Raw genomic sequence first — 127,585 nt, forward strand, 5'->3', positions numbered from 1 at the left:
AATTGCTTGGATGCATAATTACCTACAACCGGTTTGAAAGGTAATTACGCGTGTAAAAGCGCGTTGACTTTTGAACCAGCGCGAGACGACAGAGTCGTCACCACGCGCTGAACTTCGTGGCCTGGCGCTGACCTTCGTCGTCTGGCGCTGGCTCCTGTCGTCTGCGACTGGAGATATTTTATTCGAATATGATTTTCTTCGATCCCGTGCTATTTTTCCTATAAATAAGGGTCGTATCTCCCTGTTTTCAAAATCATCAATACCCAGAATTCTCTAATTCCCTATCTCTAAAAGCTAGAAGCGTTCTCTTTCTCTTCTTTTTCTAAACCTTTCCTCTCTCAAAATTCCTCACTCATTAATCTAGAAACACCTAGTCAAGTTCGAAGTTGCCTTCGCCCTAGACGTGAAAGGTTTGATATTACTGAGGGTTTGGTCCCAAATCTCTATTTTAATTATTTAATTTAATTGTTTGTTTATTCTTTTCCTTGAAGTTACTAACGCGTGTATTTTGTTATTAGAAAGAGGTACGAGGCATCGAAGTAAGTGCTTTAATTTTTTTATTGACCTTTTGATATAGAAATCTTGCTTAGATTATTATTTTGATTCCTAGTATCATGTTAGGATATTTTTATTGCTTCATAGTATCATGTTTAGGGTTAACTAAGATTTCTAATATCAAGTATGACTATTATGATGCTTCCTATTTCTTTCTTGATATCATGTTAGTATCATGTTAGGACTAATTGATCTTTTATGTTTGGTGACATGCTAGGGTTTGTTATTAATCTTGTTAGTATCATGCCTAGGATCTTGCTATTAATATTATGTTTTAACATGATTATTATGATTGTCATGTTGCTTGATATTATTATTGTTATTGCTTGATCACGCCTTTTATGCATGTTTAAAGGGAATTTGTACTTGTAATCACGCTTAATAAGATAATTAATAATTTTGTTTAGGGTTAGTTAATATGATTATAATTCAAGTGATCGCCAATAATAGTTTTGTTTGTGCATTAATATTCAACCAACATAGATTAAACAGGTTTAGGGTTAACCTATTGATTGTATGTTAGTTAGAAAGCGCACATGAATACCAAAAGAATAAAGTAGAGGCCTATTATTAGGGCAGATTTAATCTCTTTTAGGTTTGATTTGTACCTTCATCCCCGAACTTCCAATCATAGTTATAGACCTATTGGAGTTAACGATCTCCTTGATTGTTAAGGGGTGTAACCTTTACCCTACGGTTTACAAGTTCCTAAACTTGTTGGTGACTCTTTTACTCTAGCCTTCCCTTTGGACGCCACCATGCTTAAGTGTATGATCACAGTGGGGCTCAAGTGTGGGGTGACTTGAAATATTCCCTACACTTTTATATTATCAATTAGACTTTATAAATGTTTCTTTAAAAATAATAACCAAGTAGCAGCTTGATATCTAATTTAACCATGCATTTTATTTGCCCTTCAATTCTATGCAATTATTGATGGTCTTACTAATAATTGAATAGAATTGAAGGGCAAATAAAATGCATGGTTTAGAGTCTACCTATTTACACATTAACAAATTATATTGATGTGGATGTTAGCTAGTTTACTTATTTATACCAAACTTGCATGTTAGACCTGAGGAAATTGATATCATGACCTTTAAGTTATGAAATCAAACTCACAGTATTAGCGGCAATAATAGCTTCAACCTTGAAAGGGCTTGGTAGTATTCTATAAAATGAAATTCCATTAGTGTAAAGTTGAACTCTTTTTTTTTTCCTCATATCATGACCTCACCATTACCTTGTCCACTACTCTCATAATCTCACAATATGCATCAATAATCCAATAATAAACTGTTATGGGTAAAATTTAGTAAGTCAAAGTCAATGATGGTTAACCTGAGTCAACGATGAAACCAAACTCTGACGAAGACTAGGACTTGACGAAGACAAGCTAGCCTCGACGGACGAAAGAAGCACCAACTACCCTCCAATTTTCTAGGGAAGGATAGACGTGAGAGACCAAGTCCACGCTTGAGCTGTGCCATATCGTTAGAAGGCTAGGCAGGAGGAAGATAATAATGAAGTGGTTTCCAGGAATCAAGGAACAAAGTTTATCCCCTTGCAACGACTAGTTAGAAACCCTAATTAGCATCTATAAAAGGATGAAGCACCACCAAAGAAGATCATCACTACCTAGCTACTAAAAAAATACTGTAAGCATACATTGTAATCCGATCTCTTTGATATTTTGCATAGTGAAAGTTTGGTAGATCCTCATTCTACTCGCGGTTTTTACATTCATTGGGTTTTCCGCTTAAACAACCGCTTGTGTTATTTCTTTATTTTTGCATTAGCTTTATTCATGGTTTTATTTAGTTGATACGTAGCCTAGATTTTGATATTCAATCCCACCTAACGAACATTAGCATAAAAAATTTGGCGCCCACCGTGGGGCTACAACTAGATAAAATCCAAAATACCTTGATTTAACCCTCAAAATGTCTCCCAGTGAAATGACCCCAGAACAGCTGAAAGAAGCCTATGAGAAAGCTCAAGCCGATCTTGTAGCAGCCTAAGAATCCAATGAGCGTCTGAGCAAGGAAAAGGAAGCGTCGGAGTCTGATGCAGCCAATCTTTGCCAGCAATTAGAATCGGCTCAGAGCAATCGTCGTCGCCGCCCAAGGCAGCTGGGTCTGATCGTGAGGATGCCTACGTTGGATATAGTGGAGTCTCCGCATGATACCGATACCGAGTCCAGTGATGGAGAAATGCAAACGGACCCTCCGATCCGAAACAATGGGCAGCAAGGAAATTTCCTGACTCCAGGAGAGCAACAGACTAATAATCATGAGCCAAATCAGACTGAAATCCTGCTCCATAGGTTGGTCTCTTTAGAGAAGAAAAACTCCAAGGTGCTGCCAATGATATAAAGGATGCCAGGTGTTCCGGTCCCTATCCAAAGAGAGGCTCCTGATGGATTTGCAGTGACTCCGTTCAGCGACGAGTTGTCTTGAGCTCGTATTCCTAGAAGATTGTCGCTCCTGACGTTCACCTCGCTTTATGATGGGACGACCTGTCCAGAGCAGCATGTTGAGTACTACAAGAAGTGAATATGGCAAGCTTTGATCCCGTTCGAGTGCTAGGAAGCATGCATGTGCAAGTCCTTTAGCGCGACGCTGATTGGTCCCACTCTTAAATGGCTTGGCAACCTTGAACCAGGTAGTATCACTAGCTTTGCTACGTTAATCAACAAGTTTTATTCCCATTTTGAAAGCAGGAGGCGTTTGACAAGCAGACAAGCGACCTGTACCGGATCGTCCAAGGGCCCAAGGAAAGCATCAGGACTTATTGGTTCCGTTTGAACAAGGAAAAAATCTCGATAAAAAATGTCGACAATCGGACTGCCATCGAAGCCTTCCTCCGAGGGTTGCATACAGATCAAATATGTACAAAGATATGGTTAAGTATCCTTGCTCAACGTTTGAAGAGGTTCGGACAAGAGCTCTGGCCCAGATGCGTTTCGACAAGGACATCGCCAATCGCAGTTCCAGCCAGAATGTCAAAAGCCAGACTGATCGCAAGGCTACAAGCAATCCGCGAGGATCATGGCGACATTAGCCATATGAAAAGACATGTAGATCACGTTCTGTTAATAGTGTGCAGGTGGAACAGATCGTCGACGCGCCGCAATATTTAGAAATATCCGAGTATGGAATCGAGGTAAACATTGTAGCGGTTGTGAAGAGCTGGAGCCTTTAAGCAGCAAAGTTCGATGGACAATGAAGAGCAATAGGTCGGATTCAGAAAAGGATATGATCAAGTGGTGCGCGTTCCATAGCGACCATGGTCACAAGACGGAAGATTGCTATGCCTTGCGCAGAGAACTCGCCTTCCAGCTAAAGAGGGGCAACCTCAACCATCTGTTAGGAAAGAAGAAAAGTGATGCACCCAATGACGCCAAAACCGCAACGACAAGAAGGCCCCCAAAACCGCCTGTACTCGAGGCAGTAGTTAATGTTATATATTTCTGGTGGTTCAGATATCTGTGGACTAACCTATTCTGCAGCCAAAAGAATCGCAAAGTTGTCAACAGAAAATGTAGATGTCCTAGAAGAGTTGTGAGATCCCTTGGAAAAGAAGATAGAAGCCATGGCTATTACTTTCGACGATGAAGACATCAACAACATCAACAAAGAGCATGAAGATTCCTTGGTGATTTCTCATATGGTCGGGAATTGTCTGCTTCGAAGGGTGCTGGTCGATGGAGGAAGCTCCGCAAATGTTCTGTTCCGGAGGACTATGGAAGATATGGGGCTAAAAGATAGTGACGTCGTCAGAAGGTCAACGACCTTGGTCGGTTTCAGTGGTGAGACTATGTCAACTCTCGGAGATATAACCTTGCCAACCTTTGCGAACGGCCTAAATCCTCAAACAAAATTCAATGTCGTCGACTGCCCTTCATCCTATAATGCCATTATGGGCAGGCCATGGATTCACAAATTAAAAGCCATTCCTTCCACCTACCACCAGTCAATAAAATTTCCAACCCCATGGGGAATCCAAGAGATTAAAGGGGAACCCCGTGAAGCTAAACACTGCTACAAAACAACCCTAAAACCAACCATGAGAACCGCATATCAATTACAGCAAGGCCCGACACCAGACAATCCCAACGATCTCAAAATCGACGAAATACCCCTAGACCCCAAAAAACCAAATCAAACCTTTCGTGTCGGAGCCAATTTGGCACCTGAGCTCAAAAAGACTATCTTAGCCTTTCTCTGAGTGAATAAAGATTGTTTCGTCTGGTCTTATGAACATATGACCGGCATGGATCCAAACATCATTTCGCACAAGCTGAACGTCAATCTAAATCATAAGCATGTAAAGAAAAAGCGTCGGAAGTTCGCTCCGGAATGAAACAAGATCATCAATGGCGAAATGCAGCAGCTGATTGATACAGGAAAAATAAGAGAAGTCAAATACCCAGATTGGCTCGCTAATGTTGTTGTCGTTAGCAAGAAAAATGGCAAGTGGAGAGTTTGTATCGACTTCACCGATCTCAAAAAAGCGTGCCCAAAAGATTTGTTTCCATTTCCGCATAGGCGTACATCGACGTCATGGTAGACGCAACAGCAGGTCCTGAGCTCTAAACATTCATGGAAGCCTACTCCGGATTCAATCAAATCCTAATGCATCCCGACGACCAGGAGAAGACAACCTTCATGACCGACAAAGGTATATATTGTTATAAAGTTATGCCTTTTGGACTAAAAAATGCAGGTTCGACATACCAGAGGCTAGTCAACAGGATGTTCAAGGACCAACTAGGTGACACTATGGAAGTATACATCGACGACATGCTAGTGAAGACCAAGAAATCCGAGGATCACGTCGATCATCTTCGACAGACATTTGAGGTATTGCGGAAATATGGTATGAAACTTAACCCTACTAAATGTTCTTTTGGAGTATCTGCTGGTAAATTTTTGGGCTATGTAGTGACGCAAAGGGGAATTGAAGCCAGTCCCGACCAAGTCAGGGCCTTAATAAACATTTAATCCTCCTTAAACGTCAAAGAAACCCAGAAATTGACCGGACGAGTGGCAGCGTTAAATTGCTTTATTTCTCGGTCGTCGGACAAATGCCATATTTTTTATAATGTTTTAATAAAAAATAAAGGCTATGAATGGATCGACGATCATGAAAACGCATTGCAGGATTTAAAGAAATACTTAATGACGCTACCCCTCCTATCGAAACCCAAAACTAACGAACCTTTGCAGCTTTATATTGACGTTAGCGCTGTTGCCGTTAGTGCAGTTTTGACCAGAGAAGATGATGACACTGGGCAACTATTGGTTTACTATGTGAGAAAAACCTTGCTCCCGACCGAGGTAAGATACACCTTCCTGGAATAATTAGCTTTTGCTTTAATTACTGCTGTTAAGAAATTAAGACATTATTTTGAAACCCACCACGTAGTGGTGATGACTAATTATCCACTCAAGTCTATTTTGAGAAAACCAGATCTGAGAGGACGATTAGGCAAGTGGAGTATTTCCTCGAGCACAATGGACATCGAATATCAACCTAGGAAAGCAATCAAGTTGCAAACTCTTGCAGATTTTGTGGCTGACTATAGCCCCGATTTACAGGCCATAACTGACAAAGAAGTAGAAGAAATCAATAGCGTCGCCAAAAAGAGCAAATGGATCCTGTTCATCCAATCAGCGAGGAACTGGCCAGGGAATGGTGCTAAAGTCGCCACAAGGGGACATGGTAGTACGTTCCAAATCTTGTGATTTTAAAGCAATAACAATGAAGCAGAATATGAAGCTTTGATTACAGGAATGATCATTGCCAAAGATTTGGGAGCAACGACCTTAGACGCATACAGTGACTCCCTCCTCCCAGCCAAATAACAGGAGATTTTCCTATAAAAGATTCCAAAATGACAGCCTACCTTGAAATAGCCAAAGAAAAAGCCAAACATTTCGACCCATTCACAATCCAACAAATTCCACGAGACCAAAATGCCCAAGCCGACGCACTTGCTAACCTAGCCTCTGCTCTAAAAAAGACCACCTTCGCAAATATTCCTTAAGTCCACTTACAAAAGCCGTCCGTACCCACAAAAGAAATCCTTCCCGTCGACGACGTTAACAATGACGACTGGACCAAACCCATCATAGATTACCTCACCAATGATATCCTCCCCAGTGATAAAGCAGAATCCCGAAAACTAAGATACAAAGCCTCTAAGTATCATATCGTCAACGGAGTCCTATTTCACAAATCAGCGTAGGGGTTATCATAAAGATGCATCCAAAGCCATGAACAACATTCCATCCTTAGCCATCTCCATGACGGTATATGCAGTAGTCATGTCGGAGGCAGAGGGCTAGCCAAAATCGCAAAAAGACAAGGATACTTCTAGCCAACGCTCCATGAAGACGCCATGCAATATGTTGTAAAATGTGACAGCTGCCAATGATTCACCAACATCGTCCACAATCCCTCATAATCCCTGCACCAAACCTTGTCTCCATGGCCTTTCATGAGATGGGGAATGGATATCGTTAGGAAGTTACCTCCAGCACCAGGGCAAAGAGTTTATATGTTAGCGCTAACCGATTATTTTTCTAAATGGATCGAAGCAATTGCCTTGAAACAGGTGACAGACAAGGAAGTTATATCATTCATATGGACTAACATTATCTGCAGGTTTGACATCTCGTCAGTAATCGTCTGTGACAACGAGTCACAATTTATTAGCGACAAAACTCGTTCATTTTGCAGGAAATTCCGTATAGAATTAAGGACGTCGACGCTAAGGTATCCTAAAGCCAATGGACAAGTTGAGTCCAGCAACAAGGTAGTCATGAACGCCTTCAAGAAAAGGCTAAAGGAAGCAAAAGGCAGGTGGGCCGACGAGCTCCCAACAGTCTTGTGGGCCAATCGAACAACACCAAGGTCTATAACGGGGCAAACGCCCTTCTCCCTCGTCTATGGCTGCGAAGCTGTCCTCCTAGTCGAAGTTGACTTCCCAATGTCCCGTTTCGGTCTCATGACGGAAGACAAAAACCAGGATGAAATAGAAGATAGCCTGGACGCCGTCGAAGAACTAAGGGAAACAACATTGATAAGGATGGCAGCACGGCAACAGATTGCGCAAGGAGCTTCAACAAAAATGTCAAAGCAAAGACGTTCCAGCTAGGTGACTGGGTACTGAGGAAAGCGTTCCAGAATAAAAAAATGGCGCCGACGGAAAGTTTGCTCCCCCCATAGGATGGCCCGTACGAGATCACCCAAGTCATCGGAAATGGCGCCTATCGACTGACTAACCAGCAAGGTAAACATGTTCTAAGAAGTTGGAACGCAACCCATCTCAGAAAGTATTATTTCTACTAAGGTGTCAAAAGTGTTCATCAACAGAAAGGTAACACCCCAACCACTACGAATTGATTTCTTTCATTTAATTATTTATTCTTGATTAAGTGTTCTGACTTAAGCATCGGAGGGCCGTTGGCCGTGCCAACGGCCAACAGTACTCTAACCATAATGGTCTTGTAGAGCACCAATAGAAAAAATATACATCGACGAACAAACAAAGAGTTTTGGTCATGACCCACAATCTAAGTGTACAAAAGAAACAACTGACGAAAGAAAACCATCGACGTCGGCTACACTGACATCCTTGGAAAAGGGTGAGGAAAGCTTCCATTCAAACGACAACAATCGAAGCAAAATGAAGCCTAGGGAAAATCTGACCTTAGCGTCTGACGCTAAACACCCGATACTTGAACCATAAACTAGTCTTCAGTGTTCAGCGTCGACGCTGGGACGCAAGGGGCATTGGCAAACAACGCAACGAAAGGCCTTAAAATACAAAGTCTTCAACGAATGTGTTTTTTATAGTCAAAGTGAACAGTTGAAAATGTCTTTTTAGCTTAAGTCTTTATGTCTAAGTGTATTCCGAAATCAATAAAGTTTATTATTTTATCACCTACCTTAGTTATAATTTTCTAAACGCTTTACTATAAAATTTTGACAAGTCACTTTGTTTTTTTCGTTTCCCCATGTTTTCAACTTAACCAGATTTTAAACTATGTTTTGAGTCATAAGTTTTTTGCTGCAAATACACACAGTGAAACAAACAAAGATAAAGTACCTTGGCAAAAGAAAACAACGTTAAATTTACAAAAGGTATCCAAGAGAATCACTTGCTTGCAAGTGAAGCAAGATACATAAAGTAAAGTCTAAAATTAAGTAGAGTCTTCCAACAAAAGCAAAAGCTGTTCGAAATACACAGAAAAAAAAAGTAAACCATCACAAAGAATGGCCTTCAAGCATCAGCACCAGCCTCGTCGACGTTCAAACCCTCGACGACATCGTTGATAACCTCGTCAGCATGAGCGTTATCGTCAATACCCTTATTCATCAAAGGCAACGTCAAATCCCCCTCAGCAAATTGACCCTCCAAAGGCAGTCAAAGGACTCTTAGTAGCAACGACAGACGAAGGAGCGGCGACCGACGGGACTAGTTCTGAATCAGTAGTCGAAACTATTGCAACATCTTCTCCAAGTTCGTAAAGGGTCCTGCTATTAGCCAAGAAGCGATTTATCTCCTATTGAGGACGCCATTATGAAGCCTTTCCATCCAAGTATTGCTTCATCAACTTTGCCTTAACCTTAATCTCCAACTCTATATAGTCATCCAGAGCGTCTTCCAATTCCTTCTGGACTGTCGCCAGGTCTTCCTGCGCCTTCGTCAAAGCCTCTTCTTTAGCAGCTATATATGATTGCAACCTTGTCCTCCAATTGTTGAGCTTGTTCTTTTAGTTGACCCTGCAACTTTTGAGTTTGTTCCTCCATCTCCTTCGACTGAACCTCCAGTCGACCCTCTAGATCTTCCACCTTCTTCTTTGTGTCGTCAAGCTCTGTCTTGGTCATTTGGAATATCCTCATAGCAGTCCTGCGTTGAGCCTCATTGTTTTTAGCAACATTATCCAACCTTTTCATTTCCTTAGCCATCCCAATAACCCTCTCTCTGAGCACCATGGAATTCTACAAACACTTACCAACACACCCCAAATCACAAACTCAGAAATGAGCAAACAACTAAAAAAGTAGTAAACCGAATAAACACTTACATAAAGATGAACTGAAGCACCTCAGAAGCAATATCCAGCGCAGAAGTCCCAGCTAAATTCTCCCTGGAACCTGGAAACAACAGTTGGTTCAGACCAGGAAAGAGGGAGTGATGCTTTTCCTTCTGTAGACTAAGGAAGTCTGCGAGAAGCGCGCTTTGACGTCAGGAAGTGAGAAGCATCATCGATCTTCTGCTGTTTGCGTGGAGGAGACGGTGACAACGTAACAGGCATGGATGCGTCGCCAACCTTCTTGGGCGACGAAGCATGAAGGTGCTCAGTCCTATCGACTGTAGTCGACTGTGTCGTCTCTTGAGGCACCAAACCTCGCTTTCTCCTCATCCTAAGATCCTGCTGTGCTTGAGACAAGCTCCGTCCGCGTCGGCCTCCTTGCGCTGCAGACTCTGACATAGTGCGAACGCAATGAACAAAGATATAAGCAAAGATACAACGTAAAACGACAAAAAAGAATAAACATACGATGACATAAGACTTAAGGGTTGACATTGTCTCTTCAAAATCTTCGAACTACTAAGATATATTCGTTGGCGTCCCTTGTCTTTGACCCGACGACTCACCAATCGTTTGCCTTTTCCTTACAAAGAAACGCAAGGATTTGTCTATAAAGATTCTTTTGCCTATGAAACGAGCGCTCGATCTCAGGATCGAATGGAATGTAACCTGATCTGGAACACCTGGGCATAAACAAAGAACTAAAAGACAAATATGAGAATTGCCTCAAAGAACTAACGTTCTCTGAGACAAGAGGGGATAATCTAGACTACAAAAAAATAATATGAAAATAAAATAAAACCGTTTCCCCGGCAACGGCGCCAAATTTTGACAGGCTAAAGTCGTATCATCTAATCAAAAGTAATTCCTAAAACCACTAGCTAAAATAGATAGGGAAGTAGGGTCGAATCCACAGGGAAACGAGTCTTTTTATTCTTAATTAATTAATATAATCCAGATTATAGAGTAACAAATTATTTTTATCAAAGGGAAATTAAACTACTAAGAGTAAAAGTGGGAAAGAATAAAAGTAGGAGGAGAAACAATGAATAAAAGACCTAGGGCATAGGGTCACCAATAAATAACATTCCAGGGTAAAACATAATAATCAAACATCAATGCATCAATTAATCAGATCATAAAGGGCTTTCGCTACGTATTACAATCACAGAATTAATCTACCGGTATTAAATCTCATCTCTCGAATCTCGACTTAACCATTTATAAATTAACCTGCCTATTGAAACTAGACGTAAACATCAATTCTCATCTCTTGAATCTCGAATCAATATTGTCAAACTCATGCATAAAAGATCAGGCCTAATCTAGTCACAGAGCATTAAATCAATCAATAGGAAATTAATCTAGCATTGAAAATTAACAACAATAAATTACCCTTTCATATTATTTATGGATCCCCACAAACCCTAGAAAGAAAACTACTCACACATAATTAAAACTAAACTAAACAAAGCGATTAAATTAAGCACAATAAAAACAATAATATGAAATACAAAATTAAGAAAATAACGATAAGCAAATTAATGTTAATAATAACTGTAAACACCCATTTGTGTCTCCCCAAAACCAAACCCAGTGATGAGTACCTTTCACGTCGAATCATAATCGAATGAAGTGAAAGTGTGGAAAGTTTAGTGTTGCGGATAGTTTTAATTTCTTTTCTCTTCTCTCTGTTTTTGAAAACCTATTTTAAGAAAATAGATAATCCAGTTTGGTTGGTCCATGATATGGGTCCAATAATAGTGTAGTTGGATAGGTCTTGAAAAGAGCTTTCCGACGATATATTATAAGCCCAATTCCGATGAATATTGAGGAAGTTATGGCCAATTTACTAAACTAGGCCTGGTTTGAGCCTTATATGCGGCCCAATGATCTAGAGGAGGGCCTAATATAGATTTATCATTCCTAATGAAATTAGAAATGGTTTTAGTCTTATAGATTCTTCTAGAAGGTTCTTTTCATTCCTAATTTAATTAGCATTGATAAATTGACTTTTGTTGACTTTTTAGAGTTTTAATCAGAATAAAATAATGTTTTTGAGGAAAATACGATTTTATCCTCCTGCACGACAATTTCTATCTGATTTTAGAAAACGCGTCAATAATTAAGTTAGCGCCAAACGCCAGCATTAGCGCCTGACGCTAAGCTTGGCGCCTGACGCTAATGTCAGCGTCTGGCGCTAATTTCGTTTTACGCGTCAGAACTCTGTTTTGATTTTTTATCTTTTTGGTTGATTTTCTTTATAAATAGCTTCCTAAAAACTCCGTTTTCATTCATCAATTCTCATCAGTTTTCATCAATATTCACCAACTCTCATCAAGATTTTCTTTATTACTCTCTCTCTTCTAAACTAGCTTTTTCTCAAATACAAAATCCCGCATTCGCAAGACTTAGATACACCTAGCCATATTCGAAGTTGCCTTCGTCCTAGACGTGAAAGGTTTAATTTCTGAGGGTTTGGTCCCAAATCTCTCTTTCAATTATTTAATTTAATTGTTTTATTTATTATTTTCCTTGATTTACTAACGTGTGTATTTTGTTATTAGAAAGAGGTACGAGGCATCCAAGTAAGTACTTTGATGGTTTTTTTATTGTTATTATTATGTAGAAATCATGCTTAGATTGTTTTTATGATTGTTAGTATCATGTTAGGATGTTTTCCTTAGTTTGATGTTTAGGGTGTTATTATAATTCCTAGTATCATGTCTAGGGTAACTTTAAAATCAAGTATGATTAAAAGTATGATGCCTTTCATGTCCTTCCTAATATTTATGATTGTTAGTATCATGTTAGGATTAAAGCTTTGATTTTTATTTCTTAGTGACATGCTAGGGTTTGTTATTAATCTTGTTAGTATCATGCCTAGGATCTTGCTATTGCTATATGCTTTAACATGAACATTATGATTATTATGATTATAATTATAATTTATTGTTATTATGTTGTTGATATTTATTGTTATTGCTTGATCACGCCTTTTATGCATGTTTAAAGGGAATTTGTACTTGTAATCACGCTTAATAAGATAATTAATAATCTTGTTTAGGGTTAATTTGATTATAATTCAAGTGATCGCCAATAATAGATTTATTTGTGCATTAATATTCAACCAACATAGATAAACAGGTTTAGGGTTAACCTATTGATTGCATGTTAGTCAGAAAGCGCACATGAATATGATCAGAATAAAGTAGAGGCCTATTATTAGGGTAGGTTCAATATCTTTTTAGGTTGGATTTGTACCTTCATCCCCGAACTACTAGTCATGGTTCAAGACCTATTGGAGTTGATGATCTCATGGATCGTTAAGGGGTGTAACCTTCACATTGTGAACGGTTTACATGTTCCTAAAAAACTTGTTGGCGACTCTTTTGCTCTATCTTCTTTCTCTTTGGACACCACCGTACTAATTAAGTGTATGATCACAGTGGGGTTCAAGCTAGGGATTATTGCTTGAAATATTTCCTACAATAACAAAACAAGAAAGCAAGTAAATTGAAATCTCAAGCTAAACTAAAACGAAGTCTAAGAAAGAAACAAAATTGACGAAGCGAATAAAATTACTAAACTAAAATCCTCAGCATGCAAATTAAAAGTCTAACTAAAGCAAGTTACGGAAAAAAAAACTATAATTAAAACTAAGACTAAAATTAAAGTAACTAAAAAGCTAAAACTCAAAACTGCTCATCCGTAACTAACTCCATCCTTTTAAAGGAAAAGGAGTTTGTTTCCAAGTCAAACTCTAATTCCTCCAAGGCTAATCATTAACGTTGCGTGAAATTGGAGCAAGGCCCCTCGAAGTCAGAAACCCACATCAGCGAATTTACTAGAGTAAAGCCTAAGGAATTTGCAGGCCCAGTAGTCTTCACGCCCAGCAGCCTCTTTCTTCCTTGCTTGGATTTGCCAGCTCAGGCCCCTTCGCTTTTGGCCCAATTTCCTTCCTTAATTGGCATGGTCTGTGATATTAACTTGTGAAATCTCGGACCTTCTCATGTATCGAGCCCTTAATCACCGAACCAAATTTAATTAGCTCGACCTTGGGCTTAAAATATGCGGTCATAAAATATGATCAAACTCCAATGTCTTTGTAATGGCTCAATAAGCTCGGGAATTGATATAATTATGCAAATTCCTACAAAATAATACCAACTCTACAAAACACTAGAAAACATATATTAATAATAAAAATAGCTCCGCAGAGCTCAAATAAGCACAAATATGACCGTGGGACGGGGAATAATATATATATAAAATAGACTCATCAATGTCATCTCTGAAAGCTTAACCGCAAGAAATTGCCTCACCTTCAATGATGATGTCTCCGACGCCTCAAAAAATTCCAAGTTCAACTCTGCACAAATGAAGCCAAGATCAAACAATTTAGCCATCTTTAGCCCTAGAAAACTAACACTGAAGAAAAACACTTACCCTTCGTCGGCCACCCCTCTGTCAACCATTCTCCTTTGACACCCACGGACACTCGCTTGATAAAAACAAACCAGTTCTTCCAACCCCTATCATTCACATCGGTGTTCAGAACTAACCGATCCCCCTTCTTGTAAAAACTCACTAACCCATTTTCCGACATCTTGATCTCATACTCCGTAACCAAATCCTCCAAAGTAAAAGGATCGTCCCAATTTTTGGTGACTTCCTATATAACAAACAAGATTCTCCACCCAGATGGCATCAGTTGCCCAGGACTTACCCCCAATACTTCAAAGAAAGAACGAATTAAAGGTGTAAAAGGAAACTTAACCCCAGTTTCCAGAAAAGGGTACCTAAATAACACAATAAAGCCTTTTGGACAATCCTCCACCGTCTTCCCCGGACCCGGAATATGGGCAAAGGTAGTCTCAGGAAACCCCGCCATCTTGACAAAGCCAGCCATCATATATGGCGCCATCAACGAATTCTACCTGGTCATAGCTCTCCTCTGTGAAACAACCATTCCTCTTTTTTCAACAATGCGAAGAGAAAACCGAGACCTAATTTTGGGTGTTTTGCTCGACATTTTGCCCAAATTAAAAACACCCAAATTAACGAGATCTCCGTCGTTCATTGACTTAGAGTCGCCAAAGCTATTCTGCACAAGAGAAAGAAGGAAGAGAGAGAAAAAGAGTGAGAAAGTAGAAATTGTGTGGTAACTTTGGGAAGCGGGAAATGTGTAGCAGTAATAAAAGGGGAGAAGTGACGGTTAGAAAGAGAGTGGGAAGTTGAAATAACTCCTCCAAGAGTAGTGCATATCGGCGCAAGGACGGATCTGCCCCCAAGTAAATTAATTTTTGAAATTTTACTGATTTTCTTTATTTTTGTTTTTGTTTTTTACTTTTTGTAATTAACAAAAATACACATGGCTGTCTATATTTAGCAATTAGGGGCAAATTGTTATGGGTAAAATTTAGTAAGTCAAAGTCAATGATGGTTAACCTGAGTCAACGATGAAACCAAGCTCTGATGAAGACCAGGACTTGACAAAGACAAGCTAGCCTCGACGGACGAAAGAAGCACCAACTACCTTCCGATTTTCTAGGGAAGGATAGACGTGAGAGACCAAGTCCACGCTTGAGCCGTGCCATACAGTTAGAAGGCTAGGTAGGAGGAAGATAATGATGAAGTGGTTTCCGGAAATCAAGGAACAAAGTTTATCACCTTGCAACGGCTAGTTAGAAACCCTAATTAACATCTATAAAAGGAGGAAGTACCACCGACGAAGATCATCACAGCCTAGATACTAAAAAATACTTTAAGCATACATTGTAATCCGATCTCTTTGATAATTTTCATAGTGAAAGTTTGGTAGATCCTCATTCTACCAGCGGTTTTTACCCTCATTAGGTTTTCCGCGTCAACAATCTCTTGTGTTATTTCTATATTTTCGCATTAGCTTTATTCACGGTTTTATTTAGTTGATCCGTAGCCTATATTTTTATATTCAATCCCACCTAACGAAAATTAGCATAAACAAACATTAATAAGAGACCAACTACAGAAAATAATAAGATTTTACCAAGTTCACCCATGAATTCCAATGAAATCACTACTTAGGCACACTAAACAACTTTATTAAAGATACATATCTGAGCAACCAAGAATGGAAAAGAAGTAAATGAATGGATACTTACCATAAAAGGTTATAGAGGATTCATAGCAAGGAACCACAATACTTGTAGGGAATAATTCAAGCCTTTAAAATCCCACTAGCTTGAACCCCACTGTGATCATACACTAAAGTACGGTGGCGTCCAAAAGGGAAGAAGATAGAGCAAAAGAGTCGCCAACAAGTTTTTAAGGAACTTGTAAACCATCACGAGGTGAAGGTTACACCCCTTAACGATCCAAGAGATCGTCAACTCCATAAGGTCATGAACCAAATAAGGGTTCGGGGATGATGGTACAAATCCAACCTAAAAGAGATTGAACCTGCCCTAATAATAGGCCTCTACTTTATTCTGCTCGTATTCATGTGCGCTTCCTGACTAACATACAATCAATAGGTTAACCCTAAACATGTTTAATCTATGTTGATTGAATATTAATGCACAAATAAACTATTATTGGCGATCACTTGAATTATAATCACAATTAACCCTAACAAGATTATTAATTATCTTATTAAGCGTGATTGCAAATACCAATTCCCTTTAAGCACGCAATAAAGGTGATCAAGCAATAACAATATAAAATAATATGTGTCAAGCAACATAATAAATAATCAACATCATTAATAATAATAATATCAATCATAATTATAATCATGTTAAAGCATAGCAAGATCCTAGGCATGATACTAACAAGATTAATAACAAACCCTAGCATGTCACTAACATGAATAAATATTAGGAAGAGAATAAAAGGCATCATAGCAATCATATTTAATATTAAAAATACCCTAGACATGATACTAGGAATATCATAATAACAATATAGACATGATATCTACATCATAATATCAATAAAATCAATTAAAGTACTTACTTGGATGCCTCGTACCTTTTTCTAATAACAAAATACACACGTTAGTAACTTCAAGGAAAATAATAATCAAAACAATTAAATTAAATAATTGAAATAGAGATTTGGGACCAAACCCTCAGAAATTAAAACCTTTCACGTCTAGGGCGAAGGCAACTTCGAATATGGCTAGGCGTTTCTAGATCTTGCGAATGCGGAATTTTGTATTCGAGAAAACAAAGTTTTAGAAAAGAAAGAATAATTTTTTTAAGAAGAGAATTGAAGATTCTTGGTGAATGAATATTGATAATCCGTCCATCAAAACGGAGTTTTTGATACGATATTTATAGAGAAAATCATCCAAAAAAGATAATTTATCAAAACAGAGTCTGAAGACCACAAAACCACTTTGGCGCCAGACCTGGCTCATTGGCGCCAGGACCAGTGGCTAGCGCCAGGCGTCAATGCTGGCGTCTGGCGCCAATCCTGGTTCCAGGCGCCAAGGCCTGGGGTTGGACGCCAAATCGGCTTTCAACGCGTTTTCGAAAATCTGATAAACTTACCGTACTGGAAGATAAAATAATATAATTTCAGTCGAAAATGCTATTTGATCTAATTAAAACTCTGAAGAGTCCTAATTGAATTAAGAATGAAACGAACCTTCTAGAATGTTCTAGAAGACTAAAAACCATTCCTAATTGCATTAGGAATGATAAATTATATTAGGCCCTCCCCTAGATCATTAGGCCGTACTTAAAACTCAAACCGGGCCCAGTTTAGTAAATTGGCCATAAATTCCTCAATATTCATCGAAATTGGGCTTATAATATATCGTTGGAAAGGTCTTTGCAAGCCCCATCAAACTAAACCACTATTGGACCCATATCATGGACCAACCAAACTGGATTGGCTGTTTTCTTAAAATAAAGTTTTCAAAAACAGAGAGAAGAGAAAAAGAAATAAAACTTTCCGCAACACTAGACCTTTCCACACTTTCGTTTCATTAGATTATGATTCGACGTGAAAGGCACTCATCACTGGGTTTGGTTTTGGGGAGACACAAATGGGTGTCTACAGAAGCCCCCACTTTGACTGAGTTTGGAGAAACGCGAGTTTCAAAAACGAAAGCCAAAGTATCGATAGGGACGGAGAATGATTCAGAACGTTCTGCGATCCTAAATCAATCTTGTAACGCCGATACCTGCAAAACTAGCATTAGTTAAACAGATAAAAGAGTTAAGAAACGCGTATCTTGCACCGTCGAGCACACGTCTCTGGAAGTAACCGATTGTCGCTGTTGCTGTTGTTTTGATGACCTCCTGCAAGCTAGAGAATGCCATCCCGCTTGAAAACTGCTACGCCTTGTAACTGCTTCCAAATTAGAAGATTGCTTCGCCTGAAACTATCCTCTCCGCTGTGATAATATTCCAGGTCCAAGGGAATACCATCGAAGATTGCTTCACTTGAAACAATCCTCAGTTGTTTGTGACAACTCTCCACAATCTAGGGAACGCCACCTTGCTGTTTGTTTTGACGATCTTCCGCAATCTAGGGAACGCCGTCGATCAATGTTGCTACATCTTGAGCCTTTTCTTGAATCATAGTGACAACTTTTTCAATTATAGCAAAAGTCGTCGAAGACTGCCCATCTCGTGCTATCTTCTCAAATCTTGGGTGACAACCTCCACAATCTTAGCGAATGCCGTCGAAGACCGCCCATCTCGTGCTATCTTCTCAAATCTTTGGGTGACAACCTCCACAATCTTAGCGAATGCCGTCGAAGACCGCCCATCTCGTGCTATCTTCTCAAATCTTTGGTGACAACCTCCACAATCTTAGCGAACGGTGTCGAAGACCGCCCATCTCGTGCTATCTTCTCAAATCTTTGGGTGACAACCTCCACAATCTTAGCGAATGCCGTCGAAGACCGCCCATCTCATGCTATCTTCTCAAATCTTTGGTGACAACCTCCACAATCTTAGCGAATGCCGTCGAAGACCGCCCATCTCGTGCTATCTTCTCAAATCTTTGGTGACAACCTCCACAATTTTAGCGAACGCTGTCGAAAATAACTTTACTTGAAGCCATAAAATAGATACATCTATATACTAAACACTATGCTAGGAAACAAAATATTTAGAAAGTCAAAGATATATTATGCTAATACATCTTAACAATATGATTTGCAAACATCTTATGCGTAATAATAAAATCTCTCACACGATACCATATTCATATACAAGTACTCATTACCAATCGCAAATAGGAAAAGAGAGATAAGGCACATTGCCTCAAAAATAAATAAAAATATATATATATATATATATATATATATATATATATATATATATATATATATATATATATATATATATATATATATATATATATATATATATATATATATATATATGTATTGATATAAAACATACATAATTTAACATAATTTGTTAATCAATTAATAATTTTCATGTAATTTTATGTTTTTTTAAGAAAAGGGGAAAATATATTAAAAATTAATCAAAAACCAAAATTTTAGAGCATGTTGCATAGCAGCTACAAGAAACATAAAACGACCCAGAGTTCAGCAAAATACAAATCATAGTTTTGTAATTATTATCAAGCCTATTTCCAACCAAAATTCTTAGTTAAAGAACCTTTGAATTAACACAGTCACGGAAGAGATAGATATGTGTTTCACAATCCATATCACATCTAATACAAATAGGATTAAAGTTAGAAATACTCCTTTGAGGGTCGAGGCTGTAGGAAGAATTTTATGGCAAGCATTCCAAAGAAGCATCTTGTACTTGTGAGGAACACCTATATGCCATAATTTATTTCAGTTGAAGGGAGGGAAAGAAGGATGAAGGAAGAACTTAGAGCATAGTCTATAAGCACTTCTAATGGTGAAATGTCCATTTGTTTCGAAATCCCAACAAATGGTATCCTCGACAGTAGCTATAGAAGGGAGGGGGATAGCCTTAATTAAATCACAAATTTGCTCAGGAATAATGTGTTTGACTCTCCCTAACTCCCATTGTCCATTTCTAATGATATCACTCACTCTCCAATGAGCAATTCTATATGGAATGGGTCTGTCAATGACCTTATAAAGGGGTTCCCTGCCCACCAAGGATGGAACCAAAGGCAAATATCCTTACCATTACCCACTCTATAAGAGATCCCCTCCAATAAAAGGTCCTTACCCTTAAGAATATCCTTCCAAAGAGGGGAGTCGGTTGGATTAGGGAAGCAATTAAGAAAGGTTGAGTTCTTAAAATATCAAGTCTTAAGGATCCTCACCCACAATTTATTAGGATCATTGATGATCCTCCACCCCAACTTTTCCATGAGAGCCATGTTCCAATTTCTCAACTTTCGAACCCCTAATATAATCCCCCCATACTAATAGGAAGAAAAATCTTTTCCCAACTAGTTCTAGCTAGGTAATGAGATCTATCCACCTTATTCCAAAGAAACCGTCTACAACTTTTTTCAAGGTCATCAAGAATATCACACGGAATGAGAGTGTTTTGCATAGCATACAACGGATAAGAGTTAAGCACGGATTTGATTAATGTAGCCCTACCCGCCATGTTAAGAAGTTTTGCTTGCCATCCTTTTATTCTATCCTTAGTTTTATCCAAGAGATCTACATAATCCGCTTTTTTCAGTTTATTAGGGATAATGTTCACCCCTAAATATTTACCAAAGGATGGAGCTCCTTTTCTATTTGAGGTGTCAAGGATGGCCATCTTTAGAGTAAGAGTCATTTTGGGAGGGAAAATGACTTTGGACTTAGTAGGACTAATTAAAAGACCCGACCAGTTACCAAAATCCAAGAGAGTGTTTTTTTTTATAACATTCACATTATCAATCGAAGCCTTTCCAAAGAGGAAAACATCATCCGCATAAAATAAGTGAGATATGTTAACATCATCCCCTATTTTAATCGGACTCCAATCTCCACTCCCTACCTTTTGTTCAATCATGAGAGAAAGTCTTTCAAGACAAAGAACAAATATATATATGAAGAAAGGGGATCCCCTTGCCTAATTGCCCTTGAGGGGGAGCAAAACTATCTGTGATTTCCCCATTCCATAAAATGGAGATACATGGAGTAGTAATGCAACTCAAGATAAGTTTAACCATTTTTTCCGGAAAATTTAAACCGAAAAGAGTCTCCCTAATAAATCTCCACTCAAGACTATCATAAGCCTTAGAAATGTCAATTTTAAAATCCATGATTTTCTTTTTGCTAGACTTTTTAAACATATGAGCAACCTCCTTGATAACTAAAATGTTTTCATCAATGGTTCTCCCCTCAATAAAGCTAGATTGCACCGGGTTAACAAGATCTCCCAACAAAGGCTTGACATGATTAGAGATAATTTTAGTAATTAGTTTTTATATAGAATTACACAAACCAATTGGTCTAAAATTGATCATAGTGGTTGGATTAGGGACTTTGGGAATTAAAGCAATGTAAGACTCATTAATTTTGAATGGAACACTCCCCGACTCGAAACAGGCAGTAACAAGGTTGATGATTGAAGGGCCTACGGTATCCCAATATTTTTTTAAAAAATATGGGTTGAATACCATCAGGACCCGGGCTTTTCATCAATGCCATAGCACCTAGAGCAGCCTTAACTTCAAGAACATCAATCATACTACAAAGGATGGCATAATCCATATCATTAACCACAACATTAGGGGTGAAACCGACAATTCTAGGTTGGACAGATTGTTTAGAAGCAAAAATTCTTCTAAAATAGTCGACACACATGTTTTTGAGCATTACATTATCATGCACCCAATCCCCTTAATCGTTTTTTAAACAAAAAATTTTCCCCCTTGAGTTTTTAACTTTGGCTAAAATATGGAAGTATTTGGTGTTCCAATCTCCATATTTATTTTCTCCAGTCAATACCCGCTTTTTGAGCCCATTTGATTATGTCAATCTTGAGAAGACGGTTAAGCTGGGAAAGTAACTCCTTTTCAAGATTGATAAGAAATCTAGAATACCTAAGACAAAGAGATTTTTGAATTCCCTCTATCCTAGCTGTAAGTCTTTTTTTGTTGTTTAAATTCTCATTAAACACTGTATTATTCCAAATTTTAACATCCTTAATAAAAAAAAATTCCCTAATAAAATCGTTATTTCCCTTAACCCACGTCTGATTAATTTTTTTTTTAAATCCTGATTGTGAATCCAAGCTTCTTTACATCGGAAGGGAAAATTTCCATGATGAACAACTACCTTAGAATTTCTAAAATTGGACAATGATCCGAATAGGTCCTAGGAATATGAAATACTTGGGTGTTAGGAAAATTCTCCATCCATTTTGCATTTGCTAAGGCTCTATCGAGACGTTCTATAATTAAGTCAAGGCCATTACGACCATTGTTCCATGTAAAATCGGGGCCATTAAAGCTAAGATCGATAAGCCTTGCAGTGTCCATGTACTGTGAAAAAGCTTGACCCTGCTTATTTGCAAACGGACGACCTCCAGCCTTTTCTGATTGATGCACGATTTCATTCATGTCTCCAACTATTAACCAAGGAATACTTTAAGGAGGGATGTCTTTTGGTTATTCCAAATAGCCGACTTATCACTAGTAGCCGAAGGAGCGTGAATACTAGTTAAGAGCACCTCATCTTCAACTGGAGAAAATTTAATTAAGGCATGAAAGTGATAGGTTGTCGTACACCTGTCAAAAATAAATTCCTAACAAAACCAACTAACAATGTAGTAGGGTAAATAGGGTCGAATCCACAGAGAGATGGCTATTCAATCTAACTTCTAAGGTATGGAGAAACTAAACAAGTCATGAAATTGGGATAAGAAAGTAGTCTAAATTAAAAGAGGGATAAAATAATTGATAAAAAGACCTAGGGTTATGGTTCACTATGCTTATAATTCTAAATCTATCAAACATCAATAACAATTCAATCAATCAATTATCTAGAGCAATTGCTAAGCCTACGGTCGGGTCTTAACGCTATCAATTCAACATATATAGTTCGGTCGCTAACATAATCAGAATTGCTAATTGTAGGTAAGCCTCTAAAAGTAAGATCTTTCAATTCAAACTCTTATTAACAATAATTAATCAAACAATTGATCAGGTTGGAAGATTAACAATAAAACACTATCAATTAGAGAAATCAATAATCAAAATATTAAAAATACCAATCACGATTCATTATATAATCATGGATTCCCAAACCCTAGAAATAAACTACTCAAACATGGACGAAATCATTAAAACTAGATCAAAGGAATAAAACATAATTAAAAATAAGAGATAGAAATAAAATACCTCAATGAATTGAAATAATAAACCCAAGAATCATCCATGGAAGAATCCATGGAGATGCCATGAGAAACTAGGGTTCAAGAGAAAACTCAAAAGAACGTAAAATAATAAAAAGCATAAAAAGGCATAAGGGAAAAATAATAATCCCTTGATTATTTATAAACTTTCTAAATTCTAATCTAAAAATAATTATAGAAAAGAAATAAGAAAATAAGAAATACATAAGTTGCATTACTATTGGACCATAAACGATGACGTGGCACGAAGATGATCGATGCAAGAGGGACGAGTGAAGACGTGACAGTGACAAAGCCTCGTGGCTGTTGTTCACTCGCCAAAACCTGCGACCGCAGGTCAGCCCCGCGCCCTGGCAGTAGCTACGGAGCCTCGATTGGGGGCGGGGTATGGTCGCAGGCTACCTAGCGCGGATTAAAACGGCCATAGCTTATGTTCTAGGAGGCTTCTCGGGGCATGTGACCTATCAATTGAAAGCTCTTCAACTCAAGTTATGATCAAAAGAGTGGACAAAGGTCAGTTTTGCCACTTTGTAAAATATCGTTTAACTTCGTTTCTAACTCAAATTCATTTCTGAAAGATTCATAGCGACTCTTGTAAATGCTATATTCATTCCTCATGCATATAAATCTCAAAATCAACATTCACGAACACGGTATCTGTTTCGGGTGTTTTTTGGATTTCCTTGGATACTGGTCACGCTCTCCTGGCAACGAGACAGTTCAACCTGCAAAACAACGAATATTTCGGTTGTCGGAATATTCGCCTCCGACGATCAAGTTAGTGATCGGAACGGAAAAGGATAGAGAGAGAAAGTAGAGAGAAGTTGGAGCTATTTAATGCTCTTTTTGTTGTAATATCTTAATCCACCCCTCTCATCATAAATGATTGGGGTATTTATAGGGGTGGGATTCGTGCCCCATTCTAGGGTTTGTACCCTAGAATTGCGTGACGTGATTGGCTGCGCAATCAGTGAATGCCACGTGTTACTTTGGGGACGCCGTTTTGCAGCTTTCATTGATGTCTCTCGGGATTTGGGCCCTGACGTTATTAGGCCTCTTTTGCGTGCTTGATATTAGGGGAACACATGCCCTAAACACGTGGCATCTTCCTGTAATGACACGTGTCACCCACTAACTGGGCCACGTGTCGCTACGAGATCGGCTTGAACCGTTGAGTGCCCTTAAGCTGAACGCGTGGCATCTTCCCATAGTGACACGTGTCACCCTATAACTGGGCCACGTGTCACTACGGGACTGGTCCACGTATACAAGGTATTTTTACCCTCAACATTTTCCCCTCAGAGGGGGTGGCTCGTACGCTTACAGGCTGACTCCTCTGACCTCAAATAGCCTTGGGGCGTACAAGCGCATTAGGGTTTCGACAGGTTTCTGTCCGCCTGATAATTTAGAGTGAACGCCTATCTATACGAATGGCGCGGACAACGGTAGGCCGTCTCGCTTTTGGAATTGCGGTCGTCTTGCCATTGCGGAGGGAGCTTTAGCTCCGTCAGCTTATTTTTTTGGACGTGCCGTTTATTAGGTCGTCTTCTTTTCCGCCTATTCTAACGGCGTTGTCCCTTAACCCTTCAAATTCTAGGTTAAAATTTTGAATTATAACCGTTCAACTTCTTTTTGAGGGGGGGGGGGGGGGAAAGATGAAGTTACCATCCTACCCCCATAAATTTTGTCTATATATACAAAGGTTTTGGCCTCATTTTCACACTTTGGAACTTTCATTTTCTAGAGAGAAGTCAGAGCTTTTAGAGAGAGAAAGTGCCTTTTCCTTTGAATCTTCGAGAGCTCCGCTGTGCCTTTGAGTTTTCCGGGCACATTCCTTGAGTTTTCCGGTCAACCTTCAAGACTTTCAAGTTTTCTACACGTACAGAGGTAGGCCGCCTGTTTTCTTTTTCTTGCATTTTCATTTCTTTATTCTTCATTTAAAATCTGGCTCAACATTCGGCTTCGTCCGTTTCTCCTCATGAGGCCGACCATTCGCCTGGGACTGAGGAGTCTAGAGTGGACGGAGACGAGTTGTCTCCTTCATGGAGTGGGTCCATTTCTAGTGCGTACCAACTCACTTCCACCCATTCTTCTCTGTCCCTGCAGTCGAACATGGCAAGAAAAATGCAGACGTACGATCGTCATGCTGCCAGAAATCCAGACGGTAGTCTGGTGAACCCTAGGCCTCCTTATGATCCTAACAACCCTAACTTAGAAACGCCTTCTACTACTCCTACAACTGCTTCCACGGGCACTCAGTGCTCGGCCGTGGAAGTAACTTCTTCTTTTGAGGAGTGCCAAAGAACTCAGGGTGCTTCTGCTGCGGGGGGAACGTTCGGGCAAACTCCGGGATTAATGTTCCCCCAATATGCCAACTCGGTCATGGATGGGGCCGAGTTGCTACTCTGTGAAGGACCTCCTTCCTCTTCTCGGGCGGACGCTGATCCGTCCGTCCCTACTCCCTCAGAACTCTATCTCCGATATGGCAGGTCGGACAGACCAAGAACTGGGGTCTCAATTAATGAACCGTCTGACCTGCCCCCTCGCAGAGCGCCTCCTACTGGGAGTCAGGCGGCCGATGCCAAAGACAAAGGCAAAAGGCCCCTAATTAATGAAGACATTACCTCTCCCAGGGGCGGCCGTATCTCTAGGAGTCGCAGCTCAGCGGAGGCATCCGATCTGGACAGAGTGCTGTTTTCTGAGTTTGGGAGCGCTTCTCAACAAGAGGAGGGAGAGGTCGAGAAAGCGGCCCAGGGCGAGGCGGCGGCCGAGGAAGACGTCGCCAACGCCGATACATTTAAGGACCCGTACGCCTGTACGGTGGGTAGCACGGCCTTGGGCTTCCTAAATGACAACTTTGAGGAGTACAAGGCATTCCTCCACCTTGGGGAGGGATTTGAAATTAAGCCCCCAAGGAAGTCACAAGTTGTGGCTGCCTGGGATGAAGAAAGGCCGCGCCAAAGGTCTTTTAGCGTTTACAGGGCGGCTCTAGACGTCGGACTGCGCTTTTCTCTCCAACTCTTCGTCCGCACCATCCTGGACGAATACGACATTGCCCTTTTCCAGCTGATGCCGAACAGCTGGTTAAACATTTTTGGGTATTTGGTGACGTGCATCTGCAAAGGCTTCAAGCCGGACTTTGCAATTTTCTGTGAGATGCACTCACTGACCAAGTTGGACGCCGAAACGGACGGCTGGCTTATTTTGAGTACCAGTAGGGACTACATGATGGTGGTCCACCACGTCTCCAAATGGCGTGACTGGAAGCACCGATTCTACCGCATCAAGACCAAAGATGTTGAATTCAACCTGCGGATGAATCGGTTCAATGCTGAACCAATTCAGCTTGGACGCGGGGACCTTAAGCCTGATAAGCCACCCGTCCACCCCAGCCAAGAGCACCAGCTTGAATACTTGAAAGTCAAGAGGGTGAAGAGGAACGACAAAACTGAACGCGTTCCAAGCAACTGGGTCCCCTTATCTAGTTGGCTACGGGATCCCACGTTCATGTCCGCCTATGGCCTGTACAAGAACTTGCCCCAAGGTGGACGCATATTTTTACACATACGTAGGTTATTTGGCGTTGAAGGGTTTTCTAACACTTTTTCCTTTTCTTTTTCAGCTGAGGCGTACAAGATGCTTGACTCAGAGCAGAAAGGGGATGTAAATATGTCGGAGATTGACTTGGCCCGCTACAAGGCTCGTCGGAAGCTGTACGAGCAATCTAAAGAAGTAAGTATATCCATCTCCATTTCTTCTTTTCGTCTGTGTAGGCATTACGGAAGAGATCTTCTTCCTAACTAGACACGACCAATCAATTGTATTATCTTGCTCTCTTTTCGCTAACTTTTGCCTCTTCAGCTGTCAACTCCGACCCCTAGGTCCAAACGGAAGCAGTCGTCCCCTGCCTCCAAGACGGAAAAGGACGGTAGGGCGCCCAAGCAAAGGAAGACGGTCGCATCCAAGACCACTTCCACCACTGCGGCCAATACCACGTCGCGGACTGCCTCTAAGCAGTCCAAAGGAGAACAACCCCGGCTGAGTGATAGCGGTGCCTCTAAGTCCATGGATCCAGCAGCCATGCCGGTTCATGATAAGTCCGAGAAGTCGGACGATAGGGGTAAGTCGACCCCGGCAAAACCGACCGGGCAAGAAGTGACTCCGCACGTACAAAGAGTCAACGAATCTGATTGGCTTGAAGCCTCTCAGTCGGCCGGCGATCAGCCTGGCCGGACGGGGGAGGAGGGTGACGAGCCTGCGCCGCCCCCGTCATTCACCTTCAATCTTCCTACCCCTCCAAGCTTCTCTGACGGTCAGTCGGAGTAACTTTGAATTCTCTACTTCCCTCTTTACAAGTCCGATTGATCCTGAGCTAAACTTTTATTTTTGCGCCCTTGCATAGACATTGCAGAGGAGCTGCACATGAAGCTGCCCGGCCAATCCCTTACGGGCGCGGACAGGAAGGCCATGAGGGAGGCCATGGTCAGGGCGGTCCCTGGTGAGCAGCGAGACAAGCTGCGGGGGATCCATAAGGGCTTCCTTGGCCCAATGATCAACTGCAGTGCCGAGGTAATTTCTTTCTCAACTGTCATACTTAGTCAATTTTTCATTCTTTATTTTGCTAACACGTTTTCCCTATACGCAGCTCTTCCTGCGGTTGAATGTCTTCCTTGAATGGAAGGACAAGGAGAATGAAAGGCTGAAGCATGCCTGGGCCCAGATTCAGAAGACCCAGGATGCCATTACCGAGGAAACGGCCGTCCAACGCCGATATTTCAAAACCCAAATCAACGTGCTGTCCGACAAGGCGGCGCGGCAGGCTGAAGATTTGGTGAACCTGGGCCATGCCCTGGAGCAAGAGTCCGTGGCCAGAGATGCCATGAGACAGGAGAGGGATCAGGCCCTCCTGGACGGCCAGCGCTGGAGGGAAGGATTCGAGGCCTCCGAGAAGCTCAGAAGTGATGTGGCCTTGGCCCAAAAACACTTGAAGGAGGCCTTGGACGAGGCGGACGTTCTCAAGGCCGAGGTGGAAAGTTTAAAGAAGTCCGTTGAGGACTTAAATCTCCAGCTGCAAACACCTCGGGCCCCTAGTGCGGATAAGGTTGTCCGCATTGAACAGAATGCTGAGGACAGGCTGAAGAGCCACTTCTTTGAGGCTTTTGAGCTTATGGTGGACGAGGGCGAGGCGGCCTTTTATCAAGAACGCTTCACCAAACGTCTCAACTTTGTTTGCCTCAGAGAAGAGGCTAAGAAGGTCGGGCAGCCTTCTCCTGATCTGGACGTCACGCCAACTACCTCAGAAGAGAAGGAAAACGAAGAAGTGGCGGCCAGCAAAGATGGTGAAGCAGAGAGCAAGGAGACGCCTGCTGAGGACGCGTCCCTTGCCGCCATTAAAGAGCCCGGCCTAGGCCAGAGTCCAGCTTCTACCCCAGCTGCCCCTTGATTTCAGCTCTTTCTGCCTTGTTTAGTTAATTTTTATTTTCTTTATCTGCCGCCTTTTCGTGCGGTTTTATGTAAGATACTTTGCCGCCCTTTGGGCGGTCTTTTTATCAATCCAAGTTTTCTATTATGCTTCATACTTTGAAAATTTTACACTTAACATGTTTTTGCTTTTTCGTACGCGCATTTTTTTTTTACGTTTTTGTATCCTCGTACAATTGGGGGGGGGTATGCTCCTTTATTCGGCGTTCGCCTAGTCCATATTTTAAGTGGTTTGATTGACTTGGTAGAATTTATACCTTGGGGGGTATGACTACTAGTAAGTTAATCAAATCATAGTAATGATTGCCCTTGGACTAGGTGATATGCCGAATCAACACATTATTTGGCCATTCAATTAGCTTTATGTGAGTTTGTCCGTTGAAACTATCGCTCGGACGCGCTCAAAAAATTTCAAGTATGATCTCAACTTAAAATTTCTAAGCTTTGGGCTGGGCTGGAATGCCTAGGTATGCCCTTGCCCCATTACAGAGGTTTCATAGGGTACCTTACCTTTTCCGTCCGCCTCAGTGAGGGACGGACGTATACATGCGACTTAAGGTCAAGTTGCTCGTTTTTATTTTATTTAATTTATTTTATTCTGCGACCGGGTTGCTGTGTTGCAAGCAACCTAATCACAAATTTCACGCGGCATTTCTGTGTAGACTATGACCGTGCAAATAAGCATAAATAGAATGGAAAATAATATAACAATGTTTGACTTTTCATTAATTTTTCAAAATTACATTGTTGTGGCCGTACGGCTTACATTGCTCGGTCAACCGACCTAGCTGTACATACAGCTTTTGGCTAAGTACTTAAACTTATATATAATATTTCTTCAAATTGTCAGTGTTCCATGTACGCGGAATAGGTCGGCCGTTCATGGCTTCAAGACGGTAAGTCCCATCTTGAACTTCTTCCCTGACTCGATACGGCCCTTCCCAGTTTGGGGTAAGCTTTCCATCTTCATTTGCTCGTCCCACAGCCTCCATCTTCCTTAGGACTAGATCTCCCAATTTTAGCGGCCGCTTTGACACTCGGCGATTGTATGCCCTTGTCATCCTTAGGCGATAGATTTCGTGTCTAAGCGCCGCGTTGCCCCTAGCTTCAGGGAGGAAGTCTAAGGCGGTCTTCATGGCTTCCCAATTGGCCGCTTCATCATATAGCATCACCCTAAGGGTGGGCTCATACATCTCAATTGGGAGGACAGCCTCGGCGCCATAGACCAAGAAGAATGGAGTTTCTCCTGTGGAGCTCTTGGTCGTGGTTCGTATGGACCATAACACATTAACCAACTCATCATCCCATAAGCCGCCTGCCCTTTCAAGCTTGCGCTTAATTCCATTGGAGATCAATTTATTGTATGCCTCTATCTGGCCATTGGCTTGTGGTCGGCCGACTGAGGCAAAGCAATGAGCTATGCCCTGGTCCTCCAACCATTCTTTGAGTTGAGGCGTTTCAAACTGGGGTCAATTGTCGAACACCATAGACTGAGGAACGCCAAAGCGTGTTATGATACTCTTCCATATGAAGGCTGAAACATCCGTCCACTTGATTCCCCGTACAGCCTCGGCCTCCACCCACTTTGTGAAGTAGTCTACTGCTACAAACACATAGCGCCTTTGACCAGATGCTGGCGTGTACGGTCCTAAAATATCCATCCCCCATTTGGCAAAGGGGAGCGGACTACTGATAGCCGACAGACTGTTGGCGGGGCGATGGATCAAGGTTGAAAATCTCTGGCACTTGTCACATTTCTTTACCATTTTCATGGCGTCCGACTTTAAGCTAGGCCAGTAGTAGCCCAGATAGGCAGCCTTTTCAGCCAAGGCTCGTCCTCCAATATGAGAGCCGCACTGCCCCTGGTGAAGATCGTCCAGGACATCATGCCCTTTCTCCGGAGTGATACACTTCAGGTACGGATCACAAATGCCTTTTTAAACAACTCCCCCTGCTTCATTTTGAACCAGGCCACTCTCTTTTTCATCAGCCAGCTCTCTTTAGGATCGGCCGGGAGTAATCCATCCTTTAGATAAGATATAATCCTGTCCATCCAAGTGGAGCTTCTATCAATGATATGTACCGGCTCGGCATCAATACTCCTTCTTTCCTTTACCTCCCAAAATACCGACCTGGGGGTATCACATGATGCTGAGGATGCTAATTTAGAGAGGGCGTCCGCCTGATGATTGGACGAACGAGGAACTTGTTGTAGAGTAAAATGATCTAGGCCCTTAGCCTTCTCCTTTACAATTTTCAGGTATTTCATCATAGCCGGCTCCCTTGCCTCGAAGTCTCCATTCACCTGGCCGACTACAAGTAGGGAGTCCGAGCTTACATCAATTTTTGTTGCTACTGCCGCCTTACACATTCTAAGGCCGGCCAAGAGAGGGCTTCGTACTCGGCCTCATTATTAGAGGCTTGAAACTGAAATCTCAGGGCGTACTCAAACTTATCTCCCTCAGGAGACTGACATATAACACCTGCACCACACCCAGTAGCTGTTGCCCTACCGTCCACGAACACCTTCCAGATCTGGTCTCCGGCCGACTGAAGATCCGGCCGAGTCATCTCAGCTAAAAAATCAACAAAGGCTTGTCCCTTAATTGCTTTTCTTGTCTCATTTCCAAGGCCCACTTGAGCATACGGCCACTTGCCTCTAGAGTTGTAAATGGCTTCTTCAGAGGTTGGTCTGTGTAGACCACAATTGAATGTGCCAAGAAGTATGGCCGCAGCTTTTTCGATGCCATGTATAAGCCAAGCCAAATTTGTCAATAGGGGGATACCTCAGATCAGCGTTGTGAAGTACATGGCTGATAAAGTAGACTGGGATCTGGTGGCCGTCCCGTTCAGCAAGAAGGACGACACTTAGAGAGTGTTTAGAGATGGCGAGATAGATAAATAGCTTCTCACTCTTGAATGGACTGACAAGCTGAGGCAATGTCTGAAGGTGGCTTTTTAGTTGTACGAATGCTTCCTCGGCCTCCTCTGTCCATTAAAACATGGCTTTCTTTTTTATGGTTTGAAAGAAATAACGACACTTATCCCCTGATCTTGACAAAAATCTACCAAGTGCTGTTAAACACTCGGTCAATCTTTATACTTCTTTAATCGTCCTTGGTGACTTCATGTCCATGACGGCTTGGACCTTTTCAGGGTTGGCCTAATTCCACGCTGATCAATTAAAAATCCGAGAAATTTACCGGACTCAACACCAAAGACACATTTCTTTGGATTTAACATCATCTTATGCCGCCTGAGTTCGGTAAAAGTTTCTCGCAGATCCTTCAGATGGTCGGCCGGCTCTTTCGACTTGACAATCATGTCATCAATGTACGCCTCCATATTCCGCCTGAGCTGATCTCTGAAGACTGTATTAACAAGTCGTTGAAAGGTAGCTGGGGCATTCTTAAGGCCGAATGGCATAACTTTGTAACAGTACAACCCCTGCTCAGTTACGAACGTTGTTTTCTCTTGATCTTCTTCCCATAATGGAATTTGATGGAATCCAGAGTATGCGTCCATAAAACTCATCAGGGCATGCCCGACCGTTGAATCAACCAGGCGGTCGATTTTGGGCAAGGGAAAGCTATCCTTAGGGCATGCCTTGTTCAGGTCGGTGTAATCCACACACATTCTCCAAGTTCCATTCGGCTTCTTCACAAGAACCACATTGGCTACCCAGTCTGGGTAATAACACTGCCGAATGAAACTGGCGTCCAGCAGCTTTTTTACTTCAGCTGCGGCCGCCTGATTCCTCTCTTCTCCATGATTCCTTTTCTTCTGGCAGACAGGCTTAATGGCTGGATATACAGCCAGCTTATGCACGGCCAGGTCAGGGCTTATTCCTGGCATCTCACCAACATCGAATGCAAATACATCTTTGAACTCTCTCAACAATTGAATTAACTCATCCCCAAGCACACCCAAAGCTATAGTGCCCACACTAACCGTCCTTCCTGGTTGATTGGGGTCAAGCACTATATCTTGGTGACTGCCGGCCGGCTGGGGTCGTAACTCTTCTGGCCGACCGACAGTCATTAGCTGCTATGCTTGTTCTATCTTGGCCGCCTTACGCTTCTGGCCAACCTGGTGTGCTGGGAGTGAGGTTCCTTCTTCTTTTGGCTCGGACGCCTTTGGTCCGCGCACTGTAGGCTTAACCGCCAACTGATTACATTCCTTTGCCATCTTCTGGCTCCCTTGGATTGTCCCTATTTTTCCGTCGGTCCTCTCAAACTTTAGCAGCATTAGGTGAGGTACAATGACTGCTTTGGCTGCATTCAGTGTAGGACGACCGAGTATGACATTATATCCAATCAGCTCTTTCACAACCAAGAAGCGGACAACCATATCTCTTCCTTCCCCTTTTTGCCCAAAGCGGACAGGTAAATCTATCCGCCCCACCGGGTGGATAACATTCCCCACAAATCCGACCAACGGGTGAGTGATGTCCTGGAGAGCATCCTCTGGGAAGCTTAGATTCTTCAAGGCGGCCAGGCTGATGATGTCAGCCGCGCTACCCGTGTCAATCAATATTCGTCCGACCTTCAAATTAGCTATCTTCATAATGAATACCATGGGATCATTGTGCAGGGCTTTGATCTCCCCCCGATCGGTGACAGGGTAAAGTCGTATCCCCTAATCAAAAGTAAATACCTAAATCCTCTAACTAAAGTAGATAGGGAAGTAGGGTCGATCTCCACAGGGAAACAAGTCTTTTTACTCCTAATTAATTATTATAATCTAAATTATCTAAGTAACCAATATTTATATTTGAGTATGAAACTAAACTACAAAGAATAGGAATAGGGAGAAAGCAATATATAAAAGGATCTAGGGCATAGGTTCACCAATAAATAATACTCCAGGGTAAAACATAGTAATCAATCATTGACATTGCATAAATAACATGATTAACAGGCTCTCGCAATTTATTAATCAACATAGATCTAACAGGCTCTCGCAATTTACTAGATCTAAGTTCTTATTGAAAATAGCCTTTAATATCAAATTAACATCTGCTCGATTCATCAATTTAATATTGCTATACTTTTACAAGCCGCAATTGTAAAACATTAAAACAATTCAATGAGAAATTATCATGCAATACCAATAATCAATAATAGTCAATCATCAATGCATCAATTAACCAGATTGTAAAGGGCTTTCGCTACGTGTTACAATCACATAATTAATTTACCGGTATTAAATCTCATCTCTCGAATCTCAACTTAACCATTTATAAATTAACCTGCCTATTGAAACTAGACCTAAACATCAATTCTCATCTCTCGAATCTTGAATCAATATTGTCAAACTCATGCATAAAAGATAGGCCTAATCTAGTCACAGAGCATTAAATCAATCAATAGGAAATTAATCTAGCATTGATAATCAACAACAATAATTTACCCCTTCATATTATTTATTAGATCCCCATAAACCCTAGAAATTAAACTACTCACAAATCATCATGACTAAACTAATCAAATAAATAAATAAAAGCATAATCAAGGGAGTAAATAAAATAACTAAAATTAAAGGGGAAGAAATTGTTACCAAAAAGTAATCTGGAATTAATGGAAGAATTAAGAACAAAAGTTTAGAGAGAGAATTCTAAGAGAATAATTAAGAGAGTAAAGAAAGAGTAAAAAGGAGAAGAAGAAGTACTAAAATTGTATTACGGAGGAGTATTTATACTCCGTACAAAAATCCTAAACTAAAACAAATTAAAACGACGCTAATCGTCTACTAAGAAATACACGCGTCCGATCGGGCGAGGCACCGCTCGATCGGGCGCGCCTTTTTTATCATAGTACAAATCTCGCGCCCGGCACCGGGCGCCAGACTAAGCTTCTCCCGCTTGGCCGGGCGCGCCTCCGGGCGCCAGCCTCTTTGGCCGGGCGGCTCATTTGGGCCACTATTTGGACTTCGATTGGGCTCCAATTCTTCGGGCCAATCTGGGTTTCCTCTTTGGGTCTTGAATACTCGGTCCAAATGCCTCGGTATCACCTATACCGAGCCCTTAATCACCGGTTCGATGGCTCTAACCGGCCCTGGGCTATTGAATCTGGTCGTGCTTCTCCAATGCTCGTGATTGCTCCAAAATATCTCGGGAAAATACTCCAAAAGCATAAATCTCTGCAAAAGTCAACCAAATCTACGAAGACACTAGAAAACACCAATTAGTAATAAAAGTGGCTCTAAAGAGCCAAAAACACTACCAATTATGACCAAGGGACGGGGGTAAAATACTATATAAAATAGACACATCAAACTCCCCCAAGTCAAACCTTTGCTTGTCCCTAAGCAAAGATCTCATCAATGAATCAATAAATATGCTTCACCCCTAAAGTAAAAATCAAGCACAAACGATTCAGGGTAAATCAAATAAACATGCTTCAAAGTCAACCAATCAAATCCATCTAATTACCAATCTTCCCTAACAATTGCCAAACAGGGCAAACCACAAGAGCATATAGAATTCAAGACTAGTGCTCACGCACTCAACTCTAATTTTTGTGGCGAGTAAAAGATGTACTCGATCGCTCTCCATCCAACCCCTTTATGTGAACAATGCCCTCCCAACTCACACTCTCGTGTGTATAAAACAATGAACGCTCAATCCTACTAGTCGACTCGAAATATGCCAAATCATAACTTGCATTGATAAACAACACTTTCACATTCATACAATTCTATGCACAAAGGTCAGAAGGTCTTTAAAGCTTGTAATGTAAGGATAGGGTAAAGGGTAGGATAAATTTGGGAATAAGTGAGAGAAAAGCTATGCTTAAAGGAGCCATATCCTAATAAAACCCATGATCAAAATAACTAATGATCGTACATCTCCTACATAACCAACTCTAACATCAACCAAATATACTCCAAACAATATAAACAATCCCAACACTTACATATCACTCATAAAATATAATAATGAAGAAGCAGAGTGAATAAACAAACTTTATTTTCAAACTTGAATTTTTCATTGAGGCTCTTTATTTTTTTTTTTTTTTTTGATCACCCTCCGACTAGAACATTTGAACATTTTTTTTCTTTTAAAGTTCACTTATTTTTTTCAAATTTTTTTCTTGAACTTCTCTTTTTTTTCATAATATCATGCTTTATTTTTTTCAAGAAAATATAACTCTCAAACTCATCAAAAATAAACATGAATAACAACAAAACAACTTCTCAAATCCCACCCAAATTGTGCAAATAATAAGCACACTACAAACTCCCTCACCTCACTCACTAATAGCTCCCCCAAGCCAAGCTTGGGACTAGTAACCAATGGGGCAAAATAGGCTTGTAATGTGGCTAATAAACAACAAAAAGTCAAGACATGGGTAGTAAGAAGGGAACAAATGTATCTACAATATCTGGAGGCTACCTAAAAGAACAAATGCCTTCGTCCTCCTCAATGTGCATAATAATGAATCATATAAACATTACTTATAGCTGCAAACCAATACTCAAATTCATTGACATACCAAGAACTATGGAACTATCACACATTCCTTACCAAATCAACTAGTCAAGCACTATATTCACAAGTAGTTGAACAAAATTGACGCAAGTTAAGGTTTCAAGGCAATCAAACATCAAATCATGATCAACTAATCCACAATGCCTATCATCAAATACCAAGAATCAAAATAATTTTCTCAAGTAAGGGGCACAGGGAAGCATAATTTATAATTCATTGGAACATATTTTTGGATTTTTTTTATTTTTCAATTTTTTTGTATTTTTATATATAAAGAAAGCAATAAAATTAACCTAGAAAGCAAGAAAACTAACCTAAGAAAACACACCAAAAATAAATGAAAAAAGAAAAAGAAAAATACCAAACCAAAATCTCCCCCAAGCCAGAATCAGACAATGTCCTCATTGGCTCGGAAACTAGCCCAGCATAGCTAGTCCTCATCATCCTCATCCATCGAGCCGAAACCCGCACCTCCACTGCCATCTGCACCACCTGCACCAGAAGAGCTACCACCAAAATAATCAGCGTGAAAACTCCCCCTCGCCGGTCCCCCGAAAGGAATGTCCTGCCCGTACTCGAAGAAAGAAGAATAGTTAGTGTAAATACCACGGGCAGTGGGATCCCTATCGTATCCCTGGGGTGGTGGCTGAAACCAGTCAGGGTGAATAGCGTCGTCGGGAATGTTGCCCCGACGAGCATAATCATCGTACATAGGGTAGAGAGATCTACCCTGGTTCCTCTCTAGATACCCTAACCTCTGGTCTAAGGAGCCTACCATCCTCCTAAGGTCAGTATGTGAATGCTCGATACGTCCTAGGGCCTGACCTATACTCTGAAGATCCCAAACTGGGTCAGAGTTCACATGAGGGACGGAGTGGGACATACGAGGTGGAGAGAAAGCCACCTCGGGCTGAGGCTGGGGTGGTGGAACTGGTGGTGGTGGTGCCTGCCCCCTAACGTTGGCAACTAAAACATCATAAGTGTAGGAAGGTTGCCCTGGGGGAAAGACGGTCAAGTCAGGACTGGGTAAGGGAAAAATGGGCAAAGGTTGCTCGTTCCCAGTCCGAATACACCAAAAGGGTGTCCGCTCGCTATCCGGTCTAACCCACCCCACATCCTCAAAATACCTAGCAGTCAAGTAAGTATCTGGTCCACAGTTAGTCAGCTGGTGGGGTCCGTCTACTACAAAACCGGCCTTTTTCACCGCTATCCGAGTGATAAGGCCTCCTAAACGGATAGGGGACTTGGAAGTGGTGCTGGTTGTGGCATGCCTACTCAAATGGTGAACTATAAACCTACCTATGTTCAATTTCCCGTACCCGTACACATAATGTCCTATGACAGCTAGTTCGTTAGTTTGAGCGTTATGAGGCTCGGCCCTACCTAAAAAACACAAACCCGCAAATCTTTGCCAGATTTTTGGGACAGGGTGGTGAATAGGTTTGGTACTAGCATGTTGGGGGTCGGGGGTAGGTAAACCAGTCAAAGCATAATATAAGTCACCCATTTTATAGTCCGCATGCCACTGGTGAGATAATTTAGAATTTAATTCAAAAATTTTACAAAATTCTACAAAAGTTAAACTAATATTTCTATTATTTAACCTGAAAAATAAATTTGGCCCATTTCTACTACTAACAACATGAAAAGTGGACAGGAATTCACAAGTAAGTTCTCGGTATGTAGGATAGTGCATGTCAACAAATTTTCTCATGCCAATGTCATTCAAAAATCGCTTAACAAAATCATACAAACCAAATGATTCTAGGGTAGGGCGGTGTAACCACCGAGAAGGAATTACCTCACGACCGACCAAATGCTCTAGCCGTTCCTTTTGTTCCCGGCTCACAATCCGAATCGTCGGCCAATACAGGAGTTGCAAGTCCGGGTCGTATTCCTCCCTCGAACTGGAGCTCCTACCAAAAATGGACCTAGCCCTCTTTGATGCCATGTTCAAGAAATGGGTTTGAAAATTTATTGAATTAAATCTGAAAAATTTTTGTATGAAAGTGAAGAGGATGAAGAGAGGATCACAAATATGTAAAGAGTTTTGAATTTGGGTTGGTAAGGGAGGAGAAATCTTAGAGAGAAGTTAGAGAAAATTTGAGTTTTAGAAAGAGAAAGTTATGGAGAAAGAAGAAATGGAGGAAGAAAGAAGAAAAGAAAGAAAGAAAAACAAGTGGACGTCATTCGCACCCGGTCGGGCGGTGGGTCGCCCGGTCGGGCGATCTAGGTTATTTTGCAAGCTGGTTCTCGCGCCCGGTCGGGCGATCTAAATCGCTCGAATTTCGTAACCTTTCGCGCCCGGTCGGGCGCCACTCGCCCGGTCGGGCGATCTGACTATCTGATTTTGTCTTGCTCTCGCGCCCGGTCGGGCGCCAGTCGCCCGATCGGGCGATTTTTAAGTCTAAAATTTTGCCCTTCTCGCGCCCGGTCGGGCGAGGCTTGCCTGATCGGGCGGACAAATTAGTCCGTATACGACGAATTTTGCACCCAGTCGGGCGAAATTACTTGTTTTCAGATCCTTGCTCTCGCGCCCGATCGGGCGAGAGTCGCCCGGTCGGGCCCGAGACTAAATCGGCGAAAAATTAATTTTCATCTTTTCTCCAAAATTTGGCTAACTCTTTTCCTTCAAACCTGTACAAACACTCATAGAACTCGTTAAATTCCCTCATCTCTCCTCTCATAAGAAAAAGAAAAGAAAAACTAGTCTAAGAAGCATTAAAAATACGGGTTGCCTCCCGCAAAGCGCTGGTTTATCTAGGTCCCGCACGACCTTCTTACCAAGTACAATTTCTAGGACCCTTGGCCTAACGCTTGATCGGGCGGTTTCTCACCCGGTCTAGCGGTGTTCAGGCTGCGATTCGGCTTTATGACATACCCTGTGGGACGCCAAACCACCTTATCTAGTGGATCCTCTTTGACTTGGGTTGGGGGATCTTCAATGCTACGCACTAAAAATCCTTCTTCGATCGAGTGTTGCTTCAAATTGTCATTGCGTTCAACACCTGCAACTCGATCTGGCGGAACACTTACCGTAGGCTCGATTCGCACAACTTGCTTTAACGGTTTCACCTTTTCATCCTCAAAACCAAGACCAACATTGTAGAGTGCTCTTTCTATTGCATCGATTTCCTTCTGCCATTTGTCTATCTCATCTGAAAAGGATGCAACACAAGATACCGCCTCCAAGGGATCTTTTTCAAGAGCTTGGGGCTTGTTAGAATAATTTACAACCACATTAACACTGAAACATTTCTCCTCAGTCATGGAGCTTTTAGGGGCATTATTCAGATTAAAAACAACTTTATCATCCCCTACTGATAGTGTTAACTTACCACTTCTTACATCTATGACTGCTCCTGCAGTGTTAAGGAATGGTCTACCCAAAATAATTGGGGTTTGCGTATCCTCAGCCATATCAAGAACAACAAAATCTACAGGTATATAAAATTTACCTACTCTAACGGGGACATCCTCTAAAACACCTAAGGGGTATTTGAAAGAACGGTCGGCCATTTGTAGAGTTATATTGGTGGCTTTTAATTTACCCATATTCAACTTAGAACACACAGATAATGGCATGACGCTAACACTAGCACCCAAATCACATAGTGCATTATCAATCAAGAGATTGCCAATATGACAAGGGATAGAAAAACTACCCGGATCTTTTAATTTAGGTGGAGACTTATTTTGAAGTACGGCACTACACTCTGCGGTGAAAGCTATTGTCTCTACCTCACTAATAGACCTTTTTCTCGTCAATATTTCTTTCATAAATTTTGCATACGAGGGGATTTGTGTGATTAATTCAGTAAAGGGAACTGTTACCTTCAAATCTTTAACCACCTCCAGGAACTTACCAAACTGCTTATCCAAGTTTGTCTTCAATTGACGATTAGGGAATGGAAGTTTGATAATTGGCTTTGGAGCATTATTATTCTTGTCTAGAGTAGCCACCCTCTCTGGAGTTGTACCCTGCAATGTAGAATTAGATATGTTAGTATTATCCTTTAGCCCTGCAGGGCTATCAACTACATTGTTTGGTTTAATGGAATTAAGATTAGCATTATTTGATAAAACAGGTTCATCAACTTTGGGCATAGAGGGCCCTTCATAGTTTGAACCACTCCTTAGAGTAATTGCAAATGCTTGATCCGTAGGCCTAGTCGGCTGTGCCGGCAGAGCTCCCTGTTGGCGGGCTTGTAGAGTAGCGGAGAGTTGCGCAATTTGATTATCCATAATTTTATTATACGCTATAATTTGATCAATTGTCGCATCTCTTCTCTCCATGTGCTTTTGCATATTAACCAACATTGCTCTAATTTCCACCAGAGAAGGGTCGGAAGATGGGGAGGGTTGTTGTGGCTAGTTCTTATGGCTAGCATTGGGATGATAATATTTCTGCTGCTGTGGCGCCTGTGGTTCTTGTCGTGGTGGATTTTGAACATTAGTGCTCCGGTAGGAAAGGTACGGATGATTCCGATATCCAGGATTGTAGGTGTTGGAGTATGGGTTATTCTGCCTAAAAGCTTGGAAGACATTAACTTGCTCCACGGAACTCCTGCAATCTTGCTCCCAATGACCTACAATACCACAATTTTCACAGAAAGCCTCATTAGAATTATTATTAATCGCAGAAACATTGGCTACATTAGCAGTGCTCAGATTATCTAATTTTTGGCAAATAGAGGTTAGTTGAGCTTGCAAAAAGGATACAGAGTCGACACTATGCTTTCCCTTATTAGCAAATCCTCTGGGATTCCCATATTGGGAATTGTGTATCGCCATATCTTCAATAACCTGACCTGCATCATCAACATTAAGATTCATAAATCTCCCACTAGCTGCAGAGTCTAAAATTATTCTAGAAGAATTTCCAATGCCGTTATAAAAGGCTTGGATCAACTGCCATTGCGCTAAATTATGGTGAGGGCATTCTCTTTGTAAGTCCTTGAACCTCTCCCAAGCCTCATATAAAGATTCATCGGCTTCTTGGGCAAAGTTCTGAATCGCACTCCGTAGTACTGCTGTTCTCTCTGCAGGATAATACTTGTTATAGAAATTCAAAACAAGAGTTTCCCAGTCAGTTATACCAAGTGTAGTTCTATTTAAGCCATTAAACCACAATTTAGCTTTTCCAGTTAAAGAGAAGGGAAAGAGAATCTCCCTGATTTGGTCTTGAGTAACCCCGGCTTGCCTGATGGTGTTGCAATATTGACAATAGTTGGCAATGTGAAGATTCGGGTCTTCACCCTTGGCTCCACTGAATTGCTTCCTCTCTATCATCGTTATAAATTGAGGTTTGATTTCGAATTGAACCCCATCAAGAGCCGGAGTAGAGGTGAGATGTGGAAAATCTGTAAGCTTGGATTGTGAATAATCACTAAGCTTCTTTGGAGCCGTCATCTCTGATTTTGCGTCTGATGATGCCTCTAAATCGCTAGAATCAGTTGGAGGATCGCGGTGATTATTGTTATTATCACCAGAATCCGCCAGGATTTGCTTGTAGAGATTTTTCTGTCTATGGAAGGAACGTTCGATCTCAGGATTGAATGGGATATAACCTGATCTGGAACACCTGGGCATAAACAAAAACTAGAAGCAAATGTGAGATTTGTCTCAGAGAACTAACGCTCTCTGAGACAAAAAAAAAAAGGAAATAATCTAGATTACAAAAACAATCAGAAATAAAAATAAAACTGTTTCCCCGGCAACGGCGCCAAATTTTGACAGGGTAAAGTCGTATCCCCTAATCAAAAGTAGATACCTAAATCCTCTAACTAAAGTAGATAGGGAAATAGGGTCGATCTCCACAGGGAAACAAGTCTTTTTACTCCTAATTAATTATTATAATCTAAATTATCTAAGTAACCAATATTTATATTTGAGTATGAAACTAAACTACAAAGAATAGGAATAGGGAGAAAACAATATATAAAAGGATCTAGGGCATAGGTTCACCAATAAATAATACTCCAGGGTAAAACATAGTAATCAATCATTGAAATTGCATAAATAACATGATTAACAGGCTCTCGCAATTTATTAATCAACATAGATCTAACAGGCTCTCGCAATTTACTAGATCTAAGTTCTTATTGAAAATAGCCTTTAATATCAAATTAACATCTGCTCGATTCATCAATTTAATATTGCTATACTTTTACAAGCCGCAATTGTAAAACATTAAAACAATTCAATAAGAAATTATCATGCAATACCAATAATCAATAATAGTCAATCATCAATGCATCAATTAACCAGATTGTAAAGGGCTTTCGCTACGTATTACAATCACATAATTAATTTACCGGTATTAAATCTCATCTCTCGAATCTTGACTTAACCATTTATAAATTAACCTGCCTATTGAAACTAGACCTAAACATCAATTCTCATCTCTCGAATCTTGAATCAATATTGTCAAACTCATGTATAAAAGATAGGTCTAATCTAGTCACAGAGCATTAAATCAATCAATAGGAAATTAATCTAGCATTGATAATCAACAACAATAATTTACCCCTTCATATTATTTATTAGATCCCCATAAACCCTAGAAATTAAACTACTCACAAATCATCATGACTAAACTAATCAAATAAATAAATAAAAGCATAATCAAGGGAGTAAATAAAATAACTGAAATTAAAGGGGAAGAAATTGTTACCAAAAAGTAATCTGGAATTAATGGAAGAATTAAGAACAAAAGTTTAGAGAGAGAATTCTAAGAGAATAATTAAGAGAGTAAAGAAAGAGTAAAAAGGAGAAGAAGAAGTACTAAAATCGTATTACGGAGGAGTATTTATACTCCATACAAAAATCCTAAACTAAAACAAATTAAAACGACGCTAATCGTCTACTAAGAAATACACGCGCCCGATCGGGCGCGCCTTTTTTATCATAGTACAAATCTCGCGCCCGGCCGGGCGCGTCACCGGGCGCCAGACTAAGCTTCTCCCGCCCGGCCAGGCGCGCCTCCGGGCGCCAACCTCTTTGGCCGGGCGGCTCATTTGGGCCACTATTTGGACTTCGATTGGGCTCCAATTCTTCGGGCCAATCTGGGTTTCCTCTTTGGGTCTTGAATACTCGGTCCAAATGCCCCGGTATCACCTATACCGAGCCCTTAATCACCGGTTCGATGGCTCTAACCGGCCCTGGGCTATTGAATTTGGCCGTGCTTCTCCAATGCTCGTGATTGCTCCAAAATATCTCGGGAAAATACTCCAAAAGCATAAATCCCTGCAAAAGTCAACCAAATCTATGAAGACACTAGAAAACACCAATTAGTAATAAAAGTGGCTCTAAAGAGCCAAAAACACTACCAATTATGACCAAGGGACGGGGGTAAAATACTATATAAAATAGACACATCAATCGGCCTCACTGATGATTACTTCAGGGAAGGGTTCGGCCTTTACTGAGACCATTTGCATCACCTTTCCCAAGTTCCGGGCGTCCTTCTTGATACCCTTCATAGTTGGGCCGCCTGAGGCGAATCCCCCTGATATCACGGCCACAAAGCCTGAATCAGTGTTATTCCCATCATCTTCCTTATCTTTATTCTTATCATTCTTCTGTCTTTGTTCAGACGTGTTGTTTGTCCGTGTGTAAGTGAATTTGGACTTCATCACATAAGAATTCAGCATGCCCTTCTCGGCTAGCTTGTCCAGCAATCTCTTCAAGTTGATACAATCGTTTGTGTCATGTCCCACGTCCTTGTGGTAATGACAGTACTTGTTCTTGTTCCTGTACTAAGTCGGGCCTCTCAACGGCTGTGGCTTTTCAAATTCAAACTTATCCTTGATTTCCATCAAGATAGAATAACAATCCTTGTTGAATTCAAACTGAGGCTCGTACGTCTTGACCTTCTTGGACTTCTGTGGCTGGGCATCAGCCACCCAGACTTCCTTTCTCTTTTTTCCTTCTTTCTTTTGGCCGGCCGAGTCTTGCTGAGAAAGTTTTTTCTCAGCCCCCTTGGCCGGCGCTTCTGATTTCGTGAGCGAACAACGCTTCAATATAAGCTTCGGCTTCCCGCAAGACACATACGTATGTCCGAATCTTTTTCTTACCAGGTCAAATTTAAAACCATTGTGCCTTAATCCCCTGAGAAATTCAGAGTAAGCCATTTCATCCGAAAGATTATGAATTTGGGCTTTTTCTTGGTTAAATCGTTGGACGTACGAGTGTAGGCCCTCATTTTTCCCTTGGACGATTGTCGCCAAGTTAAGGCTAGTCTTTCGAGGCGGTATGTTGTATGAAAAATTTCCCACAAACAGCAAACTAAGGGTAGTAAAACAATTGATACATCCGGCTGGCAAAATGTTGAACCAATCCTGTGCCACACCTTTCAAAGTGGCCGGAAAGCATTTGCACCAAGTAGCATCATCTACACTTTGCAAGTACATCAGGTTCCTGTACGAGGTGATGTGTTCTTCTGGGTTGCCCATGCCATCATAGGCTCCCACAAGTACACTCTTCACCTTTGGCGGCTGAGGGGCAGTTAAAATATCTTGCGAAAACGGAGGCGGCTTATCTCCCAGAGTGAGTAGGCGCATTTGCCAATCGATGGGTTGTGGCTGCATGGACGGTCCAGCCAGGTAGGGAGCCTTTCCGTACACCTGTCCATATGGCCCTTATTGTCCGAAGGCTTGGGGGTTCAGCTGCATCAAGCCATTGAACCCCTGAGGAGGTTGATATTAAAGTGATTGCGCTGGAATAGGAGTTGGAGTATGGACAACTAGAATAGGAGTTGGGGTGCGGACCGCCTGACTTCTGCTGGAGATGGTCGTGTTGGTATGTTGGGAGAGAGAATGATGTGAAAAATCATCCGGCATAGTTGGGGTTGAGGCCGTGTCCGAGTAGGCGGCACGTTCCCGCTGCTTATGCCGAAGGTAATCCGTTGCGTCCTTCCATCGTCTGGACGGCTCAGGCTCCTCTCTTCGAGGCTGCCTACCCCTTACCCCAGCCGACTGTGTTTTTGCCAACAAATCAGAGAAATTTGTCCGTGGTACCCTTGGGGACCTTCCAGTCGGCCTTTGAAAGGGAGTGTTTCCAGCGTCTGTTGCATGGACTGCTTTGTTGTGTGTCTTCTTTGGAGCCCTCTGTTCCTCTCTCCTGGGCGGCTGCCTAGAGGTAGAGGCTCCATTGCTCTCAATCTCCTTTCTGAGTTTGTTAAGCGCGGCCTTAAGAGAGGATGCAGTAACAGGAGGGTCATCAGCTTCTTGAAATGTAGCTATCAGCGGATCGCTGGTATGGATTGTAGGGATTATATCCTCTACATGTCCATCCTCGCCTGGATTAGGTGTCTGACCGTCTATCGGCATAACGTACGAGTATCCCCACAGACGGCGCCAAATGTTTCGGGTGTTTTTTAGATTTCCTTGGATACTGGTCACGCTCTCCTGGCAACGAGACGGTTCAACCTGCAAAACAATGAATATTCCGGTTGTCGGAATATTCGCCTCCGACGATCAAGTCAGTGATCGGAACGGAAAAGGCTAGAGAGAGAAAGTAGAGAGAAGTTGGAGCTATTTAATGCTCTTTTTGTTGTAATGTCTTAATCCACCCCTCCCATCATAAATGATTGGGGTATTTATAGGGGTGGGATTCGTGCCCCATTCTAGGGTTGGTACCCTAGAATTGCGTGACGTGATTGGCTGCGCAATCAGTGAATGCCACGTGTTACTTTGGGGGCGCCGTTTTGCGGCTTTCATTGATGTCTCTCGGGATTTGGGCCCTGACGTTATTAGGCCTCTTTTGCGTGCTTGATATTAGGGGAACACATGCCCTAAACACGTGGCATCTTCCTGTAACGACACGTGTCACCCACTAACTGGGCCACGTGTCGCTACGAGATCGGCCTGAACCGTTGAGTGCCCTTAAGCTGAACGTGTGGCATCTTCCCATAGTGACACGTGTCACCCTATAACTGGGCCACGTGTCACTATGGGACTGGTCCACGTATACAGGGTATTTTTACCTTCAACAGTATCTACGATTAATAAGCTCGATTCGTCGGCTTCCATCCAAATATCATCCGAATCAACTCCAAACACTTCGAAAGCGTCCAAACGACTATAAAATCACCTGAAACATCAAGACAAACACAAACGGAGCGTAATAGAGCACAAAACAAACAACTTATGCATTTGCGTCCTAAAAAGCAACAAAAGACCTAAAAAGCTACTATAAACTTAGCATAAACGTGCCTATAAATCCTATATAAATGTGATTTATCAGAAAGACGTGAGGAGGTTTAATAACAAAGTCCACCATACAGGCAGGCTTTTTCCACATTATCCAAATACCTCCCTTTAGATCATTAGCTTCGATAGACTTAAAATCCTCGAAGCCCAATCTCTTATGAACAACATTAGCACACTCATTAGTGGCCTTTGTTTCGAGCAAAATTAACACCTCAGGGAGATGCATATTAACCACTTCCCTTGCGTGCGGAATAAAATCCCTACTCGCTGCTCCCCTCGCATTCCAAAGGATGACCTTCAAATCTACAAACGGAGTTGTATTTGCAGGGAAAATCCCTAGTTTTGTCTCCCGTTCATTAATTGGTGGGAGTGCATCCACCCAATCCTTCCATAGGTGGAACTTCTCTAAGGCCCAAATGTCATCCATCGATAACGGAGCTGCTCTCATGTTGATTTTCGGAACCAAATTTCCTGTTGGAACGCAATTGAGATCCAAAGCCAATCCCACTATTTCCTTCTATGGAACCAAAACGATCATAAGGTTTGCTGGTTCCATGAGATTTGAATGAATGTTTACGAATTGCAAGTTGTGAGTCTGGGGGTTTTTTGGTGTTGGTTCGAGAGGTAGGAACAATGTTCCGTAATCTGATGGAGTCTGGGGGATGTGATGGGCTAAGATCAATTTCAGACCCTCCTCCATTATGTTGATTTTCTCCATTTGGAATGGGCGAGCTGACAGGATCAGCCAAAGGGGAGGAGTTGACAGAGTTGGAAAGAGGTGAAGAGTTTGGATTGGTGGTGGTGTTGGTGATTGCGGTAAGCCCTGGTAATGAGATGAAGCCTGGTAATAAGAAAGGTAATGGTTCTGCTGTGGTGAAAGGGGTATCAAGTGTGGAGTTATCGGGTTGAGTGGTTGGTGTAGGGGTTGAGTTCGAAATAAGAGAGGGTATGGGGATGCTCGGGAAAACTGAAGGTTGTTTGATGATCTCTGAACTATTCGGTTGAGATTGATTTCTTGGTTGAATCAAAACCCCTGCAACGGATCCATTTTCTTTCAGAGTAGGGTTAGGAGATAGGATGCTAGTAGTGTTGTTTCTTATCTTCTGAGAATGTTTTTTCATGGAGAAAGGCATGCGAATGGTTTGTCTCGACACTGGTAGGTGAGCTAGGTCTCGAAAACCCATCGAATTTATTTTTGCAATTTCCTAATGCAATTTCCTTCTCTGTTGACTTGCAATGTAGAGTATCAATGTTCTTAGAATGTTGTTTCCCAATAGTCTTTGTTTTTTCCATAGCAACATCCTCTTTTTCTTCTATTGGCAAAACACTCCATTGAGTTTTTCTAGTATTTTGTTGGCGGCTTGGTTGTTCCCCATGCTTCCTTCCTTTATTTTTTTTTATTAATTTTCTGGTTTTCTTCTCCTCTTACGCTTTTACCCTTTTCCTCCTTTCTATTAAACTTTCTTCTGGGAGCTGCCAAAATCCAAGGCCCATACTCTTCCTTGTCATTTTCTTCTCTGTTTTGTTGTTTATTGTTGCTGAGATTTTTATATTGCAGCTCTGCTTCATTTGCTTTGAGATTTACATCCTCTACTGTGTCTATCCCCATAGCTACTTCCCCTGCTTCAAGCGTGGCACTAGCATTGCCCTTTGTGTTGTCCCCCCTGCTTTTGATTCCCCGACCTCCCTGTTTTCATTGCAACAGTCTTTAGTGTGTCCTACACGGCCACATGAGAAGCAGAGAAGATGAATTTTTTCATACTCCACCTTCTGCCATGCTTTACTCACCCAATTTTTATGTAACATATAATATTTCATTCTTTTTATGTAACATATAATATTTCATTCTTCTTCAAATATAATACTCGTATAATACAATATAATTATTTTTTGTTTTGTAAGTCATTATGAAAGTGTATTTATATGTTTTTCTTAATGATAATCATATTATGAAAGCGTTTTGCGATATTTATCAGTGTCCGAGCAAATGAGTTCTCCTGAATAGGATTATGCTCAGTCATTTTAACATTCATTTGTAACAGTAACTCTTCCATAGATCTGGTCTACAATAAATTATTATTACCTAATATTTGACACCCTCAAATATTGTGGCAGATATTTGTTGGGCTTGGCCCCTAAACAATTGGAAATTTTGTTAATTAAAAAATATAATGCATGGCAATTGACAGAAAAAAAAGGTTAAAATATTAAATATTTATTTATTTAAATTTTTTTGACACAAAATTGAAAATTCAGATAATTAGTTTGAGTACTCAATCTTAAGTTGACAAAAGTATTTACTAACCATTAATAAATTATCAATGTACTTAATTTTATATTAGTAAGAAAAAAAATTCAAATTGGTAATTTAAAGATATACTTATATTGAGACGTCACTACTAATGGTTTGAAAATAGATTAATCTAATAAATTCTTACATGACTATGTATTTCTCATGTATAATTCACAATTAATGGTCAATTGTTAAAAGTACGGGAAAAATGCATTTTTTTTAAAACTTAACTAATTTTATTTACATTAAGTCTTGTATATATATTACGTACATTTTATCTTAGAATATATCAGCCCCTAAAAGAAAAGGTATGAAGATCCGCCACTGCTCAAATAATATAGTCATAATATAGTTGTATTTCAAACAATTTAGTTAGATGATATAATTATCTTTTAGATGGTATAATTATATTTCAAATGATATAATGACTATTTGATACTTTTTTAAATGATTAATTCACTTCTTGAATGATACATTTACATAATCAGTTTCTAGATGATATAATTATTTTATAAATAGTATAATCACATTTTGTATGATATAATCATATTTCAAATGTTGGGTGCACAATAAATTATTGTGCAACAAGTCTATTATAGAACTAGTTTTGTGCCCCGTGCAATATGATGCTCAGGTTGATTATTAAATTTTGAGATAAATTTTAAATCTATATTCAAATTTCAAAATATATCTCTAATACAAAATTACTTAGGAATTGATGTAATTTTGTAACGATTTGAACTATATATGTAGTAGGCATGTAAATGACTAATAACAATAATAATATTGGTATTTTTTTTAGAGTTATAATTTTTTTTTTTTTTTGAATAAAATTATAATTTAATTTATACATATGAAATAGAGTTATAATCTAATATTTTTTGAATAAACTTATAATTCAATTTATGCCTATGAAATATTGGTATTATTTTATCGAAAATGAAACTGTCAACTAACAATTTTATTCTAAAATTCTATCCAAATTTGATTGAAAATAGAAATCTAAACTAATTAATTTATCTTATGAAGTCTATCTAAGTATTTCCAACGTGACGCGACACTTGGCGAAAACTTGGAATGCCAAGTGTCGCTGTCTCGTGGTCTGACTAAAAGTTTAGCTTTATATATTAGTTATATTATTTCTACATTTATAAAAGATATTGCACAAAAGCTCGATTAAGCTTAGGGCTTGTTCTCTTCAGCTTAACTTCAGTTCAGTTGAGCTCCAATCAGTTCAATTCAGTTCAGTTCTTAATTTCCTTCTCTTATAAACAATTCATTTCAACTCTATTCAGTTTAGTTCAATTCTGCTCAGTAAATCAGAACATACCCTTACTATAAATAATCTTGTTAGCATTGCCTTGTGTTACTATATAAAACTTTTATAAAGTGAGAATTTAAGATGTAAATGAATAAATTAAGAATTAGCAAGTGTTAAAAGAAACAAAAGAAGTATGTATGATGAATCTTCTGTCTTACCATTTGTGTATTATCTAAAAGACACTCTTTATATTTGTGTTAAATTTTGTCTTTCCTTTTTACCTAAAGTTGACAATTATGAACATTTATTCAGTGCAAAAACTCTTGTTAGGAGACTCACCCACCATAAGCTAGGTGTTGTACCCGAGTCAGATCCGGATGTAGTCGGAGCTCCGGTGAACTGGGTGGGCAACCTTAAAAAAAATCAAGATATAAACCCAAATAACCCCTTGATTTTTCCTAGATAGTTAAGTTACTACATTAGTTACAAATCTCTTCATGTTCAAGCATCGCTGCCATATAATTTTAATAGTAACAAGCCGCATTTGTATGGGGCATCATTATGAAATTTAAAAAAAAAAAAAAAAAAAAACAAAACAAAACACTTGCGCATACACGCGTGCTGAAAAATGCTAGTTATAAATGAATATAATTACAAAATTGTACAAGCTATTGCCTAGTATCATAAGTTTTTAGACATTCAATCCTCCAACCTTTCCTTACTGCATAGCCTAGGCACAAAGATCGACAATCTCCAAAAGCCCGCCTCAAATAGCAGTATTAGTTAAGAAAACACCATTATCACCGGGCTATCAGAAAATATACAAGCAAAAATGAAAAAGAAAGAACAATGAATGGAGACACTATGATACATGATGGGAGCTATACTGTGGTAAACCATATGGACCTTGTGTAAGACTGTCAAGAAAAACGGTGAAGCATATAAGTATGACCTGATAATTCTGTATGAGCTTCAGGGAAGGATACAAAATGCTGCATCTCTTAACCCCTCAAGAGAAAGCTATGTAATCCACGGTAGTATACCTCTGTGAGTCTATGCTTGTGATTTCTTCTTGTCACTATCTGTTATTATCTGTTAAGAGTGCCATAAGATCAGCATCGTTTATTTTTAGATCCAAAGCCAGCTGCATTGCAGATTTGCCTATGTTGTCAACAGTTCTACCGCTAGCTCCCCTACAACAACAAAAATTTACTGCAAGTTGTAAGCACAATTCAAGGCAATTAAGAAAGGAGAACCAAAATAAAATAAAATCATCATTAACCCCCCTGCTACAGAATGGAATTTGTAAACTACTAAATGTGAGTCTCATGTTTTGATTTCACACAGCTCATTTAAACTCATAGCTCCACCTACTCATTGAACTGTCAACGGTTAACCTAATATGTCAACTTGCTTAATCTACCTCCTCAAACCCTGAGTTTTCTAATTTCTCTTTTCACCTTTAACGCCAAAACTCAAACCCAACAACTTTCATATCCAGACATGTATTTAATACTTAAGTGGCTCGAACATTCAATTGCAATCCTCAAGCAATGATAGGAAAACATCTTTAAAATCTTGACATATCTATTCTGGAAAAAATTAGCAAGTTTTTCACATCCGAAGAGTTTAAGTAAGAGTCATCAATTACGCAAATTTCACTATTTGCTGTTCTAAAATAGCCTTAACACCTTTCTATTGCATCAAATTGCCTATACAACCCTTGATCTTTGTAAGAATTTTTCACAACAGCAGTTGCCTTAATCTAATTGACTTTTGCTCTTTATTTTTCTCGCCTTGACACACACTCAAGCTACATAAGACTCTGTATACACCTTATATTTTTCTTGAGATTGCTCAACCATAACCACCATTCTCTCCAGGAGACCTTTTATAGACTCTAAAAAAGTTTGCCTGTTTCGCATAGTCTCACTCGCTCTTTGCAGAGTCAAAGAATCTTCTTAAACTATATTTCCCCTTGAACATAATGCCCTAAATCAGGTACCTGGAAACTCACCTGAAAGAATTTTACAAATCTCACAAACATCATATAGTTCGTATGATTTGCACTTCACTACTCTTTGTGATGAAATGTTCTGTTTTCTAAAAACCTGTTAAATATTATCAAGTCATATGACACCACAAAGGCTATAGTAGTCTTTCCTTCTTATTCTTTTAATCTACCCTGCTCCCACTGTGAATGACTTCATATCCTGGCCTCCAAATATACTTTGTATCAGTCCTTTTTTTTCTTTTTCTTTTGTATCAGTCTTTTTTTCCCATTTCATCAAATGAAAGGAAAGCAAGCCATACACAATTCAACCTACCAACTATGACGAGGTTCTTCCAGCTGTTCTCTTTCAGTTCACTGTCTACTACTATCCCAAATTTATGCTTTATGGCTTCTGTCAGCCTATCTTGCTAGGTCCAACAAATAAGGTTTACAGTTTCCTCACAGCAAATTTATATCCTTTCTGATAACCCTGTTAAATGTGATTACAGGCTTTCCACAAGTCTCAATGCTTGACTGTATAATACAAAGTTCTAGTGCGGGCAATTGGTAGCCACTCTGACATTGTCCAAAGTCTGGAGAATCTAGTTTAGGACAGATCTGGCTATTAAAGAAAGCTTAGTAACCTACACCTTCGCTTGAACTGGACTAGCTGGGCAGAAGTAAATAGAAGATTAAGGGAAGAAAATTGCTCTGACAGATTTCTAGAAACAGCAACAATTAAAAGATAAACTGAAGCATATGAGAGGCTTGGTTCTCTTCCATAAAACAAAATTAAACAAAAGGAAGCTCTCAATTATATTGATCATAAATTCTATCTTTAACATAATCTATTTATAACGATTGGAATTAACAATTGATTTTCTATGACGAAGAGGATGAAAACCACTGGCCCCTTCTTAGGAAGCAATTCCCCCATGTCTGAGTTTAATACAATATAATTAATATTAGGTAGTTAATGCTGCAGCTCAAGCTAGATACTTCTTAAAGTATGAGTACAAAACTTAAACACCTTCAAAATACCAAGGTCCATGTCTAGAGGTTTTTTTTTGTCACGATCACATACTCTGTACTTAGAGTTTAGTCAGGTGCACTATTTATAATACAGATAGGCAGTTTATGTTAAATTTTAAGTTCATGTCTTTTCAAAAGCTCAATGGCTTCCTAAGGAAAAGATTGTTCGGAAAGAGTGAGAGAAGTGGGATGTCTTTGAAAGCAATAATGAAAGAAATATAAAAATCCATAGAGAAGAAAAAGATGGGGATGCTCAAGACAAAGAATACCTCATGAGAAGTACTTTTGCTATATCAGTTTTCCGTTCTGATATACAATGATGAAGTGGTGTTCGACCTCTTGAGTCTACAGCATTTATATTAGCACCATACTGCAGGAGCAGTTCGACCATGCCTACATCAGCAAATTGACAGGCAAGGTGAAGTAGAGAGCAACCATCAAGAGAATTGTCTCTAGAGGCATCTTTTCCCTTAATTAGTGAGCTCAGCGATCTTGAGGCAGTCCTGTCAACAGATTTTGCTCTACCTCTATCAGCATCGTGAATAAGGGGAGTCTCATCCGACTTTCTCGCTCTAGGCATAATAAATGATTTGGCGGATGATGGTTGACGGTGCATGGCATTAACATCTGCTTCAGAGCATACAATAAGGTGATAAACAGCTTGCTTGTTATTGGCACGGACACTCTCCCACATCTGTTGCGGCACAGAGAATGCATTTTGATTTCCTTTGGCCTTGCGAACAAATACTTTTTCTTCATACTGCAGCAAAGGAAAGTCATCATCACCTTTTGGGGTTAAATCGAAGCTCTAATTATTTACAAGAGTTGTCATATCAATTCAGTGTATAATTATGCTGCTAAGCAAAAGAAGATAGGAAACTTTAGTCCTTCGAATCTAGAAATGTGGAAAGACACCTTTCAGTTTTCACACAAGAAATGTAGATGGGAAAGACAAATAGGAAGATGAGATATTTTTCCAATAAAATTAAAAATTATCAGGCGTGGTCTAGCTAGTTAGGCATTAAATCATTCAGCACATAGTAAGATTCAACTGTACATGGTGGGGCCTGATGGGACAAAATATCAGGCTGGAAGTTTTTAAAATTCAATCTGTTAGGAAAAAAGAGTTGCAGGTCAAGAGTTTTCAGGAAGAATAGTTTGGAAAAGCTAAATACACAAACAACTAATTGCAAAGACAATGTTAATTAATTTATTTTGCCAAAATTTATGTGTTATTGTGTCTATGAAAGCTCTTGCCTCTGATATTTCTATGCTATGTGTTATGAGAGACTGAGATATTACATATTCTAGTATGGGTGGGTAAAAATTAGATACATTTGAATTTCAAACATTCAATTTCCAGCCATGAGCACATGAATACAAACCCTATATATTATTTTGTTTTTATCTTTGATTCAATTGTGGACAGCAGTCAAAGAGGTGATGATATCATATCACAAGTCTAAGTCAATAAAATCCGGTTGTCAAAATAACAAACACCTAATAAAAAGTCAATACAATGGATCATATAAATGAAATTTAATGAAACATAAGCCTGATACCTTTGCATGAATGAACAACTCTTTGGCTGCAACAGGATCACTGGGTGTAGGCTTTTTCATGAACGCCGGTTTATGTTGCTCTGACTTTGGGAAACTGCAAATGTGAGCAAAGATTTTAGCACAGCAGAAAGGATTTAAAAAATTACATATTATATCTTTATATGTTGTGAAAGCATACATCACTTACATTACCGGTCGTTCATCCGTTTGAGAATAGTTTCGAGAATGCAAAAATTCTTCCCAGACTGAATTTGCATAGACATTACCTAAGGCTTGAAACAAAGATATAACAGAAGGCTCCCACACTCTTACATCCAGTGTTAATGACCTTACCTGTAATCAGTAAAAGGCAACACCAATCAGCACAAAACAAAAGCTCGATAAAATTTAATCAAGAATCTGAGAGCAGCAGATGCATTTGACTGAGGAAGAAGTAAATAGAATAAGCAGCAATATGAATAAACCAGCTCAAGCGGCAATGTGTAGAAACTAAAACACATATTTTGGAGCGCCAATTCAAGAGACTGTTAATCAAGTAGTCATAGCCTCGTAGTGATGCAAAGAACTTTAAAGAAACATATCTAATTTAGAAATCAAAAGTAGTTAGATAATGTTCTACTCGCTTATGATTAAGTGGATGGAGAGGAAGATAAATCTTCAGTCAATCATTGGAAATCTGATGCTATAAAATTACCAATTACTTTTCACTATGAAACTTTGAACTTAAATTCCAGTGCCACGCTTCACTGAAAGAAGCATTTAACATAATTTGTGTGACAAACCTTCGATATATGAACCCCAAGATTGCGATGGACACCAGAACATTCAATGCAAATGAGAATGCCAAGGTTTAAGGAAGCCCAGTCAGGTCCAGTAGCACCGCAATCAGCACATTTTTCATTACCAGTAACCTTTCTTAAGAGATCAATAGGTTTTTCAATTCTCACACTATGTCGTTGCTGTTGGAAACTACGAGGTCCAAATGAATTTGAAGAACCTTCTTCAGTGGCTGATGGATCAGAAATAGAGGAACCTTCAGAGGAACCACTATCTGACATACTGACTGGATCCCTTTGATCTCCCCTCGATGAAAGTCGCTGGCAGTGCAGTAAAGTATGCTTTAGCAGAATGGTTTGGAAAAAAAAAAAAAAAAAAAAAAAAGAACAAAGAAAACTAAACTAAACAAGCCATATTTTATTTAAATGCTCGTCATTATAAAACAGTAGGAAATAAAAGAAACAAAATACATTACAGATATACCCCTTCAATGGCTTGCGAGGATAGCAATGAAGCAATTACTCCTCTTATCTTCTCAATCCACTCCATTTGATCTGTTGCATTCTCAGCCTACATATCCCAAGAAGTGGTATTCACATTAGGATTTAATTTTTAAACATTATGCTCAGCTAGTCAACTTAGAAATTCTATGGGCCTTGCAAATGAAAATGGAAAGTACCTGCAAGGTGTAAGTCTTCACAGGAGAGATGATCCTGAAGCAAAATCTCATATCTGACTGCTCAGCATCAAGCTTTATTGTTGATGTTAGCAGGTTGACAGTGTGACGAGCCACAGACTTTTCTTCACTACTGACAACATTATTGTGAGAAGAGGAGATCCATCGACCAAGTACTGAGCCAGGGTCAACAGAGCTATGAAGTGGACTAGAAAGCCTACTTGTTGCCATCTGAATTCAATGAAAAGCAAATAAGTGGAGGTTGAATATATCAACCTGATATGCGAGCTTTTATTTTTTTGAACTTACAGATGCCTTGCTCCGGGGCTTTCGATAATAATATAACATCCCTCGACTGTCGAGAACAAAATATCTTCGTTTCCAGTCAGCCCTCAAACTAGAAGAACGCTTAAATAGGTAACCTTGTCGAATGATTTGGACCTGTAAACAGAAACTAAAAGTAAATATATGAAAATAAGGAGCTACGAAGAACTGAAATTAATAGGCATTTGACATAGGCTCTGATTTTGACAGCAAATTGTGAAACACCTTTCCATTTGCAGAAGACTGCATAACTTCTTCCACTGATTTATTGGTGCTTTTGGTAAAAGGTTGCGGACAATCCACTCCAGAAAGATCATTAGACCCATTAACAGATTGTCTACTTTGTTCATCTATCTGCCTTTTGTACTCTTTCATCTTTTCATTGAGGGATGTGAGCTCGTTGCTGGAGTTTTGTTTTGACTGCTCAGCGTAGTCAAGAATCTGCAAGAGACATTTGGTAGTTATAACTAATACTTTCTCATGGAGGGACTAAAAAACAAAGGTGACTTTTATCATTTGGTATATGAATAAGATATGAATGAGAAAAACAACTAAAGCAGATTAGAAACAAGACCAACTGGAATTTAATGGACTTGGAGAACAACTGTTTTTTTTTTAAAAAAAAAAAAATCGCTCTACCGATTTGTGCTCCATCCCCATGCAGGAGGGTGAATCCAACATGGATACTTGAAGTGATTTAAATTTGTTCAAGTAACATGATTGCACTACTTGAGCTTATTATATATTTTTATTTAAAAAACCACAAAGCTGAAATGAAATGTCACTTAAAAAATTGCAATATTGCATTATTTGAGATCAGTCAATGCAAAAGAAAACATCAATAAAACACACTGACCATATTACAAACTAGAAACATAAAATCACAAGATACAATAAGACAAACCTGCTTCATAAATGGTTCCATCTGATGCAACAATTCATAACCCTGGAAAGCAAACAATTAAAATATAATCAAATACCGCACACATCACAGATAGCAGATTACACTGATGGTGCCAACATATAATGTACCTGTTTAAAGTAATGGAGATGTGCATCCATTGATCGGCTAACAGATTCCAGAAACTCATAATGTTTTTTTGCTTCCACATTTGAAAGAGAAGTAACCTGCAGTTTGAATTTAGAGAATTCTACCACATTAATTTAGATGCAGACAATCAATTATTACAAATATAGTTTCAGGGGAACTTCATACTGTGAAAGATCAAGAGGACAAAACAAACTCATACCAAATTGAAACGCGCTTGATCATATTGAGCTCTTGCAGTGTGAAGTTCCTGGAAGGTCTCTCTACCAAATTAGATTATGAGAAATAGTGATCATTGACAAAAAATAGTTATCATGCATCCATCAGAACAATTTTGGCAAAGGACTACATACCTCCTCTGTGCTGGCCACTGTATCCTTCCTGGCACTTTTCTTCAGTGACAAAAACTTCTCACGAGCCTACAAAAATGGTATATTATGGCAATTTAGTTTGAGTGTCACAAGAAGGGGAGGGTGGTTTCCAATATTTACTTCTCGTGAATAGCATTATTTCACAAGAGGGGGAAGGTAAGGGAATCCCCCAACTCCCAAGAAAATGTAGTTGGTGGGGCTCAAAAGTTCCCCACCAAGCTTCCCACCAACTCCACCAAGCTTGCTTGATTATATTTAATACTTCCTCCGTTTCTATTTAGTTGACGCGCTTGATTTAGACACATATATTAAGGAGATGAGAGAGTGTGAGAGAATGAAAAAGCAAGTGGGGTAGCTTCTAAATACAAGGTAAAAAGGTTACCCCAAAAGGAAACGTTGTCAACTAAAAAAAAACTTCCTAAAAAGGAATACGTGTCAACTAAAAAGAAACGGAGGTAGTATATTCTAAATAGGTTTAGGACATATTTTAAATAAGGAAATTTTAGATTTTAACACCTCACAAAAACACGAAAATTGTTTTTAACACCTCCCAAAAAAAAATTATTTTAACACCACACAAATTTCTAAAAACTGGGTATTACCACCACTTAACTGATTTCGTTTAAAAATATGTTAAGTGGGGCCATACAGACACGTGTCGCTTTATTATTGACCAAAAAAAAAATTTAAAAAAAAAGAAAAATTAAAAAAAAACCTAAAACTAACCCATCCACCCCAGCCTCACCACAACGCCACCACCGTCGTCCCCCCAACCCGCCCCCTGCCGGCGTCCCAGAGAATCACCCGGCGTCGGCGACCCCACCCCCACCCCCTTCCCTTTCCCCATTTACGTTTCCCACCACCACCTAGAAACCACCCTAAACGGGTTTTAGGGTTCCGTTTGGGGTGGTAGGGAATCGATTAAGGGAGGGGGAAAGGAGAGGGAGGGCGTTTCCGGGGGAGGAGAGGCGTTTTCCGGGGGAGGGGGGCGTTTAGGGGCTTGGTTGCGGGGTGGTGGTCGGGAAACGGAAATGGGGAAAGGGAAGGGGGTGGGTGCGTAGGTGGGGAAAGGGGGGTGGGTGCGTAGGTGGGGAAAGGGGGGTGGGGTCGCCGGCGCCGGGCGATTCTCTAGGACACCGGACGCCAGCAGGGGGTGGGTTTGGGGGATGGCAGTGGTGGCGCTGTGGTGGGGCTAGGGTGGCTGTGGGGGTAGTTTTAGGTTTTTATTTTAATTTTTTCTTTTTTAAAAAACAAATAAAATAGTGACACGTGTCACTGTGGACCACACTTAAAGGAATTTTTTTACGGAAACCGTTAAGTGGTGGTAATACCTATTTTTTGGAAATTTGTTTGGTGTTGAAATAATTTTTTTTTTTTTTTTTTGGGTGTTAAAAACAATTTTCGGGTTTTTGTGAGGTGTTAAAATCTAAAATAACCTTTAAAAAATGATATTCTACATGTATTCTCCTTCAATAAGAATATTCTAAAAAAGTTTTAATAATATCACACTTATAACGGCTGCTTACCCCATAAGCCGTAGAGGAATAGGAAAAAAAAAACCTTAAAATTCACCTTAGCTAAATCGAATAAAGAAATTTATGATACCATCAAAATGATGATGCGAACAGGAGAGTTACTCACATTAGAATCTTAAACATTTAAAAAAAAAAAAATGGCTTTTGCACAAGTGAATACATTCCAAGACATAAATTGCGATTCCGTAATCAATGCTAAAGATCATTACGCAGCACTTTATAATTAAATCAATTGGAAGAACAGAGCATGCATTTAGAAAATTGAATGGCAATCAAAATGTGTAACAGCAATCCAGATTTTACATACTAACTTAGAGAAAACAGATTGTTCACCTGATCATATGAAGCAGCAGCCTTATCAAACCGTTTTCGAGCTTCCTGTTTTAAAACACAATAGATCCTTATATAAGTATGTAAAGTCATATAAGCATGTTAAGCTTGATCATATCACATGCACTAATAATTCTAGGTGTGTCTTGTTTTAACACGATGAGCTTCATAAAAAGCATAGTAGATTCTGTAGAGGAATCCTATGACTCACAAGAACCACCTCAAGTTCATGATGGATTCTTCACGAACAGCAAGTATATCAGATGTGGAGCAAATCATTAAAAGCAGAATGAAATAAGATAAACTAGACTTTAAAAATTGATTGTGGGTTCATTCTAAGCTTCCATTTTTCTTATTTTGGAAGAAATAAGTGGACAGAAATAAAAAAGATAAGGTAGACACCATCAAGTACCTTGACATCATATAGGTCGACATTAACAAATTGTAGCAGCTTAACGTTTAGTAAGTTCTCCACCTAGTGTAGCCAAAAGATAAAATCAGCACTCAAAAAGACAATAATACAATAAACAACACACCATAAGTTTTCTATACAGACATGGAAAAAACTCCCTTAATTCACAGGGAAACACCAAGTGTAGTCAATGACAGTTAGCATTTCACTCACTCCGTTATAAGTTAAACACAAACCATTTAGACAGCTGACAGTAGGAACTTTACAGTCTTCAACAAATATGTTCAGCTAACAATTATCTCGGTTATTTCAAATTTAATTTTTAATAGAATTGTAAGTAAAAACGCGGGTTTTGTTATTTACTCACGCTTTAAGTGCTTTTTTTTCACAATTTGATAGCAAAGTCCCAGCAGGGAGAAACTACTCATTAATCAAACTCAAGTCATCAAAGCTCAAAAGATACAATAAGAGAAGAAAAATCAGACATTCAGAAACTTTCACCAACATCCCACACACTTGGACATGAACCACTTAATATGCTTTCTCTCCCACAAAAGACTAAGCAATAGTCTATCACTAGCAAACTCTAAGATATTGCCAACAAACAAATGGAATGAGCTCAAACCCTGTTTGTTCCAACACATCTTTACAGACTTGTAGATTCCATAACAATCTTTTAAAATCCAAACTCCCCTGCAAGCTTCATAAGACCGACTTGATGAGCACCCTTGTGCTTCCAGTCTTCCACATATTTCAGGCCCCACACTTTTGAGAATAACAATGTGGGACACATGGAATGCGATTTTTCAATGGGGGCAAATTTTTTTTTTCCCTGCAAGTCGTAACATTTTTCAATTGAGGCGATTTCATTTTTCCTGCAAGTCGTAACATTCTACAACAATGCAAATCAGAGCCACCAGTAACTTGTGGAGTGATAGCACATTGACCAAACTCAGAAGTTAAGTAACCAATCTCAGATGAATGTGGTAGTACCAACTACCAAGTCTACCAACAACACATCCATCCACTCAAGCTAAACTAAACTAGTAAACTTCTCTTTCAAACAATTTGTGATAGATATTATGATTACTTTTAGTAGTATATTTCTAAACTGAAATCTATGCACCACATTTATACAATTTAAAGATAAAAAATAATACATGCACCACTATTGATATTACCTATGTTCTTTTATGAGTCCCATTTAGTATATTCCATTCAAAGAGAGAAACTTTGACAATGATGGATAAGAAATAACATATTCATGTGGGGTTTTGTTATTCATCTCAAAGTATAGTTTCAAAATAATATGTAATCATTTATTATAGTAAGTAGTTGAAATAATAATGCTGCACAAATGTGTGCAATGAAAATTGTGCATAAGTGAACTGGGGCAAACTAAAAAGAACAGAGATAGAATTATTAGAATTGTGCAAGAGCCCTGCACTTCAATTTATGTAACCTAAGTTTTGCCATCCTACAAAATAAAAAACTCTTTTCAAATTACAAAGGAAGTACCTGTGATCTAAGAACTTCCTTGTACGTACCAATCTCTCTCAAGGCAATAGTAAATTTTGCCATGACTGGGCCTGTATTAGATGATTACACATGAAATATATATGATGAACCGAAAATATGGATTAGAAAATCCTAAACAAAATAACTTTAAAAAACAATCTTCTAAAGAGAAGCATTATAATCTCCATATAGGAGAAAATCAAAGATAAAATACGATAAAATACCTCCAAATGAAACACCTAAAGGATCATTATTCCCTCCTGCAAATGTTTCCAGTGCGCTTGCAAAAGCAACATCTGCATCATAACCCTCTCCAAGCCCTTCCCTGGATTCAAGTTGATAGCACAAGTTCAGAAAATTAGAAAGAAAAGGAGCTTAGGGCACAGCATGTTACAACCTTCATTGACGAATATGAGCTTGCTGACACAAATTCCTAAAAACACAAGATATAGCACTTGTTCAAGTCATCCTATATTTCCTTTACTGCTTTTGCATCAGCACACTAGCTTATTCAATAAAAAGGTCCAAGCTCCTTAAAAAGACTCCTTACATCTATACTCCTTTAAAATAAAGATGAAACCAAATATTGAGAAAACTAATTAATCCTCATGATAATAATCAACAGGAGTCCAAATACTCCAAAAAGCATGTTGCAAGTAGTTATAAACGAGTAGCATTCAGCCAATAAAACAACAGGCCTCCTGACAAATGTTTAATTAACTCATAAACTTCCTACCGCTAATCCTCACTTCTAATAGTTATCTGTTCTGAATAAAAAGTTAAAGACCCTCCATACATAAAGCCCAGCCCCTTCACTGGTCATTACAATAAATCAATCCGTAAGGAAGGAAAAAGGGGCGTTCAACAAGTCATTAATAGATAATCGATCACAAAAAAGTCTCTAAGCCATGGATGATTACAATAAACCAATTAAAATAGTAATATAAATAATTGCCAAACTTATGAAGGAAACAAGATAGTATATATAGAACTATATAAGCTACTAAAATACAACGAACACCTAGACCCCATTATAAAGGACACTTGAGAATTGAGAGCCTCATGTATTGCATTGATGAAGGTATCAATCAATTAACCTATACTAAAAGCGAATCTAAAATGACACTTGTCACAATCTCATTAACAATTTTCCCGCCCATTTTACTTTCCGTTTTTACGCAGAATCTTTAAGGAAATCATTTTATAATAATTTAAAATATCTTTCTTCCAATTAAAATTCTTAACAATAATAATTCTCCATATAAACCCAACTAATATATTTTTACATATAAGTAGTCTTTTATTTGGTATTATTTTTGTAAAAAAAATGAGGTAATTATTATTAAACAATACTGCTATATATTATTTTAGTCTTCAATAATACTATTAACTTTTTTTTATTTCTTTCAATTTTGTTACTTTTGCAATAATGTTTAATTCAATTAAATATTAAATCATTTTGTTAATATATATATATATATATATATATATATATATATATATATATATATATATATATATATATATATATATATATACACTTTATTTTCTACTCTTAAAATTCGTATCAATACTAACGCAGCATGTGCGGGTACTATCCTTAGAATTTTTTTACAAAAAATAAAAACTGTAAAGTCCTTTTTTTTTTTAATCAAGTTTAAGTGTCACTAATCTTGACATTGATAGAGTTGCTTATATTTATTTTTGAATTAGTATTATGAGTTTTTTTTTTTTTTTTTTTTTTTTTTTTATAAAATTCAATACAACAACTCTTTATAAAATTTAATAATAATCGTGCATTGCACGGGACTTAAACTAGTTATACATTATATAAGAATCAAGCAAAAACAGCAGGGAAAAAAAAATGTTGCTGCCTTACGTGTACTTGTGACATCCTTTGTAAAACTTTAAACTTCGATCCTTCAGCAATTCAGAGTTTTCTTCCAAGCATTGAAGCTGCATCACCAACCAAATAATATAGCTAAGTACTTTGTTCAGCTGGGAACTACTCGAGGCGAAATTCCCCATTACAAAAAAACAAATAAAAATATTTTTAAGTAATTTTACAGTTTCAATTATACATATCCTATCAAAGAAAAAGCTGATTGATATATGGTTTTAATACTTGGACCACCAACTATTATTAGCTAAAGGTAACATTTTGATCAATTTTGAAAGCTGATATAAGAAACTACCAATTATTTGTTTTTATTCATATTGTACACGAGCAACATTAAAAACGGGGAATTTAATCTAAGGTCTCGAGTATCAACCCGGGCTTTAACTTTTAACAAACAAATTAAGTTCATTGGCATTGTAAAGACCATGTAATCAAATTGGATGATACATAGACTAAAACAAATTATAACAACAGCTTTCATTGTCCTGCATTGTATTAACAAAATCCCTTGTAATTTTTTATACCTCATATACAATGATCAAAACCAAAAATACAGAAAAAAAATATATAATAAAATAATAATAATAATAATAATAACTAAAATAAAAATTAGAAAAAATCAAATAAAATGAAAATTATGTAAGAAATAATAACCTGAGTTCTAAACATGGGAGAATCATCCAGCTTTAAAAAGTCCAATTTTGAGCCTTCGCCCATTCTTTTCTGCAAAACAATATATTATTAATTTCATACCAAAAAATTTACAACAAAAAATTTGGAAAAAAACCCACATAAATTTATATTATTCTGACAAAATTAAGGATAAAATTGAATACCCGAGGAGATAGACCGTAACAGAACATGCAATTTCCTTCAAACAAGTAATTCTCTTTCTTTTGCAATTTTTTGATACCAGATTTTTGATGAATTTATGAATAAAGTTTGAAAAAATCAAACCCAGAAAAGGCCTTAATTCAAGAACAAATTTTTTATACTATAAAAAAAAAAATTGATCACGTAAAGCAGGGAATTCCAAATTCCATAGAAAATATAAAAATAAAAGAGAGAGAAAAAGTGGATATCTGGAAATATTTTCTAATTATAAACATTTTTTTGTTGTATTTCAGTTGAAAAGGAAAGTACTTAAATTAATTAAAACAGATAAGATAAAATAAAATGGAAGATTTGTGCATTTGTCATTGTTTTATTTTTGAGAGAGAAAAAAGGAGCGCGTTAAGAGGACGGCTTTTAAATTAAAATTCGTATAAATAAGATTTGGTGATGCCCAAAAAAAAACATGGGAGGCATGTCTGTTTTTTTAACAATGTTTATATTGTTGTGTGTGTTTATGTCAATTGTCATCATTTTATGAGAATGACGTCTTTGAAAGAGGGCGAACTTAACGATTTTCTTCTCAATGGAAAGCCGATGTCTGTTGTATATAGTTGTTTGTTTATATTACTATCATTTCATATATTTTTAAATTGTGTGTCGTTCAAATGTGATGCGAATAAAAATTTAGATAGTAAGTCACATTGGACAATATTATTAAAACTATTTTCAAAAAAACTAGAGATAGCATGAACTTGTAGTTGTTAAGTTGCGAGTATTCATTAAATTAGCGAATATATGTCCACTATAGTTGGTTTAGATTAATTGTCATAATAGTTACTCCCTCCGTTCCATAATAATTGACATGCATTTATAATTTAAATTATGATATTCATTTCTCTCACCCTTCATTGCCTCCATTATACTTTCTTGCTTCCATTAATTTACGATGGTCTCATCTCTTGTCTCTCTCACCTGCGTATATGTTCTTTTCTTCATGTATTGCTTCAATTCATACCTCAATGGTATGTAAACATGAGCAATGAGCCGTGTCGTGCCGCCGCGGGCCGTGCCTGGCCGTGCCGCAGTGGGGGGTCATGTCGTGCCGTACCATGCCTAATTTTGGCACACCCCAGCCCACGGCACGGCACGGCCCACGTGCCGTGCCGGGCCGCGGGCCAAACCGTGCCACTTTAATTTTTTTTTTTTATTTTTTTAAGTAATAAATGTAAATTAAAAAACGATATATATTTTTAGTACAACTTAATTTTATATAAATAATGTGATTAATTTATGTTTATGTTAAACTTAATATATTTTGTTTAGAACAAATTTATTTTAATTAAGGTTATATAAATCATTTATCTAATTATGTTTAAGTTTATATAAACAAATAAAAACAATTTTACTAATTTAGCAATAAACAACAATGCATATAATAAAAAATAAAAAATTACGAGTGCGATAATCCGAAAACACAAAAAATTGAAGAATAACTTATTTTATCATATGTCGGGAGCCGGTACAATAAATCGATAATACAAATAATTAATGATAGTTAAAAATCGTACAATATTTGATGAATAACTTTATTTATTATACGGAATGCGAAGTTCGATATTACAAAAATTGTACAATAGTGTATAATGGTGAGTAAATATGGGCCTCGTGTCGTGCCGGCCACCTAGGGGTGGCAATTCGGGTCGGTGGGTCGGGTTCGGGTCAGATTTCGGGTTATGTTTAGAAACAATCAAAAATAGTGTAAAACTTAATATTATTACGAAATATGAAATTTTGGTCAAATCGGGTCGAATTCGCGTTATTCGGGTTCGAATCGGGTCGGGTTCGGGTTTCTCTCAGTAACTTCGGGTCGGGTTCGTTCGTGTTATCGGGTCGGGTCAGGGATTGCCAGCCCTACGGCCACCGTGCCGCCCATCGTGTCGCTAGCCGTGCCCATGCCAAAACTAATTTTTTTGTTCACGGCACAGCCAACGGCCCACAGGTGGGCCGCCGTGCTAGCGTCGTGCCGGCACGGCCCGTGCCCACCTTTAATGGCATGCCATCTTCAAGCTTTATTCATACTCCATGTCTTCAAGTTCCAAATTTTCAGAATTTGTAGCCTTGCACTTTTGACACCTATAGGTACTACTACAAAAAGATAAAGTAACATATTTATGAAAATTGCTCAGAATTACTAAGATGGATTTTTGTGTTATTTACTAATTTTGTTTTAAGTGCCCATCAATTTGGCCAAATGATTATAATTTCGTAATTGTGAATGATCTTTTTGCCTACTAGCTGCGTATTTTGGCATCTTGGGTTGTATAAGGAATTAGTTAGGGATATCAGTGGGGATGGGTCTTGGTTTGGCGGGTGGTGGGCGGGGATGGGGATAAAAATCATACTCGCCATGGGTGATGGGGCAGGGGTGGATTTTAAGTTGTACCCGCCCCATCCCCGCCCCGCCCCGCCCCACTTCGTACCCGCCTCATACCCACATCTATATATCTTTTAAAGCAAAATTACATACTACCTCCGGTCCAAATTACTTGCAACTTTGGAATATTTTATATCTCACAAATAATACCCCAAAGTTGCGAGTAATTTGGACCGGATATAGTATTTTTATTCTATTTATAAAATAATTACATGAAATACAATATTAATCATAATACTTTGTACGACACTTATATTATAACACAAAAATGTGTATAGAATGTTTTATTTTATAATTCGTAATAATTATGTAAGATTGTGTATTTGAGATACGGATATTAGGTGGATCTTGGGTGGGGATTAGGTGGGTCTTTGGTGGGGATTAGGTGGGGATGGATATCCAAGTGGGGGGTGGGGTGGGGATGGTTTTGGAGTTGTACCCGGTGGGGTGGGGATGAGGATGAAAATTGGACCCGTCGCGGAGATGGAGATGGGGATGGGGATGGGGATGTGATGAAAATATTAGGTGGGGATGGGGATGGGAAGGCCAACATCCGCCTCGCCACGCCCCATTGACATCCTTAGAATTAGTGATGTGTCGCGGTGTTTGACTTGAATTGTGAAAAATGACATGAAAAGGGTCAATGTAGGAGTTTCTAAAGAATCTTCAAAGAAAAATTCACAAACATAGCATGGATTTCATGACAAGGACAATCAAAAAGAGAACATTTCAAAAGGACATAATTCACGCATAAGTTTCACGTCATATTTCCATGAGATACAAATGCAATTAGGTTCATGAGTTAATGTGGATTCGAAGATGAGAGTAAGTACAAGGCCGAAGGAGAAAAGATCCCACCCCAAATTGGCCTTTACTCGATTCAATTTGACACAATGCTGCAATCTAAAGGCAACAAATACATTTACCATGTTAAAGATCCAAAAATAGGCAATTTATTATAAATTTCTGGAAACAAGAAAAAGAAACCAAAAAATAGGTAATGGTGGGATTAATATGGCGTGACAATTGATTTTTGACAGTATATTTTGTTAATAGAATGACTAGAATAGGTGGGACCGTGTATCAATTCGTTAGGCATGAGACATGCAAATATACTATAAACAGGCAGCAAAGCACCAGCAGATACCAATTCAAAGGAAGGATTTCACGTAAGGTGAATGGCCGGCAAATCACATACTGCAAGTATACGTATACATTAAATCAATTGGCTGAATCCTTGCAACTAAATTTCTAAACAATGCCGTCTCATTTGTTTTCAATTGACAACTGTTCACGTAGACTTGTAAAGCTAACGCAAGAAACAGGCACAAATGCACAATTGATTGAGTTTTAGCTTCTTTTTTTTGACACTAGTCTGGAAGATCAAACATCTGGGAAGAACTGAGAACTGACGCCCCAAGTTTCACTTTGTCGACATCCACAAACAACATGCTAAGATTATAAAACTAAGCAATACAAAACTGTGAAATACAAAATTGTTCATTTATCAGAAACATGATAATACAATCAAAATGAACTAAAATCAGAATCAAAGCTAAAATAAATAAATAAAGACAGGTCCTAATCGCTTTCAGTATCAGTTTATCAATTTTCAGCAACACTCCAGAAAAGCTCCCTTTAGAAGAAAAGAAAATGGTACTTGAAAATGGTACTTATCTCCAAGGCCAGAAGCCTCTTGTCTTCTTCATCCTGTTGTCAAGAGTAGGGAACTCAATCATGTTGTAGGCAAGATCGAGAACTATTGGATTCCTTGGGACTGCTTGGAAAGCTGGAGGGAAAGCTTCAATCCGGGGAGGTACTTTTGTGTTGGAATCACTGACAGCAGGCTCGTACACATCAAGTTTCTCAGCAAGGAGTTTATCCTGTTAAAATGAAGTCGAGTGAACTATAAGATTATTTATACACCAGCATACATAATATGTAGACCAGTGGACGATGCCAATACCCTTATCTTTCCCTCCAAAAACATAGTGAGCACACATATAACCATGATCTTTATGCAAAGCTTAACAAACCCCAAACAATAAAATTCATTTGAGTGGGTGGTGCTACATCACACAATCCAAAATATTCAACTCGTTTTAAGTCACCAGATATTGATCAGAGTTAGTAACATAAGGCTTCAATGTGGCTTACCTGACTACATATTCCCCCAAGCAATAGTGAGACACCTTGTAGCACACAAGCTGGGCAACTATTTACGATCAGGGAGAAGTATGATATAAATCTCCCCCCCCCCCCCCCAACACACACACACACACACCCCCACGCTTTTTTAGGTCGAATACAATTTTTTACTGCAAGCACATAACCCCACACACCCCCACCATTAGTTAGGTCGAATATAATTTTTTACTGCAAGCACATAACCCTTTGACCTTGAGATTCAGCACCTAGGTACCTTTTATTTATATTATACACTAGTGCAGGGAAATGCTTTCAAAGTAAACATTTCAAAGAAGAGTAAACCATAATTTTGGTAGAGACAAACCTTCTTATCAGCCCCAGTCAGAGACATATTTGATATCTTTTTAGAAAGCTTTTCAGGAATCTTCTGCTCTTCCAAGATTCCAGTAGCATGCTCTATACAAATGTTTGATCTGCACTGTTGATGTAATGCCTTCAACTCTGCCATCATTCCCTGTCATGAAGAAAGTGCACCAATCAACCTTCTGGCAGTTATACTCACTAATCAATAAAGCTACAATTTACTTCACCCAAAAAAAAAAAAAAAAAAAAAAGCCCTACAATTTACAGTTCAAAGCAAGGATACAAGATAATCAGCAGGTACAACAAAATTTCCTAGGCATCAACTTTAACGTTACACACAAAATCCTTCCATCAGATATTTAGTTCATTTCCAGGGAATTCTGTAAAGTAATACCCCCAACATTCTTTTCCTCTAGCCTCAAAAGAGATATACAGCACAAAGCATCTGCAAACATGCTGCGATTCACATGATGGTAAACTGACCTGTTCACTGTTTTCCACGCTCTGCAATTTTTGTAGTGCGTTCTCCGTCACAGAAAGAGCACGAGAATATAATGCATAAGCTTCAGCTCTTTTTCCCGCCAAACTGTAGGATTTCGCCAGGTAAAAGCACCTTCAAAAATTGCAGTGCGATGTTAGAAATTATTAATCCTTAACATACTCTGAGAAATCCAAATACTTATCAGGTAAACTATCATGACAGCATCGGCAGCAATAATCAAGGAATGCTCACAACACTCCCTGGGAAGCAGAATTCACATTACCCCTTGCATGCATATAGCGAAAACTAAAAAATAACCACGCACTTATTGCAATTTCTGTTTAGGTAAGCAGAACTTCACAAGTGAAAAAAGAATAAGGAGTTCACACAACTAAGGTCTAACCTCTAATGTATGATTTTGAAATGACTAAAGCACATCCCAAGCGTTTGTTTGAAAAGATATTCTATACACATACCTCAAGTCCTCAAACCCACAAGGTATGGGTTTAGAAACCCAAGGGGAGAGGAGGGTATGGCTCATACCAAGCATTCAAGCATCAGATATGAAATAAAATAAAAAAAATATACCTTTCTGCACGGAAAGCTAAACTTTTGAGAGTGCATTCCTCAGCAAATGCCACTTCTTCACCTTTACTATCCCTCCCAGAAGTGACTAAGTCAGACAAATCAGCTACATTCTGCAAATGATGACAGCTGAACATGATTTTTTTTCCATAACATTTTACATACTTGAATATATGGAATACCAACCACCATCATGGCGTCATCCAATCAAGAAACCGGTTTAAATATCCAAAACAGATATCATTCTGAATGCTTACTTGTAATAGAAGATCGTACAAGCGAACTAGTTCCTCGGGTTTGGTAACTTTTTCATTTTTGTCATCACGGTTTCTGCTGAGTTTGCTCTTGGCAATACTAACTAAAAGCTGGTTTCGCTCAATGGTACGTTGTCCAAGAACGGCACTTACAGCTTTGTCAAGTCCATTCAATTCATCTTTCACATTTTCAGCACTCCCTGCAGTAACCTATGTGACAAAGTTTTAACCAATCATTATTTTGGACACTAAAAGCCACCCTTGAAATCAAGCCACAAGAAGACGTAAAAGTAATCAACATGGTACCAAACTACCAGAAGCAATGCATACCAAATCATTGCGAATGCAACTCCTTGCATCATGATAGGCAGAAAAAAATTTGTCAAAGACAGCAAGTTTTTTCTCAGCTGACAGCGAGTCTGCAGTTGGACCCTGAATATCCTTCTCCAATTCCTGAGCTACTCACATGTAGAATTAAAAAACTGTAAATTATATAGGTTCAGATGTATATAGTGTAGGTTCAGAAAGTAGCAACAGCTAGAAGTTAAAGACAGACGAGATATTCCATCTCCAGAAGCAAGCTCTGGAAGAGCCAACCCCTTGCTTCCGTTTTTATGCCCATTACTTACACATATCCTCAAGATAAACTTTGGGGAGAAATGTCGTAGATAAACCTCAACTATGGATTGACAAGGTAGCAAGTTAGTTTATTTTTTAACAAAATGAAGCAGATACAAGAGTTACTGCAAAGCAAATAAAATATAACCATTTATCGACTCCTTTCAATCAATCAAAGCCTTAATCCCATAAGTGGGGTCGGCTATATATAATTATTGACTCCTTTGGCGAATAAAATATTGAATGGTAGTAAATGATGAGTTTTTATTGAGTTGAAATAATACTACTAGCAAAGAGAAGGCTATATATAATAATAAATACTCACAGCTTGTTAAATCAGATGAACACATCACTACTAATTTTTAAAGAAGAATGAGCTTATGCCTTTTATTTTAATGCTCAGCAAATTCCTAGTGAAATTAATCTACCATGTACTTCAAAAGGGAAGCAGCCTAGCCACAAAATTAATACACACAGCCACACAAGTAGGTGGAAAACAGATTGGGATCTGATTCCCTTGAAGAAAACAAAACCGAAGGAAACATATCAACAGAGAGACAATGCACTATGCAAAAGAGAACAGAAGACTAAATGAGAGCACAAACAGAGAATTATTAGTGAATCCTTCTCATCCTTGTATTTTTATGGTTTGGAAGTTCCATTATATTAACTGTGCATTTTCAATAAACAGTAGGAAACAGAAGCCAAAAGCACAAAGCTGATTTTGATCAATTTGTAGTGTATTTCGGTTATGTTTCTCTAACAATGAGCAGCTAATTGTTTTCCAGGATTTATTATCAAACTTTAGCTATGTAATTTGATAATTAACTTAGTTTTGGAATTATCTTTGGTGTTATGATTGAATTATTCATCTATAAAATTGATAATTAATCCTAAGAAATTCAGGTTATAAAATTATGCGAAGATAATCATGCATTGTGATCAAACCAATGAATGCATTGTCTAAGCTTTGTTTATATAGGCCATGTCACCAAGTCAGTCTCAATTGTGACCCAAAGCTCATAGCCTAAGGCACCTATATCCGTTTAATTGCAAATTAAACTAGAAAATTAGCTATATAATTAGTGGTGAATCAAATGTCCTTTCCAATTACTGATTGATCCCCCGGTTACCCTTATCTTGACCATTTAGATAATATAGTTTCTACTCTGTTATTTGTTTTGAATTAATTAGAATCAGAAACAACTTATTTAACTGGTTTTTGTCACTAACTCACTATCTATAAGATATCCAAGTATTTGTCACTATCCTTTTGAACTTCTACACTTGTATGAATACGATTTAAAAATTGCTATCAAGCAACAACATTAAAACAAGAAACATGGAGCTTCTAACAAGGATATGCACCATTGGAACAACTAGTAAGAAAGCTCCAAAATAGTGCTACTTCAAAGCTTAAACAATGCTCTACTGACCCACTTCAAGAGTGATCTTTACCAAATATTCTCAAAGAACCAGAATATCATTGTATCTTGTGTGCCATGAAAGGTCATCAGACAACAGCCAGCAAATAGCTCGAGAGTGCTAGCAGGCATGCTACTTTTGAACCCATAATTCATGGTGATCAGGCAGAGAAGAAATACCAAGCCAACATTTTCAGGGATCATGAGTCTAGATATGGTTCAAAAAAATCTTCAGGGACAAAGCTCACGAATGCTAGAAAAGTATAATAGTTGAACTATGTTCTATAAAAGATAATGACTACTAACCTTTTAGAATGGAAACCCTAGTCTTAGGATTGGAAATTGGAAATCGGTGTCCCAGCCAATTGAACTCTGTCATTGAAGCAGCTTGTTGAGACCTTGCCTCAGCCATGACAGCCTGCATATACAAAGACAGTTATAGCTCCTTGAAAGACCTGACTGTAGTCTGCAAATAGGTTTAAGCCCAATTCAACAGGATAAATCGTATGTTTAAAATGATTGGGAAAGTAGCAAAGCACCCTCAACAGATGCATATCTTTAGGGATTACACTATTCATGACATTTAAAGATCTAGGCTGACAACTCTTACTTTATAAAAATGAAGCATAAATCCAAGCTACAAACAAGTCTGATACATGTTTTTCAAAAATTTAAGGTAGCTTTTCAAGCTAAAAGTTCAAATCACAGAAAAGCAAACTTACTTCCAACTTGGATTTGAAAAGGTCCAATGCTGGCCCCTCCATTTCACCAATCTGCTTAAGTTCTGATGCTTGCAGGTTGGACTGGCCTATTTTGTGTAAGCAGTACCTAATACTAGGCTCTAGCTCTTCCACACGTTCACGACACAGAACCTGATTTTCAAGGTCTCCATACTTCCCAAGCTCTTCATAGACAGCCCTGCAATGTTTACATTGCCATAAGAGTTATGCTCTGTTTAAATAAAGTGACAACACCTATGTGCCCCCATCATACATAACATTCCTGCAGCATGCAGCCTAGAGGCATGTGGCTTCCAATTAAAACCAACAAATGACACTAAGACAAATATTCTAGCATCTTCAGATGTTCTTGAATCATTAATGCCATAAAAATCATGCAGAAGGATATAATTCATAACAAAATAAGATTTTTTTTTTTTTTTTTTTTAACAATGACACCACTAGTCATCTACAAGCTAAAGACACTATAACGCACCTGGCACTCTTGAAATTCCGTAACGCCATGTCCCAATTCTGATCTTGCTCGAACAACAAGTTACCTTTCATATATGATGCATAAGCCTGGTCACAGTGAAACACATGTTCAGTTCCAATAGTAAGTAATAAAAACTTCAAATGCGATGTTGGTCATGCAACCTAGTTTTCTTGAAAAACATACTAAAACATTATAAGTTTAAGTCTCAATGCTGCTTGACAAATAATGCAGGAAAACAGAAACTAGTACCTAACTGCAGCTTTGGCAACTAAATATGAATAGCTCCAAAAGTGATTAAAGTATTCAAGGGAATTAAGCAATCCTTCACTTGCCTAACATCACAATCAAGAGCATATCGCTCAAGACTATTTTGCACTCTGTTCATCCTATGTTTAAAAAATATGGTTGCTTCTCCACAGTCTCCAATGCATACCTTTTTTTACCATTAATTATGCATCACTCACTCCATCTTAAATTAGTTGCCCTATTTGCCTTTTGAAGGTCAAATTTCATCAACGTTGCTCAATTACTTCTACTATCATATGAGAAAAATTATACCATAGGGTATCTTGTTAGATTCATTATAATGTATACTTCCAAAATACCAAATTCTTATAATTTTCTATAAAATGCGATTAAAGAAATTATTGGTCAAATGTGTCTTGGAGATTTTGAGAAAAAAAAAAATTAGGCAACAAATTGGAGAAAATAAGATCATCAAAAATGATTTCTTGCAACCAAGATCTTACATGATAAATATTATGAATTGGTGAATATCAATGGCTAAAGTTTTGGCTACGAAACATTTCTTGTAGGAAGGTGAAATGGGGAGGAGGGAGGATAAGAGTTATAGAAAAGTTATCAATGCATACTTCTGTACTAGCATTACACAAAATCCACTACATGTAGTCCTTTATGCAATTGTCTACGTTAAATTTTCTACAAAAACCAGTACCTAGACAGCAATTATGTAATAAAAGTCCTAGAAATACATTTTAAACTAAGAGATGTCCAAGGTTCACACGACATGGATGTCAAATAAAGAATAACAAAAACACAGTTAAAAAGGTAAATGAAGCTTTATCCAGCAGTAAAAAAACAATTAAAAAAATTGTGTCGGATAGGCTTGCTTGGAGCTTATCAGCCACAGCTATAATAATCCTCACCTTCACAAAAACTCACAAAACGGCTTCATATGTCTCTTCAAAATGTCATGGAAAGTTCTAAAAGTGAAATGGCTATAGAGAGGCACAATGAGAGGATGGAGACATTAGATGCAACTCTAAAAGGGACTTGTATATTTCAAGATGCTTATCAAGCAAAATGACTATAGTGAGTGGCATAATGGGAGAATGGAGACATTAGATGCAACTAGCGCATCCAAAAGATCATTGGCGTTGGTACCAAACAAATGGGTTCACAAATCACAATACTACTTCATCAGTTAAGCCATCCTTTATACATCCAAGAAAGTATTAGGGATCGCAACACAAAAGTTTCCTAAGTATAATTGAGAAGCATATCAAGGAACTTCCAGAGCTATAAAGAAGTTACATTCAAGAGCACAGAAACAAATATGTTGACTAGCAAATTTCAATAGAAGTTCAGAAGAACAATTTTAGGAGAGGAAGATAATGGCTCATTAACCCTTGGGCCTCGAAGAAAATTCATGAGATACATGATGAGCTGACATAAAACTATGTCCACAGGCTACTCAATAAAATTAGAATAAAAGTTCTACTGCTCTACATAACCATGGGTGCTAGAGTATCAAGACTTGATTTTCAGTCATCTTACCAGCTTGACAATAGTTCACACAATTCACTAAAACCAAAATAAAATTTATTAAACATTCAAAGGAAAAGAACCCACTGCAACCCAAAAACAATACAATTTAAAAGTAATATATATGAGATCAAACCTCAGCTTCCAAAGAGGTTCTGGAATCTCCTTTGAGTGCACAAAGTTGTGCAAAAAGAGTAGCCCATTTTACAGCCTTCCTCAATCTGCCAATCAGATAGATGCGTTGGCGCCCATTTGGACCATCCGGTAGTTGTCTTTTCTCCATGGCATGGCTCCATGCCCTTTCAGTTGTATAGAGTAGAATATGGAGAAACCTACAGACAAAATAAATTCAAAATAAAAGAAACTTACTTAGAATTGCACAGCACAGCAATGGAAACATTTGGCAGAGCCGCAGAGCACAGAGACCAACGTAGTGTAAGCCACATACATTCCACACTTAAGGACAGTGATTGAACAATTAGTTTAAAAAAAAGAAAATTACCTTACATCAGTAACAGTGCTCTCAGTAATAACTTTCCGGCTGTATTTATTACGGCCATGTGTAAACTTGAGGGATTTATACAGCCTTCTCAGACGAGCTGTACAATACCGCCTACCATTCAAACATTCCAATCAATCAATAAAAGCACCTCAATCACATTAAATATGTACAGCATTCAATTCAACACAAGAAAGCCTATACCCTATGTTCAAGAGATAATTAGGTATCAAAATGTCACAGAAAGACAGGCTAACAACAATCCATTCTTTCATTAATTCATTCTAATTTATTTAAAAGATTAAGACAGATATTCAGGTCTAGACATGAAGCTAAAGGACTTCTGATAAAGATAAGTTATGTTAACCCACCACATTAATGATCTTCGCATCACATGCTTTACGAAATGCAAGTTTACAACTATTTAAAAAATATGCTGCACACAAACTAAATACGGAGTATCACTTATTCAACATTTTTACCCCCATATTTTTTAATATTATTAACTTAGAGCTCGTCCACTATAAGTAACTTTTTTTTTTGGCGGTTTATTATAAAGATTTTAGTGTTATTTTTCAATTTTTACAAAACCAGTACGAAGCTACTTTTGTTGTTGCTAACTTTAATTTTTGAATACCTATTTTTAAATCAAAAAGAGAAAAAGAGAAAAGAAATTGACTCGACCCACTTCATCTTCCTTCACAACCATAGTTGACACCCCTAAAGGCCTAAAGATCCTGAACCATTGGCAGCCACCACAGCCCCTAATATTGACCATCAGGATCACTCCTCACCCCCCTCTCCCCCTCTCCTCCAAACTATTGTGTCACCATAAAGCCCTTTAAAGTTGCAACAGCACCTTCACCTGTTTCCCTGCTTCTCGTTGCCTCTTGTTTTATCTATTTCATATTCCTTGAATGCCTAGTGTTCCTCTAGCAGGCGATGCCCATCACGGTTAACCACTCCACCCTATCTAGCATCCTCCACTGCCTGCCAAACGTAATGCACCTGCTATAATGGTTGTGACCTGCTGTAGAGTAGTGGTGGAGGTAGACATGGGTGCTAAGTATATGGAAGGAGTGGGCAGGGCATTTCAAGGGGGTGAGGGCATGGGGCACAAGGCATAGTTGAAAGCAAGGTCTTGTTTCCAGATCATAATTCATAAACCACTATAAGTGATTTTCCTTTTCTGCAGCGATTTTCATAAATCAACAAGTTGTTTTCTCGAGCAGTTAAACTGAAAAGGATTCGTTTCCATCCTCCAAAACATAAGAAACGAAAAACACAAAATCTACAATGCCGAACAAACCTTAGGGCCGCTTAATTCCAGTTCAATTCAGTTGTTCCTAATTTCCTTCTCTCATAAACAATTCATTTCAGCTCCATTTAGTTCAGTTCAATTGTTTTCAGGAAATCGGAACAGACCCTAACCATAAATTGCAAAGCATACCCAAGTTTGACAAGAAGAAAACCACTTATACATTGCCATGCATTATCACTCACTGGACTACAACGAATTCATGCAACATTCTTTATCCCACTAGCCCGACAACTCTAAGTTGTACAATTTCAGAAAATCAAGCAATATCAATCTCAATTGTTTTATTGAACAAAGAATTTCGACAAGTGCAAGTACCTATAGCGAGTGTAATCGCCATGGCGCAATCCATGCTGCATTTGGGCAGACTTCAAGAGCTGCAAAACTAACATCATCACGAAAATCAAACCAAATATCAGAATTACATGCGTTTCAACAATCATAATCCAAGAAACGAAAAGAAGATTAATACAAGTATACCATTAATGGAGAATTTAGGTTGATCGGAACCAGTCGATTTTTGAATATCGATATCCATTGACGAAGCTGAATCGTTTACTTTCGCCATTCCTTCAATCAAATTATCAAGGAATCAGATCGATAATTGGTGAAATTTGATGCAATTGACAACCAATATGAATAAAATCTGCAATTAGGGATTCGATAAACCCTAATTTGGTGCGAATTAGAAAGAGTAATTGTCGATACAATGTAATCGGAAAATAGAGTGTGAAATTTACCTTGATTGTACGGATTCTGGGAGCAACTGCAACGTCTGCAATGGTTGTGTAATTGTGTTTAGAAAGAATTCTTTGACGATACACTACGATACTTGCGATGATGATTAACCCGGCTATATTCGGGTAATCGGGTCCAGCTAAAGAGGAACCGGAACCAAAATCGGAGTATCTGGATACAAATTTCGTTAGGATTCGAACGATTTTCCTAATTTTGAATTTTAATAACACAAAAAATAAAACACGAAAATGGTTTCTAACATCAATAATCAATAACTATATACTAAAAACACACCAGCATATACTAAAAGACACACCAGCTAAAAAGACACATCAGCAATGACATATGTCATTTCTTGATATTCCTTTTTTTTTTTTTGCTGAATAAAAAATTCTATTACAAAGACAGATCTTATACAAAAATAATTCCTAAACTTTTACAATATAGTTACTTAAAATAAAAAATATTTGACATATTTTAACACAAATATTTATATAGCTATAAAAAAAACATTCTTAACATAAGTTTGATAATTTTTTACATCATTTTAAACCTAACAAATCTTTCGTAATCCTTTATTTTGATAAAAATTTGTCAACTATATTTTATATTTTTTTGTTTATAAAATACTGATTATAATGATAGTTCAAGAACAATATTGAAAAATTCCGTGCAAGGCACGGTAACTAACCTAGTTTAAAAAAAAAAATTACACCGAAAAAATTCACAATATAAGATCTTTTGATGAAATCAAGTAAATGGGCCCCATAAAGTACATTTATCACAATTTTGTTGGCGGAAAAAAAAAATAAAAACAAATGGAAGAATAATTTGAGTAACCCCATTTCTCTTGTTTTAAAAAATAAGAATAATCTCAAAAATAAAGTACTTAAGGAATAGGTAACTCTATTTATTCATTCGAATAACCCCTATTCTCTTGTTTTAAAAATGAAACAATAATTCCACTTATATAAGAGAGTAATACCTATTTCTCATTCAAGTAACCTACATACGCGTTAAGCAGTGGCGGAACCACTATAGGAACATGGGCCATTTTCCAAAAAAAAAAAAAAAGATTTTCGTTAGCATAAAAAAATACAGTGTATATATATAACACAAAGTTAAAAGATGGTCTAGTGGTTGTTGGGCCTTGAACAAGGTTTTTTTTTTCTTAACAGAGGTAGTACTTTTTTTTCCTTTTTTGGACTTAATATTTATTTCATTTTATAGTTTTTACAAAGTGCTGCCATTTGGATTTTTTCCTTTTTTTTAATATACTTGTTTTGGATTTCAATTTATAATATATAATTTACAAATTTAAAGTATTATAAGTTCTTAAACCTCTGACTATTCTCAGTTAACTATTTAATCAAGTACCGCCTTTTTTATAATAATTTTTAATAATGTCCTATTCAACTATTTGTAATGAATACATATCTCCATATTTTTTATCTCTTTAATTATGTGTGCTTAAATTCAAATTTTTTATTTTATAGTGTTTGGAACTAAATTTCTAATTTTATTTTTACAGAATACACTATAATAATTTCATTAGTCATATAAAGTTATGTTCATGTCTTTTGGAATGAAACCCAAATCCCTTTATATCTATTTTCATATTGTTCAAATGCTTATTATTTGATATTTCGTATTTTTCAATTATCAGAGATCACATAACTTACAATTGGGGTTCACCAAACAAATTTTTATTTTTTTTTTGATAATTTTCTTAATATGCAATGAAACTTATAAAAACTTCTCTTTTGCCATATAAGAATAATTGTATTTTCCATAACAAATATATATGTTAAGAACTCTATGTGAACATCTTTTTTTTTCTTAAAATTTTTGTCAAATTTATTAAACATTTGAAATTTGTCCCCCGGATTATAAATCCTGGCTCCGCCACTGGCGTTAAGGTTATTATTTTATTCCTGTTTTAACTTAGACTATTTTTCTATCCAAATTTCGTGATTTGTTTAATTTCTCCAAATTCTTAGAGGTTAGATTTAATAGTCATCTCACTGTGGATTCGACCCTACTTGCCCTACTACATTGTTAGTTGGTTTTTTAGGAATTTATTTTTGATAGGTGTACGACAACTTATCAAATTTTGATAAAATATTAAAACTAAATATAAAAAAGAAAGCATAATTAAAAGAGAGAAATAAAATTAATAAACTCAAGAACAATCCATGGAGAATCCATGGAGTTGTCATGAGAAAACTGGGGCTAAGAAAACCTAAAAAGAAGGTAAACTAATAAAAAGCATAAAAGATGTTGGATTTGTAAACATAAATTTTTAAAGATACTATTCTTCAAAAGTCTTATTCTCTTCACCTTATTTTTGTTGAATTGAAATTATTTTTATTGATTTGGAGTAACTTTTGTAACGATAATCAAATTATTTTTACTAAGATTAGCTTAAATTTACTAAAATTATATTCACTAATGCTCGATTACATTTGATTTTTAATGTTACAAATTTATATTAATTAATTTTTTAATTTTTTACATTAAACTAAACCCTTTTTGCTGAAATTATATTAATTTAACTAAATTTAATTTAGACCCCTGTTATTTTATTCACCCTATTCTAATAATGCTCGGTACAAATTAATTAAAAAAAATTACTCAATAAAAATTATTTAAGCTAAAAAAAGTTCAATTAAGTAAAAATATTTTTTTCTATTAGAAAATTAGTAACTTTAAAGATCAAATACAACAATGAATTAGTAAAAATAAGTTTAAATTACATTAGTAAAAAATAATTTAAGTTTAGTAAAAAATAATTCTAGTTCAGAAAAATTGATTTAATTTCCTTAAAAATAAGGTGAAGAGAATAAGACCTTATTTAATTTTAGTTTGTTTTTTGTGGGGGAATTTTAATGGAAGAACCAAAAACCTTCGATACTATTGTGTATTATGATTATTTCTAACAACACAAAAATCAAGTTAATTTTTAAGACCCCATCATTCACCAAAAAAAAATATGTATGTATATAAAATAAAGATAACAATGCGTATACATTGATAAATATTGTAATGCGTATTAATGATTTATTTAGGTCATGTTCACTTCACCATATAAATTAAAAACAATATTCGGTAAATTAATTTCAGTTTAATTAAAATCAATAAATTTAAAGAAGAAATATAATAGAGAATCAGTAAAAATAATTTCAGTTCAAGAAAATAAATTTCATTTCAATAAAATAATTTCAATTCAGTAAAATTAATTTCAATTCAATAAAAATAATTTTAGTTCAAAATAAAAAAGGTGAAGTGAACATGGCCTGAATAGAATGTGTGTTACTTTAATACATATAGTATTGTAGCTAAGACGCTTTTCAATTTTAAATTAATACGAAGTACCTCCGTTTCTTATTATTTGCTACAAAGGAATTTTTTATGTCTCACAAATAAGGCCTTATTCACTTCACCCTAAAATGAAAGTTGGACTTAAATTATTTTTATATAACTGAATTTAATTTTACTTAATAGATATGAAATTATTATTTTACTGATTTTCTATTATAGTACTTCTTTTTTGAAGGTACTAACTTTTACTGCACTGAACTTATTTTTATTGAAATGAAATTATTTTTACAGAACTGGACTTATAATAAAGTGAAATTATTTTTATAGAACTAAAGTTGTTCTTTTTTTTTCACTTAATATTATTTTAAAAGGTGGAGTGAACAAGGTCTAATACTCCTCTGTTGCAAATAATAAAAAATGGAGGTAGGTCATGTTCACTTCACCTTATTTTTGTTGAATTGAAATTAAGTTTGCATGCTGAACTTAAATAATTTGAATTAAATAAAATTAGTTTTAGAAAAAATTGACTTTTGGTACCTCAAAAATGGGCCCTGATGACTTTCGGTACCCTTCTAATTTTTTTATTTATTTTAATTTGATGCCTATCAAAGTTACAAAATATAGATTTTGGTACCACTTAACAAAATCTGTTAGGGTTCTGTTAAGTGGGGCCATTATCTAATTAATAATTTAATTTATTTTTTTTAAAAAATTATTAAAAAAAAAAACAAAAAAAACTCACCCCTCTCCCCTCCCGTCAGCCACCCTTCCCCTTCCTCGTGCCAGATGTCGGTGCCCAAACGCACCCCCACCACTGACGACCCCACCCTCTTCCTTTCCCTCTTCAAATTTCAGTCGCAACAGTAGCAAAATAGCAACTAAAATTTGAGTTTACCCTAGCAAAACAACAGCAACACAACACTAGCGACCCCACCACTGCGTCAACTGCGAACCACCTTTATTTCCTCGATGGCCCTCCTCGCCTCCCTAGCCTGACGTCGTTGCTTTATTTCCCCTTTCCCATAACCTTGAATCGTTCCTTCCCCCACCCCAGAACCCTAGCGACTTGGGTTTTCGATGGCCGAGGGGATAATTGTGTGGGGTTCTCGGGAGTGGTGGTGGTGGCCGGAGTTGCACGGATTTAATGAGAGTTCGAGTGGTGGTTTTAATGGAGATTGGTTATGGTGGTGGTGGCAGCTGGAGCGTTCAAGAATCGTCGCCCGAGGGCCGACTGTGGTGACTAGCTGCATGCATGGGATGCGTGCCTAGTTGCTGCAATGGCAGACCGACAGTGACACTGGCTTGAAGGTGGCTAAGGTGTGGCTAGAAGGTGGCAGGACCTCACTAACGGAAAGTTAAACGAAAGTTGGACGGAGGTATCAAAACTTATAATTTTGAAATTTGATAGGTATCAAAATAAAAATAATAATAATAAACTAGAAGGGGACCAAAAGTCAACATGTCCCATTTTTGATGTTCCAAAAGTCAATTTTTCCTTATTTTTACCGAATATTATTTTTTAAGATGAAGTGAACAGAATCTTAGTGTTATTTTGAGAAAAAAAAATATTATTTCTATTTAAATACTCCGTATAAGATTGTCTTACTTTATTACATTCTAAGAATCATTCATTTATATTTCTTTCAAAAAATATTCTTTCATTTATGCTAAAAAATCTTTAATTTCCTATTTTATATTATTGTGTCTTTATTTATTATTTTTTTTCCATTCTCTTATATCTGCCAACTCATCATCATTGTATGACACATCATTAGCCACATGGATTTATGATAACTTTTTTTTTGTCACAAGTCGCAACATTTAGCATTTTCGGTGTAGCAATTTATTTTTTAAAAGAAATTGTAATTGTAAGACCCTTTTCACTTCACCTTAAAAAAATCAGTTAAAAATAAGCTCAGTTTAATAAAAAATAATTTAATTTCAGTAAAAAAAAAAAATTAGTTTCAATTCTACTGTAAAAATAAGTTCAAAGTCCAATAAAAATAATCTAAGTTCAATAAAAAAATGTAACACCCCTTATGATTGCTGTAAAATAATCTTTTATACTACTCATACCAACAAGAAGCATCTTTCTTTTGGGGAGCTCATATGCTAAGATATTCTCAGTTAAGTACTTAAGCGTGCTTAGCTAAGAGTTGTGTGGAGAAAGTGATAAAATACAAACGGAGTAATAGTAAATCAGTTATAATAATTTAAGTTCAGCAAAAATAATATTTGTTCAGTAAATTAATTTCAATTCTGTAAAAATAATTTCAATTCAATAGAAATAATGTGAAGTGCATAGGGTCTAAGTTTCACAAAATTCTACTTTTTTACTATTTAAATTTCAGTTGAGCCAAGCCAAAAATATTACTAATATTTAAAAAAAATAAAATTAAAAAAGGACTTTATTGAACTATCACCTCTCACAGCTCACAAGTAAATCAACTAGTCCAATTACACAAATTAACTTTTTGAAAGTAAATAGACGGTTGAGTAAGATCGAGAATCTCTATAATCGTTCTTAGACTAACATATGTAAAAGGTAGGAGTTAAACTAATGATCCCTAAAAAAAAAAGATGAATTCAAAGTCACAAAAATGAATTTCCCAGCATTTTTACCAAACAAGTTTGGTTAAGCACTTAAGCATCACCAATACTAGATAACTCAACTCTATTCTCAAGCATGGTTATTGATATATAGCACTTCTCTCTCTTGATTCTATTCCCAGAAGCCTTTCTTCATAAACCCTAGGAGCGGAATATCCAATAGTTCAGGTACAAACCTATGGGGCATCTTTTCCCCTGACAGCAACAACTCATAAAATAACTGGACACCTACTCATAAACGCGGGCACTGCTTCACCAGATAGAGGCCAAACTGCTGCTACTACGGGTGCTGCGGGATTTGATCAAAAATAGGTGGAGCACATACCATAAATATTTGTATGTGAAATAAATAAAAACTTTCACATTCATAGACCTCTGTGTGCAGTGGCCCCTATGTGAGGTTCGAGCCTCATCGACTCAGATCACCATGAACAAATCCCCCCTTATACCTAGGCAATGCCAACAGGTGTATGTCCAGTCATAAGACCATTCAATCGAGACTTAGTTAACCTTTCCAAATAAAAAAAAAAAAAAAATTATATACATGTCATTTTCTATTTTTTTACATCACACTTATTATTAGTAGTCAACTAGTCATTTTTTTTTTTTTTTTTTTTTTTTTTTTTTTTTTTTTTTTTTTGGGAACAAAACATTAAGGGACAAAATATATTAACCTGAAAAAGAAAAAAAAATCTCTGTCCTCTCATCTCCCCTCCTCTCCTCCTCTCTTCTAGGGTTTCTCTAAAATCTTGGCCAGGAAATTAGACTATTTCTGACCCTTTTCCTTTAATTTTATTTAGTTTTAAAATTTGAATTTCAATAAATCTACACAAGTATTGTAGATATTCGTCCGTCTCCCTATGGTGGAGCGTCTCCCTATGGTGGAGTCGTTAGTTTTCGTTAGTTTAGTTGTTTGTTTTTGTATAGGGTTTGTTTGTGTGTTAGGGTTCATAAAAAAAGTAATCATCGATCTTTTGCCCTATTGTCGGTTCTTTGGTAAAGATTTGTTCGAGATCGCAACGGTTGTCAAATTTTCAAATGCGTTCAGGCGAATCAGATGAGAATCATCCTTACGGCTACAACAAATCGTTAGACCGTCTCTCCGAAAATGCTGTATATTCCAGCGATGTGTGCGAGAAATGTACCATAGTGCAAGATCTTTTCAACGATCGTAGCTCTGATGAAGGAAAACCTAATTTGATTCAATTTTATGTATTTGTTAATTTAGATTTCATTTGTAGATGCCGGATGGCTTTTTATTAATTAATGAATTGATTTGTTTCAAAAAAAAAAAAATAGTCATTTTTTTGGTTAAATTCTAAAGTATAGTTGGCACCTCATTAACATGAGCAACATCTACATCTACAAGCCCTACTTCTACAATATGTTATGTCAATATCACACTAATATTAGTAGTCATATACTTTGTAGATATTAACAAGAGTAATATACAAAGTCAACAATATATATCACACTCATATGGTCATATTAGTAGTCATATACTTTGTAGATATTAACATGAGTAATATACAAAGTATATGCGGTGTATATATCAAGTAGCTCATTTTCACAATAAAAAAAGACCAATGATATCTTTGCAATTGCCAATAAATACGGAGTACAAATCATATAAATTTGATATGATTAAAAAATTACACATTAATTCTATTCTTTTTTTTTTTTTTTGAAATAACAAATTAATTCTATTCTAATGATATGAACACAGTTAAACACTTTAAATAGGTAATAAAATGCAATTAAAAAAAAAAAAAAACAGTGAGAGTAATATGAATAAAAATAAATTTAAAAAAATCCAAAACGGAAAAATATAAGTTGGAGCCCCACAATAACTGATAAAACTAACCCTTATTTTTATGGGTTACGCAACCCTTGTCTAGTTTCTTCTTCCATAATTGCGCACGAGTAATTCAAGCTAAGAGTACGTGTTCCAAAATCATGCCATTCAAAATCAGCTCATTAATAGCCTCAAACTCAAAAAAATCTCTTCCTCTTTCATTACATTGTATGTTAACGTTTGTCTACCTTGGAGTTTTTGAACCTGACATCAAAAAAATTAGTAACACTAATTAATTATTTGATTAATTATTGTCTACTCCTAAAACTATATCATATCAACTACAGTAATGAGTTAATTAAATTACCAAGTATACAATATCTTATGATAAAGTAATGAAATAATTATGGACCGTCAATAGAATGTATGTAGACTAATCACAAAATCATCTTCTAATGGCAATAAAAGTTGGACATTGACTTTTTCTTTATCTTAAAAGATCCCCATTTTTGGGTTCACTCGCACCATTGCAACCATTACGATTGTTATGATGATCAACTCCGTCGTCAATTTGATCGTCGTCATCGTCGTAGTCATCGTCATCGTCGTCGAGGCCGTCCTCATCGGTCGTCAAGGGAACTAGGCAGCACGCTCCATACATATGACCATTTATACAAACAAAATACTCTAACCCGCCTTGGTGCGTACCTAGTCGTTTAGCAGCCGTTTTCGGGACTAATTTAGCCGATGTCATACTCCAAACTCGTGCACCACAATAAGGGCAACGAACTTGTTCCTCGAGTTGTACTTGTCTTCCTATTAAACAAGCTCGAGTTTTCGACCTCATAAACCCCCGAAAAACACCTCTATATATCCCCAAATCGTCCTCCCCTTCACCCATAGGGTGCTCGCAGGGATCGCTAACGTATAGCAGATCCCCGCGGCATCTCTTTGTCAAGAAACTGAGGCCTGATGTTTTTGAAAATCGGGCCTCCTTGACAAAATGGCCTGGTAGAGACACTTTGAGTTTGAGGATCGAGGTGGGTTGGCACCCGCAACAGAAGAACATAAGCTTTGCTAGCGCGTGCCAACCACCCCCGATCCTTGACCCGGGTAGCCCGTGGCTTAGGCCCGCCACCATACGTGGGGCCCGGTAACTACACATGGCCCGCCACAATATCCTCTTCGCCACGGCCCGAAACTTCCGGCTGACCCGAGCCGTGGCGCATACGGTCTTCAAATCCCATTTTATGTACCCGAACACGAGCAACAAGATCTCTTCATTAAGGATCCTTGACTCAGGCGCCACCGGTTCCAAATCCGATTCATGACCCGTCGGGCCGGTGTTGGCCCGTTTATTGGCCAAATTCATATCTTGAGTTGGTGGGAAAAAGGGTTGCATAGTTGCGTGGTTTAAGTTGGACAAGACCTTTGTGTTAGTGTTACTAAAGACTATAAATACACAAAATCAAGATTAATGGCTTGAACATGCCACGTGTATGTCTCCCATTGGCAGACAAGGTGCTTTGTGTTTAAGGTGCATGTAACTCAACACGTGTTGATCACCCATTTGGTGTAATGCCACGTGTTATCATAGGAAAATGAAATGCCTTATCACTTGATCATAGAAGTGACATATGAAGCCAAATATTTTCGTACAATAATGTCAATCAGGACACGTGTCCATCTAGGTCATAGAATTTGATGATATCTTCCAAAAATATCCTAATTAGACACTACAAAATATCTTTCCTGATGCTTAGGTAATGTACTAATTACCCAATTAAGAAATAATCTCCCCATATCAACAAATGAAAACGCACCACGTATAAAGATCAATGAAGATATTTAGCAACAAATTTTATATTATTAATTATTTATTTATTTTTCGAAAATTGAGTTGGTCACATGGATTTAATAAAATGGGAGAATAAAAAAAAGATTGCATAAGATATGGGTTTGCTAAAAACAGGGAGGAGTTGTTCTACTTGATAGGAGTAAAATATAATGACATAAATAAATGGGAAAGTTTTCTGAAAAGGGAGCCAATGATGAGGGTTTATAAAATGGTGAGATGATTAAATTAAGGAAAAATAGTTGCCTTATTAGTGAAGGGAGCCAAAGTGGAAGAAACCTTTGAATAACATGAGAGGATAGTCACTTCCCCCAAAAGGTAAGACCACATGCTACCATGTGATCTCAATTTAGTAGATTAATAAACAAATTGAGTCAAGTTTACCGATTTTGGAAAGAACCAACATTTTATATTTTTAGGTAACTTTATCGTTAGTTATTTACTCCATAATATGCAGTAGATTTTTTATTTTTGTTGTTGAAAGAAGTTCTAAAAGGACACTAAATTTCATTAATATAAGTCATACGACATCTATAACTGACAATGAACGATAATGAAAACGAATTTTAAAAAGTCGAACAAAAATTAATCGGGGAAGGGCTAAGAATCCAAATACATAAATATAACAATTTGGCATATTCTCGATTCGTTGACTCATACAATTCGACAATAGGAAATAAGTTTTGATAATATAAGTTCAAAATATATAAGGTTTTCAAGTGTATTTTGTGATTTATTTCAAAAAAAAAAATGTATTTTGTGATTTATACTTCTTTTATTTCGAATTAAATACAATATTTTAATTTTTATATCGGTCGATAAACCTGTTTTTGTATTTTTATATTTTATTATCTAGATCCATGCGACCAAGAATAGTCATAACGTGTAACCAACTCTTAAAATTTGTTCCATCAAGCATGAGTATCATAATAATATTGATTGGTATGCATCACATAATGCATCCAATACACGTATAGATTTAGGATTAAGTAGGGGTACCCTTTAGATTTTGGCACAAATTGTTGAGAGGTTATTTGGGGTATTGGTTGTACACTTATACAGTATAAAGGGGCCAAAATTAAAAAATATTCATTAATACCGTTACATGTCACTCTGTCGAAAAAGAAAGTAAAAAGGTGAGCTGTGCTGCTAATTAGAAATAAATGAAAATTATTAAGGTATAAGATGGTAGGGGCGGATCTATTAAGGTAAGAGACCGCCTATTACAGATAGGCGGTCTCTTTATTGCTTCTATTTGAGATTAGCCCACTGTCAGTTTTTTAAATATCAAAAAGACCACCTATTAAAATATCAGATAGGTGGTCTCTTTGCTATTGCCACCATGTCATAACAGGTCTCTTTTTGTCAGCCATTGAATTAGAAAATTTTTTACGCTGCTTTCATATTTCATTAAAGAGACCTGTTATATTTGATAACCGGTCTCTTAAGTTATTTAACTTTTTTTTTTTTTTAATAATTCTTGTTTTTAAGTAAAAAATCATAAAGTTAGTTTAATGTAATAATTTTATAGTATGTATTTTTATATCCTATTTTTGGCTTGAAATCATATTGGTGAAATATAATTTTTTTATATAATTTTTGGATTGAAACAAGTGATCAATTATTGATGGTGACTCATAAGTTCGAAAATCCTGGATCCGCCACTGTAAGATGGACATGTGCAGCTGTACATTCAACTAATCTCATCATAATCTGTGAAATATTTGTTCCATTTGTTTCTTTGAAAGTGAGTAGTCAATTGATTTTTCATATAGTTTTCATTACACTAATCATAATCTGTGTAACAGTACCTTGATCATTTTTTTCTTGCTGAAGCTCTTTTTCCTATATGTGTGCGTATGTTTTATTTTTGGACAAGGGCATATAGTGTATTGCAGTCTGTATGATCAAAATCAGCATAATTTAGTCATGACTGCTGTAATTTTTTGAATAAGAGCTCGTTGTTCAGGTTAGCTTATTTTTTTATTTCTGTTTAAGTGTCTAGTCTCATATTATTGAATTTGGGGTATTATTTGTGAGACAAAAAAAATTTTAAAGTTGCAACTAATATGTTACGGAGGAGATGAAAAGGATGTAGGTTTAAACTCCAAAACAGTATGAGATAAAAATATAATGAAAAAAGTAAATAAAGATAATAAAGGAGAAACAATATTTAGATTTCCTCATTAATGTGCATGCTCTAAAGGTGTCCAAATTGCCAAACGTTTAATTTTATGGATTTTTTGACTTTTGCTACCTGTGAAACAACTCGATTTCAATTTTGCTACCCATCAAAACTTTTATTTTATTTTACTACCTAACATATGCACTTTTTTAAAATTTTGCTTAACGGAATCTGTTAGGGTTCCGTTAAGTTTATTATTTTTTTAAAAAATAATAATAAATTAAAAATTATAAAAAAAAACCAGCCACCCCTTCCCTCCCCCATGCCGGCGGCCGGCACCCGGAGTTTCGGCCGGCGTCGGGGCGCGAACCCACCCCCTCCCTGCGCAGCCCCCCTTTCCCTTTCCCCCACCCTCCTGACCCCCCATTTCCCTACGCAGCCCTGACCCCATCCCGAACCAAAACCACCCCCTTTCCCCTTCATCCATCACTGCACACCTCAAGCCACCCACCCACCTCCCTCCTTCGAAATTGGTTCGAATTTGGGCATAATTCGAACAATATTGTCGAAATTTTTTTAGGGCTTTTGTTTGTTTACATTTGAATTGCAAAATCATGTATTTAATTGTTGTTTTCGTTTTGAAATCAATGAGTTTGATTCGAAAAAATTAAAAACCCTAATTTTTCCCCCAATTAGATTTCAAAATTTAGGGGTTCCGTTAAGGGGGTTCGAGTGGCTAGGAGGTGTCGCAGGTGGGTATGGTGGGTCGCGGGTGGGTTGGGTCGCGATGGGGTGGTATTGCGATGGAGTGGTCTCGCATGTGGGTTTGTGAGCTGGGCGTTTCTGGGCTATTTCGTGGGTGGGTGGCTGGGTGCTTTCGAGGGTTTTGTGGGCAGTGATGGATAAGGGTGGTGGAGGGAGGTGGGTGGCTTGAGGTGGGCAGTGATGGATGAAGGTGGTGGAGGGACGTGGGTGGGTGGCTTGAGGTGGGCAGTGATGGATGAAGGTGGTGGAGGGACGTGGGTGGCTGGCTTGAGGTGGGAAGTGATGGATAAGGGTGGTGGAGGGGGGTGGCAGTTGAGGGGAGGGGGTGGCTAAGGAGGGAGTGGTGGCCGGAAAGTGGTAATGAGGGTGGCTGGATCTCACTAACGGAATTATTAACGGATTCCGTTAACTGGTAGCGAAATTTAAAAAACGGGATTTGATAGGTAGTAAAATATAATAAAAGTTTTGATGGGTAGCAAAATTGAAATCGAGTTGTTTCACATGTAGCAAAAGTTAAAATTTCCTAATTTTATTTTTATCTAAAACTAACATGATAGTATCAATCATCAATCAATAACTATATACTAAAAAGCCACACCAGCAATGACACATTTCAATTTCTGGTGTGTCCTTAGTATATTTTTTTTAATGATTAATTATTAAATTTTAATTTAAGCAAGTTATTTTTAAAAAAAAAGTTTATTTTTGTCAACTTTTTTTTTCCAACTATATAATTGAGCAATAATACTTACCATTTTTATGTTGATACATAATTAATTACGGAATAATTAGGAAATAAATAATCTTTTTCAAGAAGATATAATTTTAGTGAAATATTTTTTTAAGAATATGATCTTGATAAAATATTCTATGTTACTTCAATTTTGTTCGACAATTAACAATTTTATATTTTATGCTATAAAAAATTAATTTATCAAAAGAAAATATAGGGTAATTAAAATAACCGTGCATGGCACGGGACCTAACCTAGTATATTAAAATTTTTACTTTGCCTTTTAATATAGATTATGACACTTTAATTATTATATATTTTTTGATGTGTATGTTTTATCAGATTTTATTTGTTAGACATAATTAATTAATTTTAAAAATTAAATTAGAATTACTGTGCATGACACGGGTCTTAAGCTAGTTAATTAAATAAATCTTTTTGGCAAGTATATAAATGATCAAATATGTTTTCCTTTTTTTTTTCCTGACACAATGTTTTCCTTTTTTATATCTGCATGCGATTAACTAAAATAAAATAAATTAAACACACTTATTAAGAAAATGTTATCTTGAAGAAATATTTTTAGAGAATATTTTTTTAGGAACGAAATATTTTTAGAGAACAATTTTTTTCAAGCAATTAATTTTAGAAAAAATAATCCTGAATATATCAACAAAAATAACGAGCAGGCCCAGGTTACACACGGTGAGGAACAAGATTGTTTCTCACGAACACGTGGCATGCCAGTTGGCAACCAGTTGGCAAGTTCAGTTAAATATGTTACACGTCATCAGCCTCTTCCTTTTTTCGTTAAGTCACGCTGTTAGAGAGTTTCTCACGAGTTCAATTGAAGAAGCTCCCATCTTCATCTTCACACCTTCAATTGTGAACCTGCAATTGTTGCTCTGCATTGGCCGGATCGCCTGGTAGTGTCGGTGGTGGTAGGTGGCGCAAGCTCAATTTAAGGTAATTTAAGCTCAATTTAAGCTCCCATATTTCGTGTTGTTGATGTTGCTTTCGCCACTTTTCATGGAGTTATATCACGAATTTCTGTGGTTTAATGTTAAATTTTTGTTAATCTGTGTGGCCTGTTGTTTAATTAGTGCACTGGTGAAAGTTTGTTATGTGAATTTCCTTTGCGTTTGCTTAAATTTGTCAATTTGCAGCTATATCATGAATTTTTGTGGTTTGACATATAATTTTGGTAAAATTACGCAATTTAGTGTACTTGCATTTGTGATTTTTCTATGAATTTGCTACTGCTATCATTTTTCTATACTTGGGTATGTATTTTGTTAATTTGTGTAGACACCTAAAAATGTCTCCCCAAAACCAAACCCGATGATGAACAACCTTTCACCGCCACTATTGGTCGGGTTTAGTATTTAATCCCGAGAGTGCTTAAAAAATCGTATTTTATTAAATTCATATTTTTGAACAGTCCATGGATTAGTCTTGATGTTTGGTAAAAGCATAGTTTTAATTTCAGCCCAAACTTATTAATTAATTTTTAGCCCAAACCTTTTTTATTTTATTGTTTTATTATTTATTTTTGGCCCAAACCCTTTATTTATTTTTATTTAATTATTTTCTTATTTTAGCCCGAATAATAAAAAGTCAGGAAAGGCCCGAAATTGTCAATCGGCACTTAAAATGCCGAAGGAAATTAGGGTTAAAAATGTATTTAGACGGAAAAACAGGCAGGAATTTCCCGCGCCACGGCAGGTACCTACCGTGTCACGGGAATCCTTCCCGTCTGACGGTGGGATTTCCCGTGACACGGGAGGTCTGCCGTGACACGGGACATTCCGTGTCTTTTCCGCGTAAACCCTTGACGCGTTTTCTATCTCGTTTTCTGAAAATTTCCCGCGTCACGCCAAAAGTGTACCGTGTCACGGGAAAGTGTACCGTCTGACGGTGGAGCTTCTCGTGTCACGGTACAGTTTGACCATGTCACGGGATACTTTTTTAGGATTTTTATCATTTTAGGGTTCCGTGTGCTCCCTCAGCACATTTTCCCTATAAATACCCCCTCATTTCTGATGAACGGGGCACCGAGTAATTCTCTAATTTTATTTTCTCTCTTCTATGCTTTAGCCTAAACACTAGCCTACCCTTTTCTACTTCAAAATTCCTTCTTCAAGTACTCAAATGAATCCATACTTTACTCGTGGTTCTATCCTTAAGCCAAGGCGTGAAAGGTAGAACTGTTTGAGGGTTTGGCCCCAAAATCAACTATACTTTATTTAATTTAATTTCATTATTGTTTTATTTATTTCCTTGAAGTTACTAACTCGTTTATTATTTTGTAGTTGCAAACAAACAGAATCAAAGTAAGGATCATGCTCCTTTTATTTTTATTATTTTTCTAACGATTTTGTGTTGTTGGAATTGTGATTAAATTGGTTTTAATATTAATGTTTATTCTATTATATTTTTTATTGATCACCATATTGCATGTTTAAAGGGAATATGTAATTGAAAATCACGCCTAATAAGATAATTTGGACAACCGGTTTAGGATCCTTTTTAATCTTGTTGTTTAATCAAGTGATCACCAATATTTTAGAATTATGTTGCATTAATATTAAACCAATTTAGCTTAATAATAGTTTGGAGCAAATTGAATATTTTGTTTGTATGCCTTTGAGATCACAGGAATGCTTTTCAATATAAGAATCAAGTAGAGGCCAATACGGGCGAATGTGACTCCATGACTCATTTCGTACCATCATCCCCGATCCTCCTTTCGTGGTTCCGAACCATATGGAGTTAGTAATCTCATGGATTATGAATGGGGTGTAACCTTCACGGGTCAATCGTTGTTGCCTATCGTTGTCCCTTTATCGTGGTTGCCTTTTATGATCCGTGAACGGTTTACAAGTTCCTTAAAAACTTGTTGGCGGCTCCCTAATTTTCTTTGTCCCTAATCGTTGTCCCTAATCGTAATGTCAATTCCCACTTCCTATGAGTGCCAAGCATATTCACACATGCTTTAACGTAGGCGCACTTCGAGCGACGCCTACAATTTGGCGACTCCACTGGGGAGGATTCTTAATTATTTATCGATTTGAGTGATCGGTATTTAATTAAGATGAGTGGATGAAACTTGAAAGATTCTTGAAAAAACATTCCTGTGATTAATTTGGCATTTTTGCATCTGCATAGACGTTTTAACGTCGCATTCAGGTCTGTCCCGTAGGAAAAATTGGATAACTTGGTTGCGCGCGAAGGAAAACAGGGCACCAGTCAGATCTTCTGACTGTCGTGCCACGACAGAATCTGCCGTGTCACGGTACAATGCACCGTCTGACGGTGCATAGTACCGTGACACGGGAATTTTTGTCGTGTCACGGTACAGTGCACTGTCTGACGGTGCACAGTACCGTGACACGGGAATTTTTGCCGTGTCACGGCAGTCCTAAAATCAGTCCGGTGGCTTATTTTCTTTCCTCACAGTCGACTTCCTTCGATTTTTCTGAAAAAACGTATGTGTTCTACATGCGTCTTAGCCCCGGGGGATTTAAGCTCTATTGACCAAAAAACGCTCATGGCAGTAAGGGTTCATCCGAGTTATTAAATCCACCCAAACCATGGAGTCGAGTTCGATTTCATCACGAACTCGCGGAGCCGCCCGTTGGCATACACCCTCAAGGGAGGCTGCCTTGCTAACGCGTCCAAACTCTTAACCATGGTACCCTTTTGACACCCAAAGCTTGACCAATAGTTGAACATAGATCTTGACTCTAGGTTGCGAACTTTTTACATCATCGTGCCTAAATGCTATGTGGTTGTTTGGTGCTAACCTTCATGTGTTTGCTCTTTTGTTTAACCCATGACCGAGGGTTTTTATTCTCACATAGTAATTAGTACGGATCTAAAATCGGTTAAAATCTGGAAAAATCACAAAACTGACCTGGAACTGCGCATCGTGTCACGGCATGTTTTGCCGCGCCACGGTGAACAGTGCCGTGACATGGGGCTGTCTACCGTCTGACGGCAGACTGCACCGTGTCACGACAGTCTGCACCGTGACACGGTGCCCAGGAAAGTGTCCTGTCAGTCTTTTTTTTCGATTTTTGTGCGAATGCTGTGTCCAGTTTGGTGTCATGTCTAGCTATACGGTCAAAACACGCGTCTATAACTTCACTTAATCACTCACATGTCGTGTTCACACACTTTTTGCTTTAAGTCGTGCACCACTTTTTTGACCGTATTTTAGGGAAGTCTTGTTTTTGTGTCGTTTTTTTTTTCGGAGTAAGTCGGATGGTATCCTCCCTTTAAAAATAAACAAGTAGAATTTCAAAATTATAGATTTTTTTTTTTTAAAAAAAAAAAAAAAAAAAAAATTGTCGTGTCACGGTACAGTGCATCGTTTGACGGGGTGCCGTACCGTGGCACGGAAATTTCCACCGTGACACGGTGGATTTTCCAAAAAAAAATTACCGCGTCACGGTACAGTGCACCGTCTGACGGGGTGTCGTACCGTGGCACGGCAATTTCCACCGTGACACGATGGATTTTCCAAAAAAAAAAAAATGTCGTGTCACGGTACAGTGCACCGTCTGACGGTGTGCTGTACCGTGGCACGGGAATGTTTACCGTGGCACGGGAAAGTTCATCGTGTCACGGCAATTTCCACCGTGACACGATGGATTTTAGCAAAAAAAAAAAAAATTGTCGTGTCACGGTACAGTGCACCGTCTGACGGTGTGCCGTACCGAGGCACGGGAATGTTTACCGTGGCACGGGAAAGTTCACCGTGTCACGGCAATTTCCACCGTGACACGGTGGATTTTAGCAAAAAAAAAAAAAAAAAAAAAAAAAAATTGCCGTGTCACGGTACAGTGCACCGTCTGACAGTGTGCCGTACCGTGGCACGGGAATGTTTACCGTGGCACGGGAAAGTTCACCGTGTCACGGCAATTTCCACCGTGACACGGTGGATTTAGCAAAAAAAAAAAAAAAATTGTCGTGTCACGGTACAGTGCACCGTCTGACGGTGTGCCGGTTCGTGGCACGGGAATGTTTACCGTGGCACGGGAAAGTTCACCGTGTCACAGCAATTTCCACCGTGATACGGTGGATTTTCCAAAAAAAAAAAAAAAAAAAATTGTCGTGTCACGGTACAGTGCACCGTCTGACGGTGTACCGTACCGTGGCACGGGAATGTCCACCATGGCACGGAAAAAAAAAAAACCGCGTCAGTCAAGTCTTCCGTGTTAATTTGGTCCTCGCGTCAGTAATTTTGGTTATTGTTCACATGTCTAGCCATACGATCATACCCCGAGTCTTATGACATCACTTAGTCACTCACGAGTCAAGTATAGTCCACACACTTTCTTTATGTTCCGACTCGAGTCATGCACCAGGTCGTTTATGATCGTATATTAGGTTCATGCACCATTTTTTCGTCATAATAAAAAATGAGTGGAGTTTTCTCACCTGTTTTCAAATGTCTATTTTTTTTCCTTCCTTTCCTATCTTGAGCAATGAGTCAAACAATTAAGTGAATTATTTTATTTCACAGTACTTGGTCAAGGAACAGGGATAGATCAATACGGTTCGAGCCATTACCGCAACAATCTCTCAGATCTAATAGGCGTTCAAAGAGAACTTTGTCATCTCCGTTACTCATCACCTTTCAATGGCCACTAAAGAAGACATTAGAACATCAACAAATCCATTGAGGCACTGTCTTCCATGATGCAAACCCTTACCACTAGGGTCACTACCATGGAACAAAACAAGGTCACTGTTTCCACCCTTGACAAACTGAAGGAACAAATGAGTAAGATCTCTGAGGATTTCACTTATGTGGAACGGCCTCCCACTCCTTTGGATGTGAAGGATAGACTCCCTGAAAAGTTCTCCACTGCTGATATTCCAAAGTTCAAGCCTACTGACAATCCAATATTCCATTTGAAGGCGTTCTCTGCAACCATGGCTCTTAAGGGATTAGACGTAACACTCTTCCCTACGGTGTTCCCTCTCTCCTTAGAACATGCTTGCCAACAATGGTTTTATTCCTTAGATGCCAAGCATACTGCGACTTGGCAAGATGTCACCGACAGTTTCATGAATCGTTACAAGTGTAACATTCAAACTAAAACTTCTGAACGTGAACTCTCCGTTCTCAAACAGAAAGAGAATGAAGGCTTCACCGCTTACCTGAACAGGTGGAGGGAAACAGCTTCACTCTTGGTAGATCCCCCCAAAGAAAGAGAGATGGTTCGCCTCTTTATTCAAAATCTGACTCATAAATATAGGGAACATCTCAAATTTCTTCCACTGAACACTTTCGAAGCTGTATATGACATCGGCATCAATATCGAGGATGAGCTAATAAAGACTGCTTGTAGTAACAATAATAACACTTGGAAAAACAAGAAGAACGACCATCCTTCTTCTTCGTCTTCTAAGCACGAAAATACTACCAACAATATAAGTCAAGTTGATATCAATGAAGTGTTAGCTCTTGATACTCCATTGCCCAAGAAGAAAAGAACTTACACTCCTTTAGGAATGACTTATGATGCGGCCTTTGATCGCCTTTACAGTCAAGGCTTGATCACACCTATTGGGCCATTTATAGAGCCAAAACTTGAAGAAAGGAGCGCCAAATGGAATCCCAATGCCCATTGCAAGTACCATCAAGGAAGGGGCCACACTACGGAGCAATGTTGGAATTTGAAGGACGCCATTCAAGACTTGATGGATGCAAACAAACTTCCTGTCCCTCCAGGCGGCAAGAAGTAATGAATACAAGGCACACAGATCCTTCGTGCAAGATTTAATGATTTCTTTCTTTATCATTCTTCTCCATTCCCCCATTCATGTCTAGCATAGGTTTTCCACTTTGAATTTTTTTATATGTTTCATGTGTTTCGTTCACCTTTTCCATTAATAAAATGAGCAATTTTCCTTTACATCTCGATCATAGAATTTTCCATTCATTCAGTCATTCTCAATTAAAAAAAAATAAATCAATTACCGAACTAAACCCAAGGTACACCAATGACTTGAGGCACCTTTGCAACCATGTCATTCCTTGTTAACGTTCAATCACATTCCATTTCTTCATCAACCATTTTGAGCCTCGTCTAACGTTTGGCCTTCATTTCTTCAACCCACATTCACTTAACCCTGGGATTGGAAGATGTGTAATTGTACAAAATTCAAAAAGCAAGTAAAAAAAAAAAAGAAAGCAGCAAAGCAACAATAAAACAATGTCTATAGGCAAGTGTTCCAATGTCTTTGATATGAACACGTCTCAAATTGCGTCTCTCATCGAGTGCTTGGAACCGTGCCTGAGAAACATGAATGCTAAGTGAGTGATGGATCGCATGATCTGAGATTGTCTACATTGATTAAAAAAAAAAAAAAAAAAAAAAGAGAGAAAAAAAGAAATTCAAAAAAAAAAAAAAAAAAAAAGGGTTGAAAATAAACTTGCAAAATTCAAAATTTTCAAATCCAAAATTACACATCTTGGGGATTCTCTCGGGTCTTGAGCCTTTTATCCCTTTCTTCCTTAAACCATCAACTTAACCACTTTACAACCCTTGAAAGACCACTTTGAGGTGTACATACACTTGTGCAAAGTTCAGTTAGAGCTACGTTCGACCTGATTCCTAACGGATACATAGGCAACCTCACATCGAGGTGCGGCCACATTCATATTCATATCCATGCATGATCGAGTCAAAGAATATCCAATGCTTATCCCTACCCATTTAGAGCTAGACTTGGGGGCTTGAACCCAAATCACATTAGCTTATCCAGCCTGAAGAGTCATCATCTTTAACTCTTCTCACATCTCTTTCCATCGCTATAACCCTTGCAGCCAGCCTTAGTATCACATTCACACACTTCACTCACACATCCATATCCATATCAATCATCCTTCCCTTTAAGAGCCCTTTATCATGAAATCTTGTTTCAACACTGTGCATGTTTCATCATATTTAAAGACAACATTCAGTAGAAGAAACATTGTATACTTGCTTAGCTTCCTGACCTGAGCAATGTTCATTGTTTCGCATAATGTGCTAAGAAACATTTATATATCAATGATTTTTAATCATACAAAGCATATCGTGCTTAGCTCCCTGACCTAAGCAACGTTCATTATGCAATAATCACTATACGTGCTTAGCTTCCAGACCTAAGTGACGTTCAAAATCGCTTCTTTACACCATATATGATGCTTAGCTCCATGACTAAGTTCATTCATCTATCGTGTCACATGATGTAATTGTCCTTAGCCTCCTGGCCTAAGAACATGCATCATACATTATTTTCAGGACAAACAATTCAATCCATACGAATCATTTCGTCTTGCTCAAGGAGGAAGTTCAAAACTTCTCTCCCTTTTCATTATTTTATTTTGGGGAAGTTCAAAAAACTTTTTCCAAGTTTTCATCGAAGGAAGTTCGAAAATAAAAGTTCAGTTTTCACATCTTTCTTTTTCGGGAGAAAGTCGGTACCCTCCACTCATGACAAAAATTGACGGAAAATTTTTGCTTTTGCATCTTCGTTTGCTTGTGTCTGCACACACACATATACACACACACACACACTCACAAGTCATACACATGTCATGTCACATTAAGTCAAACTTGGTCAAGTTAGTGGTCAAGTCAATCACAGTATATACGAGTCCATTGGCAAATTTATTTTTGCAGGTCCATCTACAGCCCACGTCCGGGGACAAGCGGACCATCTACAACCCACGTCCGGGGACAAGCGGACCACCATCATTTCATGACGCAAGGTTCTCGATACACAGAGACTTGCAATCTCATCATCTTTCGACTTTCCTCAAGCATGGAAAGTATTATCCGGTGGATTTTTCTTCAAGTATAGAAAATCGCCAAATCGGCTTTCCTCAAGCATGGAAGGCATTATCGGTGGAATTCTTCAAGCATAGAATGACACCATATTCATCAGTCGGCTTTCTTCAGGCTTGGAAAGCGTTATCGGTGGATTTTTCTTCAAGTATAGAAAACCGCCAAGTCGGCTTTCCTCAGGCTTGGAAAGCGTTATCGGTGGATTTTTCTTCAAGTATAGAAAACCACCAAATTCCTTTGTCGGCTTTCCTCAAGCATGGAAGGCATTATTGGTGAAATTCTTCAAGCATAGAATGACACCAAATTCGTTCATCGACTTTCCTCAGGCATGGAAAGTATTATCCGGTAGCTTTCTTCAGGCTTAGAAAGCTACCAAACTCTTCAGTCGGCTTTCCTCAAGCATGGAAAGCATTTCAACAAACGTAATCCGGTGGATTCCTTCAAGCATAGGAAAATACCAAACTCATTTGTCACCGATACACTGGTGTCAGATACGTATTCTATCCCTTTACTCCTTTTATCTGTAGAACTAACATTTTTCTGCAGGTATCGGCGTATACAGAATGATTTAGGATCGCAGAACGTCTTTAATCATTCTCCGTCCCTATCGGCTACTTTGACTATCGTTTTCGAAACTGACGTTTCTACAAACTCAGTCAAAGTGGGGGCTTCTGTAGACACCTAAAAATGTCTCCCCAAAACCAGACCCGATGATGAACAACCTTTCACCGCCACTATTGGCCGGGTTTAGTATTTAATCCCGAGAGTGCTTAAAAAATCGTATTTTATTAAATTCATATTTTTGAACAGTCCATGGATTAGTCTTGATGTTTGGTAAAAGCATAGTTTTAATTTCAGCCCAAACTTATTAATTAATTTTTAGCCCAAACCTTTTTTATTTTATTGTTTTATTATTTATTTTTGGCCCAAACCCTTTATTTATTTTTATTTAATTATTTTCTTATTTTAGCCCGAATAATAAAAAGTCAGGAAAGGCCCGAAATTGTCAATCGGCACTTAAAATGCCGAAGGAAATTAGGGTTAAAAATGTATTTAGACGGAAAAACAGGCAGGAATTTCCCGCGCCACGGCAGGTACCTACCGTGTCACGGGAATCCTTCCCGTCTGACGGTGGGATTTCCCGTGACACGGGAGGTCTGCCGTGACACGGGACATTCCGTGTCTTTTCCGCGTAAACCCTTGACGCGTTTTCTATCCCATTTTCTGAAAATTTCCCGCGTCACGCCAAAAGTGTACCGTGTCACGGGAAAGTGTACCGTCTGACGGTGGAGCTTCTCGTGTCACGGTACAGTTTGACCGTGTCACGGGATACTTTTTTAGGGTTTTTATCATTTTAGGGTTCCGTGTGCTCCCTCAGCACATTTTCCCTATAAATACCCCCTCATTTCTGATGAACGGGGCACCGAGTAATTCTCTAATTTTATTTTCTCTCTTCTATGCTTTAGCCTAAACACTAGCCTACCCTTTTCTACTTCAAAATTCCTTCTTCAAGTACTCAAATGAATCCATACTTTACTCGTGGTTCTATCCTTAAGCCAAGGCGTGAAAGGTAGAACTGTTTGAGGGTTTGGCCCCAAAATCAACTATACTTTATTTAATTTAATTTCATTATTGATTTATTTATTTCCTTGAAGTTACTAACTCGTTTATTATTTTGTAGTTGCAAACAAACAGAATCAAAGTAAGGATCATGCTCCTTTTATTTTTATTATTTTTCTAACGATTTTGTGTTGTTGGAATTGTGATTAAATTGGTTTTAATATTAATGTTTATTCTATTATATTTTTTATTGATCACCATATTTCATGTTTAAAGGGAATATGTAATTGAAAATCACGCCTAATAAGATAATTTGGACAACCGGTTTAGGATCCTTTTTAATCTTGTTGTTTAATCAAGTGATCACCAATATTTTAGAATTATGTTGCATTGATATTAAACCAATTTAGCTTAATAATAGTTTGGAGCAAATTGAATATTTTGTTTGTATGCCTTTGAGATCACAGGAATGCTTTTCAATATAAGAATCAAGTAGAGGCCAATACGGGCGAATGTGACTCCATGACTCACTTCGTACCATCATCCCCGATCCTCCTTTCGTGGTTCCGAACCATATGGAGTTAGTAATCTCATGGATTATGAATGGGGTGTAACCTTCACGGGTCAATCGTTGTTGCCTATCGTTGTCCCTTTATCGTGGTTGCCTTTTATGATCCGTGAACGGTTTACAAGTTCCTTAAAAACTTGTTGGCGGCTCCCTAATTTTCTTTGTCCCTAATCGTTGTCCCTAATCGTAATGTCAATTCCCACTTCCTATGAGTGCCAAGCATATTCACACATGCTTTAACGTAGGCGCACTTCGAGCGATGCCTATAATTTGTGTTTAGTATTTGATATTAGATGGTATTTGTAGATGGACATGGATGTTAATTTGGTAGGTGGGTGTGCAGAGGCGGGTAATTTGATGGAAGTTAGTGTAGAATATAGTCAACACGAAGGTTGTGTTTTGAATTCAGAGAACCTTAGTTCAATGGGAGGTGGTCGTGATGATGGGGTGGGTAATTTGATTGAAATTGGTGTAGATGGGAGTGACAGTGAACATGAGGGGTGTGAAGTTTTGAGTGCACAGATATTAAGCTCAATGGGAGGTGGGTGTGATGAAGTAGGCAACTTGATTGAAATCGGTCTTGATGGCAGTGAACAGGAAGGGTGTCAAGACGCGAATACACAGTCCTTGGAGAACATCACCCTTACACAGACCATTGAAAACACTTCATATTTGCCCACTAGAAATGATACGGCTAACAGTCCAGTGCAGAACTGCTCCCCAAATGAGACAATTCAAACCATTGAGACTAATGTGTCAACGAATGAGTTCTGTATGATAACCACTATTGACCCTCCAAAAATCGGTATGGTTTTTAAGTCCTGGCAGGACATTGAGCTGTATTACAAAACATATGCAGAGCAGTGTGGATTTGGGGTTAGCAGGGTGCAAGCTGCTCCTAACAGTTCCAAATCGATTAGCAGGATCACATGGAAGTGTGAATGTTGGGGCCCGCCAGACATGAGGGCTAGGAGGGAGGCAAGGAAAATGGCCAAGTTAATGGATGTTGGTGGCTCTGCTGGTAATGTGAATGGTGACATTGGTGAGGATGAGCTTGCACGTGGTAAAAGGAAATCCAAGAAATGTTTCTGCTTAGCTAGGATATACGCCAGTCTTTCGAGTGATGGCCTATGGGTTTTGAAAACCGTCCACCTAGAACATACTCATATTCTTTCTCCAAGCATGGCTAATTTGGTGAAAGAGTATCGTATGAAGAAAATGACCTCAACTGTACGAAAGAGGTTAGTTAATTTTTATGGGGAGGGTGTTAGTGTTTCGCAAATTCGTGGGTGTTTAGGGACGGAGAACAAGAATTTGCCGAATGTGAAGGATATGCAGCACGGGGTTTACAAGCATAGGCGCCTGAAGATGGCCGGTGGAGATGCACAAGCAATGATGGATTACTTTGATTATATGCAGGCTGATAATCAAAACTTTTACCATGTCCATAGGTTGGATAAGAAGGGTCGTCTGAAGGATGTGTTGTGGGTTGATGCAAGGAGTCGGGTGGCTTATGAGGAGTTTGGAGACGTGGTGTGTTTTGATTCCACATATCTAACAAACAAGTACGAGCTACCATTTGCCAATTTTGTGGGAGTAAATCACCATGGCCAGTCCATTTTACTAGGTTGTGCTCTAATTTCACATGAAGACTCTGACACCTTTCGTTGGATATTCCATCAGTGGTTAGCCTGCATGGGGAACAGAGCGCCTAGTGCTATTCTCACTTACCAAGCAGCTGCAATGAGGAAGCCTTTAGCTGAAATTATGCCCAATACACGTCATCGTTGGTGTATATGGCATATACTTAGGAAATTCCCTGAGAGACTTGGAAGCTGTGCCTTGTAAGTAGCCTACCGTAAGCTTCGTTTTATACCCATTTAAAACCTGCTGTTCCATACACCTAATTTTTATCTTTGTTTTGTATCATAGGTATAAGAAGTTCAAGAACCCTTTGAAGGAAGTAATATATGAAAGTTTCACTGTTGAAGAATTTGTCACTCGTTGGTGTGATGCAATGAAGCTGTACAAGCTTGAGGATAATGAATGGCTACAAGAGTTGTTCATTGAGAGGCACATGTGGATACCGGCTTACATGAAAGAGTAATTTTGGGCTGGTATGAAGACAACGCAAAGAGTAGAGAGTATTAACAGGTTTTTTGACGGATTTGTTACGCGCAAAACTAAGCTTTGTGAGTTTCCTGAAAAATATTGCAAAGCTATGAAGAAGAGGACCTCCGATGAGATAGATGCTGATGCAAGGGATTCTAAATACATAAGGAGGCTTGTCAGTGGATTCAGAGCAGAGAAGTTTTTCCAAAAAATCTACACAGATTCCAAGTTTCAAGAAGTGCAAAAGGAATGTTCAAGAATGCTCTATGTTGTTCCTAAGGGTGAGAGGGTTGTTAGTGAAACATAAATACACTATCTTCAAGAAGACAGAGTTTGGATCGTTCCTGAAGGAGCAAGTGAAGAAATCATTACTGAACACCGAAGGTTTTACTCTCTTGTTTTCAATCCTATTACGAAAGACACTACCTGCGACTGTCGCAAGTTTGAGAAGGATGGTATTCTTTGTAAGCACATCATTAGAGTTTGGGATGATAACAAGGTCAAAGACATTCCATCAAAGTATGTACTTGATCGTTGGCGGAAAGATATTCCCAGGAGGCACACACGAGTTAAGGTGGCTTACCACGACCCCAGTGAAACCAAAGAATGTAAGTGCTGGAATAGCCTGATTCACGATCTCGAGGCTATGTGCGACGAGGCATCAGCGGTGGATGATGATACGGTTGAGGCAGTTCGCACAGCAGTGTCAAAGATACGAGCGGAAATAAGGGTACGCCGTGCTTAACACTTGGCAGCCAATGCTCCAACTGAGTGTTCAACATTCCCTTGTTCTGAAATTGGATCATCTAATCCTCAGCCAGGGCCAAGCAGTACACCAAAGTCAGTGTCCAAGGCAGCGATACCTGAAAGTGGGACTAATCACAAACCTTCAGCATCTGTGATTAGTGATCCCTTATGTCCAAAACGTCGTCGTGGCCGGCCGAAGGGCTCCAAAAATAAGAGCCCAGCTGAATTAGGGAGCACACCCATGCCTGTTAACGAGGCAGATCAACCACCAAAGCCAGGCACCGGAACTCATCAAATCCATACCCATGGTGAAGGAAACGAGAACTCTGCATTTGTAATTCATGAACCTGTGGGCCAAGAAAGGCATCGTGGGCGGCCGAAGGGCTCAAAAAATAAGACCCTGGCTGAATTAGGCAGCACACCGATCACTAAGCATGTGACCGAGTCACCGCAGCAAGTACTAATGCCAGACACCGGAACTGACAATTCTGCTTGTGTAATACATGATCCCGTAACTTCAAAGAGGCCTAGGGGGCGTCCTAAGGGATCCAGACACAAGACCCTGGCTGAATTAGGCTACAATCACAGTAAGTTGAAAGCTGCAAAGGTAACAACCTCAAATACCCTCCTCACTTGTCCTATCGCGTCTTCATTTGCTATTACCAGTCTCTTAATTGCCTGTTATGTGGCCATTTCAAAATTAGGCCTCAAAACCCGGAGTCGTCATAAGACAAACAACCGGAAATTTCACAGGACAAGCTTCAAAGTTACCGGTAATTTTAGTATGTAACAATTACAGGCTGTTCCCTAGTAATGCAACTAAAAGTCAACTAACTATGCTTTGTGTAACAACAGAGGAAGCGTAAAACAAGACAGAACCCATACGCTGAATTTAACACTGCCACTAATGATGCTGAACGTGATGAATTCGACCCATGGGGTGCCACGGAGGAAGTTCTCACAGAGCACTGGTACGAGTCTCCTAACGATTGATCACTAAGTACCATGACTTGGGGTCGTGGTTTTAAGTATCAAATGATGACACTGACTTTAAGTTTTCAATCAAGACAATATTTGTTTCACTCTGAAGTGAAGATTTTGTTTGTCTGAATCATTTTCAACAAGATATTAGTTGCATCTAAAACTTAATTAAGGGGATGAAAAGACCATCATGTGTTATTCGTAATGGAAGTGCTAACTTCGGTCACTTGACTAGTTTCGGATAACTCATTCTGTTACTTGTTTTATGTAATCGTAGCATTGATTTGCCTCATTTTGTAGTTCTGCATCTAAGATTTTGATCAAAATATTTGCAATTATTTTTATTCTTTTCGTTAAAAGAAAAAAACGATATGGGCCTATAACCTATGACCAAATCAGGTGTCTGTACAAAAAATGTTGAACAATTTTGGTAAGTAACCATTTTGCAATATGGGCCTAATTAAAATATTGGAAAATGTTTGGCCCAATCTCCAAAACAAACATAACCAATGTGATATGGGCCTAGTTATAAGTGTAGCCTGTTTTTAGACCCATCAATATTATCATGCAAAAGGGTTCTTTCACTAAATGTTTACCAACCAGACCCACAATACCATATCCGACCCTCCATGGCCACAAACTGTAGACACCCATTTGTGTCTCCCCAAAACCTAACCCGGTGATGAGTGCCTTTCACGTCGAATCATAATCGAATGAAACGAAGTGTGGAAAGGTCTAGTGTTGCGGAAAATTTTATTTCTTTTCTTTTCTCCCTGTTTTTGAAAACTTTATTTTAAGAAAACAGCCAATCCAGTTTGGTTGGTCCATGATATGGGTCCAATAATGGTGTAGTTGGATGGGGCTTGAAAAGACCTTTCCAACGATATATTATAAGCCCAATTCCGATGAATATTGAGGAAGTTATGGCCAATTTACTAAACTGGGCCCGGTTTGAGCTTTAAGTACGGCCTAATGATCTAGGGGAGGGCCTAATATAATTTATCATTCCTAATGCAATTAGGAATGGTTTTAGTCTTCTAGAACATTCTAGAAGGTATTTATCATTCCTGATTCAATTAGGACTCTTCAGAGTTTTAATCAGATCAAATAGCATTTTCGATTGGAATTATATTATTTTATCTTCCAGTACGGGAAATTTATCATATTTTCGAAAACGCGTTAGATTCAAGACTGGCGTCCAACCCCAGTCCTTGGCGCCTGGAACCAGGCTTGGCGCCAGGCTCTAGCCATTGGCGCCTGGCGCTAGCCACTGGTGCTTGGCGCCAACTAGCCAGGGCTGGCGCCAAGGTGTTTTTGCGATCTTCAGACTCTGTTTTGTTAAATTATCTTTTTTGGATGATTTTCTCTATAAATATCGTATCTAAAATTCTGTTTTGATTCACCAAGAACCATCAATTCTCTTCTTCATTCATCAACTCTCTTCATTCACAAATCATTCATTCTCTTCATCTACAAACAATTCATTCATCATTCATTCTTTCTTTTCTTCAATTCTAACCTTGTTTTTAAATACAAAATTCCGCATTCATTAGATCTAGAAACACCTAGCCATATTCGAAGTTGCCTTCGCCCTAGACGTGAAAGGTTTTAATTTCTGAGGGTTTGGTCCCAAATCTCTCTTTCAATTATTTAATTTAATTGTTTTGTTTATTATTTTTCCTTGAAGTTACTAACGTGTGTATTTTGTTATTAGAAAGAGGTACGAGGCATCCAAGTAAGTACTTTAATTGATTAATTGATTTATGATGTAGAAATCATGTTTACATTGTTATTATGATATTCCTAGTATCATGTCTAGGGTAAATTTAATATTAAGTATGATTAAAAGTATGATGCCTTCTATGCTCTTCCTAATATTTATGATTGTTAGTATCATGTTAGGGCTAAAGCTTTGATTTTTATTGCTTAGTGACATGCTAGGGTTTGTTATTAATCTTGTTAGTATCATGCCTAGGATCTTGCTATTTTTATTATGCTTTAATATTAACATGAACATGATTATGATTATAATTGTTATAATTTATGATGATTGTGAATATTATTGTTATTATTATTTTGATGATGATTATTTTATTTATAATTTTATTATTAATGATGTTAATTATTTATTATTACGTTGCTTGATTATTTTATTTTATTGCTTGATCACCTTTTATTGCATGTTTAAAGGGAATTTGGTACTTGTAATCACGCTTAATAAGATATTAATAATCTTGTTAGGGTTAACTTTGATTATAATTCAAGTGATCGCCAATAATAGTTTATATGTGCATTAAATTCAACCAACATAGATTAAACAGGTTTAGGGTTAATCCTATTGATTGCATGTTAGTCAGAAAGCGCACATGAATACGAGCAGAATAAAGTAGAGGCCTATTATTAGGGCAGGTTCAATCTCTTTTAGGTTGGATTTGTACCATCATCCCCGGACCCTTATTTGGTTCATGACCTTATGGAGTTGACGATCTCTTGGATCGTTAAGGGGTGTAACCTTCACCTCGTGAACGGTTTACAAGTTCCTTAAAAACTTGTTGGCGACTCTTTTGCTCTATCTTCTTCCCTTTTGGACGCCACCGTACTTTAGTGTATGATCACAGTGGGGTTCAAGCTAGTGGGATTTTAAAGGCTTGAAATTATTCCCTACACAAACATAGCTGCAAATTACATTGGTAACAAAACTAGTCCGAAGGCATGTAAATGTAAGTTGCAAATACCTTACACATTGTTGTAAGTAACTACGTCACTTACTTCATTCATTTTCATTAGATGCAAAATTAGTTTCTAAGGATTCTGGTCGATCCATTACATCAAAACTTCAAAAACCAACCTTAATTAACTAAATAGGTTAATTCGTGAGATTAAATGTCACCAAACACAATATTTTACAGCAAAAGGGTGACTACATATGAAACTTTCTACTTGCATTTAAATCCCAAAAGGCACATCACATTAGACGAACGTCAAGCCACAAAGGCCACACCTTAATTCTCCGGAAACGCATATACAAAATCCTTGTTCTTGATTCCTACATCCCCAATGTTTAGACGCCTGTTCAGTCTCACGTCCTGATGCATCAAAACAATGCTCCAGGGATCCTTGTTCACCTGCTGCCCCCATTTCTGGCATACCCTAGTCAGCTTTGTGGTAAGCCTTGCACACACCTGGACCTCGTGGTATGGAGTACAAGTATTTCTCATGGTAAAATGTTTCACCCTAGTGTTCATGTTTCTTCCAGGAATCTGCCAACCAAAATTTGCCAAATTAACCCAAGATTAGTCTAAACAACTAATTAACTACACTTGTTTAGTATAACAACAACACTAATGAAGTACGATTGAGATTACATACCACCCCAATAGCGTCGAGGACATCACCAGATGTTATCCTCAAGCTTGCAGCCACATCGGTTGGTGAGATGACTATGTCATTTTTTTTCAGCACAATATCATGAGGCAATAGATCCACACGTGATGCGTAATCCTGGTACATCTCTTCAAAGGTTTCGTCATCCCTCATCTCATACACAAACCCCCAGTCATTACGCTGCCTGCTCTTCACTAGGACAGTGTGAGTGTCCGAAGAGGGCTTTCGATCTGCAAGAGGAATACGCACATCCTGTTCAACAATAGGACCTGTTGGTAGGTCTGGCTCAGAGGATGATGCTGGTGGGCAGTTGAGTGCCTGGCGTAGCTCAGCCACGGCTTTGCCAGCTCTCATTTGTCCCATCAGCCTCTCTTGAGCACCACCTGCCATGCTTTTGTAAGGGATAGCAGCTCGCAGCCTGCTTAAGGCATTACAAGTGACGACCCTTACAAGCAGACTTCCTTTCTTCCTTGTGAAACGCCTATTACACCGTGGCTTAATTGGACGCCTGGGTTTATGGTAGTTAGGAGAGCGATCTGGGAATGAAGGGGGTTTGGCTAAACCAAGTGGCGAGGGCAAAGTGGTGGAGGAAGTGTTTGGAGCCATGGTTGCAAGCACACAAGCTTAGGGTTTTTAGAAAGGATGCTGTTAGTTTGGTGGGAAAATAAGAGTTTTCCCTCCACCACTCTTTATGATGATACTCACCCAATACCAAGCTACCACCTAACATAAACTTTTGGCGGGAATAAGTATTGAGTGTGCCCTAATAGGGTTGCCATTGCTATACATATGCAATAACCTAATCAAGTTTTACTGAACTCACTATTAACTTTATAAGATGTTTTGGCAATGATTAACCCAACTACTTGCCCTAACTGAATATCATTTCCAATCAATAAACAAACTTAATGCGTACACTAACATGCCGATAATATTAACACCTACTTTTAGGATCAAGGTGTGCTTAATTGTTATTATTTAAGTTTGCATTTGATGATGAGGGATTTTGGGAAATAACGGGTCTTTATTTTTAACTACGTACTTTTATTTTACACCCACCATTTTAATTAATATGGATATGTAAATGGTAATCGAGATCGAATTATCTCGACATTTGCAGTGAACACATTACACTCAACTCCTTTGTCTTCAAATTTTTTTTTCTGTTATTTTTTTTGTTAAGGATAATAATCACCAAGTGAGAGTAGCAAGACTAGAAACTAAAATTAAGCCTTTACATAACACTTTTAACATACCCTAGCTTTGATATCATAAATGTTAAGTAAAAAAAAAAAATCCGTACTTTCACTAAAAGAGGTATTGCTCATAGTACATTGCTGCAGTCTATGCCTCACTAGGAGGGTAGAGCATGGTTTTATCCATTGGACGGTTGAGGCTGATGGAGACAAGTCCCTGCTACCCTTTTTCTATATCTCATTTTCCTTCTTCTCAGCTGAATACAAGTGCTAGCAGGCTCTATTTGGTCTACAAATATAGCATATGTGTACTGTCGATTATGCCCTAAACAAATACCAATACAACCCTCCTTCAAGAAAAAAAAAGGGAAAAAAAAGGGAAAAACAGAAGGTGACCACACATCCCTCTACTTCATGTAATACCATTTTTGTTTTGTGATTTCTCTTATCTTGTTTCCAAATACCTCATTACGATTAACTACATAAAAGGCTATTATAATTTATGACACTATATTCAGATTAGTAATACTAGTAAATTATATTCTTATAATCAATCATGATCAAGATCTCTACTCGCAAAAAGATCAAACTACTAATTAATTCCCTGTTTTGAATTTATGTTTAAAGCACTATCGAGGTTTGTCCAGCATCTGGATACATAAACTGTGTCAATACTCAAATGACCATGAGATTAACCTATGCTACCACTTCAACTATAAGCATACAACAAGCTCATAACTAACTTAGTCGAGCCATAATCACCTTAGGTTGAAGTTATACACCATTGGATCTAATTAAATTAAAAGTACTCGTACTCATCACTGTCGGAATCTTCCAAAGTCTTCCCCAAGCCTGGTGAACTCGATAGATCATCAAAAGCAATCTATAACCGTGGTCGGCCCATAACCCACAATGATTTCATAACGTTGTCTAGGACAGCAAATCAGCTTATATTTGATGTAGACCTAGTGCTAGTGTAGGTGTTTTCTGCACTTGTTTTTCATGTGTTTAAAAGTGTAGAACCTACGTCCTAAGCCGAAATTGCTTTTATGATTTCAAATGCAATCTAATGCAATCTTATGCATCTCTATTATCTTGTTGAAATGACTATCCGATCCCAAAATCCCAATCAAAATATTTTGTAATTTTTTGTCCTGATTATTTCTTTATAAATGCTATAATAATTCGTTATTTGAAAGAAATATTTATAATCAACATTACATATGTTAAAATAAAATCTAAATTCACAAGTTTACCAACAATCAATTCACAAGTTAACCAAACAGACAAAATATAAGCAATAAAATCAACAATTCACCAATTCACCATCAATTCACCAAGAAATAAACCATAATGTCACAAGTTGACCAACTAATAATTAAGCAAAGAATACATAAGTTAAAGATCTCCAAAATGGAAAATGACTACTAATAACATAAATTATACAAAAGAAGACATTAATCCACAAGTTCATAGTCTAAATCAAAGTCATATAAACTTAATACACTCACCCTTGCTTTCACATCCCTTTCCTTTGACAGCCACAATTCTTCTCTTCCTGACTGGCTCCTCATCCGTATCACTATCAAGATCAATCGTAGACTTAAAATCGCTACCAATTTCTAAATCCTTATCTTTATTTTCGCCATCCTCAACACTTTTTGAGTTCTTTTCTTTGTTTTTGTTTCTCGCTTCCTTATCACATTTAGCAATTTCAGCATCAATGTCTCTCATCTCTTCCATAAGCGTTTCAAGCTTTTGCTTTAGTTGAAAATGAATTTGACTGGATGCTATGAACTGCCCCTTTACATTTTCTTTTCTTTTTACAAGGAATTTTCGGTAATGATCATTGTACGAGGTTTCATCATCGCTTCCTGCCATAGGAGAGGTTTGAAGCTTTGAAGTAAAAACAATGGAAGAAGAAGATTGATATGAAAAGGCGTTTCTGATTGCAGAGGAATGATGGGTAGATTTGTGTAATTGCAAAGGCAAACAAGCCGTCAGTTATTAATAATCCTGTCGAATTCCTTCTTTACGATACAAAAGGGAATAGTTGACAGTTTTTCACTCAGTGCACGTAAAACGAAGTCACACTTATACGATAATAATAATTAAGAGGGTCAGTCGGGTTTTTCGTTCAGTTTTCTGTTGGTTTATCGGTTTTTGGTTTGTAACGGGATGTTTTTAAAGTGTTGAAATTATTAACTATTAACTTTGGGTCGCTCTCTTAAATGGTTTAAATACTTGATTCTTGGTTTGGGGTTGTATCAGTGCGGCTTGATATTGGGTACGGTTCATTAGTGATTGAGTATATAAATCTTTTAGTGATTGCTAAATATTTTACTGGTTTATTGCATGCATTTTTTATTGATTAGAAACTAATGCATTATTAATTCATAATAAATTTAATAAATTAAATAGTAATATTTTAGTATAACTGAACATGGTGTGGTTTAAACCGCAAAATACATTTTGGTCAATTTTCCAAACCAAACCAAACCATATTAGTATTGAAACCTAACCAAACCGCATAATACGGTTTGGTCAATTTTCCAAACCGTATTAGTATCGAAACCTAACCAAACCAGGTCAAACTGTAATAATGTGGTTTTGTGCGGTTTGGTATGCGGTTTATGATGAGACGACATTTTTTCCTAAAAATTGTCAAACATTAAGCATAGTCAACCATTAACCATTAAGGGTGGTTATTAGGTGAGAGAGTGTAAAAATATTATAAATAATTGTAGAGAGAGAAAAAAAAGGAGAGATAAAACAATAACTTGGTTAAACCTTTAACCAGGTTATTGTAACATGGTTATTGAGTAAAATATTTACCCACTTTTGTAAGATTCTCTACTTATTGAATAAAATTTATGGGTAACCATTGGCATACATGGGTTATAAAATGGTTGTGGGTTATAAAATGGTTGTGAAATTGGTTACAAATAAGGTGGAAGATAGAGAAATGAATAAAATAGATGATAACCACAATGATTGTGGTTAACCACTAGGTATACTCTGCATGCATAGCGGATAACCATTGTGCATGGTTATTAAGAGAGAGAAACTAGGAAAATAATAAAAAATTGAGGAGAGAGAAAATTTTGGAGGAAAATTCTTGTAACCAGGTTATTGTTGTAACCGGTTATGAAGGGTGGTTATTGAATAAAAAAAAACCACTTTTTGAGTTTAAGTTTTGTCCTTGGTGATGTGGCATAACGAGATTGAGACATCCATTCATGTTCAAGAGGATAGATATCCTCTCCAATATTCATGTTCTTATAGCATGAATATTGGAGATGATGGTTTTATCCTCTCACTCATTCTCTCTCCTTACCCTATTTTGACACCTCACACTCTCTTTCATCCACCTCATTTTCCACTATCTCTTTCCTCTCTTCCATCCTCTTCCATTTATTTTTCCCACATCAAAGGGTACCCTCTTGATATATTTTATACTATAAATATGGCCCCACCATATTATTATTCATTATTTGTTATTGATAAGATCTAATAATAATAATAATAACATCAACATTAATAATAATAATAATAATTAGTATTCCATAATTAGCATACATAATAAAAATTACCATACTTTACCAATATTTTGATACAATAACACATGGAATTAGGAATAAAAACACTAATTGATACACTAAAGTACAACAAATACAAGAAAAAAAAATAAAGCTGTTGGTGAAATCAGTTTTTTTAAATAAGTTACCGTTTGTTATTAATTACCGTTATAAGATTTTTGTGCTAGTAAAATCATGTAACAAATATAACAAATCAGTGGCTGCCACTTGTCAAGCAATGGAAGGTTGGTTAAAATATATTGTCGTTGCTTGTCTTCGCCACTTTGTTGTTATGTTAGAAGATTAATTTTTTTCCTTTTTTTTAATTTAACAAAACGTCACCGTTTGCATTGTATTTTTGCTTGAAACGCTGTATTTAGTCATCCTCTTGGCACGGTAGACGAGGTTCACTTTCCTTCAACAGAAGAGGATTCATGAGCATCCTCCTCCCCTCAAGGATCCTCAATAATTCTCAGCATCAAAGAGGATATGTCCACCTAAGCAAAAACCACCTTCAAGAGGATAGATATCCTCTCCAATATTCATGCTCTTATAGCCAATTTATTTTTATTTTTTTTGGTTAAGTAGTAGAACTTTCCTGCAAATCGTTTTTTCTTACTTATAAGTATTACGTAAAAATCTTTATTTCTCATTTTCAAGGCCCATCTTTATGTAGTCCGAAATTTTTATACACATCTTTTCTAATTATTTTCCGATTAGATCAGCTGTCAATCTTTCATAGTACCGTAAAGAAAAAAAAATTACTGAGTAGGTCTACAAAAATTACGAGTATGTAAAAAATAAGGGATAAAATACAATCTGTCTAAAAACAAATATGAACTACTCATCCGCATATATATTACAGTACCAATTCATCTAGCCTTTCATATTCCCTAGCCCTTTTGTTATACTTCTTCAAAACCTCATCCAATTCCTTTTTTGCATTATGTTTATCCTCTTTCAACCGTTCAAGTTGAATAGCAGCTACAACCGCTGTTTTCTCTACTCGATCTAAAAACCTGACAAATTCAGGAAGTACATGAGGTGCTCGAGCAGCAGCTCCTTCTTGACCTGCAGATGCATTTCTCGGAATGGAATAAGCTTCAGCCGTTTTTCTTTCAGTCTCCATCTTCAGTGAATGCGCTCCATCTCTAATGACCTCCATGATACGGCCATGCACAACACAAAATTCCTCATACTTAGCAATAGCATCATCAAACTTCTTTGAGTCTCGCATCCTTATATTTTTTTGCACAAAAAAAAACTTATTAGTTAAAAATCTTTGATGCTAACATTTAATCACCTTCTAATAATAGAGTTTCTAAGTGAAACACTACGTTAGGATACCAATAGCATCATCTAGAACCTCCATATTTGTATTGCACCACATATTTCCTCTAGAAATCCAACCTTCCTTATTTATTTCCACACTTCTCTATTCTTATGTCACTTCAAATTAGTATTTTTACAATCACATCAATTCAATTACCTGATATTGTATTGTATTGTATAGTTCTCTATTCTTGAATTTTCGACGAAAAAAAAGTTAACTACGGTCAAATTAAAAAAAACAATTCGTATTCTAGAATTATTATTCTTATCAAGTTGATACATATCTTCCAATATATATATATAAAGGGCCCAACCATGTCATTTTAGAACAGCAAATTGCAACGGACTTGCACTTCAATATCAACTTCATGCACAACAAATCATCATTACCTCAAGAAAAGAGCACATTTTAAATCCCATGTAAAATATAAAAGGACTGTAACATGCATCACACAAACAAATTTTAATCATCCACAATACAGAATAATAATTTACAGAAAGTGCATCTCAAGAATAATTTTAGCAAAATCGAATTGCTTAAATTATGCTTGAGATGCACTTTCTGTAAATTATTATAAAAATAAAAAAAATGTTGAATGGCCACAATACAGAAAGTGCATCTCAAGCATCTTTTTATCAAAATCGAATTGCACCACATCATAATTTCCTAAAACATAATTTAACCTCCCATAAGAAAAGCATTCTTTACCCTAAAACATAAGAACGTATACCAGATAATTGACAAAATCAAGTTAAATGTTAAGTACTAACCTTAATCAGCCGATTGTCAAAGTGATTCAACACAAATTTCGCTTCACTGAGCTTCACAATTCACTGGGGAGAGAGTTTGGAAGTTGAACGACCAAAATGTTTTCCCTATTTTCTTTTCTTTACAAAATGAATTAGAGGCAATTATCTTGTGAGGACAGCAAATTGGAATACATAGAGGCAAGGGGTAGCACGTGCTACCCTATAAAACTTTAAAAGAAAAAAATTTATATATATATATATATATATATATATATATATATATATATATATATATATATATATATATATATATATATATATATATATATATATATATATATATATATATGTGATAGTACAATTAAATTATACTAAGTTGAAATATAATTTCTTGTATAATTGTACAAAGTAATGTGTCATGGTTCGGTGGTGTGGAAGTATGTGTATTAAAGTTGTACGCATGAACTGGAGGTCAGAAGATCGACACCTCTTCGAACATATTTTTTCAAGTTTTTTTTTAATCCTATGAAATGAAAAATTCCCATAAAATTCCCTACATAGTGTCCACGTAGGATCCTTTTTTTGCTTTTGGTTCAACTTAAAACCGCTAATGGTAATAGCGGTTTTAAAAAAGAGACCGCATCTAACAATAACGGGTCTCTTTGCGTCCTTGGTTAATTCACAAGGCATAGACTATAGAAATTTATTTCAAAGAGACCGCCTCTCAATACGACAGGTCTCTTTGTGTCCTTGTTAATTCTTAGCCCACAACAAGAAAAGAGAGCGCTGACAGTTACACTTACTTCAAAGAGACCTCCTTTCAATAAAAACAGATCTCTTTGAGTTTATTTTACAAAAATTGGGTAACCGCTAATACCGTTAGCGGTTTTAAGTTGAACCGAAAACCAATCCTACGTGAACACTACTTTGGAAATTTGTTTAGGGAACGAAGCATAATGGGAATTAATTTCTATTTTAACAATATTAAGTGAAATCGTTCTTTTTCTTCTCATTCTATGAATGTAGACCATACTTAGAATTTTCTTATTGTAATTCCCTGATTCATGGTCTAAAACCCTTTGATTTTCCTTAGATATTTTTCTAGTCCCTCCTTAAAGTCTATATTCTTTCAATATTTCGTAATTATTGCTATTTAGTGTACGTACACTTAATTACAATCAAAATGTGGGATTGTTTGATATACGACATCCCCCGCATATTTCTTCTAATTCTATGAATGTAAACCATACTTAGGAATTTTCTTCTTGTAATTCCCTGATTCATGGTCTAAAACCCTTTGATTTTCCTTAGATTTTTTTTATTATTTAGGTGTATTTTCAAAGCCCTATTTAAAACCATTTGATTTTCCTTAGATATTCCCTAATCTTCTGCTTTGTGTTTCATCTTCTTTTTCTAGTTTGTTATTTTTTTTAAAAATCCTAAAAATTTATTTTCCGTATTATAATGGCGACTAGCACTGGTAGCTCCGCCGCTCCTGGAAGCGTTTTTGCACCGCCAGTTTGGAGAATCACAAGAAGATAATGCTGCTAGTTTCCGTGTGTATGTGACCGCTATGTCGAACAAGATGAACAATCACTTAGAATTTCTAGAACAAGGAATTTCAAGGGTGACGAAAAATGAAAAAGAAAATGAAGAAACTACTAGCCAAAAAAAGCAACAACATGTAAGGGATGGCTGTGGTGAATGGCCAGTTATGGTTGTTGAATCTGATAGTGATGAAGTTCAGAGCAAATCCAATGACGGAAGTACAGCTAAAAAGAAAAAGGAGGATACAAACCAAAAAATAGGAAAAAAGAAAAATCAGAAATGATGAGCCAAGTGAAATAAGGGAATAATTAAAGGTCATTATGTTAGGGGTGGTTTAGAACAGTAGCTTAAGTTTTTTTTATAAACTTATTACTTAGCCTAAGTTTTTTTTTAATAATTTCTAAATAATGTAATATGTCTTATTTTGAAATGTTAATGTTATTTCCCCAAACCTCCAACTTGGATGCCCTACTCTATGATGGAAATTAAAACTGATATACATATATTGGCAATTGAGATTTGTGAATTTATGCATAGCTCTTTTTTCACTCCAACCTTAATTTAGATTTACCGATGTTTCGGGAATATTGTTATTATAAAAATGTTACCTTCATGCCCGTTGGGATTATATAAAAATTCTAATAGGACATATTTTAATTTGAATAGATAACATGATATCTATATTAGTAAAATTAAGATGATGTAAACTACTATTATATAATCTATAATATCGCCAATCGAATACCAAGTCATTGAGTCATCGTCAGTTTTGTAAAAAATAAAAAAAATAATAAAAATGGGATTTGGGATTCAAAACAATATACGGGAAGTGAAAAAATGGGAAATAAAATAAAAGTTTTATTATCACCCTATTTTCATTTTTTGTAAATATTATACTATATGGTGGCTTTCGAGCTACTTACGAGCTTCCTAGTCCAATAATGAGCAACTCGACTGGTCTCGTTAACACTACGAGTCAATCTCGAGTTCGAGTCAAGCTCACTCGCCTCGAGTCGATTTTTGACCGAGTCGAACTCGAGTACCTCACGAGGTGTCTCGTCTCATTAGCACCCCTACTCACAATGAACCCTTAACTATTAACCCTTAACACTACCTAAACCCTAAACCCTAAACCCTAAACCCTTAACACTAAACACTAAACCCTAAACCCTTAACCCTAAGCCCTTAACCCTAAGCCCTAAACCCTAAACCCTTAACACTAGGTTAGTCGACTCGGTTAACTCTTTGTATCGATATTCGGCTCGAGCTTGATCCGGCTCTATCGTGCTCGTAGCCGTGTAAAAGTACCATGATTTAAGTGTTTTGGTCTTGTGTCACCCTTTAAGGTAAGGTGCAGTGGGGGACCTACTAATTTTACAATGGGGAAAAATTTCGATAATGCAACTAACAACACCCTATTTGATTTACAGCTTACTCTAAATCAACAGCTTACTCTAGACTTGTTTATCCTTAAGGATGTACTAGACGATATACGTTAACGAAACCCCTATACGTAATAGATAACATCAAACTACACCAATATCTTAGTTACTAATTAACTATTTTACAATATATATGTATAATTTGATTTACAAATCGATAATGACTTTCAGCCATTGCTTGTGTTGTACTATGTATTTTGTTAATAATGTTAATCCACTGTACCAGTTACTCTTCATTTCCATAATGGATGCAATGTTCTTAGCAATTGATGCCAAATCTAATGGTATGACATCATCCCTTAAAATAAAATCTAGATTGATGTCCAAGTGAAATAAACGACGAATGCCTGTCTAAAAAAAAAAATTATCACATGACTTAAGTCTTTGTTGATTTGACATACAACATGTAATTATTATCTTGTTTAGAGGTGATAAAATTAAAGTGACAAGTTCTTGGTATGCCTTACCGATTTGACAAATTAAGACCTTGTTGTTTTTTCCTTCTGCTGATTTTTTAATTTAAATCAAGGACCTTAACTTTTACATTTTACTCAATAATAAAGTACAAGCTAATCAACTATGAATGTAGCCTAATAGTCTATAAATATATTATGACTACACACTAGTAAGTATGGCCCTTTGGTTTTCATTTTTGACAATTGTGTGTACTTACTCCAACATACAATCTGTCATTATCTTCCATTTATTAAAAAAGGATCAATGTTATCCCTCCAAGTAAGTTTTAGAATTTACCAGATAGACATGTTTCCAGTTCTTGAAATCATATCCTACAGCTAAGAGCAAAAAATCTGTAATGTAAACTACTAATTAACTACGAGCTAAGCCATTTAAAAAAAAGATTAAGAAAAATAGGAGATTTACTACACGATAAGAATGGGTATTGGCTTTTTCTCCATACTTGTTTAAGTAAAATTTTGTTCTTATTAATAGGTGTATATATTCAGCTTAATAATCCGTAGATTATGACACCATACTATTTGCAAAACCTTATGATGCTTCAACTTTTCAACTTATAATATAGACCCTAGGTTATTGAGGGTTGATCAGGCAAAAGTTCCCTTTAATTACATATGAAGTTCAAAAACGCACACAAGTGGAATGCTTTTGGTTGATCTTAGTTAAATAAGGGCAATAATCACCAATTACCACATTAAACCACATCAGGCTCTTTAAGTTCAAAACAAATACAAAGTAACACTACAACTACTAGTCACTAACAAAGCAATTCATTCTAGCTTGGCACGTCAAGGCAACAAATACATAACATATACTCGTACGCTTTAACTCTACACCAACATAAATCCCAATCGCTGCCCTCATCTTCTTCTGCATGAGTAGTTAAATCATCCTCACTCATCGAAATCACTCTAGGCTGCCAACCAGGCTGTACAAAATCAAAACAAAGGCTGCATACTGTTAATTACCCAAAATTAATACAACAAATAGACTAATTATAACTTAAATCTTGACTTACACTTATAGTTTTGGATAATACATGACCCAATAAAGTCTGTTGCTTCATATGAATATATGGTATCGCACGTCTATCCCAAATAACTAAAAGGCCCCCTAATCCATTGTCAGGACCAATAACCTCGATGAAGTAATCTTCACCCAAGACCTTGCGAATTAAGTACACAAATGGCTTGTTTACTCTAGCTTCAGTCAAGACAACGACCATAGGCGAATAAGCTTCAAATAGGATGGCAAAATTTTCATCAAACGAAGGTCGATGGATACTCCTAGCATTCCATATCACTAACTTAGAACCCTTCATGAAACATCTAATTTTTAATGAGCCCGTAATTCTTTGAGAACTAATACATACGCTGTAGAACCTAGTTTGACACAATGAAGCAACAGAAGAGAGGACATTTAAGTGAACATGTGTTATCATATCATCGACCTCCAACACGTGAACACCAAACATATTACTTCCCAACACAACTTCTCTTGGATCCGAAGGGACCGAGAATATTGGAATCTCATCCGGGGACATAATGATCTTCATATCAAAAATGGGTATTAAATCATCTGGAATGAACGGAGGATCCATGTCTTCAACATTGTAGCAAAACCATTTCATGAACACTGACACACCCTTGTGTAAATAAGCATCCATATCATCTAGAAGAGGGATATATGCCGGTAGGAACTGATCCTGTTGATCGTGTTCTACCATCGTCCAAAACTGGGACATAAACTGGGATCCATTCTCTGGATACGTATTAAGCTCAGAAAATAAAGCATATGAAGAAAGCTCATTATCAGGTGTAAAATCACTATCATCGTGATAGTATTTTGTTTTGTTGAACTTCAATTTCGACTCAGTAGATGCACACACAGGTTTGAGATACATTGTTTTATTTCGAGGGTGGAAATTGATTTTGCGCCTTGATCTACCAAGCTCAAGGTTGTGCAATTGGGAGATAATTGATTTTGGATTCTTTTGCATTATGCCAGTAATAAGTGTTTTTTTTTAAATTTTTTTTATTTTTTCTTGATTGGATATTTCGGAGGAGTTTATGGCCAAAAAAACAAAGGATAACCCATATAGGACAAAGACATGACTAGAAACTTCTCCCTTTCAATCTGGTCCCCTAAAGAAATAGTTATTCTCAAAAATCGTGGAAAATAAACAACTATTAGTCGATATATTTACCATTTTACCCATTTACCCTAAACCCTAGACCCTAAACCCTAGGCCCTAGACCCTAGACCCTAAACCCTAAACCCTGGACCCTAAACCCTAGACCCTAAACACTAAACCCTAGACCCTAAACCCTAAACCCTATACCCTAAACCCTAGACCCTAGACCCTAAACCCTAGACCCTAAACCCTAGACCCAAGACCCTAAATCGTAAACCCTAAACCCTAAACCCTAAACCCTTAACCCTAATCCCTTAACCCTAAACCCTAAACCCTAAACCCTAAAACCCTAAGCCCTAATCACTAAACCCTCGACGCTACGAGCTCGAATATAAATCCAGAAGCCTAAACTCAAAACCCTCAACGCGTTAACAATATCATGAATACATACAAAGTTAACATCATGCTCGCCGGTTCATCAAAATATTACGAAGTAACAACTTTGAAATTGATTTCAAGGTGTTCTAACATTTTGTTGATAATATACTTACCATTACCGTCAATTGATTTGTGTGAATTGATCGGATCGGAAATAATGGTACCCCTCACTACCATAATTCGTGTGATCAATAATAAAAAACGATGTTATTAATTCCTAACGTCGGTTTATTTCACATCGCGATTTATTTGCATCGTATATTATATGCATACCACCCCAAATATGACCACGCACTGTATGCTGGTGTATGTAGCCGACACTCGCACTTATCCAGTATATACACACCCGTCCTATTCGCCGTGTATTGTGAATCATAAACAATGTTTACTCACATAATATATTTCCTCGCCATCATCCTAATATGTTTTTCAAATTACAAAACTGATCACGCGTGTAACTAGTATATTCTTACGACTGCTTCACAATTAATTCATTGTTTAGCTCAATTCAACTCCCTCACATTCAGCTCGGTTCAGTTCATTTCTAGACAAATCAACTGACTCCAGTTCAGTTCAGCTAACTTAATTAAGTGAAGCTCATTTCATTAAATGTAACCGAACCCTTAGTTATAATTGAATGTAGGGATGACCGTGTCAATGTTTACCGTTCATTTTAAGTTAACGTGGTCATTTTGAAGTCGCATAATTTTTATTTTGTTTAAAAAAAAGGGGGGGGAAAAAAATTGTTAATAAATCATATTTATTTAAATGAGCACGAATTTTTCTTAATTTATAAAATCTTTATCTGCATATCATATTTTGAACAACTTTAGTTACTTCATTTACACGGATTGAACACGTGTAGCCATATATCACCGTTGATTTGTGTATAAGGACTATAAATAAAAATTTAAAAAACGTAAAGGGAAGCATAATTACGAATACCCATAGAAATTCAGTTACTGTACATTGTCCAATAATAAATATTTAGTAAGGGAAGTTGCTGTAAATGTCATACAAAATCTTCAAAAGATATACTTGGGTTTTAAGATGTCAGTACATATTTCTTCATATTTTCAGCCACAGAGTACATGCATACGGTCAGCTAATGCTTTTCTTCAATTTACAAAAGCTATGACAAGACAACTCATAGAAAAATAGTTTTTTCAAAAAATTAAATCCAAACTTTTGCTGCAATTCTTGACAATAGGCTGTTTTGCAAAGTCAGTAAGACTTAAAGTAGTAATTGCTCTGCCAAAATATCAATTTTTTAAATCTTACTTCGATTTATTTTCTGGGGCAAATTTTTTAATTTTTTTTCTCATTGTACTAATGCAATGGACGTGAAGTTTTTATCCATTTCAGTTTGATGACCGCCACGTGTAAGTTTCGAAGGATAGATGATGGACACCTGTTAATTAAATGGACATCTCTATATAAGATTTTGAACAGATATTTTGCACACAGGTGATAACCTAAAGTACCCAACCAAAGCAAATTCAAAACTTTCTTAGCATGGCGAACCCAAACTTTGATCTTGAAAACCCAACTTACCCAGATGGTTGCTATCCTGTTGCAACCAAAGCCAAAACAGTTTTCCGCCAAAGTAGGAAGACTGGAACTCCAGAACTAGATTTCAACAGATTCATGTACTTTACTGGGAAAAAGGCAAACGGAACGAGGGACATTGTCAGTGACAGGACTATCAGGGAGATCATTCGCAGTCCAGATAGTCCCTTAAGCGAGGAACTGGATGGAATGGTCATGGTTGGCCCCTCAGGTGAATTTGTTCTAGCCCATCTCCCTAATTTGATCGATATTGTTGGCATGATTAACTTAGTTGATGTGTTTAAGAAACTATATGGTGATAATCCTGATGTAATTTACGACAAATCTAAGATTAGTGAGATTGTGCCCTATTTTATGGCTAAAATAATTGACCCAATCCCTGTGTTAGAGATTGAGGGCCCTGTTTACCCACTTAATATTCAGAAAACAAGAACTGAACTTGCTTGTTACTCTGATGGTCTGCAAATCTTTTACCTCCATGCTAATATTAGTACTGTCGATGTGGTAGCTTGTTTGGGAAAGTACAAGGTCGACCCCTTCATTAGGTTCATGAATGTTAGCATTGAAACAAGCTATGTTGATAGTGAAAAGCCTTTTTAGTTAGGTTCATCTGTTGTGCTGTGGAATGCTCGTGGCATTGCTAGGCCATCCTTTAAGGGAAATGTCCTTAGGATTCAGGAAGTCCACAAGCCAATGATTTTCATCATTTCTGAGACTAGGGTTGGTAAGAAGTCCTTTGAGCAGGTTGTGGAGGCAATTGAGGGTGATATGAATTGGACATTTGATGAGAGTGTAGGGCTGAGTGGTGGATTTGCTATAATTTGGGACCAGAGCAGGGTTAAATCTGATGAGATCCTTGTATGTGCTGATGCTGAGACCCCTCTTAGGATGCTAGGAACCCTTAAGGTAAATTCACATACAATGTTAATCCTTTTGTGTGCATATATTAGGTTCACTTTATTTACCACATGTATTGGCATAATTTGACAGGTTGCTGAGGAAACCCCTGCACAAGGAGCTGATAAGCCATCTGGTGGTGAAGGACCTTCCGGGGGAGTGACAGGAGATGGAGAGCAGTCAGATGGAGTGGCCTAGGCTGGAGATGGAGGTTGGATGGTGTGGCAATCAACTATTTTTATGTGTCTGGATTTTCTATGATGACTATGTTTAATTTTGTTATGCTGTTAAGCTGATACTGTTGTTTAATTTATGTTATGACTATGTTTTGATGTGGACCTATTAAACTCTATGGTATGTATTAACTAAGCTCAAGTGCTGACTTGGGCAACTATGTACTAATATGTGGGATGTATTCCTACATGTGCTACTTATGTGTGGATTTGCATGTTTATCTACCTATTTTGACTGCCTATTGTGGTTTTAGTACTAATTTTTATTGATTTTGTTTAATATGTATTGATTAAGCCCTAAAAGGGATCAGACAATTAGATGTAGCTCTAAAAGGCATGACAATATTAGATTAAGCCATAAAAGGCATCAAAAGATAGGTTGAATAATTACAGACCTGCCAAAGTTAAGTCCCCATAGAGCAATATACAGTTATTCACAAATGATTCAATCTAGTACAAAAGACTTAAAGTGTTTAATCCTAATTACATCAGTACAACATACAGACTAGAGAGATGATGCATAAGCTTCCAAGAGGACCTTCAAAAGGGGGTAAAGGGTCGATTTGGCTTCTCTATCTACATAGCCTACATCCTCGATGTCAGCTGCATAGAGGCCTGCATTGAGTGTGTAGTTAGGAATTGAATGAGCATCACGAGTGTGGCATTGAATCCTTAATCAGTGTAGAATGTTGTGTCGATGTTTTTAGGTGTTAGACAAATATTGATCTACTATATATATATATTGATCAAGTGAAAGGGTGTTGTGAAGGAAACATTATTGCAATACAAAATTTTACTCACATAGCTCTTGATCAACACAACTAGGCACCCAAACACTGAAAATCACATTAGCCCCTAAGGGAATTGGCATATAGAGATGTGTCTTCTAAAGGTTAAGATATCAATTCATGGAATAAAGGGTCCAAATTTTGGCATTCATATGTATTGTATCTCATTCTCATCATGTAATATAGGATAACTACTTAATTGAGAAACCATTACCAACATCTCACAATGCCACTTTGTTCACATGGTTTTGAAGACCACTCATGATCTCATAGGAGATTCCATAATCAGAAGATATTCAGCAGGATATTCAGAAGATTATGGGAGAGTGTGAGAGATACTAGGAGCTATTCTAAGGGAATATACAAACAATATATGCGAATTACATATTCTAGCATTTCACGAACTAATGATACTTAGATATGTAGTTGTCTAGTTGACTAAGCCCAAAGAGGCGAAACCATAGCTGGAAAACAAGCCAAAGAATAGTGGGAAGAAGTAATCGAATAGAGGTGAACTTAACACGTACTCATGCTAATATACACCTAACTAAAATATCAAGCAGTTCGAATAGCAAAGGCTTCAATTCTATTACTTAACTCAAATTATGTGTTCATCCTTAGCCCTAAGAAGTCGGAAACTATAAATGGCAGCTCAAAATAAAAAATATAACCGTTATACGACCTCACAGATACAATTTCACATGTGTGATCATATTCATTCCATTCTATAGACATGTGTGAGTATAATAATATGACCAATTAGCCCCTATGCATTTGATTATTCTACAGGCCAAAATATATTTCATGTAATGTAATCTAGATAGGGGTTAATAGATTTCAATTTAGACGAACTTAGAATCCAGTTAGGTGTGATTGCGATAGTAGAATCAAGGGTTATTACATAATTTATGATTAAGCGGGTCTATCAACCAATGCTAGTACACTTCATTTCATACCCAAATCTGACCACACAACACACAAACTTATCAAACACACAATCTTATCAAACACACATATGGTATACCAGTTATACTATAAATGGCAATACACAAATCAGACAAAAAACACCACACAATACTCTATTTATTGATTCAATGACATACAATGAGACATAAAAGAGCCGCAATTACACATTCCACTGTCCCTATCATACCTATTGAAGCCTACAAACACTAACAATAGCATACCATTGTATGAATTAATATCAAAATCCAAAAGATGTAAAGAATTACAAAGGATCTTACATTCTAGATGACACTAGTTAATTTAAGTAGTTGAATTCAATTAAAGAAACAAACCGCATTTATTTTCTTCCAAAAATGAGCAGGAGCAGGACATTCTTACAGAACAAGACAATCTACAGAAATTTTTCACACACCCAAGATTAACCAATCAACTACAAGCCCTCATGTAAAATACTGGTAAATGCATTGAGACAACTAGACAAATATCAAGAACATAGTGTAAAATAGTGTATAATACAGTTAGGCAATTATCAAGAACATCAAACCCTAACCTTGTGAGTGATCTGGAGACTAGATGTAACGGCCGCCCCAATACTGGCTGCTGGTGCTGTTGACACTGTCAAAGTCATTGGCGCCGGAGTCCACCTCAGGGTCAGAATCATACCAGCTGTCATCGTCGTAGTTCTAGTCTTGCCCTCTGGCCTTGGTCTCTTTTGCCCGCCCTCCCTTATTTTCCCCGTCAACCTCCTGATTGTCCTGTTCCCCACCCTCTTGGTTGTCCTCATCACCGGTGTCTGTCTCAGTTTCATCATCGCCTTCATCTTTTTCCTTTTCTTCTCCAGTAGCCAACCGTTCTACTTCTTCTTCGCTATCAGAGATGAATCCATTCCTCTTCTCCTTCGCTTCAAGGTAATCACGGTAGGAGGTGATATCA

At 37.6% G+C, this 127,585-nt stretch overlaps 2 protein-coding genes, 1 non-coding gene and 1 pseudogene across 3 annotated transcripts; 1 reads left to right on the plus strand and 3 right to left on the minus strand.

Moving 5' to 3' along the window:
• Nucleotides 1-40,881: 40,881 nt before the first annotated feature.
• On the plus strand, nt 40,882-40,988 carry LOC145607021 (small nucleolar RNA R71). The gene has a single exon (XR_014105481.1). It is a non-coding gene; the product is annotated as a small nucleolar RNA R71 (small nucleolar RNA).
• A 9,139-nt stretch (nt 40,989-50,127) lies between these two features.
• Nucleotides 50,128-62,335, minus strand: LOC145575444 (ADP-ribosylation factor GTPase-activating protein AGD3-like). Its single transcript, XM_081633316.1, has 18 exons — nt 62,325-62,335; nt 61,528-61,628; nt 61,304-61,374; nt 59,786-59,848; nt 59,377-59,421; nt 57,491-57,556; nt 57,340-57,387; nt 57,122-57,217; nt 56,994-57,035; nt 56,315-56,530; nt 56,075-56,206; nt 55,769-55,996; nt 55,573-55,659; nt 55,095-55,409; nt 54,500-54,645; nt 54,313-54,406; nt 53,020-53,510; nt 50,128-50,918 (listed from the first exon to the last, which is right to left on the minus strand). The coding sequence occupies exons 1-18, from the start codon at nt 62,333-62,335 to the stop codon at nt 50,804-50,806; spliced, it is 2,367 nt and encodes a 788-aa protein (XP_081489442.1). The 3' UTR covers nt 50,128-50,803.
• Nucleotides 62,336-67,953: 5,618 nt separating this feature from the next.
• Nucleotides 67,954-78,020, minus strand: LOC145600545 (uncharacterized). The gene is made up of 14 exons (XM_081656432.1): nt 77,902-78,020; nt 77,642-77,731; nt 77,480-77,546; nt 75,847-75,957; nt 75,481-75,676; nt 73,560-73,645; nt 73,067-73,262; nt 72,651-72,762; nt 70,633-70,760; nt 70,306-70,512; nt 70,052-70,161; nt 69,466-69,595; nt 68,984-69,133; nt 67,954-68,354 (listed from the first exon to the last, which is right to left on the minus strand). Exons 2-14 carry the CDS (start codon nt 77,727-77,729, stop codon nt 68,145-68,147), a joined length of 1,791 nt encoding a protein of 596 aa, XP_081512558.1. The 5' UTR covers nt 77,730-77,731; nt 77,902-78,020; the 3' UTR covers nt 67,954-68,144.
• A 7,510-nt stretch (nt 78,021-85,530) lies between these two features.
• On the minus strand, nt 85,531-87,037 carry LOC145587352 (EID1-like F-box protein 3 pseudogene; annotated as a pseudogene).
• Between the last annotated feature and the right edge of the window lie 40,548 nt (nt 87,038-127,585).

This window comes from Chenopodium album, chromosome 2 (assembly GCF_948465745.1).
Source record: "Chenopodium album chromosome 2, dcCheAlbu1.1, whole genome shotgun sequence".
NCBI lineage: Eukaryota > Viridiplantae > Streptophyta > Magnoliopsida > Caryophyllales > Amaranthaceae > Chenopodium > Chenopodium album.

Excerpts from the sequence above, each read along its gene's own strand:
- LOC145600545 (XM_081656432.1), bottom strand. The coding sequence starts at position 77,729 with ATGGCGAAAGTAAACGATTCAGCTTCGTCAATGGATATCGATATTCAA. Across the intron at positions 77,547-77,641 it reads ACCTAAATTCTCCATTAATG|TTTTGCAGCTCTTGAAGTCT; the intron begins GTATACTTGTAT and ends TGATGATGTTAG. Across the intron at positions 68,355-68,983 it reads TGACTGGGGCTGATAAGAAG|GATAAACTCCTTGCTGAGAA; the intron begins GTTTGTCTCTAC and ends TCATTTTAACAG.
- LOC145575444 (XM_081633316.1), bottom strand. Across the intron at positions 59,422-59,785 it reads TCGACCTATATGATGTCAAG|GAAGCTCGAAAACGGTTTGA; the intron begins GTACTTGATGGT and ends GTTTTAAAACAG. Across the intron at positions 57,557-59,376 it reads CTGCTGCTTCATATGATCAG|GCTCGTGAGAAGTTTTTGTC; the intron begins GTGAACAATCTG and ends CCATTTTTGTAG.